Below are 144,179 nucleotides of genomic sequence, written 5' to 3'. Positions count from 1 at the left end.
GCACTTGATCCATAAGCTGATATGATGACATAGGGACCTAACTAGTTAGGTTCAAATTTCCCTTTCTTTTCTCGATCTTGCTGATTTCTAGGATTTTCCTTGAGTACTAGATCACCAATTTTAAAAATTTTGGGAATGACCTTGTGGTTGTAGCTTTTGTACATGCATTGCTGATATGCTTTGAGGTGAGTGTAGGCATGTTGGCGTCTTTCATCGATAAGTTCTAGCTCTTGTAGTCGGTTAACTCGATACTCTTCATCTAGAATGAGGCCTTTCAAAGAGACTCTGAGAGATGGAATTTCTACCTCCAAGGGTAAAATTACTTCTGACCCATATACCAATGAATATGGTGTAGCTCCCGTAAGTGTGCGGATGCTAGTTTTGTATGCCCAAAGTGTTGGATTGAGTTGTATGTGCCAATATTTGCTTGCATCATTCACTATTTTCTTGAGGATTTTCAATATTATTTTGTTGGATGCTTTTGCCTGACCATTCCCCTATGGGTAGTAAGGTGTAGAGAAATGATGTTGGATCTTGAATCTGTCACATAGTTCTCACACATCTTGGTTCTTGAAAGGTCATCCATTATATGTGATGATGGAACCTTGAATGTCATATCTACAGATTAGATAATTAAGGATAAAAGAGGCAATTTGTTTCCTAGTCACTGTGGTCATGGGGACCGCTTCAATCCATTTGGTGAAATATTTTGTTGTAGTAATAATTAACTTCTGTCCATTTGAAGATGAAGGATGAATTTTCCCGCCTAAGTCTAGTCCCCACTAGCAAAAGGGCCAGGATGTTGTGAATGGTTGCAGTTCCTGTGTTGGTGCATGTATAATATTGCCATGGATTTGGAATTTAGGACACTTCTTTGCAAAATGGTAAGAGTCTTTTTCCATCATTGGCCAATAATATCCCATTCTCAAAAAAATTTTAGCAAGAGTAGGACCACTTGAATGTGTGCCATAGATACCTTCATGAAGCTCTTGTAAAGTGGAGTTAGATTCATTATGATCAAGGTAACGAAGAAGAGTACCATCTAGACCTCGACGGTACAAAGTATCAGCAGTGAGAGTATAATGGGCGACTTGCCGGATAAAGTTGCATTTTTGGTTTCAGGATAGGTCAATGGGTAGGATATTGCTTTTAAGATAGTTGTATATCGGTCTGTATAATGGAGAGTCAGAACCGGTCAAGGCATAGATAACATGGGAATCAGAATGGTCATAGGCTGGGGAGAACCATTGCTCTACCAGAAACTCGTAATGACTCTGTTGCTCTGGAATTTGTAGTAGTGAAGTGATAGTAGCCATTGCATTGGCTACTCTATTGTCCAACCTTGGTATTTTCTCAAAGGTGATGTGTACAAAATATTATTTGAAATCATCCACCATTCGTTTGTATGGTAGCAGCTTGTCGTCCTTCGTCTGATAGTCATTGTTGATTTGATTGATGACTAGTTGTGAATCTCCGTAGACTTTTAATTATGTGATTCTCCATTCCACGGCCATTTTGATGCCTATAACCAGTGCCTCATATTGAACAACGTTATTTGTGCATGGAAACATGAGCCTATAAGATCTTGGTATGGTGTTCCCGTTAGGAGTGATGAACAGAATGCCAGCACCTGAGCCATGTTGAGTATAGGATTCATCAAAGTATAGGGTTCATTATTTGGTGGAAATAGTAAGAACATCCCTATCCGGAAATTTGATCTCCATTGGTTGTTTTCCCAGTAGTAGTGCTTCAGCTAGTTGATCTGCAATTACTTGTCCCTTGATAGCTCATTGCTCTGTGTAGTGGATATCAAATTCACTGACAATCATGACCCATTTAGCCATCTGCCTATAAGAGCTGATTTGCTGAGCAAATATTTGAGAGGATCAATTTTTACGACTAGCTTAATTGTGTGAGCTAGCATGTAATGTCAAAACTTTTGAGAAGCAAATACCACTATTAGACAAGCCTTCTCAATGAATGTATAGTTGAGTTCATATTTGTTTAATGTCTTGCTGATGTAATAGATAGCTCGTTCCTTGCCTTATTGATCTTCTTGTGCTAATAATGCCCCCAGTGATATATTTGTTGTTGAAATGTAGAGAATGAGTGGCTTCCCTACTATTGGTGGTACTACAACTGGTGGGTTCATTAGATATTGCTTGACTTGATAGAATGATTCTGCACATTTGGCTTCCCTTCTGAATGGTACATTTTTATGTAGCAAATGGTTGAATGGTAGACTTTTATCTGCTAGTTGAGCGATGAATCGCCTGATTGACTAGAGTCGTCCTTGTAGAGATCTGAGCTAGCTGATGTTCTTTGGTGGTGGCATCTCCATTATGGCTTGTACCTTTGCTGGATCCACTTCAATGTCCTTTGCTGAAACTATGTAGCCTAGTAATTTGCCTGATGTTACCCCGAAGACACACTTCTTAGGGTTGAGCCTGACTTGGAATTTCTCCAATCTGTCAAAAATATTTTCTAAGATGCTTAGATGTTTTGTCCGAGTAAATGATTTAGCTAGTAAATCATCCACATAGTCCTCCATGAAGGTATGCATAATGTCATGAAAGAGTGTTGTCATTGCTCGTTGATAAGTTGCCCCAGCATTCTTTAAGCCAAATGGCATGACATTCCAACAATACGTTCCCCAAGGACAGGTAAACGTTGTTCTATCTTGATCATCTGGGGCTATCTTGCTTTGATTATAGCCCAAAAAACTGTCCATTAGTGATAGCATTGCATGGCCTGCTGTGAGGTCTACAATTATGTTGATACTAGGCAAAGGAAAGTCATCCTTTGGACAAGCTTTGTTGACATCTCTAAAATTGGTGCAAATCCTGATGCTGCCATCTGGTTTAGATACTGGTACGATGTTGGAAATCCATTCAGCATAGTCGATAGGTCGAATAAATCCGATGTCTAATAGTTTCTTTAACTCAACTTTGACCATGAGTGCTACATGTGGATTCATCTTTCTCAATTTTTGCTTGACTGGTTTAGCTCCTAGAGTAATGGATAAGTGATGCATGATTAACTGTGGATCAATCCTGGGCATATCTACATATGACCAAGCAAATTTGATATGCTTTTCTTTGAGAAATTGGATAAACTTTGATTTTTCTTCTTATGTCAAAGATTTTGCAAGGTGTATGTTTTTGGCTGCTTCTATTGTACCAATGTTGATTGATTGAGTGGACTCAATCAATATGGGTGATCTCTCTTGATAATGCTCAGGAAGAGTGTCAAGTCTCCCATCTTTAGGTGCCTTAAAAAGGTTTTCACCTTCAAATGTGTCCTTTGGTTTTTACTTTTTTTGTGATCTAGTGCTGCCATTGACTGGTTTTCAGCAATAGATCCTTTATTTTGTTCATTTTTACGACTGAGAGACTTGGCACTCCCCTGATTGCAAATGTCATTACTTTGTTCACTGGTAGATTCTGTTTTCGGGTTAATGGTACACAAGTAATGGATAATGGATTCATCATTTGGGAAAATTGGTATGTCATGATTTTCAGGTTCGTCCCAGTCTATGAGGTCACGAAAGATAAGTGGTAAAGAGTCATTAGGTGGATCAAGTTCAGTTGTTGTAAGTGTCAGGATGGAGGTATCATCGTGGTTTGCTTGGATATTAAATAAGTTAAGGATTTTGTCGAGGTTTTCGATGGTATCATCTTTTGTGTAGACTTGCTCGTAATGTCGCTGCTCATTTTCTTTGGCATCATAGATATTTTGTGGACCAAATTCAAGTAATCTAGGTTATGTATCGTGTTCTTCTTGAGAGATGGATGTATGACTATCATTTGCAGCAATATCTTTAGTAACATTAGAACAATTGCCCCATTCATAGTCATTTGAATCAGTCTCAGAGGTATTATCCTAGATTCTGGCAGTGTTGTGGATGGGTATGTTGTAGGGTGAAAAAAAGTCTTTGATGATTGATACAAGTCTGATAGTTTTCTCTGATTCTGTGTCAGATCCTGCTTCCACTCTTTGCATTTGTTCATATAATGTCTCTCCTCAGGGAGGAATGATGTTATCAGGAGGTGATTCCTCTTTGTCGGACACTGGTTCTTGAACATGGTGTACTTCTACAGTAGATGTTTCCTTCTTTTGATTGATAGGCTTCTCTTGATGTTGCTTTCTTTCTTGATATTCTCATTCCTTACATATTGTCTCTGCTGATTCAAATAGTGCTTCTTGACACGATTCCTCCTTGTATTTCTTCTTTGCCTTCCATTAAGGTTTTTGGTATTTGCTTGGTGTCTTCCTGGGTGGTAGAGTGTGTTCATAGCCCAATCCTATTTTGCCTTTACTGAATTGTAAAGGAGGATCTAATGGTTCTGTGATGCCTTCCTGATGCTTGCCAATAGGTCCTTTACCATTGTATCCCATTTGTTGCATGATTAAGTATCCTTTTCCATAAAGGTGTGTTGGTATAGCTACCTCCATAGTAGTCACTCTGTCTTCTTCCTCATCCTTGTATAGCCAACTAAGGATGTCTTTTTCCTCTGATTAATGTGCTAGAGTGCCTAGTTGGATAAATTTGCCATCAAACTTGGTGATGGGTTGTGTTGCTTGATGTGTTGATGCTATAGGTAATCCATAAGATTTAGGTGATGCTGGTAAGTTGGCTAAACACAAAGGTTCCAAAGAGTATTCTCCCATGCCTTTCTCTTTGATTTTCATTTTCTACTTGAAATCCATAGATAGCGATTTAGACTTTTCTTGTTGAATAGTTGGTGCTGAGGAACTTTGTTTTTCTCTATTATGTGGAACCAAGCTATCTTGGGCTGCCCCCATAGCATTACAATGTTGAAATGGGTTATGATCTACTGATATAGAAATCGCCTATCCATTGTAGGGGAACTTAACACACTAGTGATAAGTAGAAGGTATTGCTTGCATTTCATGTATCCAAGGTCGACCCAATAAGATATTAGATGTGAGATCTATGTCTAAGACTTGGCACATAGTGTCCTTTTGTATTGGTCCTACTTGAATTGGTAACATTACTGTTCCTTTGGATGATCTTTCTTCATCATCATATGCTTTGATAGTGATCTTTTTGCTTGGATCAATAGATTGCTCAGAGAAGCCTAATGCACGGATAAGTTTCAAGGTACATATATTGAGTCCAGCTCCTCCATCTATTAGTACTCTTTTGACTTGATGCTTGTAGACCAAGACTTCAATGTGGAGTGGAGTATTGTGTGGATGGCTCAATGAGATATTATCATGCTCAGAAAAGGTAAGGTTATGAGGCCCTGTCATATGAGCCACCATAGATTGGAATTTGTCAGCATCCAAATCTTGAGGTACATTTGTTTCCAATAGTTCTTTTTCTAAGATGTCTTTGTGTTTTGGCGAAACTTTTAGCAACTCCAGTATAGATATTTGAGCAGGAGTTTTGCGTAGTTGACTGACTAGATCATATTGAATTTTGGGTATGGTTTTTGTTGTTGACGTATGCCCCTTCAAGACATATTTTTGAGCTCTGGTTGTTACATTGATAGATTCATGTTCATGCTTGCCTTTGATTGTGATGACATTTACTTGATTGTCCTTGGCTGATATATGATTGATGGTGTTATTGTATATGTGATTGATACGAGCTCCATGTGTATCATTTGAGGTTAAAGCTACATCCTTGTTGTAGTTTGAAAGGGGATTCTTAAAGGCTCCATGGTCACCATTTGTCTTGAGACCATCGACTGTTAAATCGCCTCTATCAATCATGTCTTGAACAATGTTTTTCTATCTCATGCAATCATTTGTTTGATGACCTTTGTTGCGATGAAAATCACAAAAGTGTGAGTCATTCCACCAGGGTGGTTTGATTTGTGGTTCAAAGTTGTTGATCGCTGGTAAGCAGATAATTTTGTTTGCCAAGAGTTCTCTGAATGCTGACTCCAATGATTGCCCTAGTGGTGTGTAAATGTGTTTTGGAAAGTTGTTGGTGTTACCTCATGATTTTGTATTAGGTCCTCGATTGGTGTTATTGCTTTGGGTATTGTTGGTGTTGTTTGCGTTGAGATGATCTTGATTGGTATTTGATGCATAAGTGTTAGTGCCTTGGTTAGCACCTTTTGGATTCTTTGTAGCTTGAGGATTACTTGATAACGCTAGCACTGGTTGCTTGAATTTTGCATCATTTGATTCATTTCCTCCTTCATTTCCAGTGTTTTTGTTTCTAGTCCAGAATCTAGATTTGTCTAAGTTGTTGTTGTTTGGGTTGTTGTAGTTGGATGAATTTGTTCCTTCTTTGAAGAATTTCAATGTTCCTTTCTTGACACATGCCTCCTCTACTTGGATGCCATTTTCAATCAATTTGGCAAAAGATGGTATGCATTGAAGTTTGAGGATGTAACTCATCTCACTATTCAAGTTGTCAATGAAAATTTCCATCTTTTCTTTTTCGGGCACATCTCGAGGATATCTTGAAACCATACATTGCCAATGTTGAAGAAATACCATGAATGTTTCATTGTTTTTCTGCTTGGTATTACAGACATCTACAATAGTGATAGCATGTTGAATATTGTAGGAATATTGAGTTATGAATTTATTGACTAACTCATCAAAGTATCTGACGGGAGGTGTGATTTTGGATAGCCATTCCATTGTTTGTCCTCCCAAGCTTCTTGGGAATAACCTCAATAAATAGGTGTCATCATGGGCAAATTCAAGACTCATGGTACAAAATTCCCGAACATGATCATAAGGATCGCTTTTCCCATCATATTTGTCAAATTTGGGAATATCTGAGTTTGGGGGAAAAGGTACCACGTTTAACCGTCTATCAAAAGGATAAGGACAAATTTCTATCAAGGAGTACCGTATTGTTGTCCCTTGTTGCATGTCTTGCATTTGTCTTTGCAACATTTTCATTTGTTGAGTGAGAGAAATCAAAGGTGCATTTGCCTGCCGAGGGAAGAGTTCTTCCCTCACATTGTTTCTAAGCTGGAATGGTGTGTGTAGGGGTATGTTTTGCTTAGGGATGTCTTGCTCAGGAAAATTTTGTTCTGGTAGATTTTGCTCAGGTATGTTTTGTTCAGGGTCACGTGCTTCCTCCTCTCTTTGTCGTTCTTGATAGTCATAATGTCGAGAGCTTGTTCTAAATATGTCAATATCAAAGTCTTCAGGGAGTTTAACTCCTTTGCTTGTGAGCATGAGTAGATGTTTTTATTTGTCATTCTCCATGAGTTTTTCCACAAGTTTTTGAAATGAAGCGCTTTCTTGACACTCTTGGAGGAGTTCCTCAGAAATTTTGGTGTCTTCTAGATTTGGACACTCGAAAGGATTTGATAATATTCGATCCATGCTGGACTCTGGTTGCATTTCGCTTTGTTTGTTTTGTTGAGAGAGAGTAATAGCAAGCATCTAGTAGAAACTTTATGTGACAAAGGGAATGAACTCCTCTTTGATGTGTTGCTCAGGAGTTGGTGGTTCAAATCGAGGTATATCGTAAGTGATGCACACTTCGGGGAATAAGGCTGGATTGATCTTTCCTCCTTGATTTAGGCATTGACTGAATGCTGATTTTTGACAGAATGCCCTACTCCTCAATGGTTCCTTGTCAAATTTGTTGGTTTTATCTTGAAGATACAAGCACATATGATGAAGGAATGTTCAATGAGATTTGAAGAGTTGGCGACTGATGTATAAAAATTTATTTCGTTTGGCAAGTTTTAGAGAATTGGGTTGTTGTTTCCTTAACTCAGTGTTATGATAAACACTCTTTCTTCTCAAAATATGAGGATTAGTCATGCACAAGCGATCAATGGTTTTCTTTTATTTGTTTTGGATTTAGTCATCTTGTTTGGAAACTCAAGTTTTACTTTATCAAATGAAGGTTTAGATGCCCCCTCACGACAAAGCATGTCAAATGATATGGAATAGGAGCTTTCTCGATATGGAAACTCGATTTGACAACTTGGACTTTAAAACAAGTGTGTTTTTTGATAGAAATCTGTTTGATTGAAGGACCTGTTGATACTTGTGATGATGTTTCTTGATTTTGATAGGAGAGATGTGTTTTATCTTGCGACTAGTTTTCAGATTTTGACAACTTTGTTTTATGGAGAACTTGCTTTTGGAGTAGTTTTGATACTTTGATTTGATTTTTTGTTTGATGAAGCTCAAGATGAGGAAGGAAAGCTTCCTAAACTGTTTCTAGATTTTTCAAAAATACCTTCTGTTTTGCCCCCTATTTTCTCAGTTTCTGCTACGCGCTAAGATAGAACCGCAATGTGCTACTGAATTTCCTCAACACGCTAGAGAACATACTACATGCGCTAAGCTGCCCTTTGTGACACGCTAACTAGTTGTTTTCAATTTGTTTTGGTCTAAAAGGTTATGCGCTAATATGGGCTGCCAATGCGCTAACTGCTGGTTTCTATGCACTAATTCTTGATCCCTACGCGCTAAGTTGTTGCTTCTACGCGCCAGAATGTTTTCAGAAAGCGCTAAGTTTAAACTGCTAGTGTTGGATTTTGATGAAGTGCTAAAGTTCAGAATGAATGCACTAAAGGATGGTTTCTACGCGCTAAGAAGTTGCTCTTACGCGCTAAACTGCCCTGATAGTTTGACTTCGTGGTTTTTCTGTAATTTGTGGATTTTGTTTTCAATGATGATGGATGATTTTATGAAGTAATAAATGAAAGCACGGCACAAAAGAAACAACCATTTTGCTTAGTCTAACAATGAGTGTATGTTCTGCGAGGATGTCTTCAAATCCCCAATGTTTTAACATGTTTAGGTACAACAACATACAATTCAATCAGACTCTTTATTCAAGGGTCATAAGTAATATCATAGCCCACTAGTTTCGATACTTTGTCAACTCAAACAGCCTTGTCACCCCCTAGGGGGCGCCCATTTTTTTGCCTTTTGCCAGAAATTAACCCAAAGTGAATTGCTTCACAATTGAGTAGTTATCTTGGGAGATATATGGTGAGTGATCTTGGGGGCGGATTCTTCCCCACCCTTGCACTATGATATTACAAATACTTGGATACTAACTTGGCTCAAATTTTCTATGCTAAAGTTTGTAATCAGGCTTCTCATTCGGCCGTTAGTGATAAAATCCCTCAGGAGGCTTCCCAACCTTTAGAACAAAGGCTTTGCGTATCTCAAGGATACTGGGGGAAGGCTAATCATTGCGTGCAACCGTTGAAAAGGACTTTCGTGACTTTCCACTATTGATTATAGTGGGTTGGAACACTTGGCGGCAAAGTCGTTTCCCACTTAGGTTGTTCCCTTCACACCGGCCAAAGAATGGCTTTAAGAGTTTTTCAACCCCTCGGGAAGGTAGGCCTGCTAAAGGATTTGCTGCAATAAACACTGAAAGCATAAGAGTGGTCTGGCTTTTTGATCACCTAGTTAAGGGGAGAGAATATTCCTTCCACTTTCGCAGCAAAGCAAACAAGTGTTCTTTTTAACTTTTTATTGCAATGATTTGGTAAAATCTATATGGAGATGTTTCTCCACAAAAACATGGTGTTTATTTTATCCCTTCAAAGAAATGATTTTCTGATCTAGTAAAGGAACCTGGCCAGCAAACCAAAATTTTGATTAGGCGTCAACAAAATAAAATCGGCAAAAGGGGAAGATCTTCCCTCTTTAACTTGAAACAAAAATTTAAACAAGTGTGATTCTTTTTCCTTGCAAAAATTGAAATTGATCCTTTTATGCACCAAAGGATGGTGAGGTTCTTTTTAAAGCTCTTTGTTTGCAAAATAGAAAGACTGCCTTGTTCTTTTTAGAGCCCAAAGTGAAAAAATTTCTCCTAAGAAAGAAAGAAAGATGTTTTTGTTGTTCTTTTTATTTGCCCAAAATAAAGATGAGTTCAATTTTATCCAAACAAGAATTAAAAGACTTTAAATTTTAACTAACTTAGCTAAGTTAGTAAAAATTTAAACTATTGTAAATCTTAAAATAAAACTAAGATCCCTCCTGCAAGAAACTGTTAGAAATCCTGCAAAATATCAATCAAAACAGTTAGAAAAACCTTGGCTTTTGAGGACTTCTACAAGTCTAAATTTAATCTCGGTTACAATTTAATTTTTTTGTCTTTCGTCTGTGATGCGCTACAGAAAAGACTGTATGCACTACACAATAACCAGGATGTGCTATCGGACAGACCCGATGCACTGAGATGTTTTCTAAATGCACTTCTCTATTAAGTTCTTGCGCTGAGACCTACAGGAAAAATGTTAAAAACTCTATGCACTAAGGGATGGTTTGTACGTGCTAGGAAATGAGTCCCACGCGTCGAACAGTATACCGGATGCGCTATAATGTTAACCCGATGCGCTAAGGGATGTTCCCCACACGCTAATTCTTGTTTCCCGCGTACCTACAAAAGTGGTTAGATTCAAAAAATGAGTTGATTAATGGGGTTAAGCCCCACGGTGGGCATCAGAAATGTATGCAGGAAAAGCGGGTCGATGAAACTCAAAATGTGAAAAATGATGTTCAAAGGGCTTGTCCACACACCCACAACACTTCTTGGTGCAATTTATGGAGTCATGAGAAATGACTCAACTTCCCAAGGTAGGTTCCATGGTTCTCTATCTCACAAGGTCCCTCAAGCCAATACCTTTTCTCTGAGATCACTGAGAAAAGTGACTTAGGGATGACGAATGCAAGAACGAGCGATGCTTTAGATTGATTTTAACATGAAATGCATCCTATTTATGCATGATTCTACAAATGAGTTAAACTAGATTATAAGATGACAAGGTTAGTAACAATGCTATCCTAACATGATATCCTAATTAACGATTTAAACTAATGATAATAGAAATACTCTAAAATGCTTATTAGATTAATTCCTATTACAAAGAGAGGCTAGATGTATTGATAAAATTGAGCATAAGTGAGATACTAAAAGCTTGGATCCTTGAAATGGAGGAATGAGAGCTCTATTTATAGGGAAAATAGGACAATGGATGGTCAAGATTGGAGGAGTTAATCAAGGGTCGGGATTGAAAGTTATCAATCCATGTTTACAATTTCCACCAATGAAATGGTGACAATTGTCAACATAAGACTGCTTGAGAGGAGATGTAAGAAGCATTAAATGCTTGAGAAGACCTCATGGTTACCTTAGAAGGTAAGGGTTAAGGTTAGGTTAGGGTTATCCAATGGATAAAGCTTTTACCCAAGGGGTAAACTCTTGTGCAAAGGTTAAAGGGATAACCATGGTCAAAGCAATGAATGCTTGATGAGACCCCTGGGTTAGAAGAAGGTTAAGTAAGGAAAAAAGTCTCTAACCATGCCACTAAGGGTTAGTTAACCATTAATGGTTTGAAGACTTTGGGGACAAATTTGTAAGAGTCCTTCCAATTTGGGGGTACTCAACAAGTTAGCTTGTTGAAGGCATAAAGGCTTTAATGCCTTTTGAAGACTTTACTCCAAATTTGAGAAGTGACCTCCTCAAATTTAGGGAAAGTGGATAATGGATGGGTTTAGGTTAATTGATTAGGATTAGATGGATTCTAGATGAATTTAGGAAGATAATTAGGATGCAAGTGGGAGATGTAGTATTTTGCAAGTGGGTGGGGAAAATAGAATTTAATTAAAATAAAATTTATTTATTTCAATTTGGTTGCAAGTTGGGGATTTAAATAAATTAGATTTATTTAATTGGGGTAAACTATTTAATTAAATGTAAATTTAATTAAAAAGTAGAGAGAAGAGATTTAATTAAATAAAATGATTTATTCAATTAAATGATGTAAAGGGCTTAAATGAATTTAAATAAATAAATTAAATAATTTATTTAATTAAATAGAAGAATGTGGGTGATTTAATTAAATTAGATTTAACTAAATAGAGGAATGAGAATAAAATGACCATTAAATATTCATTTAGGAATATGGTCATTTTTATACGTCTACACAAAGACTTTTTGCTTTTCTTTGTTATCTTGTTAAAATATCATGGGTTACATAAATTATTTGTAAAAGGTTGATAGGATTATAGTGATTGCAAGACTTTGAGCTTGAACACTGTTTTCTCATCCCAGAGAAGCAATAGAGGAATTTGTGCCTTTATAGAAACTTTGTTTCTTTTTATGCATATCATTCATTAGCATGCTTTAAGTTATTTGGCAGTGACTTCAAAGTAGAATTAATCATTACTACTCCAATTGTAACTTATTTTCTAAAAAAGGAGAAAACAATAACATTTGTTCTAACAAAGAGAACAAGATGATGTACCGCCCAAGTTTAGATTAGGAGTCATAGTTAATGTTTCGTTCTAAATAAAGAGAGTAGTATAAAAGGGGGGAGACTTCGCTTATAATTAGGAGAGATTCAATCTCACACATTTGTGGTTGAAACCAAAATTTTGTGAACTTCCCCAGTTTACAAAATTTTCAACCAACACTACCAATTCTTTTGCTTGTTTCTCCTCAACCAATTGAATCTATACCCTCTTCATCTCTTTCTTGTTGTATGAGATTTCTATCTATCATCATGTTCTACAATTTTGTTTGGACATTGACTGCATCTGAAAGGCTCGATTGTACATGCATTAGCTCTTGATCTTTTGCTTGGAGCCTTTTGATTGACTCTTCCTTCTCTTGTTGATCTTTCTAGGCTTGGGCCATAGACTTATTTAACTCCTCCTAGAGTTTAGCTCTTTTTGCTTGACCTTGTTGTGAGATAGCAAGAGTCTTTTCATACAATTCTTTAGATAGGTGAGCAATATATGCATCCTTTTCTTTCTCCTTCACCTTTAGATGATCAACCGTGTCTTTTACTTCTTTAAATTGCTTTTCCCTTTTTTCCAAACACCGGCTTAGCTTTAGGAAATCTGTAGTCACCACTTTTTGAGTTTCTTCCATCAACTCTACTTTATCTTGCGGTCAAGCCTAGCTCAAATTAATCCATACAACATGGATTGTATAATCATCTAGTTGCATATATCCTTCAAGATTTATGACATTGGGGATCTTAGATGCAAACATCATGGACTAATGTGTTTCATTAAAAATGGTCGCCATGATCAGCTCAACGGGTCTAGCAACATCTTTTTCCTTTCTTTTTTGTGCTCTCTTTGCTCATGCCATCTTTGTTGCATTAACTCGATTCTAGAATTTAGATGGATACTAAATATACTAACCAACCAAAGGAGCTCTGGTAGGAAGGCCAAAGGGGATCAAAATCATGGAATATAGAGCTTGTGTCTATTTTGGAAAACTAAGCATTGCGGGGGATAAAGGTTGGATACTTTGCATATATCCTTCAAGCGCAAGTCGAAGCAAGGTGCTCAAACTAGATGAGGAGGTTGGCGGGGTGAAAAGAGGCATTGCAACTTGTGATGTAGGGGTTGATAATTCTTCAATGGGTGTTATTGAAATATAAGGCATAGTGGATGAAGCAATGAATGGTGGAAGCACTCACGGGGGTGTACAGGATAAGCTAGACACAAGGGAAATTGAGGGAAGTTGAACATACCTCATTGCGGATGCAAGACCTAAAATTGAGACATCAACACCAAGTGAAGAAACATGAAGCAGAGGTGCAATTGGACTGACCAAGGATTGATAAGAAAGAAGAGGGGGAGAAAAACATATCTGTATTGTAGGAGCAATCGAGGTCGGATCATAAATAGTTACTTTCTTTGCAACTTCTTTCTGAACATTACTTGTACTTTGCCTCTTCTCAGGTGGCGCGCTACTAACATCCGGTGATCCTTGAAATTGTTGCATGGACTGAGGCCTATTCCTCAAGTTTTGGATGCGTGGTTGTTGGATTGAAGCATAAGCTATTATCGCTTGAGGTGTTAATGGTCGTACACTAGGCCTTGTCTCCGGTTTCTTACCTTTCTGCTTTTGTTCTTGAGACTCTTCTTCTTCATTTGGGGTGTCATTGTGTTTTTTATTCCATATATCATCGAATTTTTCATCCAAGGGATGGCCTTGGAAGTCCAAATTTAAATCTTGAATCTCCTACAAAATAATTTAGAAAGTAGTAATTTTCTCTTCAGTCCTACTGAAATATCTAAAAAGAAATAATTTTCTCTTTAGTCCAACCTTATCCAAGTAGCTTTTGTCTTAGGGCCCTACCTATTTTACAAGTTGGCTCAGCTTGCAGTGTGATCATATAAAAGGATAACCAAGGCAACCTTTTTGTCGATGATATGAAAGCTAAATCCACATATATGCTTGGATCCTCTTCTATTGGATTTCATTGAGCTTCCCAATAGGGTCTAGAAGCATGAGTTATAGAAACCTTAAAAGAAGGCATGCAACTATCTAGATCATAATTCCATTTATCACAAATGACAACAAGACCTAGATGGGCTAATTTGGAAGCCAATAAATTATTTGTGGACCTCTTTTTCAATGTGATGGAACCCAGTGCAAGAAAATATTTATAAACACCAGTTTTGTGGCTTCCGAATCGATGCAATTTATCAATAACTGAAAGTTGCCTAAACATTTCTACTACAAGGGTCCTATCTATCATGCAAGTTGGAAGTTAGAATGGTTCTTTAGAAAAACCATACATCTTGACAAATGTGAAATCCTCACTTAAAAACCAATCACATGGAGGCAAACTATTCATCATCCATTTAAGTTGTATTTCTGAAATTTTGGTATGAATGTCTTGACCTTGCCTACTCAAATATTGTAGGATTGGGGTTAGAAATTGGTCAGATAAGGTGTAATAGTCATGAGTTGCAAAGAGGATATGGTTCTTGGTAGAGACCAGCTTCCTATTACCCTTTTCGTCAATTAAAGACAAGGCTATATATTGATTGAAAAACGTTAAATTCTAATGCAAAAACATGTGAGCCAGAAAGGAAGGGTACCCGAACTTGTAATACTTCTTCAGTTGCTTGATTATACCTTTCACAAGAACCTCTGCAAATTCATACCGAAAGAGACCCTTTTTCTTTTTGAGCTTAATTGCTAAACCTATTTGAAATTCATGTACTTCGTCATCCCGGTTGAAATTAAAAACAAAAGCCAACATAGAGAAAACATCCTATAAATCTTGATTAAAACTTTTTAAAGTTGCAAGGAACTTAGGGAGCTACATCTCCTTCTTATTCCTCTTCATATCATAATTGCAGAAGCTCACAACATCATTTATGTTATACCAATTATTCACCAACCTTGTCTTACTAAATATTTCTACCTTCGGTGAAAGAATAGGGATACACAACATGTCTCTTATATTATCAACACTAATGACCACCTTGAGGTGTTCTCCTTGGATTATCCCTAAATCTGGTTCAAAATTCATGGCGTAGGCATCTACAAGTTCTAGGAAAGGGTGAACCATTGGAACCATATACTATGGAAGGCCACAATGCTCGAGATGGAAACCTAAAGATTCTTGATCCTTTTCCACAACCTTCTTTGACATTCTTGCATAGGCCCCTTCCTGAAGGATTTTTGTGTTGGAATATCATTTGGGGTTGTGAATCTTGTCAGTATCATTTATCACTGGAGCTATATTTCTATGCATCCCTTTTGAAATGGCTCTGCTATTCAACCAAGCTAGTTTTGTTGACATTTGAGAAAAGGCATAAGATACATCCCCAAGAATATTGATGAATGGCTTTGAAGTAGATGCGTCTAAAAGGTTACCATGGGTTGAAACTCCTTCTTCTACCAAACTGTAAATCTTTCAGATAGAATAAATTTTTTTTAGTTTCATTTCTCCTTGTTAAACCTTTTGTAGTGCTATGTTTGAATCCTTTTTTGGCACTTAGTCTTTTGTCTACATATTTAATGTTTCTTTTGCCTTTTACTTTACGTTGAGTTAAACCAGGTGGTTTAAGTGCTTTATCCTATGCATGTTGCCAAATAATCCACTAGTGTGGAATTAATTTCATGCTACGGAAAGGACACCACCTCACAATAGTGAGTAATCACTGTATTTCATCAAGTCATCTTTTAGGAATTTGAGCTCCAAATGGGAAGTACGATTCTTTTCACCTACCTTGAATTAAAAGCTACCACAAGGTGATTCTACAAGAAGATTTATTACTTGATTTTCCAAGATTTAACACATTCCCACAACACGACACTTTGAACTTGGCTAAATATTTCACATATTCCAATTCTGCCACCATTAATTGAATACTTTTTGCCACTTAATTTTGCACATTGAACACTTAATTCAGTTATATTTTCAAACCCTCATTCTGACGAGCATTATGTCCCTTTTGCAATTTTGCAAACTTGAATAGGTCTATAAATTGGACAACGATTGAGGCGACACAACTCAATAACAGTAAGCTTTTTATCATAGGATAATGACTATGGATACCCCCATTAGGATAGTAAGCAAGAAACCTCAGTTAGCTTTCTTAGGAGAGATTATTGATAAGACTTATACACATGACAAATATCAAGCATATTTTTCTATCATTGCTATCAAATGGGTTCTAGGTGAATATTTTTCCATTGGGGTGGATAGGTACAAGGTTAACACATATATTGTATCTTGGTGTGTGGCCTCCTTGTTTGACCTTGTTGAGTCTAAGCCTCAAATACTTAAACTCACCTAGGAGTTGTTTCCCAAGTAATACCTAGGCGGTCTTGAAGAGGTTGTAGAGATGACGATACTAGGTTTGGGAATACCAACTGCTTCTGATCTCTGATGATATATTGACCATGGAGAAGTGGTATCCTGGCTTCCTTTCCTTAGTGGTTTTCGAACAACAACAATGAAATGCCATAGAGAGAATTCAGACCATGCTTGTGATTTCTTGATTAGATGCATGAACATTATACCTATTTATGGTGTGGAATGGTATATCAGCTTCCATGACCTTGTACTTTTGCCTGCTCCTACTCTTGTTGTTGCACTTCTAGTCCCTCCAGGCCCCGATGATGAAGATGATGATTGAATGCTCTTGCTAGATTTCTCCTTTTTGCTATTCTTGTTAATAGGCCTAAGAGCCACTTTTGATATATTGTAAATAATCCATGATATAATGAATATATAACCTTTTGGTTTGTGCTATATGGCTCTTACATTTTACACTTTATGGCTCTTTCATATGGTATTTCAAGGTGCGAGCTATACAATATTAAACACTTTCTACAAAATTTACATATTTATAGTAATTACACAACCTAAACTTTGTAAATAGAAAGAATTAGTTAAAATGTTTAAGGCGGACTACATTTATACGAATCCCCAATGCTTCTCCTTCTAAATTTTCTTACTCAAAAGCATTATGCTCCTTACAATTTGAAATGTAGAATGAACCCTCCCAAAGGGCATCAAATTAGCATGTTGGCTAGGTTTTGCAGCATATTCATTATATTTTAAAACTAAACCACCTTGTTTGAAACTTGGGTAGAAGCCTTCTTGTCGAAGCACTTTTGAACTATTTGTTGATGGTTGGACATGGCAAAAATTCCTCCTCTCTTGATTCTTTCACATCAAGTGACTCTGCCATTCTGACTTCATAGCTCCATTTTCTTCGATCTCTAGAGATTTCAGCAACTATAATGCAGGGATTTCCATAGAAATGGGTGATAAAAAATCCTTACCATAGACTAAATCATACGACGAGGACTTTAGTACTTGCTTCAGAGTAATTCTATCTACCCAGAGTGTTGTTTTCAAGTGCTTGTGTCATTCTTTTTTACGTTGTGCCCCTATTCATTTGATGAGTCTAGTCATATTTTTGTTTGTTGACTCTGTAAGACCATTTCCCTATGGAGAATAATTAGAGGAAGTCTTGAGGAAAATCTCATATTCTAGTGCAAATGAACATACTTTGGAACCTAGGAAATCTCACATTGTCAGAGATGATAGTTTTCGGCAGGTCAAACCTCGTTACTAATTCCTCCAGGAAACTAATAATCTTTGTCTGGTATAGGAGCACCTAGGTGATCAATGGAGTCTATAAGGATTTTAATTTGTTTTTGTGTTTTACAATATCTTAAGGATGTAATAAGGTCTTGTAGACCATTCTACATTATTTCATGCATGTTTGTAAGGCTATGGTGCCAATTACTCATTTGTAACCAATCATGACAATCAGGACCTAATTGGTCAACCTTGGTCAAAGGTCACCCAAAGTGTGCAAATGGGTGAATATCAATGTATTTCATTTTTTTGAGACATATGTGACCTATTGAGGATGATTTGATATATTTAGGAAGGTTGGATAGGTTGGAGTCAAAAATTGCAAAAAGTTGCATGACAACTTTTGCAACTTTTGTTGTCAAAATTCAAAATGTGTATGCCAATGGCTAACTGATTTGAAAATAATTTATAGATATTGGGGTGATTTTAAGGGGGCTATATATTCCTCCCAAAACCCGAGGAAAGGTTGGTTGTTGTGACTATTGAAGATTGGTAATAAGAATTGTATGTTTTGTTGTGCAAATTCACGGTTTCCTAAGATAATAGTCATTTTTGTACGGACTTGTATGGACATGGGATGATCTAATGTGGCATGGTTGGATATACATGTGATTTAGCTTTCTTTTGTTCCTGGTTTGGTTTCATTTCATTTAGATTTGACAAAGATATTGCATTTCTTCTGACTGGCGGTCTAAAACCCTCCATTCCTAGGGTTTTGGCATAAATATGCCTATAACTTTGTACTGCGTCAACAGCTGGTAATGAAAGTATGGGGTTAGGGGTCTAGTGTAATATTTTTGGGGTGGCAGAGAAAATAAGTACATTGGCCAATCAAAGGAGTCAATAATCAGTCTGACATCTCTATGTGGCAGACTGTGAAAGTATGTTATTGACTGCTAAATTGAGCATGTGAGTGAATTTTAAGAGGTTTAGGAACTATTTTAAGGTGGAATTTTTGGTTTGGATACATGAAAAACCCTTTGAGTGTGGTGGTCGGGTTGGGTGAATATTTTTTAGGGCACCTGTTTCGGAAAAGTGACCTAATCGGGGTATTAGGTCTAGGTGAGTGTTGTGGGTTGAAACCATTGGTCCAAAGCATCATAGGTTGGTTTTGGGATATGTTTTGGGTAGTAAAAAGAGGTGTCTAAAAGTATGCTTTTTTGTGTGAGAAACCAAGGGGTTGGAATTTGTGATCCAATTTCACCTGAAGTAGGGCTACTAGGCCTAGAAGACTAGTATTGCAATTCATACGAAATAGGGGTTTGTGATCAGGGTTGGGGCCACAAATTGATTCATCAAAGTTGTCTTGTGTAGGAACAAGAGTCTCTGAACCACTACCACTTTATTTTCATTAAATATCAAAGTTCCATTGATGTGTGTAAGCCTTAGGAACAAGGTTGAGTCCCTTGTTGAGTAAAGGGTGTTATGAAGGTTTGCTCCTTGTTTGGGTTGTTTGGCTAAGGTCTTTGGGATATCTGCATCATATTGGTATCATAGATAGTCTAATTGTTGGGAAGAAATATTTTTGTGTATGTTGGAAGGTGAGAGTGAAGGAGAGGTTGGCATAATTCCTCTTAACAGAATGACTGCAGAAGTGGCAAGAAGATTCCAAGATATGGAAGAAATGTGGGAAGAGAAGTTCAAGTCCTTAGAGGCCAAGGAGAAGGGACGAGGTGGTGACGCTGAGGATGAAGAAGGGAAAGAGAGGAGACCCCAAGTTTAGGAAGAAGAACTACCTACAGATCAGAGAAAGTTCATAGATGCCTTGAAATCAGTGAACAAAGATACCTTTGATGTCAATATGCATATTCCTACATATAGTGAGAAAATGGATGTTGAGGAAGTTGTGGAGTGGATAGACAACCTTAATAACTATTTTGAGTACAAGGAAGTGTATGAGGATAGGAAAGTAAAGTTTTCTAAAACCAAGTTAAAAGGGGTTGCCTTAACCTAGTGGAACTACACTCAAGGTAAGAGAGTGAAGATGGGGAGGAGCATGATCAACTCTTGGGATAGAATGGAATCCAAGATCAAAGCACAATTTACACCTGTTGATTATGACTATCAAATATATAGGAGGTTGTAGAACTTAAAAAAAAAAGATTTGGATTTGGCTTCATACACGGAGGAGTTTCACAAACTGAGCCTAAGGACAGGACATTGTGAAGATGAGAAAGAGAAGGTTGCTAAGTACATAAATGGGCTCAAATTCAGTATACAAGATGAGATGAGTATGGTGATACCTAGAAAAATAGATGAACGTTTTCAAATGGCCTTGAGGGCAGAGGATAAGTTGAGAAGAAAGGGGGAACAACAAAGTAGGGGCAAAGGAGGACGAAACTTTAGAGGAAGAGGAAGCTTTGGGGGAAGAAATCAATTTCAAAAACCCCATGGTGAGTCCAACCACCAAGAGAAAAGTGGAGACTCGGGTTCAAGAGGATCCTTTAGAGGAAGGAGATCCAATGGAAGGAGTAGGTTTGGTGGACCAGGTAGGGGTCCAAGTGTCTTCACAGGGAGATTCTTTAACTGTAATCAAGTAGGACACACTACAAGCAAGTGTCCTAAGAAAACCTCACGCTCTCGTGGAGGAGAGAGAATGAACCAATTGGTCCAAGAAGATGATTGTCAAAGTGTCAATGCCCCAATCAGAGAAGCAGACCCAACAATGCATGGAGAAATCCTAATGATGAGAAGGACCTTGTTGAAGGTACCACATGTGCAAGAACCTCCTCAGAGAAAGACCTTGTTCCGGACCACCTGTATAGCCAATGGAAAGGTATGTAAAATCATTGTTGATTCTAGTTCAAATGACAATTTGGTCTTGGTAGAGATGGTAGACAAGTTAAAGTTGAAGAAGTTACCCCATCCTAACCCTTATAAAGTGTCATGGTTGAGTAAGGGACAACAAGTCTTGGTTGATGAGAAATCATGGGTGGAGTTTCAAATAGGAGACTATAAAGATAAGATTTAATGTGATATAATCCCTATGGATGCATTCCACCTCTTATTGGGGTGGCAATATGATGTACAAGCTCAACATGATGGGAAGAAGAAGTTTTATGTTATAACCAAGAATGGAGAAAAGTATAAGATTAGTCCTTTGTCGGATGATGGGGCAGATAAGTAAATAGGATCAAGTGTCATGTTGGTGAGTAAAAAGGAGTTCTTAAGAAACTTAAAGGAGAGTGATAACCAGGGGTATGCTCTGATTTTGAAACCAAAAGATAGTCTTGATCTGCATGACAATGAGGAGAACAATATTCCCAAAGAGGTCCAACAGTTGTTAGAGAAGTATAAGGGGATAGTAGTTGAAGAGATACCTATCACCCTGCCCCCAATCAGGGACATAAGCCATCAAAATGACCTCATTCTAGGGGATACACTTCCATACAAACCTACCTATAAGATGACTCCATCTCAGAATGAGGAAATTGCTAGACAAGTACAAGAACTATTGGATAAGGGGTTAGTAAGGAAAATTCTTAGCTTATGTGATGTTCCAACAATCCTAGCACCCAAAAAGGATGGTAAGTGGAGGCTTTGCACAGACTCAAGGACCATCAACCAGATCACAATAAGGGATAGGTTCCCAATGCCCCTAATTGAAGACCTAATGGATTGCTTGGAAGGGGCATGCTATTACTCCAAGATTAATCTCAAAAGTGGCTACCATCAAATCAGGATTAGGCAGGGAGATGAATGGAAGACTGCCTTTAAAACAAATGAAGGCCTCTATGAGTGGTTGGTTATGCCCTTTGGGCTATCCAATGCACCAAGAACTTTTATATGCCTTATGAATAAGGTGTTGAAGATTTTATTGGTAAATTTGTTGTTGTTTACCTTGATGATATACTTGTGTTTAGCAGATCAAGAGAGGAGCATTTGGAACACTTGGACATGGTCCTAAAGAAGTTGCATGAGGAAAAGTAGATGATCAACATGGAGAAGCGTGTCTTCATGAAAGAAGAACTTGTGTACCTAGGATTTGTCATCTCCAAAGGCAGTTTGAAGATGGATCCTACAAAAGTGGAGGCTATCTTGTCATGGCCAACACCAAGGATAGTAGGGGATGTGAGAAGCTTCCATGGATTGGCTACCTTCTATAGGAAGTTCATCAAGAATTTTAGTCATATATGTGCACCCATTATAGATACCATCAAAGGAGGAGTTAAATGTAAGTTCTTGGACTGATGCAGCAGATAGGGATTTTGAATACTTGAAACAAAGGGTAGCACAACAGCCCATACTTGTTTTACAAAAATTTTATAATTTGTTTACTATGGAGTGTGATGCTAGTAATCAAGCCATTGGGGTTGTCTTGAGTCAAGAGGGTAGGCCAGTGGCCTTCTCTAGTGAAAAACTTAATGAAGCAAAAAGGAAATACTCAACCTATGATTTGGAATTATATGCCATGGTGAAGACATTGAAGAAGTGGAGGCAATACCTCCTACCTAAACAATTTATAGTCTATACTGACAATAACGCTTTGAGTTTCTTGAATGAGAAGGAGAAATTGAACCATAAGCATATGAAGTGGTTAGAGCACCTACAAGCCTACACATTTAGCATCAAACACAATAAGGGACAAGCCAACAAGGTGGCAGATGCATTGAGTAGGAGGGTGTGTGTAATGGAGAAGATTTAGTTGCAGAGTATGGGGATTGATTCCCTCAAACATATGTATGAAGATGATGCAGATTTCAAAGAGATATATGAGGTTTGTCAACAACTCTCAAATTCTTGTCATTCTGAATTCTCTAATTATTTGTTGCAAAATGGTTTGTTTTTCAAAGGGAGTCAATTGTGTATCCCTAAATGCTCCATGAGGGAAAACATCATAAGGGAGAAGCATAGTGGTAGTTTAGGGGGACATTTTGGCCTAGGTTGCAATCAAATGTTAGGAAGTTAGGAATCAGGTGAAAAGATTTTACTATTGGCCTAGGTTGCAATCAAATGTTAGGAAGTTTGTTGAGGGTTGTTTGGCTTAGGTCTTTGGGAGCTCTGTATCACTATCTCAGTTTCATTTTTTAATAGGACAACTTCACTCCATCGGGTAAAATAACCAGTTGCTATGAGTATCCATCTATGTCTGGTACTTGAAGCTGGATTGATCATCCCAATAAAGTCTAGTCCCCACTGTGCGAACGAATCATCTACCACTGTCGTATTTAAAGGCAAGGCAACATTCTTCACTTCCCTACAAACAATTGGAATTCCTTGTAGGACTTGACCAATGCATATGAGTCATTGAACATGGTGGGCCAGAAATAGCTAGCACACATGATTTTTATAGTGGTGGTTTTGGCAGAGAAATGTCCACCTGCAGAGCTACTATGAAACTCATTAAAAACTTTCTTCGCTTGGTATTTGTTAACACAACGCAAAAGAACACCATTTAAAATTCCTTTTAAAAAGGATTTCTTCCATAAGCACATAACTAGAATTATGCGTTCTATATAACCTTTTCTTATGAGGAGGGAGGTTTGTTGGATACTTCCCAATTTGCATAAAATTCATTGTCATTCATCCAACATTCCTCAGATTCAGGTTGATTGATCAAGATTGACTTTGGTTGTTCTTCCTCCATTGAGATTTCACCTTCGTGTGCCAAGTATTCACAGAGCCCCTTCCTACAAATAACTTTGGTCAATCAAACTTCAATATCATATTTCAGGATCTTGGTAATCCAATTGGCTTGCTTCTCAGTGATTTTTCCTTCCATAATATACTCGTGTACATTGGAATGTGCCACATATACTATTGTTTTGTTAAAGGAAATCAGATGCCAAAATTTCTTGAGTCCCTTGACAATAGAAAAAAATTGTATTTCAACAAAGATAAATTTGACTTCATGGTTTTTCAAAGTCCTTGAGTGAAAAGCAATAGGGTGCTCCCCTTTCCCTTCATCATCTTTTTGGGTCAATACCATTGCAATGTTGTATTCATCTCTATAGACATACATGATAAAGTCTTTTGAAATATATGAATTAACCAGTACTGGGGTAGAGGAAATAACTTCTTTATTTTTTTCGAAGGCCTCCCTTGCTTGGTTAGTCCTTTTGAAAAGCTAGTCCTTTCTAAGCATGAGGGTGATCAGTCATATCAATCCTATGAAATCTGATAGGAACCTTCTCACAAAGTTAATTTTCCCTAAGAATGATTGCACTCCCTTCTTGTTAATCAATAGGGTTAGCTGCTTGATGGCCTTCACTCAATCTACGTCAATTGAAATTCCATTCTTAGATACAACATGTCCAAGCAGCTTTCCTTGTGGAACTCCGAATATGCACTTTTTGGATTCAGGGACACACTGAATTCTTGACACTTTTGGAAAATTAATTCTAGATGATTAAAATCATCATCTTTTGGTTTGGAGAACATAGTGAGATTATCAAGGTAAATTACTATGATTTTGTTTATTAACTCTTTGAAGGCAATGTCCATTGCCTGCTAGAAAGTGGCCCCTAAATTTGAGAGACCAAATGGTATCTTGACATATGCAAATGTTCCCGACTTGGTGGTGAATGTTGTTTTATGTTGCTCCTCTTCTTTGACTCGAATCTAATTGTATCAGGAGAAACCATCTAGTAGAGAAAACATTTCAGAACTAGCTACTATGTGTAGGATTTGCTCCATAAAGGGTAGGGGATAATGATTCTTTAGGGATGCCCTGTTTAGATCTCAAAAATCCATGTACAAGTGGATGCCTTCATTCTTCTTACGGACCAGAACTAGGTTAGAGACCCAAGTGATATATTTGATCAGATATACTATCTGGGAATCAATGAATTTTCTTAACTCTCGAGCCATCAGAGATTCAATTTTTGGATTGATTGTCCTTTGCTTCGTCGGATGGGTTTTTCTTCCTTCGCAAGCTTAATGGTGCGTTGAATGATCTTAGGATCATATCCTTTCAAGTCTTCATATGACTAGGAAATTACTACCTTGTACTTGTCACATTAGGATATCAATCTTTTTTTATCTCATTGAGGGACATCTTTGCCAACCTTCAACTTCCTGCCATCTCCGACATGGAGATCAGTATAATCAATTTTGTCCATGGCAAACTTCCTTTTATCCTTTCTTACACCATCACGGTCAAATAAATTCTCTAAGATGATTAATCCTTTTGGAAGATTATTAGATTTGAGCTAGATTATTTGTTCTTCATATGCATCTGCATCTTTAGGTTGGAGCTACTCAGCCAACTCACATGATTGTTGGATGAACATGGCAATTTGGGCATCACTTTAAAATATTTGCCAATTTTGATCATTATCTAGGATAGCGGGTCTAACAATCACTCAAACCGAGTGCTTATTTTCTATCAAGTCAGAAATTAGATCAAATTGAGATCCTATTGTTGCCAAACAATCCAGAGTTGTATTCTAACTCCTAGGTATTCCTTGTATGTTGAAAGCTTCAAAGACCTCAATTAGATCCTAGACTTTGTGTTGATAACAATGCATGCAAACACATTTAGCAGCGGAGATGCCTCAAACTTTCTTGGCTACTAGCTCAGAATCTCCAAGAACCATCAATTGTTTTATACCCATTCATTTTGAAAGACTTAATCTCGCACCAGGCCTTCATACTCGACTTAGTTATTTTAACAAGCAAATTGGAAATGGAAAGACCTAAGATTTTTCTCCCAGATGGAGATGTCAAACATATGCCTACTTCGGACCCTGATTTACACCTTGCTCCATCAAAATGCAAAGTCCACAACTCTGAGGTGTGCTCACTACCACTATCTTGAACATCTTGTTGATCCTTCATCACTTGATATTCATCATAGATTACATAGATTCCTATGTCGGTAGCATGGTAATTACCAAATGAGTCGGTGTCTATGAACTCGTTTAGGAGAACTTATTCCTCGACAATCCGATCTCCATTCACTTCTTCATCTTCAAGTAATTCGGCACAATACATTTCATCCTTGCTGATGGAAGTATGGGCAGCCTCAAATTTCATCATAGCCTTGTCCGCTATGTGTTTCAGGTGTAAGGGCTCAGATAATATCTTCATTTTTTTATCCAAGTTTAATCCTAAGTATTAGATGTGACCAATCTAGAGAGAGATAACCACCTATTTTTGCAGTAGTCATGTGACAAGTAAAGACCAAATATAGGGGGAACATCAATTACTACCACATCCTGTGGGATGGTGATGTTGGGACAAGAATATAGGGTTAAAGGAAGGTCTCTAATCACTCATATGGCTTGGACCTTATTTCCATCCAACTGCATGACTCCCCTAGCTAAGGGTTCATATTTAAGCTTTAGCTATTTGCTTGGGCATGTTCATAGTACTAGCTCCAAAATCAATTATAGAGTTATGAAGCAAATTATCCCCTACAATGAGAATTAAAAAGAAAGGGGTGGGTTTTGGTTTATCTACCTTTTCTTTTGTAGCACTATCTCCATCATTTGTGAGTACTACAACTTGGTGTGGTTGATCTCTGGCAGTGATCCCTTTGTCCTTTATCGATTTGGGTTTTGTAGCAGGCTCCATTGATACTGACTTCTTATGTTCCTCCAAAGCTTCACACAACAGGGATTTCTATTTTGAATTGTCCAAAATATCCCACAAAGATGCATTAGCAGGAGTTCTTTTAAGCTATTCAACCACATTAAAATATGTAGGAGGTGATAACCTCTATTCTTTAGGCTTAAATGGGGTAGTCTCCTTGGGCTTTTGAAAAGGTTGCATGGTTGCAGGTTGACTCAAAACCTTGTCAAAACCGACCTTAGGTTACTGAGTCACTGGTTCTCCCGTAAGTCTCCGCTTTGAGCAAGTGTTATAATCAGACTAAACATGAGGGGTCTTTGATGTAAAGGCTTCATTGGCGAATATCGCTTCTTCTTCTTCCATCCACGAAAAGAGTGTGTGATCAGGAACAATCTCAACTTCTTGCTCTGATCACATACCATGCATTTGAGCAGTGAGTGCAGCGTTGTCTGTTCCTGGAGATGAATAAACATAAACTCTTGAATTTGGTGTGATGAGTAGGCTACACTTCTCAGCTATCTTTTGTTACAAATTGCCACGCTAACAATTCTGAGGCATATGTGCCTCATTACAAGAGAAGCAACAAGCGTTGGTATCATCAACAAGATTATTTTGTCCAGCTACCAACTCCCTATTTTGGTTTGGAGGGATAGTTTGGAATGGAGTAGGAATGGGCACAATCTAGTTATTTGGTTGAGCCTGAGAATTTTTTTTTTGCACCTCCTTGGAATTGATTTTCTAGTAAGGAGGTCTTCCGCCTTGATCATTATGAAAAGGTGGCCTCGCAGGCTTGATATTTATTATTTCATTCAATAAAGTCTGTAGAAAGTTCTTCATATAATTCATCTCAACTGCCAGAGATATTGAAATAGAGGCATTGCTCGGTTGCATGCTAGGATACACATACATGGATTAGGGAGGCCCAAATATACTCGGAGAAGCTTCCTCTTGCGTAGGGGCTGATAATTCAAGGAATACAGGCATGAGAGGCTTGGTTGGAAATTTTCCAACATCGATCAAATTATTTTCATCTCTGAATGCAAGGCTATATGCATCTAGTAATGTGTTCCTACCAAGCGATTGGATCATAATAGATATGTCTGAGTTGAAAGCTTTAAGGTGGAAAATAAATGCCATGTCAGGAGGAGGATGAGCCATAGCGAGATTCTTTGCTAGCGTTGAAATTCGTTACAACTTCCTGAGGGGCCCTTTTAATGGTTATTAGCTATTGCAACAAGGATGATTGGTTTCTTTTCTCTATAAAGCGCTCGAAAAAATGATCTTTGAGTTGGTCCCAATCTCCAATAGAATTAGGCTATAAAGATCTATACTAGTCTTGCGCTTTGCCTTTGAATGAAGCTACCCACAACCTTAATGCCACATTTTGTTGAGTGACATTATGCACTATGCACACATTAGCCACATCCTAAAGGTTCTCTGCAGGTGTCTTGGAATCCACTCCTGTCAATTTTGGTAAAGCTCTCAAAGTGGACATGAGAATAGGATCCTACACTGTTGGAGGACTTCCACTATTCCATGTTACAAAATTTTGTGGATTTGCATTTTGCACTTGGACTTGTGCTTGGGTATGTGCACCTCTTAGTGGGGCTCTTGTGTGTGCTATTGTTACCAATGGAGGTACTAGCAAGCTATGATTTATCGTGATTTGTGATCTGGTAACAGGCCTTTGGCTCATACACCCGATTATGATTCAATTTATTTTGCAGTCCCATCGAGTGTACTGGAAAAAGAACTATTGATTCCTAAATTGCACTTTAGGATAACAACGTTATGGGAAGTTCAGTGAATGGGGAACTGATTGCGCTTCACTGGACAACCTCCAAGATTTAGAAGCTAGCTCTTCATGATAGAGGAAAAGGGGAAGGAAAAAACTTAACAATTAATCTAAACTATGGCGATATGCCAAATTTTCAATGCTTAAGATTCAAAGAGCACAAAATGCTATACTTTAAAAACATAGGCAAAGGCTCATCAATAGTACCTTTATTGCAAAACATATTTTTTCTTTCGGAAATTTACTCAATTAGCATAATGCAATTTAAACACACAATTACCACAAACATTAAAAGAGTACCAGACATGATTCAACCAACAAAAGTTATATTAAAATCACAAAAGACTGAATCAGATTACAAAACCTTAACATCTACTCCAATTTGACACAGAACACAATCCTTCTATCAAATGAAAATAAAACAAACACAAAGGCTAACAATTGGCACAGTTTGAGTGTCTAATTTACATAACATAAAATAATAGTGCTAAGGCCATTCACTTGAGAGTGAACCCCCTACAATTGGTGACCTCTTCGCCTTAAAAAGACTTCCATCACGGATCGGGATACCCGAGGAAATATAAGAAATCATGAAAATCTGTTGCCTGGCCCTCACCATTCAGGAAAGATACAACCCTTTTGGCTTCATGAGAATGCTTCTCCATCACTGAGAGAGATCATTTTTGCCTCAACCATTTCAACAGATTGATTCACTACGTCAGCCCTCATGTCCCCTTAGGAGAACACATGGCATTTGGTTGCACCGTTGGATGTACTCTAGATATGAAAATCCTAGGCACTCCGCCCTACTAATGCGTGGCAACTTGTTTGTTTTACCAGCTGGGACACGTGGATGCAAGTGGAGCTTCTCAACATCTTTTATTTCTTTCCCTCTAGAAATTCCACGGAGGCAACACGTGGCTTCACCGACATATAGGACTCGTGCTATAGAACTGCTCTGGAGGGTTGCCCGAGAAGGAATATGTGGCAGCCTGGTAGAGCTCTGAGGGACCAAGGTGAGAAAACATCTTTCAAAAATGTGCCCAGTTGACACATGGCTTTCGTGGAGAACAAGTTGAATTAAACCTTTGGGAGCGAAGAACAAAACCCGCGGGCATGAAGGGCTCGAAAAAAAAAAGCAATGGATTTTATCCACAGAAGCCACGAGCTTTAAAATGATATTTTGAATTTTGATGCTTGTCAGGCTCCAAAAATCTGATTTTGAAGCTTGTGCTTCTAAAACCTCATTTTGAAGCTTGTGCTTCCAAACCCACATTTTTGGAGCTTAAAATTGGAGTTTGGAGATACCACAAGCTTCAAAATGGGAGTTTGGAAGCCATGAGCTTCAAAACGAGATGTTTAAGCTTGCCATGCTCCCAAAACTATATTTTGAAGCTTGTGCTTGCAAACTTCCATTTTTGGAGCTTCAAAATGGGGTTTTGGAGACAAAAGAAGCTTCAAAATGGGAGTTTGGAAGCCTTATAAAACATTCCTCCACAATTCTAGGGGATTAATAAATTAATTATTGCCTTATAAATAAATTGGTAGCAAATTAGCATTTTTTGTTGAATTGAATTGACATATATTTGTCAAAATTGAATTGATGAAAATAAATTATTAATCAACTGGCAAAGATTTACTTCGAAACAAGTCCTTGCTAAACAAGATCATAAGGAGGTGCAACCTTCAACTCCACAAAACCCCAGAGATGAACCATCTCCATTAGCCTATACAATTTGCACTTCCAAGGTGTAAAGTTTTGAACACCCTCTAGACAATCACGTGCTCCAAGACTGAGACAAGTCATACTTGTGACTTTTAGAACATGCTGAAAACAAAAAGAAATGACCGATACCACCGGAAGGATCCCTAGATCAATTGAGATAACTAAAATTAATAGAATATTTACTAGATAAATACTCTAATAATAGCCCTTAGGAATCCCACACCCCACAACCTATTACAAGTCCAAATCACTTTAATCATTAAATCAATGGCATTATATATGTTGAAATCCTTTGACAACTCCCTCTCAAAGGTATTAAACAAAAATCTAAAATATAGCAAATAATTATTTGTGCTATCAAATTATTTTTAGAAAATGATAAGAAAATTCAACACTACAAAACATAAACCCGTGAAAACCCAACCATTTCAATAGATTCAAGTGTGCTAACCTTAAAACACAATGTTTCAAAAATGAATAACAAATTATATAAATTTAAACTCTCAAAATTGCATCTTTTATTTAAGCTAAAAGGAATTACATTACACTAGTTCATATATATATATATATATATATATATATATATATATATATATATATATATATATATATATATATATATATATATTCCAATGGTGTGCCCTAGGTTTCTTCTATAGAACAACAAAACTCTAGGGTTTATAATGTCTAATAACACTTTTATACAATTTCTAATAGAACTATCAAAGATCCTCACTATCCACATGTTTTTTGGTATCTTCAATCACAATATTTTGTATTGACACTTTTTCTTGCCAATTTTTTAAAGGAAGATCTTCCAATAAAACAATTAAGGAAGATCTTCCAATAAAACAATTAGGGTTAGGAGTTATATGCAAATATGATTTAAACATAAGCAACATAGATAAATCCAATAGGTATGGCACGGTTATACTAGCTTATTCTATATATCACAAGTTATATGTGTCTAATAGGGGCGTGGTCAAATTGCAATTTTAAAGACATGCCTAATAATTACATGTGATTTGTCATCATACAAAGACCATTATTGATCTCACCTACTGGTAGCTATTGTCATTATATGAATACATGACATATAGGAATGAAAGAAGATATTGAAGCAAATATACTAATAGATATATGTTACAAATTAGGTAATGAACATGTTGGAAAGTGAAAGAGATACAATTCACACACAAATATGTATTATTTTACTACCAATCAATATGAGGTATTTGATTGGATTTATTTCATCATTTTGCAAAGAGTAGATGAAGTATTTCATTTAGTCAAATTATCGTATTGGATTGTCATACGAAGATATGTTCAACCTATGGATTATGTTTGGAATTTGTGTTGCTACCATTAACACAAACAAGTACCTCTAAATTATTTAATTTTGCAAGTAACATTAAAACTAATCAAATTCTTAGTTAGAAGAATTCTTATAAACCTCCAATAAAATTTGGAAATAAGAAATGTAATATACATACACTCTAATCACATTTGTTGTTCCTATTACTAGGATGAGCATGAATTTTAACAATAAATCATGAGATGAACAAAATCTCTTCTTAGTCAAAGGAGCTCAAATGTGTTTATGCCAATCTTTTAAGTGTTTATTTTTTAAAATTACTTGATAACTACTTGTGCCCATACAAGAATGAAAAATTTATGATGGAACTTCATAATGTGATATTTTATCCAATTATTAATGCATAAAAAATCAAGTAGATGTATAAATAATCAAACAAGGGTTAGCTTTAGTGAAAGACTAACATTTCCATGACAAGAAAAAAAGGACTTGGAAGTCCAATGGGAAAAATAACTTACTAATAATCCCTTCAAAGTCACATTTACAATTACACAAAATTTGAGCTTTACGTAGATTGTCCAAAAAAATTGTCAAAAGATTTGAAATTGGGTAAGGAGATCCTTACTATTGCTTCTAAATCATGGCTAGCATCAAGCATTATTTGGCTAGCATCAAGCATTATTTCTAGATGAATATAAATTATAAATCTTTATATAGTAACACGTTGGCAAAATTCTTTTAATAGTAACACGTTGGCAAAATTAAGTTGAATCATGAAAATTAACTTTATTAACTAAGCTCTAACAAATTATACCTAGTAGAACTAAAGCTAGATCATGGAAGGCAGTACCCGATTTCACAAATATCTTTACTGTAAGATCCCAAAATAACCTTTTCATCAAAATAGCTAATTCTTGCATCCTACTTTCTCGTTGCCTGAAAAGCGTGTGGGAAAATGTAAATTTTAAAAATCCAGTCATATAACAAGTACAAAAATATTAAAACACCAACCAACCAGAACTTTGAATGAGAATGCTTCATATATTACATGTTTAAACTACCTATTTTCTGTTATAAGAATGCTTCATAATATATCACCAACGAAATAGGCCAATTTCATGTCAATTTCTTATATTCCTGATTTTAGCTTCTAGTCAGAGTCTATGTATGCAAGCCCAATGATTGCAGAGTGCAGAAAACAATTGAGATTTTAATGTCTTTACAAAGTACATACACATCAAGGGAAACATGTCCACTTTGGAACATGATCAAATAATTAGGAGGAAGAGTTTCCCATGTGACATATCCAGGTCCCTCCTTACAGCAATTGCCTCAATGGAAGTCAATGTCCATTACCTGTACATATTTTAACAAAGAAAGATGGTTTTATAATATCCCCAATATAGCCTTTTTATCAAAATGTCCAATTGTTGCATGCTAATTGCCTGTCACTCCAGCAAAACACTTGATACTATGGTATAAGAATCACGTTTTCAACAAAACCGGTTGTCCATTGGAAGCCATTGCCTTGTGACAGATGTAAAACTATATTACATTTCTGTATCACAGTAAGATAGATTCAATAGAAGAACGCTTCAAATGTTGTTTAAACCACCAAATATTTGGAGTCATTCAAAGTGCTTCGTAATACATAATGCTAATGAATTCAAATAACTCTATATGTTACTAAGTCCTAGTTTTTACCTTCTAGTTAGAGTTGTATCTAAAATCTATACGAGAAAAAAACAGCTGAAGAATATTGAAAATTAATTAAGATCTCAAAAACCGGCCCATGCCAAAGAAATTATGACCAAGTTGGATAATTAGGACTTTCAAACCATTGTGCCTGCGGAAGGTAGCATCCCATGTCCTATACGTTCTTTAACACAGTATATAACAGAGTTAACATCCCAACCAGAGCCTCTTTATCAAAATATCTAATTTTTGTATGCTAAATGCGTGTTGCTTCAGCAAGGATTCAGGACACTGGTAAATTATGTGATAATTCTTGAATGAATATGCAGTGCATTTTCAACAAAAGAGTGGTTTCCAATCGATAACCATTGGTTTGTAAGTGCTAAAAAAATATGTACTATTTTCAATATATGTTATCCCTCGACTAGAACTTAATATAGGAATGCTTCATATATGACATGTCTAAACCACCAAAAATTGTACGCAACTTTTCTGCCAAAAATCAATGCTATTTAATTCTCCTAATTGTCATCATAAATTCATGTTTACCTGTTACCCTTCCTTCTCTTCATGCTCATCCATTCTAACAAATTTTGATGTTTTAAGCAAGATTAACATACTTGGTTCATGTCAAGACATGAATGAACTGTTAGTTCTTCACAAGAATCATCTAATATAATTCGCCTAAAACTAGTTGTTGAAAATGTATATCAATAAAGAAAAGGAATAAGAGCGTAGACACATGAAGTCTAAAGCCTCCACGTTGTGATTACAAAAGTTTAGCTTAAGAGAAGCATGCAATAATCAACCTTTGCTTGAGAACTGACTAATATTTTACCACAAAACCTGATGGCTTACCCCAAAGATGTTTCTGCACACCTATGGTAGCTCACAATATATGGATATTTACATATCTAAAAAGTTCCAGCCGTTACAAATGATATACAGTAGAAAGAATACATAAGGAGTGCCAAAACTTGACAGCAGTACCAAATTCTGCTGTCATTAGAAGTCTTCAAAGAGTTTTACGTATTGAACACATCATGAGATGAACATAAGTCTTAATTCCTTAAAACAGAGTATTGAGCAGTTCCACATTCTCCAATTGACTGCTCTTTGTGTCATTGATTATCATCTTCCTTGCAATAGTCATGATTGAATCTCCAGAAATGCATCTTGCCTGCTAACGCCCTGTTTTTGCACGTTTCATTCCAGTGTTACTGAAAGGAGAAACACTTCCACTCATACGGGGACTTTCTTCTCTTAATGTACCATTTAACAAGGCCAGTTCCCTCAGCTGTTCCTTCTTCAAATAGTCACGAGACTCGTCCTGTAAAATTGAATCAATAAAAAATGGGAATATGAAATCAAGAGCAAAGAGAAAGGGATGATAAATAATATGTTCAACAGAAACTGTACCACAGGCTTTAGCAGATCTTCTATAATGTCACGAGCTTGTTTCATCTTGGCATCAATAATGTTGGCAGGTAAGTTGGCCTCAATCAAGATGTGCAAAGGTTCATTTAAGTGCTCATAACCTGGTTTACCCCTCAGCTTTTCCTCCTGCAATTGCAAATATTTTCTGCACTCAATTTTCTATAACAATGTCAAGTGCAAAATATCAACAAATTAGGAATGTTAACAAAGGATCAGAACATAGTTATCTTACAAAGGGAATATGCAAGCATGGCTTCACCCATTATTTGAAATAACCTGGTGGAAAATCACAGTGGTAATGGAAATCTATTTGAAAAGAAACAATTATTTCCACTCAAGACAGAGAACTGTTTGATGACCAAAAGCACTGAGACTACTGTTATCAAAGAGCTTAAAAATGTTAAAGAAGTTTTCGTTGGGATCAGGTCATGTTACAAAAAAAAATTAATTGTAAGTGCACAATACGCATATTAAACAATGAGAAATTTTATTTTCAAAATGAGAAAATAAATAAATATGCATGTGAACACATTTTTCATGATATTGTCGTTTCTGTAGCATACTTATTCTTTTTCCTCTTCATTTATGATTCATTGAGAATAAGAAGCAAAAAAAATCTCGAGGCAACCTAATTGAAGGTTGGAAAGGCAAATTTTTTATCTTAACTTGTGTTTAATTGCCCTTTGAATCCTACCAGTCATTGTATAATTGGAAGGCCATGGGCAAACAATTACATTATCTATTGGAGAATCTCTAGAGAAATCTCCTCACTAGTTACAAGCTGGGGGTGGTAAAATTGGATGACAATTGACATCCCTCTCAATTTGTTAACCATCTCATCCTTGCTGATTTGAATTTTCCATCTACTTTGTCTAGGATGACACACAGGCAATCCTTGCCATAACATCTGGTGACTGCATATTACACAAAACTGATTACTGGGGCAGTGTCATGCACCCTTTTCACAAGTATGGTAGAGGATTGATGCAGAGGCTCCAGTGAATCCCACTGCATATCACCGCATAACACCAGTTTGTCTTTCAACAGAGGACAAGATTTTTGCACCAACTCATGCAAATCATATTCAGATTTGAAAAGATTTGGACCATCTGACAAAGAGTTATCATTATCAGAAAATCATCATGTAGAACAGTCCATGCTTTATCAGGCCAGAAGCATCCCAAGGAATCTCACCGCATCACCACAATTTGGCCAGTGGAAAAGAACTTGACATTGGCAACAACTCACGCACCATATTCAAGGGAATTGGATCAGGATGCAGAAAGTTATCACTGTCAGAGGATCGTTGTGCAGAGCAGTTAACATCTAGTTCACCTGTCAAGTTTTGCAGTACCCTTCCATACCATGCAGCATCAAACTTGACATATCATGAGGTAGTATGGGACCAAGGGAAACTCCAGTAGGATCCACAGAGCAACTCATTAACTCTCAGAGCTCCACCATCGGCTTTAGGCCGACTTGACGTAGCATGTCAGATACAAATTTTGGGCGCACCAATTTGGTTCTAGGCCAGCTAGTTCCTTTTATTGAGGATTTTGCAGCATATAAAATTAGGAAAACAACGCATTTTGAGGGCATCCATATTTTATGCCAAATTTGTTTTCAAGAGCACTTTGTGTTCAAGTTCTTATGTGGATGAAAATCCCATGGGAGATTGTGATCAGTGGACGAAAACCCATAGGTTGCTGGGATCAGAGGACGAAACCCATTTTTTTCATGAGGGCATTCTCATTCAGGGAATTGCATTGGAGCTTCAAGGATTTGCAGGGACGTTAGTTGTCCAATATGTGTGTATGGTTCAGTGAAGTGGTTCCATATATGCGTTGTCTATTGCAGTTTGAGTTGTGCTTGTTGTGGATTTGAAACTGTTGATTGTAGTTGTTGTACCAATTGTTCTAACAGTCCATACTCTGTAAATCTGAGCTATATTAATATATCATTGGTTTTCATTGGCACAGATTGTCTCTGTTATATATGTGGTACTGCTCGGGTGGAATTTATATGATCTATGTGCAAATCCATCACTATAATTGAAAAAATCTGACCTAGAACAATAAAGGAAAATTTGCATTTGTGTGGCCTTGGATGCAACATGTAATGCACAACACTTCTTAGTTTCATCCTTCAAATCTTTAAACAAGTGTCATAGCTTTCCTTCAAGCAGGATATTGATGCAGTTTTGTTACTTATTCACAAACACCATTACATAGCATTCACCTGCGTGCTAACCTTGTCTTCACTCTCACAGGTTCATGGTCCAATCATATATTCATGAGCATTGTTGTAGCTTGTAGCTTGTATGATTTTCAATGTCAGTCTGTTACTTAGGGCTTAAACCCTCAATTGACCACCACTTCTTCTAGACTCATCTATCAGATGACCCTTCAAGTTGGAGATCAACTCCTTCAATCTTCAATTGTAAGCTCTAATGAAATCACTCCTCCCTTATTTGGTGTTTAAAATCTTGAAGACACTCTCAGTAAAGTGCCAGAAAAGTTTTAACTCTTTTTCAAAGGCACTTCTTAACTTCATCCAAGTACTCAGGTCTATGTTATCAAACTCCATATATCAGCACTTTGGAATTAATCTCAATGCTAACAAATACGACCTATACCAAGACTCTTTGTCAATCCGGTTATCAGCAATTTGAATGATGAAAGACATCTTATAATTGTAGACAAGGTCCTGGTTACTATCTCCTCTAGATTTTGGTATTTTATGTTTGGTGTTTCTTGGTCTTAAACTTGTGATGGTAGTTTGTTTGGTTTTCAAGGAGACCCTGACAACCTTGATGGTATTACCCTTTTCTAGTTCGACTAGCTTTGCCTTTCTTTCTTTCATATTCTAACATGCCAAAACCTTCTCTACTAAAGTTGGGAGATCTATACCCATGCTTCTCCATTAGCACTAGTTCCAATCTCCAGTCCACGGTCTACTAGGCAATAACAAGCAATCTCTAACTCTACATTGTCACTCGATGCCATGTCTTCCATAGGTTTGATTCTATCTTTCAACCATCCATTTCCACTAGCCTTCTCTTATCACATTTGACAAATCCCTCACTACTAGGCCTAACTGCTTCATCCTCAATATTCCTCAAACTATTGGACCAGCCACCATTATTATTGACTGTTGTCTCCTTGTGAGGAATTTTCTATATTTGTCCCTTGACATCAATTGGTCTCTCTTCTATCAATACATCTATCGACCTTTCTCTCAATTGTCCTCGATTGAGAGACCACAATATATCATTCTTTCCCATCTTGTTGGGAAACCAAGAGGCTGAATGGTTCCTTTGACACCTTTGTACTTGAAAATTGTGTAATTCTTGTCTATCAAGAAAGCCTTAACTTGGGACTCTTTGTTGATTTTCCCAGGTTTTATTGGATGTATTTTAATGTATATATCTGATTCAATCTGATACTTGCATTCTTCGAATTCTATGTGTTCTCAAATTGAATAACATTATACTATATATATTCCTTTGGAGAGGCATGTCCTTGAACGGACATGTCTCTCCTTTAATTATAATAATTTAATCAATATTATAATGTTTCATCAATCAATTATTAATTTAGAATAATATAATAGATTAATATTGAATATTAAATTTTATATGATTAATAATAATATAACATAATAATATATTATTATTAATCAACATATATTATATGTATTCTAAATGATCATTCGACTGAAGCTACAAATATTAACACTCCCTCTTAGCTAGGGAGGATGATCAGACAGAATGTGTAGTGATCTCCCATATCAACACTTATGGCCCTCACCATAGCTACACAAAACATAATTAACACTCCCTCTTAGCTAGGGAAGATAAATCAATACAAATGCATTAAGTCTAGATTAATTATGGAATAGAGAAAATATTATCTCACTATGATATCAGGAAGTATGGTATAAACAAGAATATCAAGGCACATGATATTCACCATAACTCAAAAATATCATCTCATGATATTGGGAGTATTTGCATCAACCATATGATGCTCATCACAGGGGACCATAGTCTCAAGGTGTGAATTTGCCTCCATCGGCGATTCTATTCACAAGCTCTTGCGTGGATTGCCTCTGTCGGCGATTCTATCCATAAGACCTTGTGTGGATTGCCTCAGTCGGTGATTCTATCCATGAGCTCTCACGTGGTTTGCCTCAGTCGGCGATTCTATCCACAAGCTCTTACGTGGATTGCCTTAGTCAGCGATTCTATCCATGAGCTCTCACGTGGATTGCCTCAGTCGGCGATTCTATCCACAAGCTCTTATGTGGATTGCCTCAGTCGGCAATTCTATCCACAAGCTCTCATGTGGATTGCCTCTATCGGCGATTCTATCCACAAGCTCAAGTTATTGTAAGATCGTCACCTTCCAATAACCTCAAAAATACAAGTGGAAATCATTTGGAAGTCGTCACTTCCTTATGATTTACACGGGCCCATAAGGCATTAAATGATTTTATTAGTATAATAATCAATTGAATCAAGTTTTACCTCATAAGTGTTTCACCTTCAATAGTGAAAATCCCTCTCAATCACTATGATCGAAATTGTCACAAGTTGACTGAACCATCTGCTCCCCCTGAAGCTCAAGTTCTTGTATCAACCTCTTGTCCTCTTTTGAAATGTCAGACTCCCTCTACATCTGGTCTCAATCATCAATTCGTTTATAAGCATCAATTTATTTCTTCCTTTAATTCAATTTTATTGTGCTTTCGTCCTTAAGTTTAAAACATTTCCTTTCATAAGGTGAGCCCATATAAGAAATATCACGCATGAATCATCTCTCATCATAATTCCTTTTGAATGATGTAGAACATTTTCATAATTTTGATCAACACTTTCATTATGATCTGCCACACACAGTCGTTAATAACTTTTGCAATTTACCAAATTTATCCAATCTCTTCGGTGAGATGTTAGAAAATCTAATTACAAACATTTCCTCCAAGTTATAGCCAGATCCAACGGTTAAAGCAAAAGCTATGACATTTTTCCCAAAACTGCTAACCCTAGGTAGGGTTTCAAGTGACCTGCACCAAAGTCGTCATATCTTGCACAAAACTCAATCAAATTTGATGAGATAAACATATTTGAAAACTAGAAACATAGATCTTTCCATCCATATATTATAGTCCTCATTTTGAGGCCAACCAAGGGCCGTACAATGGCATATTTCAGACTGAAAATTCTAAAAAAAAACTGAATTTTCCAACCCTTTCCAACCTCCAAATTAAACTTCACAGGCCTGAGCTCTGATACCATGTTGATTTTCTTAGGTTTTATTGGATGTATTTTAATGTATATATCTGATTCAATCTGATACTTGCATTCTTGGAATTCTATGTGTTCTCAAATTGAATAACATTATACTATATATATTCCTTTGGAGAGGCATGTCTTTGAATGGACATGTCTCTCCTTTAATTATAATAATTTAATCAATATTATAATGTTTCATAAATCAATTATTAATTTAATCAACATATATTATATGTATTCTAAATGATCATTCGACTGAAGCTACAAACATTAACACTCTTCCTCGCCTTTGATCAAAAGCTCAACCTTGGCAGACCCAAATTAAAAACTTAGCAACTAGACAAACTTAAATTCCTTTTAAAAACATATTGTTATGCAAAATAGAATTAGAAAACACTAGGGAAGAGTTTTCCATCAGATTTGAATACAAAAAAGAATACAATATAACATCATTGTGCAAATAAAACAGTGGCCAGCTAATCAATATGATATGTATTATTGATTTACCAAGTTACCGATTCGGATATGGGTACAGATACGGATTCGCAGGTATGGATATTAGTGTATAACTATAAGAAGAGTCATACTCATAAATCCATAATTGCCTATAAATATCAATAAAGAGAATATTTTGATACCTCATTCATAATTTGCAAAAATGAAAATACTCAAGTCTCAAACTATCATTACACAATGAAAATTCAAATTATGATCAATTTTAATATTCATGTTCTTCATCAGAAGCATCCAGATCAATATCAACATTTCCAATTTGATTTGACCCACAAACAATTGGATTGCCACTACCACTAGCTGTGTAAAGGGCAGAAGTTGTGGTTCAATTTTATTTTTCAAACATTTGACAAAAATGCCAAATCATTAACAACACAAGGCAAGTGATTTCACGAAACATAAGCAAACAGCTGCTACATATGCATAATGTACATCAACTGAAATCAATCTCAGCAATGCTGATATAAAGTTTACTAACCCTATGTTCATATGTATAGCTCACAAATGCAACTGAAATGATATTTAATTGCTTGCTTGCTGGCATATTCTGATAAAGAATGATGTTGCAAAGTTGTGAGAGTGAAACTGAGGTCTAATTTATGAAACTATGCTTGGGTACGGCCCTTGGTACTTCCTGGGTGCCTAGGTTCTATGTGGGTCCTATTGACGGGTGTTCTATGACCACACCAACACAGAATAAAGTTTCCAATGGTCACTCTATCCTCTCTTGAGCAAAATCCCGCGTATGCTAAGATTGCGAAAGATCATACAGTGATTCCAAGGTTCCAACTGCGGACTTGCGGCTTTGTGATGGATATAGGCTCGTTTGGCTTTGATGTTTGCTGGTAATCCAAGGGGACTTACATGCAGTAAAGAAGACTTAAACAAATTTGAAACTTCAAGGAGGTTTTGCGAATGATTTAGCAATGGATGGCTCTTTTTTTGGAAATGTTTCTCAATAAAGATGCGGAAAGTAAATAGGAAAGGGTTTAGGGAGATTCTAGTCTAAACTAGGGAACTCAAAAGATAACACAAGCTCAAGTGAAATCAACCACACTTTGTTTCGCCAATATTAGACAACTATGCAAAGAGAGGTGCAATCTTCAAAGGTTGTGCATGAGATTTTCATATCGCCAATGAATACCAGAACAATATTCATTTGAGGATTGAAGTTAAACATACACATTCAAATGGGAACAATCCAACCTTGCACTGCTGCAAGTAGAAATCATCTACTTACAAAAGGTATGAGTGTATGATTTCACTTTAAAGCAATGTTATCAATCTCATTCATCTGAGTACTTGAAAGCAAATCTAATCTAAGTGAGGAAGACTAAACCATGCAAGCTTCAAATAACACAAGCGGACACCAAAAACCAATGTATCACTCTTATTATCTCAATAAGTTATAGCAACAATTCTCCCTCTTTTACAAATGAAGGGGTGAATCCATTTTATAGGCCCCAAAAAGAAAATGGACGGCCTAGATTACATTCAGATCAATGGTTAAGATTCACCAAGAAAGACTAAAAATAGCACCAAGTAGTGGGCATGGTCATGAATGAAGAATCTCACCCACTTAGCATTAAATGCCCACTAACTCCCAATTATGGCGTCACTTTGCAATAAATGACCCATCATGCCATCATGCAATTAATAGATTCTCATCCAAACTAGGACGACCATTATCTCTTTCATTGATGGCGAATGCGACGAATCTGGTCAGGACAATTTCCAGCTCTCCTATGGAGACACTTGGCACAGTCTCTAATTTGAATTCCAACATTGAAGTATCTTTTTCACACTTGGAGAAAAACTTCTCCCATCTTGGCACAACTTCCTGAGTCTTGTGCATGGTGTTGGAGAACAAGGAAACATTTTCCAAATGTTCCTTCGAGAAGGATTCCACGAAGAAGAATTCATGCAGCCTATCCTTCAGGTTGTCCACTGTCAGCTCTTCATTAGTTAATCTTCTTGCAAACAATGCCTCTGCTGCATTGAGGATTTCCTCCTAAACCTTTTTGACTAATGCTCTCAATAATGTCGACTCCCAATTGGACCTCTCAAAGAATTCCTTTCCAGTGCTTACCGCATAAAACCATCAAGGGAAGTCATATGACTCGTTTTCCCTGATGACCTTCCCATCAATCAATGTTTTCCTGGAAGTTTCCATTAGTGCCTCAAGGCGTGGAATTGTCAAGTCTTGATAAATGTGCACATGCTCCCATGAATTGTCCACGCTCTCCAACCGGCTTAGGATGGCCAGGATCCTCCAATAGAAATGAGCCAAGTCCTTGATAAATTTACATGCTAAAGTGAAGACGTCCTCTACCCATTCCTCAGAGCATTGAGCCATTTTCCTTATTTCTTCAATCCCATCCACGGATTCATTTGGAAGAGAAGAGGGAGGAACAAAAGTCTGATCTTCCTCTCTAATTGGAAGCATCAAGCACTGCACGTATTCACACAAGGCTTTGTTCTCACTCTTCAACATCCTATATTTCTCTTCTACTCTCTTCATCTGCTCCTTCAATGCCAAGGAAGACTCATCAAAATCTTCTACCACTTGTGCCTTGGAGGCACACCCTAGGTCGATTACTGTGACATCTTATTCATCAGGAGTAATCTCATTCCTATCCTTGTCGACTCTAGGCACAAGTATGTGTAATGTCCTTTATCCTGATTCATCTCTTGTAACTTTGGAGAATTTCTTTGCCACTTTCTTCTCTGCTGGCTTGTTTATCGTTATTAGAAGTTCTTCAAGTTCCAGCATAGAATCCACCTCTTCCTCTAGCTATTTCCTCACTCTCTCTTGCAGCCAATCTAGAGTGGTTTCTTATTGATCCTGCATTCCCGGTTGTACCTATTCCTGTGAAACTTCTTCAAAAGTTCCTAAGTCTCCCATGTTTGTTTCCCTAAAATAATCCTGAACTTGTTGCTCTAGATTCGAAGGAAGTTCCCGTCTTTGACTCCTCTATTGAACAGGTCTCTGAGAGGCATTGACACTGAGAATATCCTACACTTGTGAAATGTCTTGATCATCCTCCAGCAGCTGATTTCCTGTGACTTCCTCTGTGATCATTTCAACTTCGTGCACACTTGAAGAGCTAACAAGTGACCATGCTTCTTCCATCATTGGCCTCTTTTGCTGTGGTTCTTCCTGCAGAACTTCTTTTCTTTTCCTTGCCTATGAATTCCCTGGAATGCATTTCTCCTTCCCACGTTCTACTCTTTCCTGTGAAATTTCCTCCTCTCTAGCCTGGGCTCCTGATGACCCTTCAGTTGCCTCATCATGGGATTCCAAGTCTCACATTAGATTGTAAGTCGGGCGGGTATTTTTTCCTTTCAATTTTGCGATGTGTCATTCAACCCAATGCCTACTGAACTTCAAAACTGGCCTACTTAGGACATCTAAATCAGCAACTTCTAGTTCTGACCAGTTTGGCACCTGAATAGGCTTATCCTTCTCCTTTTCATATTCCGGTTGAACAGTATTCACATCTTCTATTTGATCTGGCACCTGTATGAATTCACAGATTTGTATTAGCTTGAGAGGCAACTTGGAAAACATTCTCCTTTGGATTTCATAGTCATCCTTCGCGTTAGCCCAATAATCATCTAGCTGAATCTTGTGTTTGTGCCTTGCGCCAGCTGCCATCCTTATTTTATCATATGGATCAAAGAATGTCCTTGTGGTATGAGGTGCTAAGTGGTAGAATATTAATTCATCCGTTGACTTTTTTGTTGCCGCCAATGATGGACACATTTCCTCATAATCTCCCACGACAATTGGAAATTCGTGCCCCAATTTCTTCTTCTTCTAAACTTTGTCATAGGCAATCAACTGTCTGGTAACCTCTAACAGCACCATCTTGTCCGTTGGATATCTTGGAAGTTTATATGGCTGGGCAGAAAATCCTTGGACGTGTATGTAAGTAACTTTTGGAAATTGAATATACCAGGCCCCATACTTCTTTACCAACTTCCTTGCCTCCTACGACAACCTTGTGTGAAGTCCTTGCAAAGATCTAGCAATGTGCATTGTAAAGGTGTCGCTTGCTTTCTTAAAAGAAGTAGGATCATATAAGTGTAGTTGTGGATAGCACTCATGGACCTTCAACTATCCTGGACCACATCCCATGGGTCCTTTGCTTGGTAACCCGCTGAATTTGCCCATTCTAGCTAATAGGTAGACAACATACGAGCTCATGTAAAAAGATTGAGACTACTTTAAATTCCTTAGCTACTCATCCAAGTTGTTGCTAATTATTCTTGCCCAGTTTACCACCTTTGTGCCTTCATTACTTCGCCAATGAAGTAAAACATCCAAGATTCAAATATGCAAGCTTGTGGACATCCCATGACCCAACTCATTATTAGCACAAGATCAACATATTCTTGCTTAAAATCCATGTTGGTGATCTGCTTGGGCAACTTTGAAATGTGAGGCTTCGGCTTTTGCATCCATATCTTATTGATGATTCCAGCGCATCTCTCAAATCCAGAATCATAAATCAAAGTTGCTCTTTCCTTGGTCTTATACGTCATGAACTGGAATGCAAGAATTCCAAAAGTCTCCCTAATTGATTCAATTGTAAGATTTGACAAGAGTTTTCCATCAGGTGCCAGAATCGCTCTCTCTCAGTGTTGTAATGCTTAGCACATTCCATAATCAGCTCCAAGCACTGGATGGCAGGAGGGAAGCCGACAGCTGCTACAATTCCACTTCTAACTATTTTATTGGCAATGGTTGAAGGAGGACGTCCGTCTATTCCAAATACTCTCTTTCTGAACTCTCCCAACTTGAAAGTTCCCAAGTTGGTATTGCTGACTTCTCTCCATTTTGAAATGTTTTTTGTCTCTGCGAGAAATCCTCTTTGTTCGTTCTTGATCTATGCCTGCTGGGAAGTATTTGGTGCCTTGTTGGATTCCATCAGTCCTGCAAAATAAAATAATTAGCATTAAATTCTTGATAAAAGAATTCTAGAAATCCATCAAGAGAAGAATCCCATGTTATCAATCCCAGTCTTGGAATAAATAAAAACCTCCAAAATAAGATCCTCTGGATAATAAAAAAAAAAAAACCTCGCCCTGGCTTTCTTCACTTTGCTCTTGCTTCCAATTTCTTCAAAACTCGTTGTGAAGAATGAATTCCAAATCCTTGCTTAAGTAGAAGTCCTCCACTAAGTTGCTATGTTGGCGAGGAGATAAATTTAGCAGTTGTGCTAATTCACTTCAATCATGCATCATGTTTCTTTAATGAGACAACTCGCCATTCTAGTGGACCGTGCCATCACTCTTGAGATCAAAAATAGGAACTTCTATAATTTTCCAAGTTATGCTTCATTAATACGAAAAATTCCTTTTTCATGTTGCCAACTCATCTTTTACAAAATTATTTCCATCATGGGCGTACAAGGGATATTTTGGAAGATTTTCTTGCCTTGGAGGAATTTTAACAATCTTCTGCATTTCTAAAGAATTCTTGAACGCCTATTGATCTTGGATAAGGAAAATTCTTCCCCTGGTGAAATTTTGTCTTGGAGGAATTTTTGGATGCTCATGTATACTCTGTCCTAAAGGGAGAATTTTCTGACATTCAATCACTTTTTCCACATCCAGGGAATTTTGTCCTATCTGGAGTCCGGAGGAGACAAATTTTCAACACTTAGTCAATTTTTTCCATGCAAGAGGAAAATTCCTCCTTGACTGAGTTTTAGCGCCTTGAGAGCATTTTTCATGTGATGGAAGAATTTCATGCAAGAGGAAAATTCCTCCTTAACTGAGTTTTAGCGCTCTCCTCCTGTCCTTGGGCGCAAATTTGATGAAGTGGAGGAAATTTGCCAAGGAAAGAAAATCCTCCCTAGCATGTGTTTTGTGCTCTCCTCTAGGCTTGGAGTACATTTGGGAGGTAGTGGAGGAATTTCTTCCTCAAGGAAGAATTCTCCATGACATGAAATTTGTGCCCACCATCTTGCCTTGAGCGCCATTTTGGGGTAGAGGAGGAATTTGAGGTGAAGGATAAATTCTTCTATGCCTTTGAATAGACTTTTCGTGCCTTGCCATCTTGGGAAAGAATTCCAAACCTAGCCAAACTTTTGATCGTCTGCCTGCTTTTCAACTTTTTCGGATTTAAAACTTGGATATTTAGGAATGCTCTGCCATTAATGTCCTGCCAGCTGCCAAAGATAGACATGTCAAAAATAGTAAGTTCTTCCAAACATCAAATTAGGGCAAACTGAGGCATAGGGACACTTACTTAAAATAGACTTACTAAAAATAGACAGCTAAAAATAGTAAGTTTGTCTAAAGACAAAATTAGGTCAATACGGGATGCGGTGAAACTTAATAAAAATGGTAAGTCCTCAGAATTTGCTCAAATTTCACTGGTAGCTTCCTTGAAGGGTTCTCACTTCATTGCTTCATTCAAATTTCTCAAAACCCTAAGTTACTGACCTTATTTCTAAGTCAGAAGGGTAAAACCCTAAAATAGGCAATACAAGCTTCAGACTTAACAAAATTTACTCAAAACACTTGTAGACTTAGCCAAAAATTGCCAAAACACTTGGGGACTTGAGGAGATTGAAGAAACAGTTGCCATACAACCCAAAAGACCACAACCAAAAGACCAAGTGGACCAAAATGTAAGGGGTCCCCATTTGGAATGGGGTGATGTGTGATTAGGTCACAACAGGTCCTTCACGAATAACTCGGCACCGCAGGAAGAACCCAAGCCATACCCATACCCAAACAGTACCCGTACTAGGACCCGAGCTAAAACAAAAGAACCCGATATCTTAGTTAATTTATAATGATTGTCATTCAATTCATCATAATAAATTACATATCCATGCAATGTTTAATAATTCACGATTTCCTCTTCCCCATTCTAGTGAAAAATTGTGCAAGAGCCAACTCCTTGCAACTAGCTACAACTCCACTCCCATACTTGAAGGCAATGGCACCATTTTGGAACTAGATACAATGACTCTACCTCAAGTTCAACATTATCTACATTGATGTCATCCAATCCAATGTCTCCTCTTACTACAACTGCACCCTCCATAGCTTGCCTCTCAAAATCAGCAAGAATCTTTTGTGAACATGGGAGTGTCCTCATCTTGTCTAGTCCAATCTTTGTACAAATCAATCTCATCCAAGTCTAAAGGCTCTAGAGCAATTATGTCCACCTTTCTTGTCTAAACGCAAAAATTGTATTGCACAAAAACAATTTCATTGAAATGTCGTTGTGACAAATTGCGCTTCAAGTAAATGACCTCAAAAAAACTCAAAAAACAATCACATCCATAAGCACTACAAAGTTGGGACAAGATATGAATGGTCAGCTTTTGAATAAGGTATTTCTACCTTAATAGTCCAACCACAAAGCTACAAATAAGACATTCAAAAGTACATAAGCAAGCAATAATTGTAAGCGGAGAAGACTCCAATTTTTTGTTACCTCATGTTTGGGTATATCTCCCTAAAATGGCTAGTGACAAAGAAAAAACCCTACCTCTAACCTACTTGTAATTTTGCAACTCTTATATAATCAAGTGTCTCAACTGAACCTTAGGTGTCGTCCCTCTCAACGCACATTAAGTCTCAAACTACCCATTAATATTGTATGAAGTTATCTAAGAAGAAAAAATTGGGGTTGAAATTAGCTCTCTTCACAAAGACATCAAAAATTTTCTTTGCAACCCTCTCTCTACTAGCCTTCTTTGAATATGATGAATCTAACCATTTTTGTCTCACAAATTTCTACTTCAAAGGTGTTAACAACATGCAAATACTTTTCAATGTGAAGAAGGTAGTTACAAACTATGTCACACTTGCTCACACAAGCTCTTTCACCTTGGTTTGATCTCTCGTCAAGTTGAGAAACCAAGGCTACTTATAGATGTATTTTGTGATATTTCTTACTTCTTCCACAAATGGTCTCACCCAACAATGTTGCCTAGGTTCTTCAAAAGCTAGTCAAGGCAATTGGCAACACAAAGAGTCAAAAAAAAATGTTGGATGCCTTTCTTGACTCAATTTCCTTTCACTGCATATGTCATTGCATTCTTGATTACAACTTGAACCATATTTTCAATGCCCACCTCTAACATAAACTTCTTCAAAATTAGACTCAAATTCTCTACATCCTTTACTTCATTAAAGACATCTGATTCCAATCGATTCCCGAGGCAAGGCAGCCTAGCAGAGTCCAAGACCCTTGAGCCTGGCAGAGTCCAGGAGCCTTGAGACTCGGGACTCGCCGAGTCTAGCCAAGGCTAGCAAATCTCGGCAAACTCACCAGGTCTACTAGAATCGGTAATTCCAGCAGATTCCCAAGCCCCAAAATTTGTCGTCCTAGCAAGATGAAAAGATCAGAAAAAAATATTAAAAAAAAACACTTAGTTAAAAGTTAAACACTTGTATTTGTTTCCCCAACCCCTAAACCGCATTGTTATTGTTTTCAAGCACGAGGAGAGAAAAACAAGGCTTTGAGCAAAAATAGTTGCCATTGAAGAAAAAAACAGCAAGCTAATTAAAGACAAAATATTGATTGAAGATCGCTTGGGCAGGTTAGTAGCTTGCATTGACATATTTAGAGGATCTCAAGAATGATTTAAAGGAGGCCACAACTAATTTGGAGCTGCATTTCTTCATTTTTGGAGCAAATTTGAAGAGGTGAGTTAATATTTTTTGTTGTTTTTTGTTTTTGTTTTTAATTTCAAAGTTTCAAACTTCCAGTTTTTGGTACATTTGTTTTATTTTATTTCATTTTAGGTTAATGGGAAAAAAGAAACCCTAGCTATTTTTTTCCCTTAATTCTTTAGCTGCAAACCCTAAGTGTAAATGCTATTTTTTTATCATTTATAACTTATTGCAGCTTACCATTCATTTATACATTGATCCAAAATTTGAAGTATAATGTCTAGTTCTACCCCAGTTAGAAAGGATCCTACTTGGAAACATGGCATCCCTAATACAAGAAAAGGTGAAATAACATGTATACATGTTGTGACCTTTTCACACATCGCCCCGTTGCAAACAGGGACCCCCTCTTTCCTGCTTTCCGCACCGGTTAGTTTAGGGTTTTGGCAACATAGTGGGCAATTTTGATTTCCCGTGCCCAAGTCTTGGATTTTTTGATCATGCTTAATTGTCATTTAGGATATTTTGAAGTTATAGAATCAAGCACGTAAAGTTGAGATTTTAAACTAGTTTTGTCCAAGTGTACACCTTTTGAGAGTTAACGTGTTTTTTGAACGTCCACATCGGTGATTTTTTTTAAGTGCTTAGGTGTTTCAGGACCTTTAGGAGTTGTTTTCTCGCTCCTAGCAGGTCATTCAAGTTGATTTTGCACTTTATTCCGATAATTTTTTTGGTGAATTTGCCCAAGTCCAAATGAGTTTTATTGAGTTTTGAAGTTTCTTAATGGTTGAGTGGTAAAATCATCATATTCCGGATGAAAATCCACATTCTAAGGGTTAAAATATCAAAATTCCAGACTAGAGGTGCTTTTCCCCTCATATTCCTGACTACCCATGATTTTCCCCACTCAAAATCCAGACTGGACATGGATTTCCCTTGGAATCCAGACATGCCCCTTATTTTTCCCCCATTCAAAATCCAGAATAGGGGTGATTTTCCACTAGGATGATTAAATTTTGTCTAAGTGTTGAGAATTTTTCTGACTACCTTCAAATTTCCCCTAGGGAGTGTGGATGAAGTTGTGGATGACTTAAGTGAGGATTCCTGATGACTCGATTTTCCACCAGAGCTTTTCATGGCGACTTTTTGTGGATTTTAGTGCGGATAGTGATTCCAGACTTGGTACGGATTTACAAAGTGTGTTTTTGGCCAAAGTGATGATTTTTGTCCGGATTTTGACTGCAGACATGGGTTGATTTTCCCTTGAAGGCAATTTTGTGCAATTTATGATGAAATTTTGTCCGGATTTTTATATAGACATGGGCCGAAATTCCCCAATGTGCATTTTTGAAAAATTTTAATTATTTTTATTTGGATTTTTTTAATCCAAATAGGGATCGATTTTCCCCATGGGTCCAATTTTGAATAAAAATTTAAAACCTTTTAAATAATGTGACCCAAATTTAATTGTTTTTAATGATGTTGATGATTATTTAAAAAATAAAAACAATTAATAAATGATTTGCAATGAGCATTTAATGAATTTCACCTTCTAGAAGGAAATCGATTTTCTCCAGGTAGGTATAAGTACAAGAGTTTTATCCCACATTGCTTGTGTGGTGAAAGTTCAGGGCAATAGCAAGTTTAAAGGGAGGTGGCCAGCAACATAATATTATTATATTTGTCAAGTGTATTTCAGACTAGGCGATTTTTTCCTCCAACTGGCGAATTTTGGTAAAAGTCAAGTTGACACATTGAGCTAAAGATTGTTTCCATTGATCATTTTTTCTCATTTCCAGCCTAGGGCGATTTTGTTTGGCAGTCATTGGAGTGATTTACTTGCAGATTTTTTTAGACTTGGCAATTTTTCTAAGGGTGGCGCCAATTTTGGAGAAGGGCGATTTTTGTATTGGGAGGTTATTCCTCCAAATTTTGATGATCTTCTTCCATGTTGGTGGCGCCATAGCTGGGAGATTGCTGTCATACATTTTCAGACCTGATATTTGCCTCCATTGCTGAGATTTATTACCTCCATTGCTGGCTGGAACTTCATTTTCAGACTTGTATTTCCATTTCCAGCCACTTGTCAACGTAGGCGATTTCACTTTGGAAGCATTTTTGCTTCATTCTGGGGCCATTTTTTGAGTTTATCATCATTCTTAAGGGTGCTGGTAAGACTTGTCTTCAGACTCAACTTTCATTTCCAGCCCTACATACATGCTCAAATTTACCCATGTTTGCCTTGAGAAATTGATTTTCATTATAGATTTTGCATAACACATGATTGCAACATGATTTTAAGGACTAATTTATACAGTTGCAGGTTGTCTTCAGACTTTTGGAAGCCATTGTTGATTTTGGAAGGGTGTCCTCGGACATCTTTTGTGTGAAAACACTACCTTTCACGCCTTTCCATGGTCATTTCTTGATCCGGTATACTCATTTGCGCTCTATTTTTGGTAAATTTCCTAAGTGTAAGGAGGTATCTTCAGACTTTCTTAAGTCTGAAAATGATTGATTTTATGAGCTTTCATGAGGGTCTTGTACCCTAATTTTTTGTATTTACGTTCTATTTTCAAAATTCGTTTTAAAAATGGACAAAATTCTTGATTTCCATTTCCATATCTGTTTACATTTTAAGAAATCAAGACTTTCCTAATTCTGAAAATAGCTTATTAGGATTGATTTTCCGAAGTTCTAACTTCTAGCTTCGTACAGGTACGATGTCGAAGTCCGGAATCAAGGATAGGAGAGAATAACAGAGGATAGTTGAGACGAGGATTTATCCAGAATCCAAGATGTCATCCAAATGGAAGGAGATTACAGACACGAACATGCATTTCTTGAACATGGCTCAGATGCGGCATCGAATGTTCGGAATTGGAAGCCAAATTCCTTCCCCAACTTATGTGAACATTATGAAGAGTGGTATTTATCAGGCCGTTGGATTCCCGCAGTCCATACAGTGCAATGAGCTTATCCTAGAGTGTGCACAATGTTATGATCCTCGTTCTTGAATGATCGAGACTCTTAAGGGTGCCATCATTGCCTACCTTGTTGAGGATGCTATTGTTGAGGTGTTTGGAATTCCACGTGGAGTAGACATGAAAGATATAACCAAGGATGAATATGAAGACAAATATAAGAAGAAGATGGATGCGTGCAAGAGCGTAGTGAACAAGGAGTGGATGATCGAGCCTAGGACTCATCATTGCAAGGCTCCCAAGACACTCATGTGCACAGACTTCAAAGATGAATATAGTAATTTAGTATTCCTGCTTAACCGAGTGATGGGAATGTTGCAGGGTGCAATATATGATGGATGGATGTTCTATTTCATCCAGGATTGTCTAAAAGGAACGATGATTAATTGGTCAAAATCATAAGTGACAATCTAGATTTTCAGCTGAGGAATGTGGAGAGGTCCAGGTCATTTGCCATGACTTCCTATTTGGTGTACCTACTTGCACGATTTGTTACCTACAAGGGATTGATATGCAGAGGTGAAGTCGGGAATGGACAAGGACAATTCAGGAGTTATGAGTGCTATCCACAACTGAACATGTATCGAATTGAAGATTCTAAGAGAGTGAATGATGCATTCACTATGTACATAAACGCGAATGTTGCAAGGCGGAATCCACAAGAGGTTGTCCAAGGAGGCAATGGAGCTGATAGAGAAATATGGATCATGGTACATACAGTTTCCCACTTTCACATACCTAAGGGTTCATGGATTTCAATCTAAACCTTACAGGCTTCCTAGGTATCCTTCTGACAGAATGATCTTGTTGGAAGTTATGAGATAGCTTCTGGAGTTCGATTCCATCCAGAAGGACAAGCATAGAACGAGCATGTCAGTTCCTATTTCTGTAGGGAAGACATTGGAGGTTTGCCAATCCGCTGCAACAGCTAGCATAGCAGTTGAAGAACTTGCATTCTATTGATTTGCAACATACAATAAAAGAGAAAGGTTTGATCCAAATAAGAAAGTTGGAAGGATTAGGAGAGATAAATTCATCCACAAGGTAGACATAGAAGATTATTGGGCCAACCTAATGGAAGAGCAAGCAGTGAAAAGAAGAATGTGGTCCAGAATGTCAGTGGATTTCATGAGGAAGTGTGGACTTTTCCTCATTCCTGATCAAATATTAGATGATAAGGATCATATGCATCCGCAATATGAGAATGAAATGAAGGTGATTCTATTACCTAATTGGTCAGAACAAGAAGTGACATATTTGAATGTGTTGATGAGAGAAGTCTTGAATTTCTCCCGAGGATGGATGGACCATCAGATGAACAAGTTAGTCGACATTGGTGTTACCTTCACTTGTGAAAGGATGAAACTAGAGGAGTGCTCTTCCAAAGATGATCAAAGGACTATCAGTGATATCAAGATTCATGCAGATGAGGAGAGTCCAACTCCCAAACGAAGGAAGAACACACCAGGAGAAGTCAAGGCTAGAGGGAAGAAGATTGAGGAGGTCAAGAAGAAGTAAAAGTTATATCTCAAGTGAATAATAATACACAATGAATATGTTTATGAGATAAGTTATATGTTCAAGAAGTAAAAGTTTGTTAATATACTGATTCACCCACCCCCCACCCCTCTCAGTATATTCTTGTGCTCTTCAGGTTCACCTAGATTTTGTCTAAGGAAAAGTAATGATGTTCAAGAATAACTTAGATAAAGAATCAAAAAAAATTCTTACTTCATGGAATGTATCTTCCCAATTACTGTGTGAACAAACTGGAATTACATGAGGCAAATTCTAGTGGGTGGGTGCTATCAAATTAGTTTAGCTAAATTTGAAAAGTCACCTAGGCTTTCACACTCTCCTCTCCATTTGGTATCAGTCACAACAAGCCCACGGGTAGACTTTAAACTTTCCTTTATTGTAAACAAAAATTCTGTTTAAAAGTTGAAGGTGTGGGGAACACCATGACATTCTAGGGACACCAAGGTGCCCACAATTTTAGCAAGAACTAAAGGAATGTCCCTATTTTGTATAGAAGGGTGGATGGGGTGTGTGAGCAGGGCAGGAAGATGAGGATGAACAGGAGGATCATCCCATTAATTCCTATTTCTGATTGCTGGTATGATTTCTTGATTCTAGAAATGCATTTTCTGAGTACCTGGGAACCAAAGGATTGTTCATAACTTTCTATGACAGTTAGAAGTTGTTCTTGGTATTTTTGTTGAGTATTCCTCTTGGCTCGGCGTCCAAAAAGGAGCATTCATATGGCAGATTTGATGAAGTACTGATTTAATAATGCAAATTGCCCTATTCTAGAGGACCATACCAGTTCGGTGGTAGTGGCGTCTTGGATGGACAGCTTTTGTTTTAAGCAGTCTTTCCAGGCATCTAGGACAGGTGTCCAGGCCCTGAGGAGAACAATTAAAACATTTAACAAAGTTCATAAAGTGCAAAATAACATCGCAACAAAATATAACCTAATAGAAATTCTGAAGTACCGATGTACAATAGCACTAACTAATAGGTACTACAATGCCACACTGCAAGGTGACATGCAAATGCTAAGGACACACATACAAGATTGAGAGCACATCAAAAGCTGCTGACTATGTTGAAAGAATCCACAATGTGCAAATGCATATGCTGGATACCTTTACTGTATCAAGTTAATTAAGTGTCTACAGAACAAGTTTGAGCCTCTGACTCGGCAAGCTGATTTTTAACTCAGATGCAGACATGGCAAATAAAATTAGCCAAAAATCAAAAAATTATTAAATATACTATATAAAAATTGCTTTTAGTGGTTTTAACTTTTTTCTTATTTATTGTTTTTCTGTTTTTTCTAACTTTTTAGCAGACTTGGGTAGTCTCAGTAAACACTTCCCAAGAGCCTCTGCTCATGACTTCATAAGTACTCAGGTAAATAGTTGATGATAGAAGCTCACCAATGACAACCAACAAACTGAGGCCAATACTTGTACCTGAAGCCAAAAATCCTAGTAGCCCTGTTTCTTTCCAGTGTTCAAGTTATTTGAGGGAAATGGCATGCTTATCGTGTTGATTAATGTCTATGCATCTTCTTTCATTACTAGGGTAATACACATTAGGAGTTATCAACTACCTATGAAAAGAAGTACCTCATAAACCACATCAATACCTGAAAGCAATATTCATGTTATACATATTGATATAATTGAGATCCATCTATGCCCTAGAGAATGTGCTATATAATTAAATACACAACAGTGGCAATTATAAATTAAAAACAAAAAGCACAAAAGCAGGAAAGCAAAGTCATATATTCATTTTTAATCACCAACTGAAAGTCAGGCATCTTATCAGCAATTTTTTCAGGTACCAGATCCTATATCGCTAAGAAGCTTTAGCAAAAGAAACAAGGAAGAAATATTTGATAATAACAGAAACATTCTTATAAGTTATGCTGACCTAAAGAAAAACATATTTTAAGTAGCAGCTTACAGTGCAATTCGTATAATTTGAAGCTTCTACTTTCGCAGAATCCTTAACTGAACCACGACCTCTAATGTACACCCTACAATCAGTTGTTGCTTCTACCCGCTTGAGTGAATTGCCTCTAGGTCCCAGGAGTCGTCCCACAAAATTAAACTGAATTCATCCAAACAAAGATGTCAAAATACAATTAGAATAGAATGAACGAAGAATGTTACAATGATATTTTTAAAAAGCAATTATTTTGACCCAAAAAATCATACATTGGGATAACTATCAACTGGGATGTCTAAACGCATGACTTTCTTGATAACAGATGTAAAAGACATGCCAGGTGCTCCATGCCAACCCATTGAAGATGCCTGTGACATGCCTAGTCTCTGCAAAAATGACAGGCACATGACAATAAATATCAGAAAATGTTGCAATAATTTACAGAAGCATTTCAAGGTGAAATTTTATAGGACCTAGGATTTTTAATTTTATTTTTTTTCCTTACTTCTCAATACAATTTATATCAGCATCAAGTTTACCACAAAGCCAATCACCCACATCACCACAAAACCAGGCACCTACTTTGTATCAATCAAAACATTTCTACAAGCTAAAGAATGCTCTCTTTTAAGATTTGAAAGAAAAATTCTTCTTAACACTTATAGAAAAAGCACAAAATGATTCCTTCTGATGATGGATCACTGCGTGTGATCCAAAACGTCGATTCAAAATTCTTGAACACAATTTAATCCAGAAACAGCATTCTCTCTATATTATGGATTGTGGAAATCTCTTATCAAAGATCAAATAAAGTACTTTGCATTTTAATTGCAACTATCAGTGTGAAACACAACACAGCAAATTTCAAGAACACTGCAGGCCTTTTTTTTAAGTGACCATTTCCTTTTTGTATTGGTTTGTCTCCAGAAAAAATTCATGCTTCTTAACGGTATTTTTCCTCTCAGAATAATTTGCAGCCCCTCTGTTTGTTGCAGAGGGAAATTAATCTTTTTTGCTTTTGTGCACCAGCCTCTGGATGATACAAGACCATTGATACCTTTGCTATTTACTCCAACATAAAGACTGAATTATGACAGCCATGAAGAGAAAATTCCAGCATCTTACATGAATCATATTTTATGTTTTGCTTAGTGCAGAGGGAAATTAATCTTTTTTGCTTTTGTGCACCAGCCTCTGGATGATACAAGACCATTGATACCTTTGCTATTTACTCCAACATAAAGACTGAATTATGACAGCCATGAAGAGAAAATTCCAGCATCTTACATGAATCATATTTTATGTTTTGCTTAGTCCACCAGAAATCTCCTTTATATCTTGTCCACCATGGTTCAAAAGTTTCTTATGCCTATACTTATATCAGTTACTTACGTAGTCACCAGGAGATGGAGGTACTCAGAAATGCCAGAGACTAGTACCAGTACTGATATGGCTAATTTTCAAAAATAGGGACAGATTTTCAAAAATAGGGACAGGGGTACTTGGGGACACCCTTTTTTTAATATAATTTAATAAATTCCAGAAAATATCATGGCATAGAACTTGGAAAACAAGAACAGTAAATCAGTCATAAAAGAATAGTAAATAGTAAAGGCAATTCCTCTTTAGACCATTACAATGACAGGAAATCAGTCATACAACTGTTTATATCCCTCTCAAAAAAGTCTAAACTGTCAGTAGATCTTATCACTATAACTTTGCATCATTATCATCCAAAATATTAGCATGAAACATTATGCAGGCTTATTTTATTTATTTGCCTTTCATTTTTGTCTTTTATTGTGATTTACCCTAATTTTTCTGGTGGGAGACATCAATTTCTGGTCTAAGACTTTGGAGACGACGAGAGACGGCAGCAAAAAGAACCCTATGCATCAGGACTTTTCTGGGGATGTGTCCAGTACTGGAGACGAATTTTTGTCTCTGAGACAAGTCTCAGGGGGTGGGAGACACATCTCCCAGTTATGATTACTCATTAAACAAGGCTGTTGGAACTCCTTCAGAAGCCTACATGGTATACTTATAGGTAAGAAAATATCGTTTGAAAGATAACTGAGTCATGGGATTTCATTTGAATTATTTTGTAATTTTCCTATTTTATTATTAGAAATTTTCACCTTTTTTATGTGAGAAGTTGCATGGTTGAACAGTGCCTCAATGTAGTATCCCCTGTTGTTGTATGACTGAAAGTGTAGGGAATATTAACAAACAATTGTCTGATAACCTGCTGTTCTAGTTTACAGACTAAATAACTTGCGTGTTATGCAGTTTTAGACAGCTAGTATAACTCTGCGTGTTATGCAGCTTTCCTTGGTTTTGCTAAATCTGATCTCTAATTGCTGACTTTAACCTCAAGGATTTTTGTCAAACAGTTGTCATGAAACCTCTATCTTGCTATCTTTTGTTTTCAGAATTGTTTTTGCTTACTTGGAATCGTTTCAAATGAAGTTTAAATGCTTGCAATTGATTACTAAAACTTCTAGGCCAAGAGCTAAAATGCAAATGCAATCCTTTTTGTCTTTTGAATGCACACATATGACTTCTACATGTAAAATGTGCACCTACAGCCAATGGACATTTTAACAAACACTTCTCATACATCCTAAGATAACCAATATGAATCAATTAAGCATTTTGACAAGCAAATGGCATGCAACCTTGTACTGCCTTCTTTTTATGCTAAACCAAATACAAGTTGGAACACACAATGCATATGATGATTTTAACTATCCAATATTCAATGTCAAGACTCTTGGCTCACAATCAAAATGCCCTCACAAGTCTGATAAAATGTGCATCTACTGCAACAACTCACAGATCGATATGACAATGCAAATAAACAATAAGGAACCTGATGTGCAAATCGATATGCTTTGTAACAATGCTGCAACCCTTGATGCTGATGAAACTTCACAATATTTGATGGAATTGTGCCCTCTATGTATACTGCCCTTGTTGTAGTATGTCAGTCCTCAGAATTAATTCATTGGCCTTGAAACATCTCCAATTTGTTCCAAAAAAGACCTCCAATATTCACAAATTTGACTGCTGGTTATAGCCAACTCAAAAGCAACCCTCACAAGATCTTTCACCACCCCAGGTAGCTGTCACAATGAAGATGCTATGTTCTCCAATGCCCTGATTTGCAGAAATGCAGAAACCCTTGGGTTTGCCTTCTCCAAATGCCAAGAAATCATAAATGTCAAGTTATCAAATGCTCATAGAATGAATGGCTCAATTCCCAAGGCTGAATATATATAACTTCATGAAGAAGTCGATTTCCCTCCAAAAGCACATTCAATAATAATTAAATGTTATTACATTTGCATCTTTTAATATTTAATATTAATACCTTGGTCTTGGCGCCTCATAAATTAAATCAATAAATGGCCCCCTTTAATGATGACTTGACCCTCAAATTATAAAGTTAAGATACAACTTTATAATATCACTTTTAATTATTTCATTATCATTCGAGCCATTAAAACATTAATATCTCCTATAATAATCATTATTTTTTCATTTTGTCTGCACTAGGGAGTTGACCATTTTATCCTCTGTCCAACCCACTGACTTACTAAAAATAGAAAAGGTCCCTCTCGATCGTCTCCTGACTTACTATAAATAGTAAGTATATGAAACTGAGCCCAAACGAAGTCCAATCTAAACCAAACGAAGACCAAACTAGAACATACTGAATTTTGGAGAAGACAAGAACCCCCATTAACCAAGCCCTTGCCTCAGAAGACCCTCTATCCACAATTATTAGCCTACGAGGGTCAGAATGATAGGCTAATCACTCAGGAACAGGAACAAACTAAAAAGGAGACATTAAACTCAATAAATTGGAAACGGTGCTTGCCCTCTACATAGTTGTAGCAAGATGTATTTGCTTTCAGAATGATGTCAAGGTCAACGTTGCATGATTTTACTTTCTTTATGTCAAAAACCTCACCTGTTTTCGAGGTAACTGTTATCACAAAAGCTTGCACCCTTGCTGAGCTATCAACTCAGCAACCTTGTGAAACATGGAAACAACCCCGAAGTGTGGGACCTTGCGCAAGGGGTTGAATCTCCGGAGAAGGCCGACTTCCTTCTCTATCTAGGTGCAGGTGTTGAACCAACTCAACACTTCAAAGCTAATTCCTAAGCCTACCCTAACAACTTGCAAAGGAAAAGAGAAGAGAGAAATTGCTTGAAAACAAAGGGAGGTGATGCACCAAGAAGAGATAGTTCCTCTCCCTACTGAAATGACACAAGTAATTAACTGAAACACCTTGAAGATGCACAACTTTCAGTTATATGAGTAACCCCAATGCATAGATGAAGGTTAGAATCCACTGGGAGAAGGATTCCCACAAGTCACACTCAGAAAACCAGTTAACACAGCATATATGAAGAGAAAGAGCCACAACATGCACCTATGATGAAGGTAAGAAAGCATACACAACATAAATAGGTTGAAAGAAGGCAAGAATAGTGTTCTTCAATTAATCATAAGGCCAAATGTCAGTCTTACAGTTGCAGAAATGCAAAAATTACAAGTCTTCAAGAGAAGAGAAGAGCATAAGAAAGCTCAAGGCAGCAGGGAGAGAACCCCTTACAATGAGGCTTAACAGCCTTATATAGAAAAAATGGGTTACAATGGTGATCATGACCCCTGCATGTCAATTTGGAGGTGCAGGGAAGTGCATGCACTTGACTTGTACATGCAAGCAACCTAGCCATACCCACAAAGAGCAATCCTGAAAAGGTGGATTGACTGACCTTCCAAAGTCAGGCATGACATAAGTCACCAAGTGTGGCCCCGTACCTCCCTTGATGGAAATCCAGCCAAAACATCAAATGCACCCCTGTGGCTCCACAAAAAAAGTGCATAAGTCACCAAACTGTCGGAGCATTTAAAGCCTTGAGTATCGATCACGCCATCCGGAAGTGTTGCAAGTCGAAAGTAGTTTGGAAAACTTTGGAGGCCGAGGTCTCCGTAGTTGGGGAACTTCGAAGACCGGGGTCTCCGTAGTTGGGCAAGGAACTTCGGAACCTAGGGGTTCCGGAGTTCCGGGGGTGAAGACTTAGGAACTTAGGGAACTTTGGAGACCGAGGTCTCTGTAGTTGGGCAAGGAACCTCGGAACCTGGGGGTTCCGGAGTTCCGGGGTTGAAGAATAAGGAACTTCGGAACCTGGGGGTTCCGGTTCCGGAGTTCCGGGGTTGAAGACTTAGGAACTTGGGGAACTTCGGAGACCGGGGTCTCCGTAGTTGGGGAACTTCGAGGACCGGGGTCTCCGTAGTTGGACAAGGAACTTCGGAACCTGGGGGTTCCGGAGTTCCGGGGTTGAAGACAAAGGAACTTCGAAACCTGGGGGTCCAGGAGTAGAAGACTTAGGAACTTGGGGAACTTCGGAGACCGGGGTCTCCGTAGTTGGGCAAGGAACCTCGGAAACTGGGGGTTCCGGAGTTCCGAGGTTGAAGACTAAAGAACTTCGAAACCTGGGGGTTCCGGAGTTCCGAGGTTGAAGACTAAGGAACTTCGAAACCTGGGGGTTCCGGAGTTTCAGGGTTGAAGACTGAAGAAAAGCTAAGGGAAGGAAGGGAACTTCAGAGACTTGGAGTTCCGAAGTTCCGGAGCAGGAAAGAAACAAGCTAAGGCAAAGAAACTCATAACCTCGGGGTTCCGAAGTTTTGAGCTAGAGAAAGAGAGGGCCAAGGAACTTCCGACAAGACAACACTTCAAACCATGATTTCACTGCTTTCCTCCTTGATCAACTGGGCAGCGCTGGTCCATGGAACATATCTCCGATCGGTTCTCACTGATGGACCAAGGGTGTCATAAAATGACAACATTTTTGGCGATTTCTACGGGATGCTTGCCTGCTAAGCATGAAGTCCAGAAGCCTTAAGCATCCATTGGGCACTGAGTCATGGAAGACCCAAACATGTGCGCCATCACTTGGAGGAAAACTGAAAACTAGAGCATACACCCTCTTAAGGAGAATGCAGCGCGTGCATAAGCACTTATGAAAATAAAACAACCTCTAGTCTAATATTTACATAGTCATCAACACCCTCTTTAGAAGCAAGGCTTGAGATGAATCCCATTCACTGGGATTGGAAGAACTTCGCCATCAAGCTTGGAGAGATGAAATGCATTGGCCTCCTTGCAACTAGTGATGACATATGGACCACTCCAGATAGCATCAAATTTGGAGTGTCGCCCAGCTTTGGCTCTATTTGCATCCCACTTGAGAACTAGGTCTCCCTCTTTGAAGACCCTATTAGTAGCCTTTTTATCAAAAACCTTCTTAACCTGCTCTTGATGAGTCTTAAGTGTATGCATAGCCTGACTTCTAACCTCCTCCAGCTCCATCAGCTCAACTAGTCTTACTGTCATGGCATCATTCTCTATTAATTCCAGCTGATGTGCTAGCTCAAGAGAGGGTAACTCTAGGGAAGTTGGGAGTCTTGCTTCTTTCCCATATACTAGCATGAAAGGGGAGTTGCCAATCGCCCTCTTGGGTGTGATCCTGTCAGCCCATAAGGCCGTCCTCAACTTAGTGTGCCATGCCCTCTGATTGTCTTCAATTGTCCTTTTAATTATCCTGAGGAGGTTCTTGTTGGAAGATTCAACCAAGCCGTTACCCTGAGGGTAATAGTTGGATGATGTCTTCAAGTATACACCATGCTTAACTGCCCAAGAACTAATTTGGGTTCCAACAAATACCTTGGCATTGTCCGATATGATGGTGGAGGGGATACCAAATCTTGTCACAATTCCCTCAAGGAATTCTAATACTGAGGCCTCAGTAGCATCCCTCAATGCAACTGCCTCTTTCCACCTAGTGAAGTAATCTGTTGCGGCCAAGATCCACTTATGGCCAACACTAGAAGGTGGGTTTATCATGCCAATGAATTATAAACCCCATTGGGCGAATGGTTGATCTGCTTGGATGGGATGAAGGGGTAGGGCAGCTAGTCTTTGCTTCCCAGAGAAGAGAGCACATTTCTTGCAATTCTTCACCCATCTATGTGAGTCACTGAATAAGAATGGCCAGTAATAGCCAGCCGTCATTATTTTGATGGTCGTAGTCCTTGCAGAGAAGTGGCCCCCTGAAGAGCCATCATGAAATTCCTCTAACAATCTGCTAACTTGGTTTTGCTCGATGCATCTTAGTAAGACTCCATTGGAGTCTTTTCGAAAAAGAGTGCCATTCACTAAGACATAGGGAATGGACTGCAACCTTAAATGTCTTCTTTTGGTCCGATCCAAACCATGGGGGTATCTACCTTCCATTAAGAAGGTGGTCATGTCACTCACCCAACTGAATTGAGTGTTGTTGTCAGTTGATTGATCCTCTTGTAACACAAGGGCGACCTCTGAAGTAGTCTCAGAAGATGAGACAAGTTGTTCACATAGGCCCCTGCCTCTTACAAGCTTGGTGATCTTGATGTTGATGTCATACTCCATGACCTTGGTTATCCACCCAGCCCTCTTCTCACTGATATCCTTGTTTAGAAGGAAATCCTTGACACTTGCATGCGGAACTAAGAGCTTGATCCTGTTGTTGGACAACATCTGCCTGAACTTTTTTAATGCCCTTACAGTAGTGAGGACTTGCTTCTCTACATAGCTATATCTAAGTTCGTAGTCCTTTAGCCCCTCACTAAAGAAAGCAATAGGTTGCTCCAACTTGTCATCGTTCAGCTGTGTTAGGACAGCTGAAATGCTGGATTCTCCTCCAAAGGTATAGAGGATAAAATCCCTTTCATAATTAGGATTGACGAGGGTAGGGGCTTGAGCAATCGCTTGTTTGATCTCTTCGAAACCGGCCCTTCCTTCCTTGGTCCAACTGAAAACCAAGTTTTTCTTCAACATGGAGGTGAGGGGTTTTACCATGGTGGCAAGGTTGGGAATGAACCTCCTCACAAAGTTGATCCTACCAAGGAAACTTTGCAATCCTTTCTTGTGACTGGGGAGTGGAAGAGAAAGAATAGCCTCCACTCGCTCTGGATCAATGGTCAAACCCTCCTTGGATACGATGTGTCCTAGCAATCTTCCTTGATCAATAGCAAATACACACTTGCTAGGGTTCAAGGACACACCATACTCCCTGCATTTCATGAACACTTGCTCAAGATGACCAAGATGATCAGTTGCATGCTTCGAATAAACAGTTATGTCATCAAGGTATACAAGCACAAACCTTGCTAATACACCCTTGAAGGCCATGTCCATTGCTCTTTGGAACGTGGCACTGTTGACGTGTATTTTATACACAATCATACACAGAATAAAATACCAATAGGTATCTTATCCTCTCTTGAGAAAATAGTCTCTAACTGCTGAAGATCTGCAAAAAGGATCAGTTAGATGGACTCCAAGGTTCTTTTAGTGGGGTCTCCACGTGTGGACAAGCTTTTTAGTGGTACGATGTGATTTGCTGTTTCCTCCAAGGCGTCTTACGGATTCCAAAGGCTCGAAGATTTTACTAATCTAAAAGGAATTTTCAAAAAAAAAAAAGCAAAAGATAGGGTTTGAGAGGTCTAATCTAGCCTAACCCTATGAACAACTTAGTATGAATGAGATTTGGCAAGACTCAACCAACTTCAATTTTGCCATAAGATAACAACTCAATTGAAATTAGTGCGATCTTCTAAGGTAATAATGATGTTCAATGCATCAAAGACCAAGGACACTACTACGAAAGTACATATCCTTGATACGAAAATGCTTGAAGGTTAAGGACTCAAAATGTTTTCCAGTCGACCACGCAAGGCGTTCCTACAATCAGCAAGAAGCTAGTGGTTTGGATTGCGAATCCTACCAAATATCAAATCCCACACTTAGTCTTTCAAATTAACAAACTACTTTGATTGAGCGTGATTCAAGTACATCCAACAACCATGAAGATAACTCAAGAAATTTGCAACAAAACACCATAACTTCAATATTTTATTGATTTTCAAGTCATCATATACAACAATTGCTTGAATTTCTCTCTTCAAGACTCAATCTTGCTACAAAATAAAAATTGCTTCTAACTCTAATCTCTCTTACATCAACTATTGACTATTACTCTATTTCTCTATTATACTATTCACTATTACCAAATGAAATGAAAAATGGGGGTATAAATAGCATCCCCAGTTACAATGAAAGGTCCAGATTGAAAGTAAATCAACGGACAAGATCATGACACCTAAACCCTAATTAGGGTTTGTTACAAATGACCTCCTTTTTACTGAACAATATTAAATACATAGCCAAATATTAAATTTGGCACAAAAATCTAGGAGGTATCAACCAATGAGAAATAAGATGTCATGTCATCTGTAACAACCTTTCATCTAGAATCTTATTCCCTTTCCAATTCTCTTTCTTAGCATATGCAATGAATTTTGTCACGATTCCTTCGATTTCTGTGATTGGAATCTCGGGAAGATTCTTGATACTCTCTTCTAAGTGGATGACCTGATCGAATGCATCTAGAAGAGCTGCGTCCCAAGTAGGTTCAAGTTCCTTTGTTCTATCAATCAGGAGCATGGTGGCATACATCTGATCATACTGCTCATCTGTAACATCTGCGTCCTTGCGAAAGATGATCTTGATTCTATCCTCAAATTCTTGTATATCCACATCTGTCTCGACCTCGATCCTTCTGCCAAGAATGGTATGAAGTACCTCAAATACTCTATCCTGGATCGGATTGATCACCTCCTCAATTTGACCACATCTAACACTGATGTCCTCGAAGAGAACACTCTTTATATGGAGTAAGGTTGACCACTGAAACAAACTGTGAGAATCACCTTCTAAGATCCTCTCCTGCATTAAAATTCTTCTGGATGTGTGTCTTATTACTTTCAAGACAGGGATGACAACGTCCTTGGTATGGGCAAATGCAGCTACTGTTGCCATCAATCTGTGAATAATCTCAAGAACTTGGATAGCCTGATGAATGATCTTCGACATCCTTGTAACAAACTCTATGGCCATTGTATGAGATCTATCCATCCAACTACATGTACGCTGGACCAGGTTCCTGAATCTTTCTGCTTCATTGATCGATTGAAGGGGCAATGCCTGCACTGGTGATCTAACTGGATCCTGACGTCCCAAAGGTTCATTGATGTAACTGAAATAAGTCCTCCATGCACCGACCTCTCTCTCAAGCTTTCTATTCTTTTCTACTTCTTCTCTAAGCTTGTCCTTCAATGCCTCAAATGTGTCGGTGGCATCATCTAAAGTCTGCTCTGCTGTGGATGGTCCTAACTCAATAGTCTGTATATGATAGTCTTCTGCTAGGATCTCACCCTCATATTTATCTGCTGCCGGTGTAGCTATCTGCAGTTTTCTAGATCCAGTCTCATCTCGAATCATCTTGGACATCTTTGTAGCCTTCTTCTTCTCTGTTGTCATATGTGAACGTCCAACAAGGCTCTCTAAATCAATTGCACTGTCCTCGTCCTCAATTACGATCACCTTAGTCAATCTTTCCTTCAACCAATCTGGGATATTCGATCTTGTCTCTTGAACTTGAATTTCTTTATGTACTATTTCTTCTTGTCTGGGAGGAGATGTCACTTCATTATCTTCTTCTAAATCATAGTCTTGGAGAGACCCATCTGACGAAACATGCTGTGCCTGTCCTTCCTCCTGCCTGTCATTTTGTACCATCGACTCCATGGACTTTTCTACTCGAACTGTTCTATCTTCTGGTCTGGAAGAAGTACCTGGTGTTTGATCTTTGTTAGCACCTTGCTTTTTCTTGGAAGACTCTTTCTTTTCCGATCTTTCTTTTCTCTTCGAACCTCTCGAATGGAGATTGCCCTCACTGGCACATCGAAGGTTACCTTCACCTGAATTCCTAGGATTAGGATTGCCTTCACTAACACTGGCTCCACCTTTGGCTGGTTTCTCTTCCAAAGTAAAAGACATAGCTATGCCTTGTTCTCTCAATTTCTGATGCTGAACGTCTACCCATCTGCGAGTACAAGACAAGACTGGTGCCATCAAATCATCTAAATCCACGGCCTCGGGCTCATTCCAATTCAAACTTATTGTTTTGCTTTCTCTATCGTATGAAGATTGGATGTGCCTGCCGTTGTCCTGAGCTTGGTCGGCCACTCTGTAAATCTTACATTTCCTGATGAAATCCAAAGGCAATCTAGAATGTATCTTTCGTTTCACTTCGAGATCATCTAGGAGATTCATCATAAAATCTTCAATTTGGTGCTCATGTCTAAATCTTCTACCGACCGTCTCCTCTAAATGTCCAAGTGGATCAAAACTATTCCTCCAAGCAAAAGATGAAAAAGAATACAAAGCTAACTCCTTCTTTGCGTCATCCATGGCTAAGACATTAGGACATACCTCAACTGAATTACCCAAAATAATAGGTACCTGAACTCCATTCTGATGTCTGTGTCTGAATGCCTTCACATATGCTGCCAACTGCCTTGTTACTTCAAGTAACACAATTCTGTCTGTCGGGTACCTCGGCAACATGTATGGAGGTAAAGGACATCCATGCACTCTAATGTAAGTGAACTTGGGAAACTGAATGAACCAAGCACCGTACCTCTTGATGAATTCCTGGGCATCCTGAGATAATCTGTTGTAAATCCCTCCTTGCAACGTCCTTGTGATGTTCATCGTGAAAGTATCATTGACTAACTTGTAGTTCTTCCCTGGCGGATGATGCAAGTAGGTATAGGATTCACAAGCTCTGACCTCGCCGGGTCCTCTTCCAATCACTCCTCTGTGAGGTAGTCCTGCGTACTCAACGCTCCTGATTAAGGCATAGATGACGTATGAACTCATGTGGAAGGACTTAGTAGCCCTGAGTCTTCTCAACTGTACGTCTAAGCAATGGCTAATTATTCTAGCCCCATGTATCGTACCCTTTCCTTGAACAATCACCTGGATGAAGTAAAACATCCACTTCTCAAAATAGAAGGCATGAGGTGCTCCTGTAACTCTGTTGAGCATGGTAATCAAATCTCTGTACTCCTCCTGGAAATCAATCCTGTGCGGTGTGTTCGGTACTTTGCTTAGACGGGGACAACTCTTAAGTAGTCAGTTCTTGTTCATTATGCTTAGGCAAGCATCTGGATCATCATCGTACATTGATCTGGCTCCTTCAATGCTCTTGTATATCATGTCCCTGTGCTCTGGAAGATGGAAGGCTTCACTTATGGCTTCCTCTGAAAGGTACGCCAAAGTGCTTCCCTCATTGGACACAATTGTCCTGGACTGTGGATTGTAGTGACGGGCACACTCGATCATCAACTCGTGGCACTGAATAGCTGGAGGAAAACCGGCCGCCTTGATGATGCCACTCTCTATTATTCTCCGGGCGACAGGTGATGGCTTGCCGATGTAAGGGACCTCTCGGAACTTCTTCGTGCTAAAGTTCCCCAAGTTTGTATCTCCAATGTTGCTCCACTTAGACACGATCTTGGTCTCCACTTCTTCGGTCTTCTGATCTTCTTTCATGAGAGTCGAGCGACTGGTGGATGCTCCCGCCTTTGGGGTCGCCATACCTACACAACATTTCATTATAAGAAATAGATTTTGCAATAAATAACGTAAATAAGAGAGATAAAATTTTAGGAAACCTCATGATAAGTCTCTAGAGTTATCATTTCCTAAAAAACAACGATTGAGCCAAGAGATTCAAAATTTCAAAATTTCAAAATTTGAAATATGACGATGAATGAATAAAGCAATAACAATTAAATCGCCATACCTCGATAGAGAGCTAACTCTAGAATGCAAAAACAAAATTCGCCTAGGCAAAATTTGAGGTGTAAAATAGTCTTCAATATGATCTCCTCAAAATCGACTTCGCCACCTCTGGGAAGAACGTGATCTTCAATTATCGCCTTTGGCGTGGTCTTAAATGATCTTCAAATTAATCCTTGACAAATCGCTCAAACAAATCCTCCAAGTCCTTAGCAAATTCGCCTTAATGTATCCTCAAGCTCGCACTTGGTGTGGTCTTCAAATTCGCACCACCTTTTGATAACTAAGTGCCACCCTTGGTTGGAATTCGCACCACCTTTGGTCTTCAACGCAATTCGCACTCCACACTTAATGATATACCTCGCATCACCTTCGCTTCTCCTCAAGATCGCATGTGAAGGATAAAAATAATGATGTGAAAATGAACATTTCACTCCCCTTATAAATAGCGCGCTCATCCTTTCACCCCTTAGGCCGACTTGACAAATAAAACCATTTTTTAAATGATTTGCAATAAAATAACAAGGCCGACTTGCTTAATTGGGCGCTTCAAATCGATTTTATATTAATTAAATAATTAATTATTAATGCCTTGCGTTTTTTAAATGAGAATTTCGATTTTTAATAAAGGCAAAAAATAATTAATAAAAGATAACGCCATATTAAATGCTAAATAAAAATGGATTTTCAATTTTTAAATCGATTTAGCATTTAAGGAAAATTCGAATTGTTTAATTTGGCGCCAAAACTGGAAAACAAAGGGACGTACCTCATCGCTCTGGTCCCTTGGAGAGGGACAGGAGCGATTCATGATTTTGGTCTTGATTTTGCATTTCTTACGTCCAACTCCTTCATCTTCGTGTTGAAAATCGATCATCATGATGAGTCCTTTGAATTTGATCATCTTGCATGCGTACTTAAAGGCCTCTTGAATGTTCATCGCCCTTGTCCCTTGGAGAGGGACAGGAGCGATCTTCTAATTTCCACGTTCAATATGCATCTTCGTTCCTCGATCTTTCATTATTGGCGAATAACACCTATGCTTGTTCCTTTTGCGCTTATTCCATTTGTCTTCATTATGTGTTTGGACGCTTTGAGGGATCATCGCCCTTGTCCCTTGGAGAGGGACAGGAGCGATCCACGTTTTCTCCTTGACCTTGGCAACTTTACACTTTGATCTCCTTTGCGATGTCCTTCAAACGTCGTCCTTCACTCTTCCTAACCTCGCTTAGCTTTGATCTTGAAGGAACGTGAGTGTTTTTAATAGTATCGCCTTGGTCCTTGTCCAAAGGACAGGAGCGATGTGAGGTTTTACCTTGATTGGCAATGTTTGGACGTTCAACACTCTTGCGAATTATCTTCAAACGATGCCTTGGACCATATGCTATCTTATGACGCCTTGACTTAGCTTGAACTTGAAGCAAAACGAGGTATCCAAAGCAAATCGCCCTGGTCCCTTGGAGAGGGACAGGAGCGATATAGTCTCCATGCTCAAAATGATGATCATTTCACGTTCAAAACTCTTGTATATCATCCTTTTATCATACCATGGACCCTCTAAAACATTGCAACATCTTGTCCTTACGTAAATTTTGCATGAAATGGCCAATGCATCTAACATCGCCCTGGTCCCTTCTTGAGGGACAGGAGCGATCTATATTATAGGGTGTCAATCTCTTCATTTTAACGTCCTTTGAGTGTTTGCGCATGATGAAGACGCCTTGAAATGTCCCTCGCCACCTTATCTTGACTTGTGTCGACCTTGAACTTTGGAGGAACGACCTTGAACTTGCGTAGGAAGTATCATCACCATTGTATCGCCCTAGTCCCTTGGAGAGGGACAGGAGCGATCCTTCTTTTGTAGCCTTTACCTCACTTTGCCAGGTTCCAAGTTTATATTCAACGGACTCGTCCCTCTTCACTCTATTCGTCCATGCCTTGACATCATCTGTAACTTTGCAAGAAAAGCAATTATATCAAAAATCGCTCTGGTCCCTTCCTGAGGGACAGGAGCGAACTAGGCATTTAACACTGTTATGGACGTCCCAAAAATCTTCAATTTATATTCAACGCATTTATCTCATGTCTTTCCTTGTTTTTGAACGTAAACTTGCCTTGACCTTTGTCTGGATTTTGCATAATGAAGGAAATCGCTCTGGTCCCTGGGAGAGGGACGAGAGCTACAAGGTACCTCGCCCTGGTCCCTTGGAGAGGGACAGGAGCGATTTAGTCAATATAGGTCATTTTCCTTCGTTTTTGCATCTCAAATTATATTCATTTGGCAAAGCATCTTCCTTCGGACCCTTTCAAATTGTTAAGTTTTCAAAATCTTGCAAGGACAAGGCGAAATTTGAATTGTAGCTCCGGTCCTTCACTGAGGGACAGGAGTGATTTTCCTCCTGGAGGCATTTCTGTGTTCATGAAAATCTTCAATTTATATTCAATGGAAAGATATCGCCGTTCTCCATCACTTCCAACTTGAAATTTGTCTGGACTCTGCAGAGATGATGAGATATTTGAAAATGAGCTCCCGTCCTTCACTGAGGGACAGGAGCGATTTTGCTCCTACAGGCCAAAATAACATGATTTTTCACATTCTAACACTTCACGAGGCGAAAACAAATCAATTCCAATGCCCAAGATCAAAGTCAAAAAAAGGTCAAAATTTGGTCAAAATATTCAATCGGACAAAAATTCACATTTCACTGTCAACACTTAGACAAATTTAAGCTCTGCATCAACATTCCAATTAAAAATTAGACCATTTTGGCAAATTCATTGCATTCAAAATTTACATTCTGGAAAAGGAAGCTCAAAAGCCCTCAAAAACGACTGGATTTTGGCTTGAAAAGACAGAATTTAAAACCCTAAGGCTTGGCCCTAAATCCAGACGACCAACTAACTAACAAAACCCTAGAAACGAAAGCAAAAAAACGAGCGAAAAAAACAAGCAAAAAGAGGGGGTCCCCATTTGCGATGGGGCGATGTGTGAAATGGTCACAACAGGCACCTGCATTGGTTAGCCCAAAGGGCATTTTACAATAATGCATAGGTGCCCCACTTAGTAGTAAATGCAGTCTTGTATTGGTCTGATTCCTGGACCAAGATCTGATTGTAGCCTGAATACCCATCCAAGAATGAAAATCTTTTTGAGCCACTGACCTTTTGGAGAATCTACTCCATAGAGGGAAGGGGATAGTGATCTTTAAGGGAGGCTCTATTGAGATCCCTAAAGTCTACACATAGTCTGATCTCCCCATTCTTCTTCCTTACAGGGACAAGGTTGGCCACCCAGGAGGAGTGTTTGATAGGGAAGATGATATTGGCTTCTATGAGCTTGGTCAACTCCTTCCTCATTAGTGGCTCAATTTTGGGATTTATTGGCCTTTGCTTTTGTCTTACTGGCTTTGCATCCGAGTTTAGTTCTATGGTATACTGGGCTAAGCTAGGATCAAAACCCTTCAAGTCTTCATAGGTCCAAGCAACTATGTCATCATATTGTTGGAAAAGCTCAACGAAGGCCTCTTGCTCGGTTGAGGAACACACCTTGCCCAAGTTCAAGGACCTACCTTCAGCAACAACGACTGGCTTGTAATCACCCCTCTTTGCAGCCAGGTTCATCTTCTTTTTCAACTGATCATCCGAGTTGAAAATGCCCTCCAAGGTAACTAGACCTTTTGGCAACTTGTTGGAGTTGAGCTGCATGATTTGATCTCCACACTGGTCTTGCAACTTGGACTGATTTTTAGCAGAAAACTCTGCTTCATTTTGCAAGAAGTTGATGATCTGCTGATCGCTTTCAAACACTTGCCAATTCACTTGATTGTTTGGGACAGCAGGCCACACAACAAGTCTGATGTGTTGCTCCTTCTTCCTTGCAACATGGGTTGGTATGTCGAACTGAGCACCAACCGCTGCAAGCCTATCAGCATGCTTGTTCTAACCCCTAGGAATGTTTTGGATATTGAAGGCCTCAAATCCTTCAATCAAATCCCAAACCCTGTGTTTGTATGATTTGAGTAGGTTGTTTTTTGCTACACTTTGGGCTCAGATGTGTTTAACAACCAACTCACTATCTCCAAATACTTGCAAAGATCTGATCTTTCTGCTTTGTGCGAGTTGGAGGCCTTGGATCAAGGCTTCGTACTCAGCGACATTGTTGGTGCAACCAAATTGAAGCCTAAAAGAGAAGAAATATTTCTCCTACTCAAGAGAAACAAGCATTACCTCGGCGCCTACACCATTCTTGTTTCTTGAACCATCAAAAAACATGTTCCATAACCCCTCAGAATCTCCTTGCGTCTTGATGAGGTTAGGGATAGGAGTATCGTCTTCATGAATACAATAGGTGCCAAGCCCAGTCTCTTCAGTCTCAGCTAATGGATCAAACTGAAAAGCATTGGCCCATTCGTCCAACAAGCAATCAGGAACCTCTTGCAAGAGAGTAGCAGGCTCACGGACGGCACACTCCTCCCCCTCTTCATGCAACGTGCAATTCATGTTTATAGGGCTAGGGGTGTAGGGTTCAATGTGGTTTTGGGCAATGGGCTCTGCCCTTATGGTGACCTTGGTACCATACCTTGTTCGAAATAGCATATGGGACCAGTCGGAAGACAGGTACCCACCTATCTTCGCAGTGAAGTCTCTAGACAGGCAAATGGCAAAGAAGGCAGGGAGGTCGATGATTGATATGTCTTGCAAGACAGTGCAACCAGGGCATGCATGCAAGGTTAACTTCATTTTTTTTACCACCCCTACTATCTTTATAGAAGTGCCATCTAATTGGACCACCCCTTTGGTCACAGGTTCGTATTCTATGCCAAGAAGATCAGCTACCCTCTTAGGCATGACTGAGCTACTAGCTCCTGAATCTATCATGCAGTTGTGAACCAAATTGTCTCCTATGATTAAGGAGAGATAAAAAGGGGGAGGTTTACTGATCTTGCTTAAATCTTCTTCCTCCTTGGGTTGCACCAAACTAGTGAAGACTGTCTTTCCGTTGACTGCTGCCTCCTCACCTAACTGATTGATTTCCTTCAGTGCCTCCTTAAGCAAATCCCTTTGAGATGGGATTGAAAGGGCCTCCCACATAGTGACGTTGAGGTTGGCCTTCTTCATTTGATCAACTATGGTGAAAGGGACACCGGCTGGTTTTAGAGGCCCCTTTGAGGCTACAAGGTCTGCCTTTGCTCTTTGGACGACCTGGGTCTCCTCCTGCCTCTTGCTCCCTTGCATGGTACTTTGGCTTGTATCATGGATGGCTACATTGGGTGTTGGAGCTTGGACTGATGTTGAAGGTGAGGAAGCCTTCATGGCTCTCTTCTTTGACCTCGCATACTGCAGCATGGACTCACCATTTATGTGGTTCAAACCACAAAATTCCGCCTCCTGCCAATTGACAAAGGTAGAATCCCCTTGTAAGTGAGCTTGGGGACCAACACTGGGCTGATTAGGGTCATATTGCTGGCTAGGAGTGGTCGGCTCATCTTGCACCACTAAGGTTTGGGCAAAGCCTCCATTTTGGCATACACCTTGGTTGTGTGGCTGATTACATGGTTGACACCAATCTTGCTCTTGGGCAAGGTTATTTTGCATTGGAACTATCGCCTTTGAGTTGCTTGCGTTTGTGGGGTTCACACTATTCAAAGGCTTGGCATTGCTCCATTGGTTTTGCCCTTGAAAGGGTGGCCTATTTTGCTGATAATTTTGATTTTGTGCTTGGTAAGGTCTGTTATACTGAGTTTGTTGTCTTTTTAGTGCCACCAATTCATTGCCAAAGTTTTGTAATAGAGCCTTGACCTCATGGAGCTCATTCGAGGATGTAGATGGCGTGGATGGTTGACTTGCAGGTGCCATGGGAATAGGAGCCAAGGTTGGTTGTTGAGTAGGAGCTTCTAGGAAGAGAGGCATTGGAGGCCTTGGAGCTATCTTCCCAGCCTGGATCAAACAATTTTCTGCTCTTATGGCTATGTCATATGCACCTGGTAGAGAGGCTCCACCCATCAATTGTACCATGACAACTATATTGTTGTTGAGAGCTCTAAGATAATACAAGAAGGCATGATTTGGGGATGGCTTCACCAGAGCAGGAATCCTATTTCATGTCTTATGGAATCTGAAGTTGAAGTCTCCCATGAATTCGTGGGGTGCCCTCTTGATTGTAGTCAATTGCTCTACAAGTGATAGGTGATCACTTTTGTCTTCAAAATGGTTGCACAATTTCTCCCCCAATTCATCCCAATTGTGAATGAAGCTAGATGGCAACCCACTATACCACTGCAAGGCTTTGCCTTTCAAAGATGTGGCCAAGAGTCTGACAGCAACATCGTCCTGAGTGATGTTATGGACGGAGCAGATGTTTGCAATGTCTTGGATGTGCTCAATGGGTGAAGTAGTTGTTTCACCAGTGAAGTATGGTATACTCTTCAACGCAGCCACTGGTATGTCATTCCATTGAGTCAAAACAAGGGGACTCCCCCCATTGAAGGTAACAAAGACTTGATTTCTCGCCATGTGAAACAATGGTCTATTGATATGAGTGGTGGGAGCCCTTGATAGAAAAGGTCTTGTAAATGGAGGAGTAGAACGAGACCTGGGAGATGGAGTGTTTACAACCTCGTCACCCCTGACTGGTGATAATGAAGGTCTACTTCTCCTCCTTCTAGAGCCTGCAGATGGAAGCTCTATGAATTGGAAACTACCCCCAGAAGATGCCCTTTTATGAATTCTAGGCATGAAATCTACAACCGCCCTCGAGAACTCGAAGGTCTGGAGTTGCGGAGTGTGACCACTTCGGCACCTCGAGAGCTCAGATGTCCGGGGTGAGGAAGTTCGGGAGTTCGGAACCTGGGGGTTCCAGGATTCCGGACTTAAGCACTTCAGAACCAAGGGGTTCCGGGGTTCCAGAGTAAGATGGCTTCACTGACTTCGGAACCTGGGGGTTCCGGGGTTCCGGAGTAAGCAGAGTTACGATGACTTGGGAACCTGGGGGTTCCGAGATCTCAGAGTTATGAACTTTGTGTGAGCATGAACTGGTCCTTGAGCAGAGTCGCCAAGTGCTTGAGAGATGACTGCCTCTAAAGGCCAAAACACTAAGAATAGCACTAAATCCTTAGCATGTGAATTGAATAAGTCCCACCGGGCGTGCCAAAAACTGTTATCACAAAAGCTTGCACCCTTGCTGAGCTATCAACTCAACAACCTTGTGAAACATGGAAACAGCCCCGAAGTGTGGGACCTTGCGCAAGGGGTTGAATCTCCGGAGAAGGCCGACTTCCTTCTCTATCTAGGTGCAGGTGTTGAACCAACTCAACACTTCAAAGCTAAGTCCTAAGCCTACCCTAACAACTTGCAAAGGAAAAGAGAAGAGAGAAATTGCTTGAAAACAAAGGGAGGTGATGCACCAAGAAGAGATAGTTCCTCTCCCTCCTGAAATGACACAAGTAATTAACTGAAACACCCTGAAGATGCACAACTTTCAGTTATATGAGTAACCCCAATGCATAGATGAAGGTTAGAATCCACTGAATGCCAAGAGGGGAGAAGGATTCCCACAAGTCACACTCAGAAAACCAATTAACACAGCATATATGAAGAGAAAGAGCCACAACATGCACCTATGATGAAGGTAAGAAAGCATACACAACATAAATAGGTTGAAAGAAGACAAGAATAGTGTTCTTCAATTAATCATAAGGCCAAACGCCAGTCTTACAGTTGCATTTCTGCAAAAATTACAAGTCTTCAAGAGAAGAGAAGAGCATAAGAAAGCTCAAGGCAGCAGGGAGAGAACCCCTTACGATGAGGCTTAACAGTCTTATATAGAAAAAATGGGTTACAATGGTGATCATGACCCCTGCATGTCACTCTGGAGGTGCAGGGAAGTGCATGCACTTGACTTGTACATGCAAGCAACCTAGCCATACCTACAAAGAGCAATCCTGAGAAGGTGGATTGACTGACCTTCCCAAGTCAGGCATGACATAAGTCACCAAGCATGGCCTCGTACCTCCCTTGATGGAAATCCTGCCAAAACATTAAATGCACCCCTGTGGCTCCACAAAAAAAGTGCATAAGTCACCAAACTATCGGAGCATTTAAAGCCTTGAGTATCGATCACGCCATCCGGAAGTGTTGCAAGTCGGAAGTAGTTGGGAAAACTTCGGAGGCCGGGGTCTCCATAGTTGGGGAACTTCGGAGACCGGGGTCTCCGTAGTTGGGCAAGGAACTTCGGAACCTGGGGGTTCCAGAGTTCCGAGGGTGAAGACTTAGGAACTTGGGGAACTTCGGAGACCGAAGTCTCCGTAGTTGGGGAACTTCGGAGACCAAGGTCTCCGTAGTTGGGCAAGGAACCTCCGAACCTGGGGGTTCCGGAGTTCCGGGGTTGAAGACTAAGGAACTTCGGAACCTGGGGGTTCCGAAGTTCCGGGGTAGAAGACTAAGGAACTTCGGAACCTGGAGTTTCGGGGTAGAAGACTTAGGAACTTGGGGAACTTCGGAGACCAGGGTCTCCGTATTTGGGGAGCTTCGAGGACCGGGGTCTCCGTAGTTGGACAAGGAACTTCGGAACCTGGGGGTTCCAGAGTTCCAGGGTTGAAGACTAAGGAACTTCGGAACCTGGGGGTTCCGGAGTAGAAGACTTAGGAACTTGGGGAACTTCAGAGACCGGGGTCTCCGTAGTTGGGCAAGGAACCTCGGAAACTGGGGGTTCTGGAGTTCCGGGGTTGAAGACTAAGGAACTTCGGAACCTGGGGGTTCCGAAGTTCCAGGGTTGAAGACTGAAGAAAAGCTAAGGGAAGGAAGGGAACTTCGGAGACTTGGAGTTCCGGAGTTCCAGAGCAGGAAAGAAAAAAGCTAAGGCAAAGAAACTCGGAACCTCGGGGTTCCGAAGTTTTGAGCTAGAGAAAGAGAGGGCCAAGGAACTTCCAACAAGACAACACTTCAAACCATGATTTCACTGCTTTTCTCCTTGATCAACTGGGCAGCGCTGGTCCATGGAACATATCTCCGATCAGTTCTCACTGATGGACCAAGGGTGTCATAAAATGACAACAGTAACAATTGCTAAGTTTGTAAATACTATCTGTTTGTTTAAAGACCCAGGTGGAACCAATGCAGAATGGCATCAAAATTAAAGATCTGCCCAAAATTCAGATGATCAACTTGATGCTTCAAACATGACCTTTAGATCCTATCCTTGATGACTTTGCAATTAGATATTAATATCTTGTAAAAGTCTACAAGATTAGGATTCATCTTGGTCATTTATAAGTACATCAAACTTCGAGAACTATCAGAGAAGGCCAAAGTCTCAGCATATCACATAGCACTCTCTTCTTGTACCTTGGAAGATTGCCATATGAAATAATGATCTTTCATAGACAATCGATACTGTAACAAAGTAGCCAAAAATATTTTGGTCAGAAAGTAGTCATATTTTCTTTCTCACAAGGTGTTGATTTTCCTTTCACTAATTTGGTTTCTCAAAGGTTGTCTCAGAAAAATAGTCCTCAATTATGTCAATGTAGTAGATAGAAGTTACTGTTTTGTCAAAAGTTCGTACAGAAGATAGCCAATATTTATATTAAAAATTCCTTCAACAGTTCTTATTGCAATGTTTTCATCTGTTTCAAATTTTATACACGTCTTGTTTATTTATTCAATCATTCTCTACAATTTACAGCAGAAGCTATTTGTGTTGGAACATGTTTTGATGGTTTATTCAATCATTCTCTACAATGTACAGAAGAAGTTATATGTGTTCCTGTCATTACCAATGAAAGCACTTATGGTGTCCATCACAAGCTTTAACACGTTGGTGTTCCAAATTAATTTACATATTCATTACTACATAGCTGCTGTGAAATCAATCTTACATCATTATCTTTTACAATGCCTTTATTTTCTGATTACATATCATGTAGATGACATATTAGGTCTTCCTTTCCAAACTCAATGTCAGGAATAGACATCTAGAGTGCATATACAGTTTACACATTTAAAATTAGCTGGGATCATAAGTTTACTACAATCCTTAAAAAGAAATGCGATGTCATTGAATCGAAACAAATAGGATGACAAAAAAGATGAATAAACACATGACATTCACTTCTGCCATGATAAATTAACTTAAAACATTGACTCAGAAATATACAATTTTCTTACTACTATTTACACAAAGTTGACTAGTTTCCAGAGAATCTACTTCTGAATTGTGTATCCTTCTCATGTGGCAGGAATTGGTTTTCACTCTTGCTGACAGAGGTTTGATTGCTTCATTCGTTTCAAGGTATTTCTTGTTTTATCACAAATCCTTTGTCATAGTACACTGTTGGATAGCTTGACTTTTAGGTATGTTTGATGTTTTGATGACTTCAAAGTTGGTAACATAATCTCCCAAACTGAATTTTTTATCACTTAACAAGATTTCAGTATCAATGCATGAAACGTAGCACCTTTTGATCACCGAGATCCCAAATGGACAGGAGTGAGAGCGTACACTGACTAGGATATGAACATTATTAAACCAGTTATACTTGCTGGTGGCAGGCCACTCAGCTTATGTTGCATACAGTGATAATATCTGAATTTCAACTAAACTATGTTAAATCTGGTAGCTATGCCTTCAAAATTCACTGTCCAATACAATAACAATGTCTATATCAAATCTGGTGGTGAAACACTCAGATATTATAAAGAAACAATAAGTCACTGAAATTTAGCTTACCATATCTTTCAATTTTTTTCCTTTCTTGAGTCTCATAATTCAATTTGGATCATAGTAGTGATATTAAAGAACTTTCTTTGCCTTGAGAGAACCCTTGGTCATGCCAAATTTCATTCAAATTAGATAGAGCATAGTTACCAAGAAACTTGGACATACTAATAAGACCACATTCATATCTCATTACCCACATTTTTTGGTGACTACATTTATATATAATATAGTCATAATCTAAATCATTTACTCGCATCCTAATTTTAATGGCATTTCTGTCCCCATACCCCCACATCTCCAAGTATTGATGAGTTGGAGTCCCTTAGTGTAATGATCCTTAGCTTCATACTGGTGAAGACCACATTCATAATAGATATAGGCTTCTAATGCCTACTTTTCTAGATGGAAAACTTGTAGGTAATGAAGAACAGCCAAACCATGAAGAGGGTAATGTACATGAATTACATGAGTATCAATCATTAGGTGATGAATTTCATGTGGTCATGTCTCTTTCATATTGTCATGTCTCTACCAAACTTTTGTCAACTCAAATTGAGAAATAGAGACAGAAAGGACAAGGGTATTCAAAACCAAGATTTACGAAGGAGGCTGGGTAAGTCATATATTCCCACACTTAGTGGTTCCAACAAATGCACAGTCAGGTCTTGGATTCAGAAATCATGTACTCATCTGTCATTAAATCTCATGTTTGAAAACAAAGCCATCAAATATGCCACTGTGCACTTGGAGGGTGATGCACAGGAATAGTGGTACCATGAATTGTTGACACAAGGTCATAACCCCATTAACTCCTATGTGGAATTTAGAAAAAGACTTGTAGACAAATTTGACAAGGATCTAGGGTTAAACTTTTGAGAGTTAGGTACAGTTGATGCTTATGTGTCAGAGTTTCAAAGGTTTTCAGTTATGGTATCTAATGTTTCAAAACAGAGGTTGATAGGCCTTTATGTTGAAGGTTGACAAAATCATTGTAGCTGAGTAAAAGTATTTGACCCACCTACTCTTCATGATACAATAAGAAAAGCACAAAACATGGAGTTTTCTACCCTTAAAAGTGAGTTTAATTCAGAGGATTCACATACAAGATAGCAAAAGAAGCTCTTTCAAAAAGAAGAGTCTCACATTCAGCCTCAAAGGAGCCTACCATCTAAGACAGGCAAGGAAGAAATTAGAAGGAAGAAACTGTGTTTCCAATGTAAGGAACCTTGGACTCCAAGTCACAGATGCCTCAGAAAGGGGAAGATACAATATGTTGAGTTGATTTCTGATGGGAAAAAAGAAACTATAGATCCAACAGGTTTGAGAAAGGATCAAGACCAACATTTGGATTTCAAGGATAATGATACCAAGGGAGGTACACTTGCTTCTCTCTCTGGCACACCAAGGTATAATGCCTTCAGTTTCCAAGGAAATTTATGTCGATGTAGAATCATAGTACCTCTCGATGGTGGAGCTACTCACAATTACATTGATGAGGGCTTAGTGGTAAAAAGGGACCTGCATGCTGAAGAGCGGTAGCTGATGGATTTATCATCCCTTGCAAGAAGAAGATAAGTAAACTCATCCTCAATGGTGAGCATACAATTTATGATGATTTTTATATTATCCTCTTAGGTGGGACTAACATAGCTCTTGGAGCCAATGGTTATATTCTCTAGGTGAAATATCTCAGAATTATCAAACAATAGAATTAAGATTCCCGCATAAGGGACAGAAGTGACATTGAAGTGTTTTCCACACACGCTATCTCATCAAATTTCAACTAAAAGAATGGAAGCTCTTAGTTCAAAAATAGCCTTGGGTAAGCCAACAACTTCTCATTGCATAGCATGGGAGATGAATTGTTGAGGGTTTAGTGGTTTATCTTTGGGACAAATACAGGACAGCAAATTTCCGCATGGTTATGGCCATCAATCAAGGACTCTAGAAGTAAAAACAGATAATATTTTCATGGGCTTTCTAGTTTATATCAGAGTGGTGCAGTGAAAACAAGGTAGAGAAAAGCCAATGTCTAGAGAATTTTCTGCATACTTGCAAACGATTGCAGGAGTTTTAGTTAAGACATTTGAAGGAGGTTCCATGTGGAAGTGTGATGTAGCATAGCAACGTCAAACAAGAAGATTCACAAACCTCCTAGGGTTAATTTGGGATCATAGAATCTCAAAAGAAATTATCCAAAATTAGTTAGTCCCTTTTCTATGGCCTTTCTGATATCTTCAGGGACTAACTCTTTTGGAGAGCGCTAGTCTTTTCAGGATGGAATTCCAACCATGACAATAAGTTCTGGGAATCAAAGGGAGTTTCATGGTATTTTCCAAATGCAGATCAAACATTCTAGGAGCATTCCACACTTCTTGGACAAGTTTGCTAATTTTGGAAAGCACCAATTTTCATAAGATTCAATTTCTTGAGAGCTTAAGAATATTTTGGTATGGTCCAAATTCATATTTTATCCACTTTTATATTTTTTATAACTTCGGTTGGTTGTGCAAAAAATAATTTAATAATTAAATACTTAAATGTTAATTTGTCAAAAATGTAAAAATTATAAAACAACTTATGTTGATTATTTAAATGGAGTCTAAACTCACTTTTTGGAAGAAAAATTAAGAGGACACAAATAATAATATTTTATTATTCCAAAAAGTGCTTATAAAATGGTATTTAGAGATAAGAAAGCTCATCCTTGGCATTTGGTATTTTATTGAAAGCCCAGCTATGAAGTTGAGCAGATTTCTACCACCTTATGTAATGTCTCCTTTCTAGCACATGTTGTATGAGGTTGTCTGTGATGTCCCCATATTGTCAAATAATAATAATTTATATCTGAATAGGCTTATGCACCAATTATTTAATTATGAGTTATTTATTCATACAAATTAAACATTTGAATGAACCTCTTAATAATAAATCGATTATTTTATTATCAATTTTATTAAATAACATCTTTATATTTAACTCAAAGATTATAATAATAAACTGATTATTATTAAATAACACCTTTATAAATAAACTGATTATTATTAAATAACACCTTTATATTTAAATTAAAGATTATATAGTAATTAAATTATGAAGCAAATAGAATTGAGAGCAATGATAACAAATATATGTTAAAACGTATATATTAGGACTGACTTAAAAAATTACCACCAATCAATAATAATTGTAAAGGCATCGGTTAAGGTTAGAATTAATTAATTCCAAAAAACACAACACCTCCCTCTAATGCTCACGTCTTCTTTGGGAAAAGTCATAGCCATCCAAATACTTTAATATAGCATCGGTCTTTCTCTAAAGGAACAAGGAGGAGAGACCACGAAGAGAAACGAGGAAAACAAGGGGATAAGAAAAGAGGAAAATAAAGAGAGGTCAGCAGTCCCATGAACTAGGTAATACAGCTGGTAAGAATATGAACATCTGAGATTGTTAATAAATCGTATGACATTATTAATACAACATGATGCCGGTAATATAATAAAAATAATATTAATACAGTATGATGTTGTTAATATAATATTATGACTGTTAACACATTATGATGCTGTTAACATAATATCATACTATTAATATAAAATAATACTATTAATACAGCAGCTATACGGACTGGTAAAGTATGAATATATGGGACTGTTAATTCAGCTTGGCATTAACAATAAAATTAACACTAATAATAAATCTGACCTTGTCAATATTAACACTGCTAACATAACCCAATATTGTTAATACAGTAAATACTATTAATGCAATGAATATTTGATACAATTTAATAATATTAGCATAACTCAACTCTGATGATACATAATGATCCTATTAACTTAATGGTATCAACATAATATAGTGATTTAAAGCCAACACTGTTAATACCAGCATAAGTAGATGATTGATAGGCATGCATAATATTAGCTATGGTTGAATAATATGGAAGTTTGGTAGCTTAATTTAAAAATGGCAGTGCTCAAGAGAGCCATCAAAGAGCCAAGTAAAAGGTGGTATTTGTCCACTCAGTTGCAAGGCTATGAACGCATGAATAGAGAAAACAGTTTTCAGTTATAAGGTTTGAACTCAGGGAAAGCAATCAGGCTGTGAGCAGAAATTTGTTAACATATATTAGAACTCTCATTCAGAAATATCAAGATCATATTCAAGACCTGCAACAATCAATAAAAATACACAACTCCAGTTCGGTGAAAAAGGATCAGTTTTATCATACAATTTACGCTCAAAGAATCCTCTAGGGAATCAGCAAGGAAAGGCATCAGATGCACAAGAAGAGCAATCCATTAAGAAGAAACAATTAACTTCAGTTTTAATAAGAATAGTTGGCAGGTTTATATATTTATAAAATAAAAGTAAATCTCAGAAGGGGACATTACATTGTCATTAGCATATTTCTCCATGGTCCCATAGGCTAACCAGGACATTTAAGGGATCTTGAGGATATTTGGCCTAGGCAGTTTCAGTTGCAAGCAAATCTGAGGTGTTTTGATGTGTTTCTGGGATACCTACTATTTATAGTAAGTCAGTCGGGCCAGGTCAAGATCATCAGTGGTTCATGAATAATATCTTGTCAATGGTTATTGATGATATTGATTTGAGATTTTAATAATCATTTGCGATTATTAATTAATTTATCAATAAAGTTAAGTTATATAGTTAAATTAAAATATTTAACTTTATTGATGTGGGAGCTTAATTTAAAAGGGAAAGTAATTTAAATTTTAAAAGTTCCCTTTATTATAGTATGTGGAGACATGAATGTTAAAGGGAAAAAATATATCTTTTATCCCACATTGGCTGGAAAGTGTGTGAGCTCTCCCGAGAAAGTTATAAAAAGCTCTTAAGAGCTCATTTATGGATATGCTTGGTTTATTATTTTCTCTTGGAGAATTTGGGAGCTTCTAGCTTTCACTTTCGTGCCCTAGGACGGAAACCCTTGGGTTCTTTGGATTGGACGAAAACCCAATTCCATCGAATGGTGGATTCATTTCAGAATTCACATTGTGCTTTAATGATCAGTTTGAGGAGTTATTTGGGCTTCAAGAGTTTAATTTTGAGGTTGGCATTTGAGGAGAGAACTTATTTATGCTGAAGAGTTTCATTTACAAATTCATGAAGATTTGCAGGCAAATGTAAATCTGTGAGCTTCTTGGAGATTTATTTGAAGATTTAATGATTTTTGGATGCATGCTATAGTGATCCGTACTTGCTACAATAATCCGTACAGCTACAATGTCATGCTACAGTAGTTCACATTGCTACAGGAGCAGATACAGCTACAGTGTCATGCTACAGTAGTAGGTTAATTTAGTTTGGTTCATTCTCAGCATATATTAGCAAGTTTAAGAGGAATGATTTGAAGTGCTGAGGGAGTTTAGTGGCTGAGAATACATTTTATACTGGGCCCTGCTGATTTGTATCTGCTGGCAGTTTAATGCTGAGCCGTACCACCTAGGAAAGAGTTGTGCAGCCTTGGGCTTCATTATGAAACATAGTTCAAGTCTGAGAACCCTTTGAGTTGGGTTGTACCAGTCTGATCTATCACTGCAGCAGCCGTACAGGTCTGGGAAATCACCTTCAGCCAGCCGTACAAGTTTGAAACACCAAATGCTGGGCTTTAAAGTCTGAAAGTGCTGAGGGAGGGAGCTGTACCAATCTAAACTTCCTCCAAACGTGCCATACAGGTTTGAAATCTTCAGCAAGGAAGCCATACAGTGCTGTTTGTTAAGACAAGTCTCATTATTTGCTGTTAATGTACTCAGTGAACGATCTAATAACTGGAGCAGCAAACTTGGTATGCAAATAAAAATGTAATGTATTCATTTGTTGAGAGAATCAGAATAGTTAATTGCTGTTGATGTTTCTTAAAGTGGATAATGTTAGAATAGAGGAGGTATTTGGTTCCATATTGTTGTCAAAGATATAGCTAGCTGCAACTTCTATATTTGTGTTCATTTGTTTCTATCAAATCAACTATATCTTTTTCCAACAACTGTAAACTCGAAACAAACCCAAATCAGAAAACATAGTAATCAGCTTGCAAGCAAACTGTTTGACAAAATTACAGTGAGTGGGAAAGACAAAAAAAAGTGGCTAGCAAGGGGGCATCTTACACCTTAGGACAAAAACCCTCAAGCGAAGATTGGTTTCGGGAGTGAAAAATATTCCCTAGCCAATACGAGTGGATTCACATAGAGGATTCGCATCGGAGTTGAATGTTTGAGTTTGAAAATTTGTGCTGGAAAGAGAATCATTCTTCCAATTTGGTATAAATTTTTATAAGTGCTGTAAGTTACAAATTTATTGAATATTGTGTTTCAAATAATAAAACTGTGGAATACAATCTTGCTTTTTCCTGGTTGTACCAACTTGAAGGAGATTCCAAGTATTTCTAGCCAGCCGCCCATTTTCTTCACCTTTCATGGTTACAGTTGCATTAAGAAGAGGCATTAAATTGTAGAGGGGCATAGTGTAGAATGAAGGAGAATTCGGCGCATTTTAAGTTAATTGTCTTATACCTTGCTAGCCGTCCCATGTTAGCATGATTGTGGGAACCTTGGAAGAGAGTCGACCCACCTTTGAAATGATTTTGATACCTTTAATGCTAGCTGCCACATCACAGGGCAATTGCTAATTTCTATTGAGTGTGTTACTATCTTTGAGAAAGACAAAGAGCTAAAAATGGTTGCAGACCAGTCTGAGTGTAAATCAGTTTCAGCTGTCAATGTACTAAGTTTGGTCAATGTTACACCATTACTGCTCCATTTTCTTGTGCCTACTGATCACTGTACTCAAAAATATTACTTCCGCATTTCCTATATCAACTAAGAGTTCAGAATTTATTAATTTCAGTCTTGAATGTTTGAATGTTTGTTTCAACCACTTGTATGGCAACTGTGTGTTAAAATGTCTATAAATTATTCTATGATTACAAACTAGTTATGAGAACATATACCATCACCAATCAAAGTGGCAGTTGTTCTACATTGTAAAACTCAGAAAAAATTGTTAGTTTGCTTTCCTACCAAGTGTTTGACAAAATGTTTGTGAGCTAGAATTGGAAGATTCGCAAATTATATAATATTCCATTCAAGGTATTACACTAGATATTTAAGATAAGTAACTAGCACAGCTCATTCTATCCTAGCTGCCACCTCTATTAGAATAATATCTTTATTCAGTTATTTAATGGTCAATATTATAATATATTGTAAATATTAGTAGTTTCTAATTTTGCATTCGTTATCAGTTGTTTCCTATTAGAAACATTGATCTCTTGTAATCTATATAATGATCTTTCAATCATTCATTAATACATTCAATTTTTACCGATTACTCTCGTAATATGGTATCAAAACCACAGGCTAAATTTTTTTCGAAAAATTTTATAATCCTAAAATTTGTTTTTAGTGAAAAAATTTCATAAAAGATTTCTTTCCAGAAACCCATCTAGGGTTTTCCGTCACTTTTTCCTATCCCTGTGTGATCATGGGTGGGTCTCGTTATCTGTGCGACCTCCGCCAAAACCTGTGATTCAATATTTTTTGCTTGCAACCTGCAGAATTTTCTGTTTTCGTCACCTGTGTTCGAAGATTTTTAACATGATTTTTCGCGGTTTTTGTTCAACCCGCACGACGTTTTTCATTCACAACGCAATTTTTCGTCACGTTTGTCTGCGATTTCCTTACCCGTATGACCTGTTGTTTCCGGGGGTGGAGATTTGGCGGATGCGATTTGTTTTTCGGCTCTACAAAACCCGACCTTAGGCGACGCCATTTTTTTTGGTGGTTCTCTGCTCTAAAAATCACGCTCTGCAATTCTCTTTTGTTTGTCAAACCCGTGCACAAGTGTTCCGAAGAAGTTTTGGGCTGAAGCAATCAACACTACAGTCTATCTTCTGAATCGATCTCCTACTATGGCTCTGAAGAAGAAGACTCCGAAAGAGGCCTGGTCAAGTTGCAAGCCCATTATCAGTCACCTGAAAGTTTTTGGCTCCACTGCCTTTGTTTGGATCCCTGATACGAAACACACCAAGTTGGATGCCAAGAGCCAGAAACTCATGCTCACCGACTACAGTGATACTCACAAAGCCTACCGACTAGTTAACATCAAGACAGATTGTCTCATCTTCAGTTGTGATGTGGTTTTTGATGAGGAATGAGGGCCATTTCAACTCTCTCCTCCAATTGTGGATTCAGAGGATCAGCCATTGAAGGCTTTAGACTTGGATGTTCGTCTTCCATTAGGTCCACCTGATGGGAGGGCTCCAGCTGTTCCAACTCCTGCACCTACACCGATTCCTTCTCTTGCAGGATCACCTAGATACGCAGCTGCTCCACTTGACTTTCCTCAAGATTCATCTAATCTTCTGTTTGATGAACCTGATCCTATTGCACCTCATGCATCTAATGCTGGCACTTCTACTCTCTAGCCTAAGTGGTGGGCTAAGACAATTGCTGATCTTCATGATGATGAGCTCATCGAGGGTAGAACTGCTTGGAAGAAGAGCAAGCAACCTGATTATGTCAATTTTGCTCTCATGGCCAACATTCACAGTGTGTATGAACCTCAGACATACACAGAGGCGAAAGAGATACTTGAGTGGGAACATGCTATGGCAACTGAGCACCAAAGCTTGCTGAAAAATAACACTTGGGTTTTGTCAGATCTTCCTCTAGGGAAGAAACCCAATGGATGCAAATGGGTCTATAAGGTCAAATACAAGGCTGATGGTACTTTAGATAAGTACAAGGCTCGTCTCGTTGCCAAAAGCTTCTCTCAGTGTGAAGGAATTGATTACGAGGAGACCTTTGCTCCGAAAACAAAGATGAGCACCATCAAATTAGTCCTAGCCATGGCAACTCAATGTGGCTGGAAGGTCCATCAGATGGACGTCAAGAGTGCCTTTCTAGATGGTGAGTTATAGAAAGAGGTCTACATGACGCAACCTCCTAGATTCAAGGTTGTCGGAAAAGAACACCAAGTACTCAAACTGGTGAAAGCATCATATGGCTTGAAACAGGCTCCTCGAGCATGGTACATGAAAATTGATAAGTACCTTACAGATCAAGGTTTCCAGAGGAGTCCTTCTGACTCAAATTTGTATGTCAAGACCATTGGCAGTGATATCATCATTCTGGTTATTTATGTTGATGATCTGATCATCACTGGCAATTCGGCATCTTTGGTTCAGGGAATCAAGCAAAATTTATGCCATTCTTTTGACATGACCGACCTTGGGCTTATGCACTACTACCTAGGTGTTGAGGTTTGGCAGTAGTCTCATGGCATCTTCATCTCTCAGTCCAAATAGGAGAAAGTCCACATCCGGATATGTCTTCAATTTGGGCACAAGTGTTGTCACTTGGACTAGTAAGAAGCAACAGGTCGTAGCTCTTTCCTCGACCGAAGCTAAATATCGAGGAACCGTCAAAGCAACTTGTGGGGCAATTTGGCTTCGAAGGATGCTTTCAAACATCTAGTTGTCTCAACCAGGCCCTACACCCCTCTTCTGTGACAATCAAGGGGTGTTGAAACTCGCCAAAAATCTAGTCTTCCATGAGCGGACTAAGTATGTTGAGCTTCATTGTCAATTCATCCGCTAGTTGAAGATGGATCTGTGATTTGCAGCATGTTCCTACTGAGGACCAGACTATAAATATCCTCACCAAGTCCCTACATTCGAATAAGTTTGTTAAGTTTAGGGGGCAACTTGGTGTAGTAGACAAATTGACCATTATGGGAAGGTATTAGAATAATATCTTTATTCAGTTATTTAATAGTCAATATTGTAATATATTGTAAATATTAGTAGTTTCTAATTTTGCATTCGTTATCAGTTGTTTCTTATTAGAAACATTGATCTCTTGTAATCTATATAATGATCTTTTGATCATTCATTAATACATTCAATTTTTACCAATTATTCTCGTAATAACCTCTGGATTCTTCCAAATGATTATATGATTGGGCACTTGTTGTGACCTTTTCACACATCGTCCCATTGCAAATAGGGACCCCCTCTTCTCTTGCTTTCCACGCTGGTTAGTTTAGGGTTTTGGCAGCATAGTGGGCAATCTTGGGTTTCCCGTGCCCGAGTCTCAGAATTTTGATCATGCCTATTGTCGTTTAGGGTTTTTTTCAAGTTATAGGATCAAGCACGTAAAGTTGAGATTTTAAATGATCCTAATTTTGTCTAAGTGTAACCTTTTGAGCGTTATCATGTTTTTGAACATCCTCGTCGGTGATTTTAAAGTGCCAAGGTGTTTTAGGGCCTTTTGGAGTTGTTTTCTCGCTCTTGGGAAGTTATTCAAGTTGATTTTGCACTTTATCCCGATAGGTTTCCTTTTGTTTCGCTCAAAATTTTGGTAAATTTGCCCAAGTTCACATGAGTTTTATTGAGTTTTGAAGTTTCCTAGTGATTTTGAGTGGAAAAATCATCATTTTCCGGATGAAAATCCATATTCTAAGGGTTAAAAGGTCAAAATTCCACACTAGAGGTGTTTTTCCCCTCATATTCCAGACTACCCATAATTTTCCCCCACTCAAAATCTAGACTGGACATGGATTTCCCCTGGAATCTAGACATGCCTTTTTTTTCCCCATCCAGATTCCATACTAGGATCAATTTTCCCCCAGAATGCTTTCGTTTTTCCACTGGGAATATGGATAAGGTTACGGATGACTTTTGTGATGATTCCTGACATGGATCGATTTTCCACCAGGACCTTTTGTGACAAGATTTTGTGAATTTTTATGCGGATATCCATTCCAGACTTTAGGCGATTTTCCACTGAGAGTGATTTTGATGATTTTGTGTCCGGATGAATGTCCAAACAGGGGTCGATTTTCCCCCAGGAGGATTTTTGTGCAAAGTGATGAAATTTTAATTGGAATTTTGATTCCATACTCAAATCGATTTTCCCCTATACCCATTTTGTGCAAGTTGGTGAAATTTTGATAGGGATTTTTTATCCCTACCTACATCAATTTTCCCCAAAAGGGATATTTTAATGTTTTTTAATGATTTTTGTTGGGATTTTTATCAGAAGTTAAATCGATTTTCCCCATTGGTCATTTTTTATTTAAATTTAAAATATTTTTAATGAAATGACCCACATTTAATTGTTTTTAATAAGGTGCAACGATTATTTAAAAAATAAAAAACAATTAATAAATGATTTGCAATGAACATTAAATGAATTTTACCTTCTAGAAGCAAATAGATTTTTTTTGCTAGGCAAGTATAAGAACAAGTTTTTATCCCACATTGCTTGTGTGATGAAAGTTGATGGTGAAAGCAAGTTTAAAAGGAAAGATCCCAGCATTATTATATTATTATATTTGCCAAGTGTCTGATTGCAAAGGGCGATTTTTCCTTCAGCTAGCGATTTTTGATGGTGTGTCAAGTTGACACCTTGGGTTGAAGATTGTTTTGTTGCTCAGTTTTCCTCATTTCCAGCCCAAGGCGATTTTTATTTGCTGCCATTGGAGTGTGTTTATCACAGATTTTTCAGACTCGAGCGATTTTTTTTGTGAAGGTGACGATTTTCTTGAGGAAGGCGATTTTGTGTTTGGGAGGTTATACCTCTAATTTTGGGTGACATTCCTCCTTGGTGTGTGCCGCCATTGTTGCAAGCTTGCTGATATTTGTTCTCAGGCTTGATATATCCACCATTGCTGAATATTTTTACCCCTATTGCTGGTTGGAAGTTCGATTTTCAGAAATATACTTTGTTCCCAGCCCATTTGTGCCTAAGGTGATTTTGTCTGAAGGCTGATTGGAGGCATTTTCAGTCAATTTTCAAAGCTCTTTTCAGTTGTTACAGGTCTGAAACTTCATTGGTAGGTGGTTGTCCTTAGAAAATCTTCATTTCCAGTCACCTACCCACTTTGGCGATTTTGCTTGGAGCTCATTCCTTTGTCATGTTTTGATCATTTTCAGGGATTTTTACTACTTTGCAAAGTGCTGGTAAGTTTGAAACAATCCATTGTCACACTTGTCCTCAGGAAACTTTATTTTTACCAGCCATACTTATATTCCCAGATATGATTGTTTCCATCATTGAGGTTGATTTTCATCAAGTTTGTACACATTTGGGTGATGGCAACATGTTTTTAGAGATTAATTTGTGAAGTTGCAGGTTGTCTTCAGATTTGCTGGCAGCCATTGTTGACTTCGGAAGGTGGCTTCAAACATAGTTTTGTGTGAAAACACAACCTTTCACACCTTTCCTTAGTCATTGTTTGATCCGGTATTCTCCTTTGCACTCTAATTTAAATAAATTTCCTAAGTATAGGGAGGTGTTTTCAGACTTTGGTCTACAAATTGTTAATTTCAATGAACTTAATGAGGGTTTTATACCCTAACCTTGTCACATTTTTGCATTCAATTGTTGAAATTTATTGAGAATGTGGATTATTTTTCTGATTTCCATACCCAAATTAGTCTAAATCATTAGGAAATCAGAAATTTTGTCAGGAATATTTTCCTAAGTTTTAACTTCTAGCTTCGTACAGGTACGATGTTGAAGTCCGGACTCAACGAAAGGAGACAGCAACAGAAGATAGTTGAGACTGGATTCTATTCAGAATCCAAGATGTCATCCAAATGGAAGGAGGTTACAGACACGAACATGCAACAGCGTATGTTTGGAATTGGGAGTCAGATTCCTTCCCCAACCTATGTGAACATTATGAAGAGTGGCATTTATCAGGCTGTCGGATTTCCGCAATCCATATAGTGTAGTGAGCTTATCCTGGAGTGTGCACGATGTTATGATCCTCGCTCTCGAATGATCAAGACTCCTAAGGGTGCCATCATTGCCTACCTTGTTGAGGATGTGATTGCTGAGGTGTTTGGAATTCCACGAGGGGCAGACATGAAAGATATAACTAAGGATGAATATGAAGACCGATATAAGAAGAAGATGGATGCATGCAAGATCGTAGTAAACAGGGAGTGGATGATTGAGCCTAGAACTCATCATTCCAAGGCTCCCAAGACACTCATGTGCACAGACTTCAAAAAGGAATATAGTGATTTAGTATTCCTGCTTAACTGAGTGATGGGGATGTCGGAGGGTGCAAGATACGATGGATGGATGTTCTATTTCATCCATGATTGTCTAAAAGGAACATTGATAAATTGGTCTAGAATCATAAGTGACAATCTGGACTTTAAGCTGAGGAATGTGGAGCAGTCCAAGTCATTTGCCATGACTTCCTATTTGGTGTACCTACTTGCACGATTTGTTACATACAAGGGATTGATATGTGGAGGTGAAGTCGGGAATGGACAAGGACAATTCAGGAGTTATGAGTGTTATCCACAGCTGAACATGTATCGAATTGAAGATTATAAGAGAGTGAATGATGTATTCACAATGTACATAACACGAATGTTGCAAAGTGGAGTCCATAGGAGGTTGTCCAAGGAGGCAACAGAGTTGATAGAAAAATATGGATCGTGGTGTATACAGTTTCCCACTTTCACATACCTTAGGATTCATGGGTTTCAATCTAAACCCTACAAGCTTCCTAGGTATCTTTCTGACAAAGCGATCTTGTTGGAAGTGGTGAGACAGCTTCTGGAGTTTGATTCTATCCAGAAGGAAAAGCACAGAACGGGCATGTCATTTCCTATTTCAGTTTGGAAGACATTGGAGGTTTGTTAGTCCGCCTTAGCAGCTAGCACAGCAAGTGAGGAACTTGCATTCTATCGATTTGCAACATACAAGAAAAGAGAAAAATTTGATCCAGATAAGAAAGTTGGAAGGATCAGGGGAGAAAAGTTCATCCACAAGGTAGACATAGAAGATTATTGGGCCAACCTAATGGAAGAGCGGGCTGTAAAGAGAAGAATATGGTCCAGAATGTCAATGGATTTCATGAGGAAGTGTGGACTTTTTTTCATTCCGGACCAAGTGTTAGATGACAGGGATCATACGCATCCACAATATGAAAATGAAATGAAGAAGGCAATTCTATTGCCTAATTGGTCAGAATCAAAAGAAATAGATTTGAATGTATTGATGAGAGAGGTCTTGAGTTTCTCCCGAGCATGGATGGATATTCAGATGAACAAGTTAGTTGATATGGGTGTCACCTTCACTTATGAAAAGATGAAACCAGAGGAATCCTCTTCCGAAGACATTGGAGGTTTGCCAATCCGCCGCAACAGCTAGCATAGCAATTGAAGAACTTGCATTCTATTGATTTGCAACATACAAGAAACGAGAAAGGTTTGATCCAAATAAAAAAGTTGGAAGGATTAGGGGAGATAAATTCATCCACAAGGTAGACATAGAAGATTATTGGGCCAACCTGATGGAAGAGCAGGCAGTGAAAAGAAGAATGTGGTCCAGAATGTCAGTGGATTTCATGAGGAAGTGTGGATTTTTCCTCATTCCTGATCAAGTATTAGATGATAAGGATCATATGCATCCACAATATGAGAATGAAATGAAGGCGATTCTATTGCCTAATTGGTCAAAACAAGAAGTGACATATTTGAATGTGTTGATGAGACAAGTCTTGAATTTCTCCCGAGGATGGATGGACCATTAGATGAACAAGTTAGTCGACATGGGTGTTACCTTCACTTGTGAAAGGATGAAACTAGAGGAGTCCTCTTCCGAAGATGATCAAAGGACTATCAGTGATATCAAGATTCATGCGGATGAGGAGAGTCAAGCTCCCAAGAGAAGGAAGAACACACAAGGAGAAGTCAAGGCTGGAGGGAAGAAGATTGAGGAGGTCAAGAAGAAGAAGCAAAAGACTATCATTCCTTCACCACCCCTCACTGTCACATCAATCAAAGAAGTTGAAATGCCAGGAACAAAACAAGGGGACTGAGCAATGTTCCAACACAATGATACTACCAAAGAATATTCATGATTTACATGCCACAGTGACATCTGCTCCACCTAATGAGGATGATGATCAGCCAAGATCCCCTACTGTCCTTTTGGAGGTTAGTTTGGGAAAGAATGTATGTGATTTGACCAGGGATAATCCTGATGATGATGATGTTGTTGTCTCGACATTGAGAGAGCTTGATCGAGAGATGTGTCTCAATGATGGTATGGAGATGGCCGCTATTCTTGATTGGTTGATGAAGAGTATGGAGAAAAGTAAGAAAATGATAGAGGCACAGCCTATTGATGACATTGATGACTACTTAGCTAGGAGCAATAAGGAGAAAGAGCCTAAGAGAGCTGAGATTTTGTCACACATAGCTAGAGATGAGACAGGAATGCGGATTGCGCAGGTGGTTGTTCCTATTGCAGGTGTGACGGCAGACATTGCTACTCCCATGGATTTCCAGATTACTTTAGTTGCCCTTGGCTGTAGTACAAGGGAGCAGGAATTTCAGGAGGTTGGTGATAACCTTAAGGCAATCAGTGCGAGATTGGATAGAGAAATTGAAGAAAAGGAGAAGTACAAAGAAGAGAATATCAGACTTAGAGAGTACATTGCAAGGATAAGGCATGAGAATCCCACCCTTATTTCCCCTATTGCAATTGATCGTGGACTGCATTCACATTATGAGACAGCGAGAGATACTATCTCGAAGGTGGAGAAATGGATTGAAAATACAAGGAGACAGATGATTTCCCTACTCAGTTTGTCCAGGCATTTGACAGGACAACGGGGCTCATATTCAAAATACAGTATTTGGAGGGAGTTTGGGAAGAATTCCGACCTATTCAGGAGAAGACTATTCCACGCCTCAGAGCTTTGAAGAAGATTCCTAAGTCCACATTGGTTAGGGAGAATGTTGTGCACAATGGAGATAGATACGATTTCCATGGCTAGTATTGTTCATTAGCCATGAAGAAATCAACTTATGAGAGCGCACAACTGAGTTGTACGGAGATGGAAGGATCAATTCATGATATTCAGTTGAAGATCCTTGCCTCAATTGAGGAGTTATTGGGGGTTGATGTCAATGAGGCCAGTGGTTTACACTTAGCAGAATTAAGAGTTAATGAAATTCATGTATTTCAATCAATTGGACTCTTTGAAGAAGAATCAGATAGATGATTTGGTCTCTTTGTTGATGTATGTTCATACTTCACAAAAGCTTATGCCAAATTGGGAGAACACTTTGGATGCTTGCTTGGATGCATTGGAGGTGATTGATTTACAGCAGGATACCTTACCCAACATTTCCATGGAGTTAGATTCTCTATTGGCTAGATTCTTGGAATATGCTAGGAGAGAGAGAGAGATGTAGGGAGAAATCTTCTAGAAGATTCCCTATTCGATGACTAGGTATATTTCTATTGGGCAATATGTTGGTGGCTCCATTTTTTATGTAAACACTAATTAGGGCAACTCTAGGGTTTTGTTGGCATGATCTTGGCCCTTGATTTAGTTTTAATCTTGGCCATCCATTTTGTATGAGACTCTATATATACCTCATTGCCTCTCATTTGTAAGAGAGAGTTTTTGTAGAATTGTTGATATATGCTGCAGCTTTTTGAATATAAATCAATGTTCGACTTGATGGTGATTTTGTTTGTCAAGTGTTGTTTTACATTCAAGGTTCTCAATTCCTCCAAGTTAGATTATAATTTTAGATTTAGAATTTGCTTTCAATGTTTGTTAGATTGAATGAAAAAATTGTTGAGTATATTTGTGTGGAATCTATGAATCCATACCTCTAGCATCTTGCTGATTGTAAGTGCGCCTTGCATGGTCAACTAGAAATTTATGCAAACTTAACTTTGATTATTACATATCCATTGTTATGCATCAACTTGGATGGTCTCAATGCTTGATGGTAATAGTTTGAAAATCTATGAAATATACCCTAGATGATTGCACTACGATCGTGTCAAAATCTGTTCAATTTGATAGTGAGACCTTGCCTAGTTTGATTCCACTAAATTTGTTCATCATTTCCTACATTCCTAGGCTTAGAATAGATTTCTTGAACCTTATTCCCTTTTGCCATTTTTTTAGTAAGAATTGAATCCAGAACTACATTGCCATATCCTAAGTTATCTTACCCTTAGCATCTGAGGTGATTTTGTTCAAGAGAGGGTAAATTACATTGGTATTTTATTCTGAATGTTATGTGCATAAAACACACATCAACAGCACCATAGTTGGAATTATTGTATTGCTGAAGTATGGGTTTAAATGCAGCTTAACCTATGTATGGGGTATATCTGCCGCCAATACAGTGTTGAAGATTCAAGTCCATAATATGAATGATTTCTGGTGTTAAAGGGGAAGTCATGGTTGCCATTTGGTCTGACATTGAGAGGGAAGAAACAAATATTTGAATTACTACTGTCTACAAGAGGTTGTGGGATGTGAGAGGAGACCCCAGCAACCATTATTGGCCCCTTAAATATTACTGCCACCTATTACAAGGAAGTCCAATTATCTAGGAATCGATTCCATGAAGTTGTATGCTGCCTGAAGGTGGATGCAGGTCTGCAGAAAGTCTTAACAACAAAGTCATCCTCTTTCAGATTATTTAAGTCTAAACTCACCTGCTATTCCTATATTTAATTCAAAATCTGTATTTGAGTGCTTAAGGAGTATTAGTAGTTGGATGTATTAGATGTAATGGTTAAAGTTTAAACCATATTGTGAGCTTCCAACTCAGTTGACTGTTCACTGTTCATTAAACTTTTATGTTTTATATTGAATAGACACTTTAGTTGTAAGAATAGTTGTTATTTGAAAGAAAAATTACTACAGTGTTTATGCTTAAATCCAAACTCTGTTGAATCATTCAGTTACTGTCAACTGTTTGGCAAAATGCCTACAAACAGAGCCGAAAAACTTGCAAGTGTTTTAAAAATTATAAAGCTTATTACAAAATGGCATCAAAACAGTCAACTGTATGGCCACAAAATGGTCAATCATGTAGAAACAAAGTTACCCCGAGTTTCCGGGACGGGGATGGCAAGGGACGGCGGGACGCGTTTCCGGGACGGCAAAAATTTTTGCCAAATTTGGGGACGGCGGGGGATGGCAAAGGGGACGGCTATATAAAATATAGGAAAAATTTAAAATATATAGGAAAATTTCAAAATTCTAAATGTTCATATGAAAACATGGATAAAGCATGCATACATACATCATATTCATATGAAAACAATAAAACATGGATATAGCATGTGTATGATACTATGAAAAGTTGAAAACATTTTAGAATGTAAATTTTGAACCTACAACATTGTTAATACTCAATAGACAATATGCAATTATGCATTCATAAATCAGAATTTCAATTCATTCACATTGTCAATATGCATATCAATAGACTCGGAGGTTAAATTTTCCCTACTTCTATCGACGCAATTTCCCCCCATATTTTTCAACGGGGGTTTGGGGGCAACGCCCCCAAGGTGGGGTCAAGGGGCATCACCCCTTGCAGGGTCGAGGGGCAGCGCCCCGCGAGGCCAAAAAAACTTATTCTTTAATAAAGGCGTTGGGTGTTATTTTTCTATTGACTCGCCGAGTTTGGCGATTTTCTAATCTCTGTGTCAAAATGCCCAAAGGCTACACTACTGCCATATAGTTTCATTGTCAAAATTATGAATTAAATTAATAAATTTAAAATTTAATTAATGCTATCTTTTAATTTTTTTTATTTTTAATAACAATTTGAATTAATAAGGGGACTATATTAGAAAATTTAAATAAAAAATTGAAAATACAACTTTTTAAATTTTTTAAATATTTTTTAAGGGCATTAGATATGGGGGACGTTTGGCCGTCCTCAGGATGGATTGGGGACGTCCAAGCCGTCCCCAGTCGTCCCCGGGACGTACGGACGTCCCCCAGAGCTAAGCAGGCGTCCCCCCATTTCAGGGACGTCCCCTCAAAATACAAGGCAATTTGGGGACGGGGGGAAACATCCCCTGGCCATCCCCAAGTCCCCGAAACATCCCCGGGACGGGGACGGGGGTTTTTAGGTCGGGGACACATCCCCGGGTAACTCTGTGTAGAAAGTGTCCAATTTTACCCTGCAACCTGCTAAAAAATGATGATGTGGTAGTTTATGTGGCAAGAAAATCTGACTAATTAGATCAATTAAACAACAAAGAAAAATATATTGTTGAGAATTTGACTTGTACAACCCATCTCACCTTTCAATTTGACTTACTCCCATAGAGTGAGGAAACGATAGCATGAAAGTGTGTCTCTTGCAGCTTGGACTGCATACATGAATACAATTGGAATCGATTCTACATTAGAGTACGTTCGGGTCCCCCACAGTCACAAATACAAATGGTGCCATGCGTCACATTACAAAATAGTATCCCCCATTACATTATGCATTATCAAGGGCACTCAATTAAATGTGGACTCCACATATATGGACATGGCAAGGAAACAAATCCATAAAATCCTAAAATTGCCCCCAATTAAATTAATGTGGACAAACATTAAATTGACCAGGTGCCTATTAAATATTAATTTGCCACATGAATAAAGTGTCCCCCACTTGAATTTAACAAAAAAGTATTTGCCAAAATATGGATTCCCTACAAAGTATGGCCACCGTGGATTCACACAAAGACATGCACATTGATCACTCGTCCAATGAGGCGAAGATATAAAGCAGTTAATTAGTCTATTTAATTCTAGTAGGCTAAGGTATAGGAAAGGGGAATTATTAAATTTATTATTTAATATTATCCATCAACACTTATTTTATGGGCAATATTATTTAATTAATTTAATAACGTTAAAAAAAAATGACATAAGTGGGTTATTAAAGGAGAAACAATAAAGTAACTTTAATTTTCAGGATTAATTAAAATGTTAAAATGAGGGGGAATTTTGGAAAGTTAATTGAGAAGCTTCCAGTGGATGTTATAAAAAGACATTTGAGGCTCATTTTTTATATGCTTGGATCGTGTCTCTCATTTGATTTCTTATTTGATTTTGAGGAGCTTCTTTGGAGCTGGAAACCCTAAGGATAACTGAATTCGGTAGTGAGACTAATCTGTCATAGCCACTTTGCTGGATGAAGTGCCCTGATTTCTCACAGTCGATTCAACAATTGGGTTTATCAAAATTTGTGAAGTCTTTGAGAGACAATGTAATGTCCTCTTTTTGGATGACTAGGAATTATGAGACATTTACTTGAATTTCTTAGAATTAAAATAAGTGATTTTGCTATGAACTTAAGTAATTCAGAATATAAAGACAAACATAAATTAAATGACAAGAATTAATGCCACTTGCTATCTCTGATTTATATATTTAAGTGTATACTTCAGTGAATTGGTGTATTTGCACTTAGTGCAACGATCACTTGCTATATCAAATATGGCAATGTAAATATGCAACGAGATATAACACGATATTGCTTTTAGCAATATGAATTGCAGTCTCTGCTATAATCACTTAACCCATGCAATGTCTGATCCGTATTGTTGCTTATAGCGATATAGTTTCTATGTCTGATCTTGATTAATTTGCAACAATAATGTTGATGATGTGTCTGATATGTGCTATTCTCCCTTGCAATCAATGGTGCCGTCTCAGATATATAGTTATGCACTTGCAACTGATCTAGCCAAGTAGCCAATTGCTCAAATGAGCAGATCCAGTTAAGGATAAGAGATAAATTAGTTTTCCAAATCGATGATCTCTTTGAATGAGATTGAACTAGCACTTATACCTCCCAAATTGAAAGGGTTGCAGCCTTTGCAGTAATGAGTCACATCTCTTCTAGATCGAACTCCTTCATAACTAGCTATTTGTTATCGATTAGTCCTCATTGCTAATCGCTGCCTTCATAATCCTTCTTATTACCAAATCGTCTTATACATAATTGATATCTGATGCTTAACTCACAATCAGTTGTTATCTCATGACTATCGATCAATCCCCTTAAGTCATAACTTGTAACCGCTGCTTATGATGTGTGCCTTCTCATATTCGACAATGCTCAATATGCGTTAACAAAATCGCTGTTTTCTTTAGATTATCATAATTGCTGCCCATCATGTTGTTACTAGTCATTGGTTGGCCAAATCGATATGATTGACAAGTCATCACTGATAGCCAATTACTTGATTAGTTGTCTTCTCCTTCCCTTATACATCGTAATCCATATTCAAATTGCATCTCTAATGCAATCGTTCTTCACTCCAATCGTTATCTTATGATAGTCTCGGCTCTATCAATCTGGAACATATTCGATAAACACCTTCCTTATCGGTCCTTCATATGCCGCAATACTTAGTCATAAACAATCAGACATTTATTTGCCGATGGGTAGACAGTTTTGAGGATATGGATGCCACATCAGAGCTACCTCCCGATAAGTATTTGTTTTATCAGACTCCTCTTAGTTGTCACTGTTTACAATTATTCAAGTCACTACAATTAACACCTCATGTCATCGTTCATGGTTAGTCACCCGATAGTCTTCGCTGCTTATCATTTGTTTGTCAGATGTGTCTCTGATATGCCTTGATTGATCTGAAGTAGTTGATGCTCAATGCTTGACTTCATGTCTATAGCTGATCAGTTCCAACTCTTTTGCAATCATCAATCTATCTTTCACGGATGATCCTTGATCAGGATGCATAGTTGGTCCTCATGTTGCCCATCATCACTTTTGGAAAGGTGATCAACATTTGTCTTATCCCTTATAACTCTAAGGAAAATCATCTTATTCAGAAGACTTCACAATTTTCCAAATATCTTATCACTCTAACTATCTATGTACATCATTCTGCTATCTTCTTACTAGCTATCAGTGCTCAAGGTTTGCTACTCCCTTGACCACAAAAGTGTTTATTGTTTATTAACTCTCTTGGGTAAAGATGGGGACATTACACACAAATTTTAGAGTTGAATAAATTGAAAAGCATTATTGGGTAAAAATGTGGATCCCATTTAATTCTATTTGCTAATTATTATTGTGGGTCGATTGAGGCAAATGTTCCTGTTCATGTTTTGCATGACATTAGCAAGGGAGTTGAGTTGCAATATTAATAATGCTATTTTCAAGGTTTGGGAATCGAATCACATTTATAAGTTATAACCAAGGGCATTGTGAAGGCCGTGGATATCATGTCCTGCTCGTTGGAGGTTATTGGATGGTGCCTGAGTTTTCTCGGAGATCATTTTGATATGAAGAGGATTTAATTTTTTGTGAGGAGGTGTTAAGTGTGGCATATTCTTTTTCCTTGCTGGTGTGAGCTTTTTGGTAAAAATAATGGCCAAAAGAAGGGTCATTTTTGCAATGTGAAGCCCTTATTTTGGGATGCAAGTGTAGGAGAGCATATTGGAGTGTCTTAAGTTGTGCGTGAGATCTAAGTTTGAGCAGATAACCTTCCAGTTATATCTCCTTCAAAGGCAACAACCTGCATTTCCTTGTTGTATTTACATACATCTATTTATTTTACCTACTGAAAGGTGACTTCTCAGTCTTGTGTGGAATAATTTGGTGATTTGCATCTGCTCATTTTTTTGGTTGTGCATGGTAACATCTTAGGTCCTTGGACGTGGACAATGCTGAACCGATAACATTGTACTTTCAAGATTATTTGTCTCAGATTGGAGATCAGGAGAAAACTTATTTCCAAGTATCTTTGAAAATAATAATATGCGAATCGTTCTATGTTTTGAATATTTCTATGTTCATTGAATACTTGCATTGAATGTAATCAAATAAATTTGCAGTTACACTACACTATCATTTCCCACAACTAAAATGGTTCAAATAAATGAACAAACCATAAAATGAAAGCAAAATTTGGGGCAAATTTGGAGTGGGGATCTTACAGTGGTATCAAAATTATGTATCCTACCAGGCTGGAGGAATCTGTATAAATGCAACCAATTACATACCCACCCTATACACATCATTACAACCTCAAAAGAAATAGGTCAAATCCAAAAATTGAAGCACCCAATATGTTGTGACCATTTCACACATCACCCCATGACAAATAGGGACCCCTCTTTTTCTTTCAGTTTTAGGAGTTTGTTAGGTTAGATTGTTAGACCGATCCTTTTGACAATGAGTAAGTTTGAGCTGATCTCACAATCGGCATTTTGAGAGTCAAAGAGTCCACATCATTTGTTGATTTTGACTGAAATTAGGCATGACTTTGGCTAAGGTAAGTTGCTTTTGAAGGGTAAGTATTCTAAGTTTGTATTTTGGAGCCCAGTCATTGACCCCCCAAAAGTGCGACATAAGCTTCCAGGCTCAGTCATTGATACCTTGAAAGTGCAAACTTAAGCACTTTAGGCATTTACTTACCTCGGTCTTGCATAGCATTGCCTTCGATTGAGATTATCATTGTTTTGACAAAAGCGTTATTAGGATCAGGGAATATCGAGTGAGGAAGGAGATCGGCCACTTGATCAATTCCATGAACTTAAGGTTTTGGGCGATTCCTTTGCCTTCCCCAATCAGCGACTTAAAGATTTTCATTTCCTTCGCTGATCAAGGTCAGCAAGTTGGCCAATTGCATTTCCAATCAGTGAATAGGCATTTCCTTTGAGGGTCCAAATGTGCGACATAAGGATCATGGCATTTCCTTTGACCCCTTGGAAGTGTCACATAAGGATTGCATGATTTCCTTTGCTATGTCAAAAGTGCGACTTAAGGAATAAGCTGATTTCCTTTGCTAACTCAAATGTGCGACATAAGGTTTTATCACTTCCATTGACATATGAAAAGTGCAACTTAAGCATGAGATGACTTCCTTTGCCCCCCCAAGATGTACGACTTAAGGATGAGCGGCTGTCATTAACCTCTAAGATCAGCGACTTAAGGAAATGATGATTGAATGGGCCCCATGATTTGAAAGAACGTTTTTATTTTAAATTTGAATTTGATGATTCAAGTTGGCCTTAGAAGTTGTTATTGCAAATCATTTAATCATGTCGGCCTTTGTGATGGAGTATCGCACCCCTTCAAACAACTATAAAATTAAGTTTGATCATTTCATTTGATCAAACTAAAATCAATTTTGCACAAGCTCTATTGAAGGCAGCGATTCCTCATAAACCACAGCAAATTCACTCTTTGATCAAAGGTGATTTTGATTAAGACTGAAGTGAAGTCATTGGAGGCATCAAATCTGATCATTATCTACAGCAAACTGACTTCTTGAATCAGCAGTTTTGTCATTAAAGATAGCAACATTGTTTCCTTCAAACATCAGCAAGTTGATCAACAGCGAATTTTGGAAGCAAGATTATCGAATTTACATCAGCAACTTGACAAAATCTAGCAATTGATCAAGGGCGCACTCATTTAGAAAGACAATTTCATAATAGGAGCAATCAAATTGATATAACAAGCCAGTTTTGAAGCAATTCAAAGGTCTGAAATAGGCTTATTTGATTATTTTTACACAAAATCAGACTTTGTTTGAATACTGATCCAGCTTCTTGCTTATTGCTTCCATGAGGTTTTGGTATAGGAGGCTTTAATTCAATGCATTTTAATCATCTAAGCACAATTCGAGATATAATTCAATAATTTAGATGGTTATGTTCAAGTTTTGCAACCTAGGGTTCTATTGGTGTCTGTTGAGTAATCAGTAAGAGATGATGGAGGTGAAGCTCCTTGAATTGGGAATTCTAGCAGGTCTAGTTGTGTAGCTTGTGTTTTGGGAGGAGGTGTTTGGAACAAACCGGAAATGTGGAACAAGCTGGAAATATCTTCTTCTTGTGGAACGTACCCACTTGACAGGCTTTCTTCTCCACCTGTTTCAACTATCTTTCTCCTTTGCTTGGATCTAGTAGAGGATTCTAACTCCACAAATTCCTTGGATGAACTTTGAGCTGATCTTAGGATTCTTCGAAATTTGTCTGGGGAGAAAGAACTTATGCGATCCAGCGTGTCTTTAATTTTGTCGAGGTTGTGCAGGAACAGGTGCAGGTGCTGGATCAACTTCTTATGGTGGCAATAGACGTTGCTCTCTTTGTATCTCTGCGTCAATGCGATCAGCAATTTCTTCTTCTTCTTCAAGAATGAAGCACATTCGACGCCTGACTAGAAAATTTCTTCTTACACTCCAAGCTAAGATGTATTATTCTGTGATAACGTTTTCCTGCTCGTCGCGAAGGCTCAAGTTTAACTGCACTACTGGCTCAGGATCTCTGCCTGGTTCAGGAGGAATGATTGGTAGGCCCATTCTTCATCATGTTAACAGGTGAAGTTTTATTGGTGGATCGAAAGGAAAATTGTCGAATTTCTCTAAGGACTTGATGTCGAAGAGCCAAAATTCTCAGCCTTTCTAGCTCTTTCTTGATTGCTGCTTCTATTTGCCAACCCTTTTCTTCCTCCTCAACGATAGTGTGACTGACTTGCCTGAATTGAGAATAATCTAATTTTGATTTCCAAGCAAGTGAACATAGCTGATCTGCAATATTTGTTTGACTTAGTCCCCGTTCAGGTTGCTCAAGCGGCAGATCAAATGGAAATTCATGCGGTAACACCATGTTGCATCATATCTACTATCCAAAATTGTGAATAATCACTCGTTTCTACTATCAAGCCCTCCTTCTAGAGCCAATTTATGTTGCGCGGGAGGAGGGTAAAAGCTCTGGATAACTCCTCGCAAGTATAAATTGATATGATCTAAAGTTCCACTATTCAAACATTCATTACGATCAGCCCTCCTTCTAGCGCCAATTTATGTTGGTGTCTGTTTTATCATCTACCAAACATTTAGAATAAAGTAACCAAAGATAATTTATCCTCTCTTGAAAAATCACCACGTATGCTAAGATTGCTAGAAAATCATATGGCGATTCCAATGTTTCTTTAGTCAGGTCTTGACGTGTGGATAAGCTCCATGGGCGTTGTGATTTGCTAGTAATACACAAAGGGACTTACGCTTGAATGAATTGTCAACAACTTTGGGACTTAGATGGATTTGTCAATTAAAGCTCTCTCTCTTTCTTTTTTTGGGGGGGGGTTTCAAGGTTTAAGACTTTCAAAAAAAAAGGACAAAAGGGATAAGGGTTAAGAAATCTACTCTAATCCTATGAATTCCAGAGACGGTATTGATTTGGTGAACTCAATAAACCACACTATGTTCCGCCTCACTTAAGATAGCTTACACAAAGTGGATGTGCTTATGATCGGAAGTTTAAGCATACACAAAATAGAAAGCTCAAACTAACTTTGCACAGTGAATGAAAATCATCCATTCACCAAAAGTATGAGCAGAGATACACCATAAACCAATACTTATCAGATCTTTCATTCATCTAACAACATAAAACAAATTCTAACTAATATGCTGAAGAAATTGAAAACCTTGCTTAATCACTCAAACAATAGGGATTACAAAGCCTTAAGAGAAAGCACACATGTAATATATTATCTGAAAAATGACCATGCAACAATATTTCAAAAACATCACACTCTCCAAATGAGAGGAGACAACCTTATATAGTAATCTAGAAATTATGAACGGCCAAGATCGAACAATGATCAAGGGCTTAGATTAAAAGCTCAAAACCCTAATTAGGGTTTCCCCAAACTCTAACAGTTAAAATGAATAGGAAGGAGACAAGTGGCGCAACTCCTATTCTCACTGAGGTGAGCGTCCAGTTTCCTTTTCTGTAGATTCAATGTATCTGGACACAAGAAGTCACACCTCCTCCATGGTGACACTTGGCAAATTGCTAATTTGGAAGTCGACCACGTCCACATCATCAGTGCAAGTGGCGAGTATGCATTCCCAGTCAACTGCCTATGCAAGGAAATTCTCATCAATGAGGAGAAAACTCGAAATTCTAGGGAAATCTCCTTTGAGAATCGTTCCTGAAACCTTAAAAAAGTTTGATTGGATTCTAGCTCTCAAATATTCGGCACGCAGATGTTTTTCTCGCACCACCTCTCGTTGCCAGATTTTTGTTGCCACATGAAATACCTTATCTTGAATATCCTTAACAATTTTCTTGACTTCCAAACACTATTTCTTCAAGGTTTCAACCCTGGTTATCAAAGTAAAATACCAAGTGCTAAAGTCATATCTATTTCCTACTTGAATGACTCCTCCATCTACTGACTCTTGCTGAGAAAGCCCCTGAATGATCTTCAACTGTGGGAGAACCATATTTTGAATTTCTTCGACTTCTTCCCAATTCTCAAACAAATCCTGAATTCTGACCACCAAAGAAGAGGTAGACTCATATGTTGATACCAGATTTTCAACAAGTGTATCTGCACGTTCTAAGGCCTCGGAAGTCCATTCCTTGGCTTCTCTAAAGGTAGCCTTCATATCATCATAGCCCCTCATGGATTCCTGTAGAAGAAGCGAAGGAGGAGCAACTGGTATTTCCTGATTGAGTGGGCTTCGTCAAGTGTATCACATACTTCTTCCACTGCTCGTTCTCTTCTTCCAATCTTTTCCTTTTCTCTACTTCTTTGTTCAGCCTTTCCTTCAATGTATTGCAACTATCATCAAACTCCTAAACTTCTTGGAGTTTGGTACTCTTTCCAAGGCTCAAAGTGGTGATCTCATAATCTTCTGAAGCAATATTATCCTGAGATTTACCTTCTTTGGGTACAACTATTTGTGCTGATCTGAATCCTGTAATATCGCTTTGAATTAAAGAGAACTTCTTAGCTGGTTTGGGCGGTCTTATCTCAATTGGTTTATTCACCATAGCCAAGAATGTTGTTGTGTTCTCTTTTGAATGAGCTTCCTCAGGGACCTTAGCCTTTATTCTTTCTCTCAACCAGTCTGGAATGGTTGATTGCTCCATGCCACTCTCATCAAATTTATCTTCAGTTTCCTTAGGTGCAGTGACAATGCCATCAAGGAATTCTCTCGAAGGCTCAAGTTCTTCAACTTCTACAGTCCTGGCAGAATTTGGCTCTTGAGTTGGTTCTTCCATTATCTCTTCAACTGAAGGAGAAGGAACTCTTACCTCTTTATCTCCCATATCAGTATTCATTACCTGTTCATTAGTTGTAGTCCTGACTAGAGCAGCAGATGCAGCACTTCAGGTCGAATGACCTTCATCTAATTTATACCTTCTACTTGCATCTCCAACTATTTTCTTTCCTTTACCCCTCATAGAATTTTCAGTGGGTTCTTTCCTTTTCCTGGACCCAACACTTGACGAAACACCATGGTTTGAAGACGTTGATTCATTGGTTCCCACGAGATCATATGTGAGATCGACACCTTTTGATCTAAGACCCTTTGTCTTCTCCATTGCCCACCATTTTGAATATTCAATCACTGGTCTCATGAGGTCGCTCAAATCAGCCCTCTCAAAATCTGACCAATCGACCAAGGCAAGGGGCTCATTTCTCAGTTTATCAAAGTGAGGCTGCTCAAACTCGGGATCATCCTCAAGCTGATCTACTACTCGAAATACTTCTGATACTCTAATCAAATTCAAGGGAAGTCTTGACCACAATCTCCTTTTGATTTCAAAGCTATCAGTTGCATTAGCCCAGTAGTCTTCAAGATCAGGTCTATGCTCGAACATCTCTCCATCAACCTTTTTCATCCAGTATAAAGGGTCAAAATGCCTTCTAGCCTTATAATGAAAGAATGGGTACCAAGAAAGCTCCTTTTCAACACTAGTGGCAGCTTGTGCTAATGAACACGTCTCCAATCCATTTCCAACATGAAGGTGAAAAGACGCTCCTGTCTTTTGCTTCCCTCTCTGAACAATCATAAAACTTTCAAGTTGCCTGATAACTTCAAGCAACACTACTCTGTTGGTGGGATACATGGGTAACTTGTAAGGAGGTCCGAAGAATCCTTGAATTCTCAGATAAGTAAATCTAGGGTATTGGATGTACCAATGCCCAAATCTGCTGACCAAATCTTTAGACTCGTGAGAGAGCCTCTTATGAAGACCACCTTGGAGCGTTTTGGTAATGTGCATCAAGAATGCATCGTTGACTCTCTTAAAGTGAAGTTTTTCCTCCAAGTGCAGTTGTGGGTAGCAATCATAAACAACAAGTTGATTCTCCTTATTCCCCACTTCTCCTCTACAGGTGAGTCCTCTATATCTGTAAGTTTGAGCAAGAGAGTACACCAAATAAGAACTCATATAAAATGTCTTGTTCTCTTCCAAGTTCTTTAGTTGGTCATCAAGATTATTACTTATAATCTTTGCCCAATCAATCATCTTCACTCCAGTAGTTATTTCATTGATGAAGTAATACATCCAAGGCTCAAATGGCGCGCCTTGTGGACTACCCATGACTCTGTTCAACAAAACTATCAGGTCTCCAATATCCTCCTTGAGGTAGGCTCTCACAAGATCCTTGGGTAGCTTAGAAGCAACCTTCCTTGGCTTATCCAACCACGAATGGTTGATATTGGCCTCATATTCTTCAACATTATCTTGGTCAGGTAAACAGGGTTATGATATTCAAGGATGCGGAAAGCTTCCCTGATAGAAACCTCACTAATGTTTGCCAAGACTCTCCCGTCAGGTGCTATGATCTCTCGGTTTATAGGATTGTAGTGTTTAAAGCATTCCACCACCAACTCAGTACACTGCATCACGGGAAGGAAACCAACCGCTTGTACGATTCCATTTCTCATCATCTTTCTGGTAGCTACAGTAGGCATCAGGTTGTCCAGGCCATACATTCACTTCTTGAATTCCCTCAAGTTGATATGTCTCAAGTTAGTGTTTCCGACCAGTTTCCACTTGGACTTCATCTTAGATTCCGGAGGGGAATCTTTATCCACCTAAAACTTCATCCTGGTTGCGAGATATTCCAAAATAGGCAAAACAAACAAACCAACTTAAGTTAAAATCTATACTTTTAAGAGTAGTTTGTGAGTTTGGTGGCTAAGTAATCTGTGGTTTTCACTTTCTTTTCAACACTTAGCCACAAAAATGGGATTTTCCACACTTGATTATTCTGAAAATCTTAAGAAAATCTTTGAAAATCATGGTATTTAGGAAATTTGAGGTCTGATTTTCACTTCAAAACCAGATTTTGAAAACATTAAGCCCAAGAAACTCCATTCAACATTACTTCAACTTGCTTTGAAGGGCAGAAAATAAGAAAGAGAAAATTAATCTGTGAAATTTACTCTTTCTTTTCAGAACAAAACCATGTTAAAACCTTGATATTCTGCCCACAAAATGAACTTTCACCTTCGAAGAATGAAGAAGAATAAGAAAAGAAGCTGTCAAGAACACAACTTTCAGATGCTACACTCAGAAACTCAATGGGTTTTGTCTTCCAATCAGTCAGAAATTTTCAAAATCTGAGTATAACCTGGTGAACAAGATGTTGAAAACTCAGGCTTATACTTAAAACTTCCTCAAAAACACCTTCAATCTGCAAAAAGCACTTCAAAATAACCTTCAACCTGCAAAAGAACTCTCAAACTTGCCCTCAATATGCTCAGAACTTCGAACTTCATATGTGAGAATGAAGTATTTGTAATGAAGTTCAAATCTGTAATTAGAAACATAATATCTTCTCCAAAAATTTGTTTCTAATCTCATTTCAGTCTTTGAATCTGCAGGGAATGTTTCTAATTTGGTCTTCAGTGGACTTGTCATCTCTATCAAGTTCAAAATCCTCATCTTGTTTCACAAATGCAAGTTTCTAATTCGATTTTCATTTCATAATTCGAACATCATGAAGGATCTTGCTGACATCATCCAAGAATATTCTCTTGTCAACACTTAGCAAGTATTTGATTTGTCAACTAAAGGCAAGGCAGACTTCATAAACTTCAGGCACCACATCAAGTTAGGCGAACTTCATCATGTTTGGGCACCATGTATCATGCTAAGGCAGAGTTCAACATTTTCAGGAACCATAGTCTTTTGACCAAGGGCGGACTTTGTTGATGTTGTGCACCAAGTGTATGCTAATGTAGGGCGGACTTCTCCACACTTAGGAACTTCTTTATTATCCAGGGCGGCCTTGGTGAAGAATGTGCACCACTTGTTGTCTTTCTAAGGCGGACTTGGTGTGCACCTTGATTATTCTCTTTGGCGGACTCCACCAAGGTTGTGCACCAAAACTCATGGCGGACTTTGTTCTTCATGTGACCAAGGAGGGCGGACTTGCTCAAACCTTTGCACTTCTCCCACATGCTACTTCCTTCACCCTTGGGCGGACTTTCTTAACTTCATACACCTTATTCTCAATCAAGGGCGGACTTCATCTCTTTTAGGAACTTAAACCCCTTTTCATAGGGCAGACTTCCTCAACATCATGACACGGCCTTAACCAAGGGCGGACTTGATAAACTCTATGCACTCAACCTCAGGGCGGACTTTGTTGAGTTTAAGAACTTTTCCCATGCACCAAGGATGCGGACTTTATGAGATTTAGGAACCAAGACAAGGGCGGACTTCGTGGATTTCAGGAACCATGGAATCAAAACCCAAAATCTTCATAACTTGTGCGCATTTTCTCAAATTTGCTTGAAATTTGAAATTTGTACCTTTCATCCATTGAATTCCTCAAGATCCCTAAAATCTAGGAAATTGGCTTTTTTGATGAAAACTTGAATTTTGGAGGAATTTGATGATTGTTCTCAGTGCATCTTAGTGCCAATAGTGCAAACCCTAGATCCCCTTTCCGAAAATAGAAAAACAAGCATCCCTAAAAAATAGAAAAAACTTTCTAAAAATAGCCATTTCGGGGATCGTGCTTAAAGTGCCAAAAACGAAACTTCCTAAAAAATAGAAAAAGCAAAAAAGCAAACTTTCTAAAAATAGAAAGTTGTCCAAATCCACTCAAATCAATTGCAATCTTCATCCTTTGGCCTTTCTAGGCACTTTGACGATGTCTAGACTTTGTTCTAACCATGGCTTGCACAAACTGACTCATGACTTTAAAAATTTAGACCATTCAAAACTGACAAACTTGGCAATACTGATGCAGGAAGGTCACAAGGCTCTAACAAAAACCCTAGAAAGCAAGAAAAAGGGAGGGTCCCCATTCTCAATGGGGTGATGTGTGAAAAGGTCACAACAGGTTCTAACATAGATACATAGGGTTTCAAGCATCATTAGGATTTTGATGAATCATTAACTCTAGGGCTGAAATTTTTAGCTTAGGTTATTGATTTCCACTTGCAAGCATTCATATCATATCAATAAGGCTAACTTGGACAACTCTCACAGGTAGGACATGGCTGGAGCACGACAAACTCTCATCAAGAAGGACTTAAAGGGAGATGCAATGGATTCCAAGAATGTATCATTTTGGAGCAATGTAGGGGATATCAACTTCGGACAAATCAACATGAAGAAATTCCAAGGACCACTATACACCACCAAGCCTTCCGGATACTCAAAGATGATGATTGAGAGCGGAATAGTGAAAGCAGCAGGCTTCCCTCCAACAATGCAGTGCAATGAATTGATCATTGAGTATGCTACACACTATGAGACGAGCAAGAGGATGATAGTGGCACCTGATGGCAAAGAACTTGTCTACCTCTCCGAAGAAGAAATTAGTGAAGCCTTCGATATACCTAAATTCAACAACATGATCTACAAAAGCAAGGATTCAACACAGGCATTCTATGATGATGATCCCGACAAATGCCTAGGCATAATCAAAAAGTATTGGCTATTGAAGAGCAAGCCCAGCCTATCCATGATACCTGCCAAGCTCCACAAAATTGACTTCACGAAAGGATTCAGTGATCTAATCACATTACTCAACCAAATCAAGCTCCTCATGCCTCTCAGATTGAGAATTGGATGTTCTACTTCATGGAGATCATATCAACTGGAAAGGAGAGAAACAATTGGGTAGAGATTATTAGCAACAACATTGATATACAACTCAAAAGGCTTGAGCGAACCGAGACATTCTACATGAGCTCATACATCATATATTCACTTGCCAGAGTTCATGAATATGCAGGATTAACCTAGAGAGGCCCAATCAATACAAGTGCCGGAAAATTGAGAGCATGTGAGCATGTGAGTCGTACACACAGTTACACTATCCTGATAAGACACATTATAGAAGAGTCAATGATGCCTTCCCTACGCACATCACAAGAACATTGCAAGGTGGCATTCATCAAAGATTATCCCCACAAGCAAAAGAGCTAATAGAGAAGTTTGGTGCTTGGTTTTCCAGTTTCCCAAGTTCACCTACATAAGAGTACAAGGATGCTCGTGCCCACCCTAAATTGCTACCAAGGTATCCTACCGACGAGTTGATATTGCTTGAGTTGGTGAGGTAGTTGATAGCGTACAACAAAATTCAGAAAAACAAACACAAGACAAGGATTCCATTTCCCATCTTAGTAGGACAGGCATTGGAGTTGTGCCCATATTTTCAAGTGGAAAAGAAGGTGGATGAAGAATTGAAGTCTCTCCATGTAATTCCATACTTTTCCAGAGACAGCTTCGATCCCTATGGCAGCATCAAGAGATCGAGTGGAAGAAGACATAAGCATAAGTTACAATTGGAAGATCATTTCATGAATGCTAGGGATGATCTAGATATAAGGAAAAGAATGTGTTTGAGGAACTATTGACATTGTTAGAGCAAGCAAGGTCTTTGACATTCTCGATCAAGCACAGGACGGTGGAAGGCGCCTCCTACCCGTATATGAGAAAGACAAAGATAAAGAAGTAAAGATCAATTGGATTGAGGTGGAGGTCACCAACCTGAAAGAACTAATGAAGCTAGTCCTTTCATACACAAGGCGATGGGTAGATGCTCAAACCCATGTATTGAAGAGTCAAGGCACTCAACTGACATTTGAATTGATGGGAGAAGTAGAGTCTTCTGATGATGAGACAAAAAGTGAAAGCCAAAGTGGAAGTGCCACTCAATCAACTAATTCCAAAGGATCTAAGAGGAAAAAATCAACAAAGAAGAGCCTCCAAAGAAGAAGCATAAGTCAAGGACACAGCCCTTCTACGAGTACTTCTTCCGTGCACAAAATGGAAATGAATAAGGCAACCGCCAAGGAAGATCACCCACCAAGAGAGAGTATTGATCACGCAGTAAAAGAGTTCATGGAATCTACAATCCAAAACAACAAATGTGAAAGGGCGGACAAGGGAAAACAACCAATGGATCAAGACAAGGCAGTCCCACCTAAGCCATTAAATGATAAGGCAAACAATGATGCATATGTGAGCATTGAAGATGAAGATCAAAAAGTTACATCTCCACCCCGAGAAGATCAACAATTGAATGAGGTACAAGTAGATGACATTAGATCAGCTATTCATGCATGGCTTAGGGAGAGGTTGGCAAAGGAAGTGATAGTAGAAGAGGAAGATCCTTATGATTTGAGCAGCTATCTAGATAGAACTCACAAAACCGAGAAGAAGAAAGCAACCAAGATGTCAAAGATGACAAGAGATCGTGAAGGATCCTGAATAATACAAATTGCCACTCCAAGAGTAGACAAACCCGAGGATGAGATCACAGCAGAGGAGTATGACTTGGAGACCACTGACCTAGGTCCTCCTACCACTAATCAGGCATTGGAAGACATGAATGACTCGGTGAAGACAGTTCATGACATGCTAAAGCTGGAAGTAGAGAAGAATAAGAAATTGGAGAAGGAAAACAATGTATTGAGAAGTCATCTCCAGCAATCAAGATACCGCTAAGGCAACATGATCCTTTGGCTATGCCACTGCCATTGCCTCCTCTAGACACAGTTGATGACTTTGAAAAGATGAAGGCTTCGGCACAACTGATGGATACTTGGATTAATAAGACCTTCAAAAGGGCGAAATGCATTCATAAGAGAGTTGGTAAGAATATTTGAGAGAGTTGTGGCAATCCTTGAAAGGACTCAAGCGCTCATGATAGCATATGACACTTTTGTCTACACCAAAGATTTAACCATACCCATATTGCAAGTAATGAAGAACACGCCAAGGAAGACTTTGGTGAGCGAAGGAATATTAAGAGATGGGCAATCACCTGATTTTCAGCAATGGTGTAATTTGCTTCACATGAGGAAAGTCATATTTGAAGATATCAGTGGTGGATGCACCCAAGTTGATCAAGCAATAAATTTCATACATGACAAGATCTTGGAAGTAGCCGAGATCATTCTCAAGAAAGAGAAGAATGAAGGAATTGATATTGATGCCGAGCAGTTAGCTGAGGGAATGAAGACTATCTTCTTTGGAATGGATGAATCACCTTCTGAGAGGCAGCTAGATGATATCCACTCATTCACCGTACCTGCCAATAAGACAAGAGATTTCGAGCCAGGATGGGAAGCGACCTTTGCCTCAAGCTTGGATGAAGTCAGTTACTTGGAAGAACAATTGAAGAACCTACCTACAGCTCCAATAACTGAGATTGAAGCACTGACATCCAGATTCGTTGAATTTGCAAAAAGAGGAAAGGATAATGGCAACAAGATTCTAGAAGATAGTTTGTTATGATCCTATGTGGCGTCAAATTTTCCTACTGGAAGACTTTTCCTCATATTTAGTGCCAAATGGATGTCACGTTCCCATTGGGTGATGCTTAATATTTTGCAATAATTAGGTATTTCGGTTGTAACAAACTAGTTAGGGATTAGGTGGCAAAATTTGGGCCCTCAATTCTGATTTAATCTTGGCCATTCACTGTAACTGAGAGCTCTATATAAGCTCACCTTATTTTCATTTGTATGGATCAATTAGAAGAGTTTTGAAGAATTGTTGCTCGATGTTGTAGAAATTAATACAATCATTGAAGTGTTGGTGACTTATTGAGTTTTGGAGCATTCACTTGTTCCTTCATCCTTTTATGAGAGAAGTTAATATTGAAAAGACAAAAAAATTAGAGTAGAATTTGCTTTGAGTATTTTAGATGAGTGAAAGATGTATATGCATGATTGAAAGTGAAACTCTTTGTCCATGCTACTAGTACTCCATCGATGGTGAACTATCTTGCATAGTCGACTGAACCCATCTTAGCTAAAGCTTAACTTCAATTGTTATTTCCATCATTGATATGCTTCATCTTGAAGGTGTCTTTGTTTGTGGTAGTTATTTGAAAATCACCAAGCTATCCCTAGAAGATTGCATTAGCGTTGTGGAGATGTTTAAAGCATGTCAAAGCAAAGCTTAGTTGAGCTCACTTGAAATTGCCCATTGTCTTGCATTCCTAGTATTAGCATAGCATTTCCTAAACCTTGCTCCCTTTTTTCATTTTCTTTTATCAAAGATCAATAGTAGTAGTAGTAGAAGAGAGTGATATTGCAATTTCATTCGAAGAATGTCATTCCATTGAGCTTGAATTGAATCTAGCAAAGAACAACTACGTAAGTCCCCTCACAGTTACAGCAAATACATCATACCATTGAAGCTATCCAACACATCAAGACCTGACATCAAGAACCTTGGAGTCATCTCAAGTGATCCTTTTTGTTAATCTTCAACATTTGAGAAATCTTTGTTCAAGAGAGGATAGAGTATTCAATACTTTATTTTGTGTTCGATTGTGCATAAAAACACCATCAACACAATATTTGATCCATTTGTAGAGTGTGAATGGGTTGAAATCAATATGGGTGATAGAGAGCATAGGGATAGAGGACGTAGAGAGGAACTTAGGACAAGGGACATTCTCAATGATTTGGCTAAGGGACAACTTGATTTACAACAAAACATTGCTCAAATGGTTAACATGATGGCTCAACATATTTTGGGCAACAACGATAACAATAACAATAATAACAACAATGGTGGTTGAAACAACGACAGAAATATGGTCATGAGACAATTCAATTAATAACAGAACTGCAAATCAAAATGCTGGAACAGCCAACTCTAGGCCTCTTATGGCTAATTTCCCTCCTAGGAACCGTCCACAGGATGAAAATGAACCTACTCTACAAGAGTTGCAAAATCAGATTTTGCAAGATTCGAGAGACTAGGGTGTGGATTTTCAGGCTGAGATGTATTTTCATGATTACATGGACCTGAGAATAAAACCTAGACCCAAGAATGAAATATAGACCTCTTAGGGGTGGTAGAGCGAAAAACAGTGATTTGCAAAGAGAGGTTGGCAAACTAACCATTCCCTACTATGATGGGTCAAAAAAGACTACAGCTGGAGTGTGAGTGCAAAAGTTAAACACCTACTTTCAGCTTAACCTCATGCCAGAGGACGAGGCAATCAAATATGCTGCTATTCAATTGGATGGTAGTGCTCATGAGATGTCGCATTACAGGATGGTTACTCTGGTTCATGATCAGATTGATTCCTATGCAGAGTTCACTAAGAGACTTCTTTTGACAGATTTGATAAAAAGGATCCTGAGCTTCATTTTAAGGAGTTGGCACAGCTTAAACAATGGGGCTCAATGGAAACATACATTGCTGATTTCCAAAGGCTATCAGTTCTAGTCACTAACATTTCGGAGAGGAGATTGATTGTACTTTTTATGGACGGGTTATCAGATCCACTAAGAGGATGGATCAAGGCTTTGAGCCCACCCACATTACAAGAAACCATTAAAAAGGCTAGGGCCAAGGAATCCTCAACTACAAAAAGTTAAGTTTCAGTCAAAGCGATTCTCATGCAAGAAAGACCAAGGATAAGAAGCCTTTTCAAAAGGATTTGCCCAAGAGAGACAAATTGGATGATGAGGCTCGTAATGAATCACACAGAAAGTTCCTATGTTTCAGCTGTAAGGAGCCTTGGCAAATGGATCACAGGTGCTTAGGGAAAGGCAAGGTGCATTGCATTGAGGTCCTATTTAGGGAAAAGGAAGCTGTAAGGAGCCTTGGGAAATGGGTCACAGGTGTTTAAGGAAAGGCAAGGTGCATTACATTGAGACAAAAAAAAAATGCAGGGTAGTGAGCACAATGAGTTCAATAAGGAGTAGATGAGAGAGGAGCATTCACCTAAGGGAATGAAGGGTGGAGCAATCACTACCTCAACATGTTTTACTTTAATGGAGATATCAACTGGTTTTGAAAAGACCGACTATCCTCCTGAAACCACTTAAAAGTTAATGAGTGTCCTATCCAAGCATCTATCCACCCATCAAATAAAATGCTGCAGCTATTGGTTTTCCAAATCATTTTTTGTTTCTTTGCTAACATATATATGTTTTAGACCTTATCATCCAAACGGGCCACTCATTTCATAACTACTTGAGGCCTTGACCCCTTATTGCCATGGCCAATGCAATAACTAGCTTCTTCCAATAAGGACTTGAAGCAATATTAAAGGGAATACTATTGTAGTACCAAAATTTGGCACATGACAAGTTTGCCTCATTATACAATTGCCTATTCCATGCAATACCTTTCAATGAAGGTTGTTCACAAAGAGTGTTACAAGGAAGAAAAGAACTAGATTTGTGGTTGTCGATGCCCACACTACCTAATCCTCATATTCATGACTCAACGAAAGAAGAGCCCCCCATATCTTCCCCAATGTTTGGCCATGTAGAATTGTGAAATGTGGGTGAGGCTCCAATTGCCTTTGTTGTCCTCTTTTTTAGTTTTGTTTGCTCAAATGTTGAAAGGAGAACTCTCGCTTCATTTTGAAGCTCTAGAGTTGCTTCTATACATGGTGTAACATCTCAATAGGGAACCTACACAAGGAGATATTTTAGACAATCTATACCTCCTTTCATATGTTTAGAATAATGGTTGCAAATAAACATTCCCTAGACCTTTTGTCCCATGTTTCCAACAAGGGTCCTTAGGCTTGTCGCCTTTCTTAGTTGTAGTCGTGGATGCCCTGTTCTTTTTAAAAAATGGAAATCAAGCCTGCCAAAAAGGAACCAAAAATAATTAATAATGTATGCATAGCTCAAAATAAAACAAGGTATCCTTGTTTAATTTTAATTTTAATTAATGGATGTCAAATAGCCAATAGCCCAGGATAACAATTTTTAAAATTTTGAAATTACTCTTAATTTTAAATTATCCTTGCGCAAAAGGTACATAGCTACATTTTAGATTTCTAGGAGTTTCTATGTTTCCATGGAAATCTAAGCTTCTCACTACTATAGATTGCCTTAAACTTCCTTATGATTGTTCAATACTGTAATGTCCCCTAATTAGTTATACTTTAAATTAACCTATATTTGCCCAAATCTAAAATAGGTAATTAAGTTTATGGGAGTACCTTTGTATATTGTTTTCCTGCAACACAAAATTAGAGAACACATATGAAGTAATACTTATAAATTGAAACATGTACTAATGAATTAGATTGAATGATACAATTCTTTAATGTAATAATTACCATTAGTATTATATTTGTTAGATAAAATCAGATTGTAGGTTAGTTGCCATTCTTTATTATCCAATCCTTAGTGCACTAGGGTAGGCTAGCTGGATAGGTGTCCAAGAGATCCTCCACCCTAGGCCCAAGAGCAGATGCTACATCCATCTTGGCTCCATGTGGCAGGTGTTAAGCGTCCATCATGGAGTGGCATACCCAGTGAGGTGTCCTGACACCGTTCCCCCTCATCACAACCACCTCCTCTCTTAAGCCCAAGAGCAGATGCTACACCCCTCTTGGCTCCATATGGCAGGTTTTAAGCATCCACTATCGAGTGGCATACCTAAGAGAAGGTCCCTTATATACAATGAACAATCTTGTTTATGACATTCCAATGAAATTATATTTAATGTCCAATTCAGTCCATCAAGATACACAGTTACTATAACTGTTTAGACTTAACATTGTTATCACAAGTTCCATTATATTATGTTAGTACATTATATCAGGTTATCATCAATGCTATATGTTAATAATATCTTGTTATCATCATTAGTCCTTTATTTGCCATCATTTCATTATAATTGTTACATTGTCCCTTATATTATCAGCATTACATTGAAATACAGTATTATTCCAGGTTATAAACAGATTTTTGGTGGTATTATCCAACCTTAGATTACATCAACAGATAGACATACATACATACATATATATATATATAGACTGGGATAATGTTTGCTTCCCACCCTTATATCGTATTAATGAAATCTATTTTAATTAGGATCATATGTGATAATTTAGTTTCAACAAAATGAATGACTTGTTATGCTGCAATGCTGAATAGGAATCTTCACATACCTGTTGCTGACCCTATTTACTGTTAATCCTTGCTGGCAAGCTTACTATCTTACCCGATTCCCTCTTTTTTCTCCTTTCCATTCCATATTTCCCTCTTTACTTCCTATCCATGTGTTGCTGGCAAGGGAGGTCATATTTAAAACCCCCCGATTGGCTATGGTCTACCAAGGGAACACGATCCCTTGGGCTATGCCTTTGAGATTCAATGTATGACCCTTAAATACAAACAGTTGTCTTTGGTATATATATATAAACAAATTTTGATATATGTAAGGCACGTAACAAAGATATTAATAATAAATTGTGGATGATTATATTAATTAGTAAGTAATATAATATTAATAATAAACTTTGTAAATGAATAATATATATTTAATTAATAATAAATTGTGGATAATTCTTTACTATTAATTTGGCATAGTTGCATGGGTACTCGTACCCACCCCCTAGGTACTCGTACCAGAGACTTGGACGCGTATCCCGCACCGGAAACTTGGTTGGAAACATCTCCATAGAGAGGAAACTTCCTGCTAACATATCTGCCTGTTTCTCACCGTCTCCAAGCCAAACAAAAAAAAGGAAACCCTAAAATGTTAAAAAAAAAACACAAGCAACAAAATAATCAAAATGCAGTACAAACGGAAAAAAAACAACGCTCAAAACAAATGCAGGTAACAAGGATTTCTTAAAACGTTGCAACGACAATTACTAAATTATTATATTATATTTAATATCATTATATTTAATGTTCAATGTCATTATATTTTCAGAATTTTTATAAATTATTAAATTATATTTAAAAGAAATTGGCATCTCCGAGTACCCACGTCTCCTATTTTGAAAAATTAGCCATACCGGTACCAACACCAATCTCCAAAGTCTCCAAGTACCCACGTACCCGTGCAACCTTGTAATTTGGGAATAATAATAATAATAATGTATTGAAATGATTAAAGTAATCCATAAAATGAACAAATATATATTTATACAAAATATATAAATGAACATGATATAAGGGACATTACAAATACCCTGTGTTAAGGTTGGAATATTATAGATTATTTAGAGAAAAAAATCAAGATTTTAGTGACAAACAATAAAACATTTGTAAGAATTTACAAATAATGTATGCATTTTAACTTTTAACATTGAAAACAAATAGATTTGATTTTGACGCCATGTACCTTGTTCACATTTAAGCCTTACAAAGTAAAGAAGTTACGGAAAAAAAGGACACATGTATTAATACAAACTGGTCATGTCTTTGTTGAGCAAAGTTGTGGCATTGCTTCAATAATTTACATAGATGTGATCAAGAGGCTAGATTTTCCCTCCTTAGTTTCTATTTGTAAGGACATACAGATTTACTAATAGGGCTAAGATCATATTTTAGTATAAACCCTGACATGAGAATTTGTGGAATGAAGGACAAGATTTAAAAGGAAAATCGCAAAGAGCATGTATCGGGACAGATTATTTCCATATTAACCCGAGTTTCCGGGACGAGGGGACGGAGGGAAAGAGAAACGAGTTTTCGGGATGGAATTTTTTTTTTGCCGATTTTGGGACGGAGGGGACGGCAAAGGGGATGGCTATATGAAAAATAGGGAAATTTCAAATATATGGGCAAATTTCAAATATATTCAAAAGATAACATTGATAAATCTAAAATCAATGTGCATAGATCACCAACTGTATTTGAATTGTTCATAACCAGAAATATTGTTGCTGATATAAATAACACTTCGACAGTGGAAGTTAGCCAATACGAAAGCTTATAGCCTTATACAATGTTCAGATTTATGTACCTTGAATATTAATAACAATATTGGACAGAAAACTGGAATAACACCTTAGATGATAAGCATCCCTACACAATCTGCACTAACATAAGTCTGCAATCCCTATTACACAATCTGCACTAATATAAGTCTGCAGTCCTTATTACACAATCTCAATCTGCACTTGCAAAATATGCACTAGAATGCTGCTAGGACAGCAATCAATGATCAAGCTCTTTACGCTGTTATGACATTCATTATACAGTATACACCTAAAATGAACCCAGGATAGACTGAATTGTGGTTAAACATGCAGCATTGCCTCCCATGTCAGGGCCGTTGAAGTATAACCCCTCCAGCAATCCCAAATGCTTCCCAAACTGTTGTATTGGCTATGGATGGTGACTGCAGGAGGCCACTCAATGCTCAAACCCTAAAATGATGTTCTAAATGGTGTGAACTGTATGTGGAAGCTTGCAAACTGCTGTTTGGAATCCTTTATTCTATTGCAAGGTGTGGGGGCCACTAAGCAATACAATAAGTCCTTTTTTTTCAAAGTTGGATGAATTTCCTCTGTCGTCCCCCCCAACAGGAAACATTTCTGCAAATTTTTTTGGTTTTGGAAATGGCAAGTAAATGTCCCCTTTCGTTCCCCATTCCTGGACCCATTTCCGTTTCTACAACGGCTAGAATTATGCCGGAAACATGTCCCCGGGTTTCACTGATTATTTAAGCTTTGTGATGCATATTTAATTTTTTAAGATTCATTCACTCACACTCACAACTCAAACAGGGACTCACACATATTCATTTAAATGCCTCTCGCAGCATCTGAAGACTGAACTTCTGAAAGATAACCCTCATGGCATTGAAATAGCTCAGAGACAGCATTTGAACACATCAAACTCTCAATAGTCAATGTGTAAAAAATGTGGAAATAAAATGACAAAATTGCATCACATGTTATTAGTTTATATGGGCAAGTCAACAAGTATCCACAATTTTTGCCGAGTATATCAAATTTTTGCCTAGAATCGCAACGAGTTTTAAAAATGTCTCAGTAGTGAGATTTCCTGTGAGTCACTTGTCTCAAATTTCGACTAGCAATTACTCATCAGTCCTTCAAGTAATCACTAAGTTTTAAATCAATGAGCCCAATATGCAATCCATTGAGATGTATCACCAAGCTTATCAGGAGTTGATAGAGGTGTGTACACACTGTACTTCCAATTGACTAGATTTAAAATTCCATGCATCATGCAAGTCTTGACGTACATGGTGGCATTATGACAAAGTTTGAGTACAAGTACTTCCATAAAATCTCTCTTGAGCCTCCCAAATCATTATTTGACAATTTCTTGTAAGAACATAGATTTGTCCCACGTGGTAGAGAAGCTCATCCTTCAAATGGTAGTTTAGAACATATCGTCTAACTGACAATTTTTGGTATAAGTCAGAGAATTAGGAATAACTAACACACAACTAAGGCCTCTCTACTGTCTCATGTCCTCAAAAACCATGGACTGTTAACAATAATACTATGAAGTCAACTCAAACTGTCAACAACATACTTGGTACTTCCCTTATGTCAAACATAGTAGCAAAAAATTCTTGAGACTAACCAAGCATACCAAAAGATACAAATTTTTCAATTTATTGGGATTTAATTGCACAAATTCAGATTAGGATTAGGGGAAAAATGAGAAAAAGAATTTCAAAAATTGATAAAAGAACAGAATTCCTGTTTTTTTTACTAAAAAATGAAAATTGTGAAAAAATCCCAGTCCACTATTTTTGTGGTGAAAGATCACTGACCTGATTTTCTCTTAAAATGGAGAAACGGCAAACCCCACAAGTGGCGATTTATCATAATTGAATTGGATTTCTGATTCTATGTCCAATGTTGAGGTGGAATTGTAGCAAATATGTGGACCACTTCAATGACAGTGATTCTAAATACTCCAACTAATACTGAAAGAATCTAAGTTCGCAAAAGTTTCTCAAGAACTAAAGGGAATTAAAGAGTCATCCTTCATGGAGCAGAGATTAACAATCCAAAAAGGAAAAAAAAAGTTTGGAAAGTGAAATAAACTGTTGGAGTGGGGATAGCTTGGCAGTGTCACTCTTTTAGGTCATCACTGCTTGACTGTATTTTGGAATTCAAAACTTTTGATATGCATTGCACAGCTTAAATTGTGTACTACTATTGATTATTCTAAGGAAACCCAAATATCTATTCAATGAACTTCCAAGGGGTACCAAAAACTAAAAATAAAATACATGGAAAATATTGAAACTTTCTACTTTTGGAAATTTTCAGAAATCTATCTAGAATTGCCAATTAAATGTCCTAAACTTCTCCCCAGATCACTGCAGGGTAGCCACTAATGACAATGCAGCCACCCATGCCAATGGCGTACTTGCTGGTTTAGATAACAAGACTGTCATGGGCAATCCTATGACACCTACCACATTACTGAGTACTGACAGTTATTCATTTCAATTTTCAAACTGCTAAATTCTTGATTATTTGCAAAGTCTGTTTATTTCTTAAACTCTTATATAGATCAGTTTGTTCCACATGACAAATATGCTTCGGATGTGTCGTAGAAATTTTGCATGGAAAGTTGCATATGAATCACAACTCCAATTGAGCTAATCCAGCCTTACACTGACAGTTGATTGGTGGTTGGATAGTCCTGACAATTATTATACATCATATTATGAAATAGGAAACAACTTTGACTTCCACACACAAGCCTTGATATTGCAGAACTCATTTCATAATCTAGTTAATCATAAAAAGGCATCTAACAAAGTATACTAAGATACTGAAAAAGACAAGGGAACAAAAAAATTACCTCAGACTGTAGACCTCCCCAACCCCCCAAATCCATTCCTGTTCCATTTGAAATAAGACTTCCTGATGCCAAAGGACTGCCATGTTCTAGCCTATCGTTGCCCCCAAAACCCTGGTTAGAAACCACACCAGAGGCCTGTAGAATTTCTGTCACAACGCAAATGTGCTATAATATAAGCAAGCAAGATTCCTTTGCTAAAGAGCACACATTAGATGGTACAGTAAGACACTTTTACAAAACCTTGTCATTCTGTCCATAGGAAATGTTTAAACTGGATTCATGATAAAACTATGGTCAAATACTGCACTATGAATGACAAAGATACTTTCCAGATCAAACAAGTTATGCATAAAAAATACTTTTGAAAAAAGACAAGAATGTCCATTAACTCCTTTTGTGTGGTTTATATAGGTTATAAGAATATCAAAAAACTCAAGAAAAACTTAATCTCCAAAATAAATCAAATATAGATTTAAAACATACAAACATGAACGTGCACTCACAAATCATTTAAACAGGATACCTGTCATATGATATAGTAAAATATATGTGAATATGAACTTTTGTATTAGGTAATTATGTAGTATCAAAATTAATCTCTCAGTCAAGACTAAGTTCCTACTAACTTTGGAGATCCAAAATGGATCATTTTAGTTCAAAGAGCATGGATAAAGATTTATTTATACTCCAAACCATTAGTTATTGTTTTAAAATACTTCATCTATGACTTCTTAGAATTTGTATTTCAGTGACTGGGTAGTGAACATATTTTTATGTTACACTTAATGTTTGAGCAATGTAGAGCATTCTACATTGAGTTGAATTTTAAGAAATGTAATTTTTTCATTCCAATCAATGTTTTGTTAGGGCATGTCGTGCTATTAGGAGATTTCGGTTGATCAAGCTAAGTTGCTGCTATTTTAGATTCACCAATGACCACTAAAGCATTTTGAAGTAAATTCCTATTTAGAACATATAGGGTATTACTGTTTAAAAAAATTTCACTCAAAATTATTGTTGAAATAGTCGTGCCAACAGGGGAAATGTAAAACAGGATCACCAATTCATCTGTAATAAGTGTTTTGGAAGGCTACTAAATTTTGTTAAGGACCAGATTGCCTATATTGTTTACCTGGATTTGAAGAAGTTGTTTCAAGTGCATGTCGATAGATCTGATATTACTATTTGAGTAAATATTATCTCAAAATGATGAAAAAAATACCAACCATCCAATTTGTTTTGCCAGACATAAATTGTTTGATGCTGAAAATAATTATTCTACCACTGGAAATAAAGCATTAGCCATGGTGTATGCACATCAAAATTAATGAAGCTATTTGTTAGCAACTCTCTTCAAGTTCTACATTCAATTCAGGCAAAAAACAAACCATAATTGGGAAGTAGGATGATGGGTTATGTTATTCCATGAATTTTGATTCCCAAAACAAAGGAATCTGAGAGAACATGTGGTACCAGAACATTTCAAAAGCATTCACTCAGGAGAACCTAGAGAGGTCCAAAACAGATTTTGAGGTGTGTATAATGTCCCCTTCCTAACCAATTGAGTTGGTGGACCTTTAGCCTATCCAATTGGTTCCCGTAAGCTAATGAGTTAGGCTTAGGGAACCTTGGAGACAGATTATCCAGCAGTTTGACAATATTTGATGGTTAGTTGAGCTCCCACCATTATTATGAGCATAATTCACTTTTTTGAAGTGATTTTAGGTTAGTCTTCCAATACTTACTATTTTTAGTTTGTTTGTTTCAAGCACCAACTAGACCAACTGGCAGGGTTGCTATTTTTACTATTGTCAATGGGTTCGGTTTTGATAACTATCTCAGTATTATATACAGTCTGGTAGTTTTAAATAGAGTAATGATAAGTTATTAATTAATAACTTTATCATTATTTTAATTTATTTAATAAAGAAATATAAAGGGCTACTTATAAAGTGAAAAGGTGATTTATTTTAAATATATGGGACCCTTTATTTAATGCTACATTGGAGAATTAAAAAAGGATGGTTTTTATTAAATAAAGTGTGCAACAAGAAAGGGGTCAAACCTTTTGGGGGAGACTATAAAAACATCTTTGGGAGTTCATTTCATACATGTTGAGTTTGATAATTGTTATTGTTAATTCTTCTAGAGGAGGATTGCTCTTTGTTGGTTTGTGAGGGCGGAAACCCTTATAGGCAACATTCTCCATGTTATGGAGTTCTTGGTGATTTCACTTCAAAGATCACAGCTAGGCTTATCATGGAGTTTGTATTTCAATTTTAGCAGAGCTCATTGTAAATCTGATTGACAGAGACCAACTTGAGGAGATTGAGGAGAGTTTTCATTGCTCATTTGTTTGTCTTTGTTGGCTGTACTCTCTTCTAGGCTGGCCGTACCATTCTATGCAAGTCATACTCTCATTGGGTTGGGTGTAAGGCAGCTAGGGCATCCCACTCAGGGTTTCAGAGAGTTATTTCTGCATATTATGGAGTCTTTGATTGTTGTTCGAGCTTATTGCACCTAGCAGTCCATTTTGGGAGCATTTTGGCATCTCTGGAATGCATATTTTGTGAGCAACTCCAGTTGTTTCATGGTTGCATTAGTGGGTACGTTGGATTTAGATATGTAATGTCTTTTTATGAGTTGGGTTGCTCTTACATTTGAGAAAAGTTGCAAAAACAGATGAAAAATAAATTCTGGAATTTCAGCCTCTTATATTCCTTAGTTTCATTAGTTTTCTAAGTTATTTATTTGCTACAAAGTACTTTACTATTTGACTTTATTTGGCATCTCAAAACCATTGCAAACACACTCAAAACAAAAACAAAAAAAACAAAGGCAAACAGGGCTGCATATTACAGTGGTATCAGAGCAGTGTATCTTGCCATCTTGGAGGGTGCGACATGACAGAGCAGTGATATGTCTAGCTTGCAAACACATTTTGCACTACATTATCGCAGGAACAAGTCTGCTCCAAATTTAGTTGCAGAAGAACAGAGGGCTTCAAAAAGACAAAACACAAAAAATATGGGTGACAGAAATGCAAGAGATTCAGGGGAAGAGAGGTTTTTGGATTTGTTGGATGCCTTGGTTAGAGGGCAACAAGTTGCAGAAGAAAAGGCACAACAACAAAATCAACATTTCAAACAATTAACAAAAATTATGGCTCAACAAATGAGGATAAATATTGGTGCAAACAATAATGGAGGTAACAATGAAGGCAACAACAAAGGCAACAATGGCTAAGGAAAGAACTCAGCTCATGGTGGAGTTCCAAATCAGCAAACTAGAACCATCAATTTGAGCCCTCTTATGCCAACTTTTCCACCTAGGACAATAGCACCAATTGAAAATAAGCCTCAAATAACAGATTTGTAGGATCAATTCAAACATGATTGGGAGAGTAGAGGTCCTGAGTTCCAAGCTGCTATATCATCGAGGGACTGCATTGATGTTAGAATGAAGCATAGACCCCACACTGGTGATCGAATACAAAACCATGATCTATGGAAGAAGGTGGGAAAATTGACTCTTCCTTATTACAATGGTTCAAGGAAGACTTCAGCTAGAGCATGGATTCAGAAAGTATACACCTATTTCCAGCATGCCAATGGAAGAGGCCATTAAATATTCAGCTATACATCTTAATGGCATTGCACATGAGTGGTGTGTCATGCCCCTGCCATAAGGAAGGCATCAACGCTCAAGAAAACAGTCTTATTAATAAGAATTCACCATTTTCTGCTTTCCTAAATTGTATCAAGGCAGGAATACCCAGCGATCCATATGCAAATCAACCACGGCAACTAAATTGAGAATGATTAAGCATTGCTACATTAGCAAATGTCATGAACAATGACTAATGAGGTGCGATTACACCGAACAGCCAAAACTTGGGCATTAGCAACAAAGGCTGACTACTATAAGAAATAGAAATAATAATGGCTATTAGAAGAGGTCCAACTAAGCCCAAGAATAAATAAATAATTATTGGCAAAAGAGTGAATATCATACAATGGCCGACTAGGCTAAGGATTAAGCAATATTTAAATAATAATTTCTTTAAGGCCAACTGAGTATTTAGGCAGCGGTCAGTTTGAAGAGGCGCCTCCTTTCAAGAATAAGAAGACCCTTGGTAAATTCACACCCCTACGTGTCCCTTAAGGGATATAAGACGAGAGTCTTCCCATTGGAGAAGGGGCATCGAAGAAGATCAGGAGTTCTCATTAAACCCCAATGGTTTCTTGAAGCTGAGGATGAAAACCCTTTGTCTTCCATTGAGCGGTTCCATTCAAAAATCGAGAGTGCGCTATGAAGAATTTGTAAATGGTGAGGGAAACCCTAGTTTCATCGGTGTGATTCATTCAAGATCATGGATTGTGCTGAATTTCGGAAAGATATTCCCTTGCTTTTTGCAAGTTAAGAGATTTGGATGCCATACTTGGTTGGAAAACTTAGTTGCATGATAGTTATCGTGAGTTTCTCAAAACTTTGAAGTTTGCCTAGACAAATTGGGACACCTTGGTTATTTCTTCTTTGTTGGGTATTAGCTTTTGAAAGGATTGGGCAAATATTCTTTTGGTTGCAGATTTGGTGAATGAGCTTCTTCTTTGCTGGGCATTAACTTTTGTAAGGATTGGGCAAAAATTCTTTCGGTTGCAGATTTAGTGAATGAGCTTCTTCTTGTGGGCGATTTGCACTCTTTCCTAGACGTCTTGCATTCGGAGTTTGGGCGACAGAGCAAATCAATGAAAGATCATTTTCAGAAGTTTTAAACCTTTGCTGGGCGTGAAGGTTTAGTTTTAGCTGAGTGTGGTTGTGGAAAACTCCTGATGGGCAATTAGGAATTCATTTGATTGAAAATTCAGACTTGTTTTTGTGGCATGTGACTTCTATCAGCCAGCCATGACCCTTGGAAAGAAATCTCAGTATTTTTGTGCCATTTGGGATCATTGGTGTTGACCACTCAGCTGCAGCAAGTGGTCTTTCTGTTGTTAAAAGGCTATTTTTGTTGGCATTTGGATGTTGAGAATGGCACGAGTACACCAGAGGACAGCAGGTGACATATAGCTGCATATTGCCCCTGATGTGAAGAATTCAGGGCAGAAAATACTAAGTTTCAGATGCTCTTCAACTGTGGTTACAATGTGGGGTTTGGATGAGGATCAAGCTTCCTCAAAGTAGTCGAAATCGGCTGCTGTATGAGGTCAGAAACTACTGTAGTTATTTGACATTTCAAATCTGCCGATGTACTGTCATCTATTCAATGAAATGTAATGGGTAAATTTCTGTTATAATGCCTCTTACCCTTGTCACTTGCAAGTCTGCAAAATTGATGTCAGAAATCAGCTTTTATTATCCATGTTGTGGTTATTTCAGTCTTTGTTGTTGAATGGTCTTTATGTTCAATGAATATATTGTGCCAAGCTGAATGGAATGTTACCTGAGATCAATGAAAACCCAGCAACATTTAAACTTGTAATCAGAAACCTTTCAAATTACATGTACACAACTAATTGACAAAATAAACTTTGGGAAGAAGTGGAAAAAATTTAGTTAAAAAATCAGGGTGGGATCTTACACATGGCCACATATTTGTAATGACTTGCAACAATCTTACCATCTAGCTTCTTCCCATGTTTTGGAGATGATACATTCAAGGGAGGATGGCATGTTATGAACTGCAAGATATAATATTATAGTGTATATAGGTTGATGGAGATGCCAACATATGGAACACATGCCTTAAGTTAGGTCATTTGGATAACTTGTGTAATCAATTATATTAGGTAATGAGTAAGCCTACATGGGTTAAGTCAATTGCCCCATCCATTGTGTTACTAGGAAGAGTCTATATTAAGAAGGTGAATATCATTGTAAGGAGAAGTGGAGAGTATGTTATGCGTTTGGGATCTCTTGGAGATATAGTGGTGTAATGTCCCCTTCCTAGTCTGCCCTAGATTTTGCCCTAAAATCACAATTGCAACAAATTAGGGTTAGGGTTATATCTTACCAAATAAATATCTTTTAATAGTATGACCCTTGATCTTTTAAATCCTGCAACACAACATGAAAAACATATGCACATATACATATAGATATCTTAAATATTAAGTTTAGGTAATATTGCAAACAACATTCGTGAATGAATCTATAGTTCAGCCAGGAAATTATATATACATTATTACATAGCAAATCTGATTTGTATACGGATCTTAGTCATGGAAGATATGGAGTAAGGTGGCAAGGAAGGGTGCCCTAAATCAGCTGTTCTCTCCCTTCATGCAATCCTCCTCCACACACTCATGGCTCAAGATCCTTATGTTTAAAAACACTCCTTCACGTAGGGATTGGAAGGGGAATTGGCAATAGGGTGCCCTTAGCCGTTCTCTCCCTAATGGTCACTGCAAGAGGGTGCCCTAAGCTCTTTTCCCTGATTGCTGATTTCTGCCTTCCTTATCCTACGTGAATGGATTAACGTAATCATATTAAATGCAGAGATATTTAGATCAGATAACTAGATTTGCATACACTTGATACAATCATACATTATATATTTATGTTCATATCTAGAAATATGGATAAATATTGTATTCAGTTCTGCCTACCACAGTAATAATATCATAACATTTGGACTGCTGTGACTTGGAGGAGTTTGCTAATAATTTTGAGGATCTGATCTGCTTCCTGCAATTTTATAATTTCCAATGATTGAGGATTGATGATGTTCCTGATGTTCTATACTTGTTATTAATTCTTCATGCCTTCCTTCTACTCCCAATCTCTTATTATACCTTTCTTCTATCGCTGAAAAGTGGTGACATTTGATCAAACCCTTTCCTTGAAAGATGGCATATCCTCTTAGTTCTCAATCACTGCACGTAACTGATTTGTTATCTTAACAAATCATTTGGGAAACAAAATCAGAAACGCACTTGTTCGTTCTTCCTTAATACGGTTTTGTTATATGCTGAACCAAATGCATTCAATGTTAATTCCATTCAGGTTATTGCCAAGATGTATTCACTGCAGGGGGCATGACAAGTGTGGAGTAGCCTCTTCCTTAAGGAGTATTGTACAATGTTGCCCTACCTTAAAGGTTTATTCTATTTCTACATATATTGGATCTTAGGATATCCTAGCCCACAAAATCTCATGTTGTGTTTGATCTCTCTTCAACATAACCTTATTGTCAATTATTATGTGTGGCAATTTTATCAAAATTCTGCCTAATGACATTACCCAATGATTGCCACTACCAACTCCTTATAGATGAAGCTGCTCACAAAAATAAAGTCACTTCTTGTGCCCTCCTCAATGGAGGGGTTGGACTCCTTCCCCACAAAGGAAAGCTTCTTGGCCAGTATTGGGTGGTATCAAGGCTTCTATTGTGCCTCTATCATCATGTTGGGGGGCGTTAATGCTACTTGCTATTTAGGACTCTAGGGGCAGTTGGGTGGTTCTTGATCCTCCTCTCGAAGAACCATCCCCCAAGGTGGTTCCTAGACGAGACAATCTGCCTCCCCCTCCTCATATAATGGCCTGTGCTTAGTGGCAACATGTGTTTTGTGATTCGGCTTGTTGACTCAATTTTGAGTACTTCTTGCATGTATTTTGATGGGCCATGCATGCCTACCAGCCACTTTTTATTGAAAACCTTCTATTGTGTATTGAATTGTTTAAAGTTCAATATATATAGCTCATAGAAGTGTTTCCAATTAAAACAAAATCATCATTTATAGATTTGACGACTTCTTCCAACTTTAATACTACAAAATATAAGAAATTACAACATAAATTTAACATTTTAGTTTTTTCTTTGCCCAAAATATGACAAAAATCTAGGTGAACTGGATTCAAATGACCATTTCCAGAGATCCAGATATGTATAAAATAGCTTCCATCATAACTGCACAAGGAAATAAAAGATCGCTTATACAGATCCAGAAACAGAAACACCATAAAGAGAAGCACTGACAGACTTGTTCTACAATCAAGCCCTTGCAGATTAATCGGCATGCCTCTCAAAATATAATTAGCTTGAAAAACATTGTTAGGAAATTAAAACAACAGATCTTCCTATGCTTTAAGAAAGGAAAGAGATGTAAGCTTGCTGTAGACACTTCAAGAGAAGAAAGGAGACCGCTGTTTTCCCTTTTTGTCAAGACAAATTTGCTCATGGGTGCAAAATATCAGGGTTGGAGACTGTAATTGCAAAAAGAAGAGAGAGAAATCTTGCCTGAAGAAAATATCAGCTATGGATATACTTATCAGAACTAACACACTGTACTTGAAAATTTGGAATTTAGGAGACCTGATGCTACGGATTTGAACCAACCCCAGGACCCACTATCATTCTCCTTGGGATCTAAATTCCAGTCCTCCTTGGGAATGCCTTTCACTGAACAAAAGGAAGACTGGTTCTAAAAATGATGCTACTTTGTTCTCAATTGGGGGAACCATTCCAACCCTAAGATTGAGATTAGATCTGAAGTAAAGCTATAGGTTATTTGGAAGGGAAAAGACACCAACGCTTGTACAAGGATCAATGAGCTCATGGATGCGGTCAATAGGGGGTAAAAGGTTTTCAACAAAGCTTTGTTTGAATATTACTGTAAATTTAAATGATAGGGTTTCTAATCTCTATACAATCATTGAAGAACAGATCCATGTGATTGTTAATACTCATGAATATGTGCACATGGCTATGAAATTTATGAAAGTTACTGCCAAATGTAACGAGAGCCTCCTATGTTCTCTTTGCAAGAAGTTCTACATCAAGTACTATGGGCTAGTATGAGAAACGATAGTCTGCTCATGATGAAGAGTTCACTGCAAAAACCATGGAGAACAATTAGGCTGATATCTTTTCTTGATGTTTTTGTTTTAGTTATATGTTAAATTTGTAATAAGGTGGCCAGAGACCTGGTCCCTCTGTCAGTTTGTTTTGTGCCCCTCCCAATGGTGATTGGCTACTCCAGGCCTCTTGTGTAATTGTGGCATTTTAACCCTCTCTTTTAATTCAATAATATTTAACTTTATCAAACAAAAACCAAATTATCAATAAATGACCTAAAAGAAATTAAATGATCTTGAATATTTACCATTGGCAATCAACACATGGCACTACATTAGCTCATGAAGACATGTAGCCTACTTTTGCAGGCTCCTGGCACAAGAGTTAAATTCTTAGCCTGCACACTGAAATTCTGCCGCTATGAGAGGTCTAGGCATAAGACGTCAATTGTATGGCTAGTATAAGCATTCAGGCAAAAATGAATCAATTGCTTAGCTTGGACACAATGAAATAATAAAATAAAGGGTTCTAGCAGAAGATGTCAATCATAAACGCACAATTTTAGAGGATATGCAAAATGCAAGGGATGAGAAACATCAACTAGATTTAATTGATGTCAAAGGTTTCTGTGACATCAATTAAATCTCTTCAACACAGGGAAATGCCTGGATGTCAAAGGTTTCTGTGTCAAGATTACCAATTTCATATGCACCAGTATTAAAACATTTTAATAGAGTGCAGGGTTTCAAAGAACAATCTCATTTCTAGCAGGTCTTATACTGAATTTCATAAAACGAATATTTCTTGCAGAGAAATGACAAATTCCTTGGTTTAAACAAAAAAAAAGTGCTGGCACTTCAAGATACTGATAGATATATAAATCCCTTTACAAATGTACAATTCTGATAAGAAGAAACAAAAATATTTGCTTGTGGACGATAAATTCCCTGGCATAACAGGGTTCTGATAGAAGGTGCCAATAATGAATTCTCTCTTAGCATAGGATTGGGATTGAATCCATTCTTTCAGCGATACTGGAATTTGTGAGTTTGATAAAAAGTGTCAATCCAATGACACGTCAGATGTGCTTGTGAAAAATGAATTCTACAGCAGTGTGACATTTAAAAATTTATATGATCTGTGAATTTATCTCGTTGGTGATTCCTATTGGAAAGCAGCATTCTGATTTGTGCCAATAGAGGCATCTATAATAAATAGAGAGAAGGCGAATTCAATCAACTGTTCAACTGAATCCTGTTTTTTGGTAGAGATCTGCAGGAATAAGCTGTGGTTGTTTATTGTTAACTTTTATATATATATATATATATATCAACCACAACGAGAGAACCAACCCCATCTAAGCCGAAATTGAAGTGAGACCCACTGCAACAAACATAGACATGTCCAACACATACGATAACATGGGTGCAAAAATATTGAGATAGTATCTATTGGTGCCTAGCAGACCTGACTTTGTCTGGATCTGTATCCAGGAATGTAATAGGACACGTGGTGCACAGTTCTAATAAATGTTGACATAGTACTCAAGAACCCTTACATTTAGAATCAAGGTTCCAGTCTATTTACTTGCTGGCAATAAATTCCCTGACAACACACTCTATTCTTACAAGCTGCAGATCCCTTTGTCAGTAGCAATATAGGTTATCTTTAAGATGGGCATCGACGCAATCTATCAACTTGTAGGCAATGACTTTTCTAGGGCCGTGTAATTGAATATAAAGTGTACCTCTATTCATTTGCCCGCAATGACTTCCCACACAATATACTCTAGACCTCCCCAAGGTCCAGATGCATTTATTAGCAGGCAGTACCCCTTGGCATTCCAGGGTTGAAACAAACGATCCCTATCTATTGCTCGTATGAAATCAATTCCCATTCTACTAGCTTAATGGAGCCAAGGTTCAAGAATCATTTTGGCACAGTTTCTATATCGCAAAACAAAATTCCATTCCAGCTGCAGTCAGCTGAGCTTTAGATTGGCAATTAAATTAAAATGAAAAGATGAAGCTGTATGAAACTATTAGGCAAATTTAGCAGGACAGATACCTCTCGGACCTGGAATCTAAGTCAACAGAGAATGCAATGTCCATCATTAAGCATCCTAGCGAGAACCAAAAAGTATATGCAAAATGTTGTATGGTCTAGTCTGGGTCTGGGTTATGAACAATAACTCAATCTAAATAGAACTTCTTCAGGGCCATGGAGGCTTCCCTTACTGACTGTATAATCAAAATAACTCGACCCAAAATTAAATCTTTCCTAATTTAGCTTTCCAATGGACAAAATAAAGCAGAAGGATACTAGATAAACAATAGTCCACAACCCAACCTTGATTCAGCAGACGGCTGCAGTTAGGCAGAACCTGCACAAAAGGGTTCAGTTTTTGACGCTCTGCCAAGAGTTCTGCCAAGTACCTGCTGCGACAAAATTTACAAAAGATCGGATTAAGGACGAATACAACAAAGTTGCACATTTTGAAACACAGTCTACAACTATGACCCAATAATCTGTATAGACAGAAACAGATCCAGGGAAAACAAAAAATAAAACAAATAAACAAAAATCGGTCAAAAGAAAAATGCTCTTTTTTTAACCTGTCATGGTCTGAAGGAGTGCTAGCTGTGCGCATTCCTCCCATCTGGGGGGAGTGAGCTCTGGCAGGGGAGTAATGAAGATACCTTCCGGACATTCTTTTTCTAAATGTTCTTTCTTAATCTATTTCGATTGAGTTGGTTTGCAGGTAGAACCAACACTACGGAAAACTAAAGGTTTTTCTTAATGATTTCATGTAACTGAAAGAATGGAGGAAGTTTCAATGGTGTAATATGGTTGTCAGTAATTTGGAGTGTGAATGTTTCCGTTGAAATTAGGGAATGCACCTTTCTAAGATAAAAGCGAATTTGTTTACGTTGTTTGTTTTAGCCCCACGAAAGCTTGGACTTTTCCAGAAGAAAGATGCGTGTGAAGAATTTCATGGATGGTGGCGCTTAAATACATATTCATCCCAGACGACTGGCCATGGATACTTCACACGAGTTAGATCAAAGTTTCTTGGTTAACCGACCCAGCACTAAGGTTCTAAATTAGGGACCTATAAAACGTAGGACTCCATTCCCGTTTCGCAGGTTACGGTAATTTAACATTGCACCGCACTCATACTTGGTACCTGTGTTAGTAGTAGGACACGTGTAAATGGCACTTTGCTAGAGTGGGGCCGCCATTGGAGGACAATGCGAGGGGACATGCCATCTGCAGGAAAATACATTGCAATAAGAGTGGGTCAGATCAATCCAGTAGACTCCTAGTGGCACAGATCACATCCATGGAATTGAAGTTATAAATAGAAATGAAAAAGATAATGGGAAGAAATAGTTGATATAAATCTTGAGGTTTTATTTGGAAAAAGATATTTGGCTAGTATAAAAATGTTTTTTTTAGTCTAATTATAGTTCAATAATATGATAGTGAGTTCTAATGGATTTGAAATTGGTCTACGAAATAATTTTCAATAATAATAATTTCTGTCTACAACATATTTATATTTCATGTATTTATCTTTGATTAATGAGATTATAAATTTTGTATGCAATGTTCAGTCATCCAAATCTAATGAACTAGTATACAACCAACTTACAAATGTATATGAAGACAACTCTTCAATTGTCAAAAACCTCTTCAAATGGTTACAAGGTTATTTTTATTTTTATGTAGGTTTGTTTTCCCAACTTTCAACTTCTTATAAACTTCCAAAATTTGTATAGATAAGTTTTGACATGCATTAGAAATTGCAACAAATAACATGTACGAGTTAATAGAATGCTCTATACCATACAAGATTTGGCTATGGAGATAGCCACACGAAATTTAGGAGTTCTAATGAAAACACAAAAAAATCAAATATAAGAAAATAACTATATTTCATCAAAGGATGCAAATACACAATGGATGTACGTGAATACAGTTTAATATATTTGCAGTAAGAATCTCTTGATATTATAGGCCAAGGAAAAACATAAGACAATATAAGGTTGTGGCATGTATCTTGATCCTGTGACTCGAGACATAAAATGATAATACCCTAAGAATGCCCTAGGTAAACAAGTATGATTAGGACCTAAGAGGTTGTGGCATGTATCTTGATCCTATGACTTGAGACATAAAGTGATAATACCCTAAGAATGCCCTAGGTAAACAAGTATGAATAGGACCTAAGAGGTAAATCATCTAGGTAATCCACCTCATTCACATCAACAACACCCTGAGTGCAACTCAAGGAGAATTAAAAAAGATGCTCAAATATAATGATGCAATGATACAAAAATAGGCCCCACCTTTGAGGTCATGTTGGGTATCCATGTAGAAAACAATTTCTCATATTTAAAGAAAAGGAGAAAAATTATTGGAGAAAACCCCTCTACAAAAAAGAGAAAATACAAAATACTCTCTAAAAGAATGAAAAGAATAAAATCCCATGACAAGAAAAATTCCCACCATAGGAAAAAAGAAGAGAGACCACATAGATCCCTCTTAATGTCGAATATTTTATAATGATGTTAGATGCCTAACAATGAGTCCAAGGAATGATCAAAAATCATTGAACAACATTCCTCCTCTTAGGAAGAAACAAAAGCAAGAATATATGTAAATTTTCTTCTCATTCTTGAAAGGCATATGAGTGAAGAAAGATCAAGATATGTTATATCTTTGAACTCTACTCAAGTGTTACCATGTTGGTGCTAAAAGATGTAAGAAACTTGAATTAATTATTTTTAGCTACAATGTTGAAGATGACAACCTAGAACCTTGTATAAATGAATGTAAAACATAATCCAAAGACAAAGATGGCTCCTCCAAATATTGCTCAAGGGTCTCAACACTGATGTCAAACTATAAAAAATGAAGATGTAGAGAAGGAACAAGAAGGTTTGGTAATGCCCTAACAATATTCAAAGAAGATGATGCAACTCCATAGAAGCTAACATCAAAAAGGAGATGAATATCCTCAATAATGTTCTCCAAATTTGCAAGATGAGATTCACAAAACAAACCAACAATATTTGCTAAGTACTCATCCTATGTATTTTTATATAGAATACAATGTATGTCCTACTACATTAAATTAATAGAAGTTATGGATGTAGCAATACTAGTTTCATTATAAGCAATGTTAGATGGAGGAAATGAAATGATAGCACTTGTCTCTAATCTCAGTTGATAAAAACTTCAAGATTCAAGTGACATGTTGTATCTCGTCAAAATTTTCACACAACATTATTGAGTGTGTACATCAATTGAAGGAACAGTAGGAGCAAAATGTGAGAAGAAGTATAATCAAAATTGATGATCTACCTTCTAATCAAGTGTAACAATACCTCTACTATATAAATCCTAAATAATTATAGAATCTGGTGTCAACTCAAGACTGCTCCCTAATCCACTATGTATGATTTGATATATATAAAAGATAGTGGTTGATAATGAAGGCACAAAAAGGACATCATTGAATGATCCTTCATCTATGTTAACAAATTCTTTCTCACAAATACACATACATGTGATGTTAGCCATCAAGATGTGTGGTGATGAACAAGTCTTCAATAAAGAGAAAATACTCTATATATGATAAAATCATATGGTTTGAAAGGAATTTAAGAGAGAGAGAGAGAGAGAGAGGAGGGGGGGGGTGGAATGGATCGTAGGCATATTCTATAAGGGTTTTAGGCCACTAAGGCTACATGGTGGATGGAGCTAGAGGAATGAAATTGAAGAGAAAGGAAAAGAGGCGAGAAACTAGCATAGAAATCATCAAGAATAAGGATGGGAGGATGTATGGAAGATATAGTGCTCACAAAGGACTTACGGAAAAATACCAAAGGGACAAACCTAGCCCCTCTTTGAAAATCAAGGTTTCGAGAAATGACCTATAGATCGTCAAGAAACAAGATGATAGGAGACATGGATCCACCCTTAGGATAACAACTATTGGACTTTGAAGAAAAGAAAATCAACTATAGGTGTAACTATAGTACTTGCTAACCATAAGTCCTTAAGTCATTGTATTTCATTTTGATTTAGAAGGGATGAGTTTGGTTAGTAGTTAGAGTAAAAGAGATAGCCTTCTTAATGAAATGTGGAGGGGAGAATGGCTAGTTTTGGCCAAAGTTGGGGATTGATGTGACAAAAACTGGGGTAAAGATACAAAGCTAAAGACATTACCAAATGGTTTTTTGGGTGGAATATGCATCGAAATTTTTCAAAAGGAAAATAATAAATAGTGGACCATATATTATGATGAGGATGCAATTTTTACATCAAATATTAGGTACCAAACTTTAACCCCTTAAAATTAGAAATCATAGAAATACCAGTATGGTTGATACTATATAACCTTCTTGTAGAGAATGCTCGATATGGAGACTATTTAGAATATTGGGAAACATCTTGGGACCTTATAATGGTAGATGAACACAAAAAGGATAGATGTTTAAGTGTGTATGCTAAATTGTGTGTAAATGTAAAACCCTTTCCTTCACTCCCATAAGAAATCAAGTTTGAAGCAAATTAGGGTATCTAGTGGCAAAAATTCAAAGTGGAGGCAACAATGGAGTTTTGTAGTAAATTCATAAGTAGGGGCATGTAACATATAGTTATTAAAGATTGGAGATCAAGGTGGGGCTCAATTTAGAGGAAGATAAAGAGAATGAGAAAAGGAAAACCTCTCAAAATATGAGGGGAGGGTGATGAGATGGAGGAGTACCAAATTCCTCTATTTTAAATAGGTTCACCAATGATATAATCAAACAAGGAGAGAGAATAGGAACTTCAAGTGAAGGGAAATGAGATTGAGGTGAGGTTTTATGAGTCCGTGAGGAAGGAATAATCACAAGGAAAGGAATGACAACAAGAACCCCACAGTGGATTGATAGACTATAGAAAGTTACCAAATTAAGGAAAAAATGCCACCAATGTTGTAGAAAAGAGAGGAGAAACATAAATCAATAGATGAAGATGATTGTACCTTTGAGGAGGACAAAGAAGATATATATGAAATTAGAATGTTGAGCTAGAATTTGTTAAAGATCAAGAAGCCAAAATTAGGAGAAAGGGGATAGAGAGTGTAAGAAATCTAATAGAGAAAAGCTCAAACTAGTAGAAAGTGTTAAGTGTTAGGTGAAGTTGAGACCAAGGAAGGGCATTACCCTTCTTGAGTCACATGAGAGCCTTATCATGGAAATTTAGGGGCCTTAATACACCCAAAAAATGGTTCTTGATTAAATGATTAATTGATAAAGAGAAACTAGATCTACTCTTACTATAGGAAACAAAGCTTGACAGAGAGGATTCTAAGAAGTTAATGCTAAAATAACATCAATGGAAAGGTATTTTTTTGTGGATGTGGTTGAGGATTTAGGGATGATAGGTGTAACATGGAACCTCAATCGATTATCTATGGAAAGAGTAATGGGGAATCATAACTGGAAAAAGGTTAAAGTAAATTCCATGTCCCAGAAAGAACCAAATTTTGTAATCAATGTATATGAACCCACAGGATCAATAATGAAAAGAGAGGTTTGGTGTTAGATTTAAATTTTCTGTAAAATCTTGTTAATTGTTGAGTAGTGTTAGATGGGTATTTCAATGCCACTCTAGATAATTTAGAAAAAACGGTAGGATTTCAATCATTTTCCAAGTTCAACAAGGCTTCCAAAAATTTATCTTTGATAACCATCTACATGAGGTGAGCCTCAATAATGGTAGTTTCACTTGGAAAAATAGTTCAATAGTGGATTCACAAGTATAGCTGAAAAGATGGCACATTTATGTTGCCAATATATTGCAAGTAGCTTCCAGTCATTTATGAAGGATCAATCCTCCCACTAATTGGTTTAGATCACTTCACCTTGGTTCAATTCTATTCAGATTGTACACCAACTAGATACCCTTTTAAAATTAAAAATATGTGGCTCAAAGACAAAGAGTTGGTTGATCAAGTTTTAGAATAATGGAGATTAGTAACCTACCTTGGTGGATTCAAACTATATAACTATTGCCACAAAAGTTTGCACCCTGTGATGATCAGACCTTGATCATCAACCTTGTGAAACATGGAAACAACCTCTCAAGTTTGGGACCTTGCACTATTGTGAGGTTGAATCTCCGGAGAAGGCCAACTTCCTTTCAATCTGATGCAAAGTGTTGGACCAACCCAGCACATGAAAGTCTAATCTACTGATTTGACAAGGAAAAGGGAGAAAGAGGAAAGGGATACCGAAAGAGGGGAAAAGGGGTTTGCACCCAAATTGAAACTGTGATCTTCCTACCTATGATTGCACGGAACATCAATAGAAACTACCTCAAACATGCACAGTTTTCTATCCTAATTATCTCCCTTAAGCACAAGTGAAGGTTAGAATTTGTAAGACAACGGGAGGAACTAATCCAGCTCACAAATGGCATCTACAAGGGATCAACACAATCACTTATATTCAAGAAAACAAAAGAGAATGCATTCAAATAACAAGGTAAAAGCATTACATAGATTATGAGAACTGGAAGGAAGCAAAATGAGCTAGTTCTATTAATGTAGAGACAAGGCAAAATTTAGAAGTGCAAAGAAACATAGTTTTCTACAAAAGAAAGAAAGGAGATTCTCAAACGGGGTTAATAAATTGCCTTTATTGTTCAAGCATAACTCAGAGTTTAGAAAACCCTAACCAACTAGGGTTAGGTCAGTTTAGAGATGACTAATTTGATGGAGGCATGCATCAAGAAAATCTCTACAGAATTGGGGAAGAGCAACAATCCCTGAAAATCAAGAAAATCCCTACAAGAAGGCGTACTAGGCCCAAAAGTATTCATTTTGCAATAAATGGTCATGGGCAGCCACAAGGATGCATCTGCAGAGGCATGGCGAAGTAATAACGATCATCCCTCAAATGCCTGGAAGTGGTTGAGGTAGATCAAATCTGATTTGGGCCATCGACAGAGTCCAAAACTAGTTTTGCCCTCATAAAGTCGACAACCACCCCCGCACAAGGTTTGAATCTTAATGTTACCTTGGGATTTGAATCTCGACCATTAGATCATGGAAATCGCGGGTAGATGGGCGCACGAGACGACGCCACATAGCCCTCTACGAGGCTCAACAAGAGTTTAAAACATTGCCATCTAATCACTCATTAAGTGAAAATCAACGACCGCAGATGAGCCACGTTGCGGGTCGAACCCACTATGACTATCACCTCTGCTATGTTCCTACCTTGCATTTTGGTGTAACTGAGGCTTCGACAAGACAAAAAGGCCTCCCTCCAACCACCGAACTCTTGCAAAAAAGGCCCCTCAATACCCCCTGCAATCCAAGTCCCACCATCACGTATCGCGCAAAAATGGAACATCGAAATAAGGGAAGCTTGTTTCGGTCAATGCGAAAAAAGAGCGGTAGGAAACTATTGCGTGATAAAGGTCAAATCTCCCCACAACATCTCGATAGTCAATTAGCCCACAAAAAATAAGTCAGTCCCACATGAGTACACTCCTCTTCATGTGGACATTTGTTTGCTGATGTGACAGTAAACGTGTCACATCAGAGTCTTTAGTCATCCACCATGGGCCCCATTTCAGTGTAACCTAGAGAACCTGCATAGCCGAAACAAGTCTCATTGAAGTGGTGAGTTATACTGAAAAGATCATATGCTATTCATATGGTGGGCCTCGCCAAAATTCTTCCCTTTGTTGTATCGCATCTCGCACGATCAAAAGAAAATGGAACCATCAAAATAGCCAAAAAAACACAAACAAAAGTGTTCCAATTTGCTGCGACCAAGCGATAACAAGGATTGTTAGTCGGTAGCGAGTAAAAAGGGGGAGAGCTCGCCAACAATTGAAGACCCTCCAACTAGTAGAAACTTAAGTGATTTGACCACCACGACCGATCAACTTGTAATTAGATTTTTAGAGCTCAAAAGGTTTAAAAGGCCAAAAGCCTTGGGGTTTAAGGTTTTAGGGCTTTGGGGAGGTTTTTCATAGGGGTTAGCCATGGCATATATCTCAGATCGGTCATCAACAGATCTAAGGTTTACACAAAATGGTTAACAATAACCTGCACCAAAAACTACAATACATGAAAACTCAATTGAAAGAGTTAAACAAAACCCACTTTAAATGTATCTAAAGAGAATGGAAGGATAGAGATTCAATTGATAGAGCCAAATGAAAAGGTGACTAAGGAGGAAAATATTGGAAACTTGAGTTATTGTGTTGTTGTTGATGTCAACCTATCTTGCGTTATTACCGTGTGTTGCAGATGATTTGTTGTGTTGTCAACCTATCTTGTGTTTTCATTGATTTCATCATGCATTGAAGATGAGATTTTATGGTGTCAACCTATCTTGTGTTGTCACAGATGTTACCATGTATTGCAAATGAGTTGTTGTGGTGTCAACCTCTCTTGTGTTGATATTAATGTCACTATGTGTTGCAAATGGACTTGAGAAGTATAGTTTGATGTTGTTGAGTGGTCTAGTAATGACATCGAGTAAGTATGAGGTGTTTTATGAAAGTTGGTGTAATAAAAGGTTCAATATGCAAGAAACAATATTTATGCAGGAAAGAGTATTTAATGTCCCGGTGGAAGAATATTTTGCATTCCTTCAGTATGTGAACATTATTGATTGTGGTTCTTGATATAATGTTTATGATCTATGTATATTGCATTATCAAGTTTACACGTCCTATGTTGCTTAGATGGTTGAGTTAATTGTTATTTTTTACAATGGAATGTCTATCGGAACTGGTTTGAAGAATGCTTGGTGGCTCTTTGATATGTGGCTTTCTATGCTATGGCTCAGAGGACATGTTTATTTCATTTTTGTAGTGTTCTAGTTCAATTTACTAGTGATGGTTCAATTCGGAAGTGAAGTTATGATGTTTAGAGTTTAGTTTCGTCAATTCATATGGGTTCTAGCTAACTAAGGTGATGTGTTCTATCTGGATCATGCCTTTTTTGTCTAGACATATTTTTTTGGATGAGTTTAGATATTGATATGGGTCTCACTGTGGCATGTGGAGATCCATATTGAGGTGTGTACTTTGGAGAATAGTTTTGAGTCAATTGGTTGGCATGCTACATTGTTTATCTATTCATTTTAGTTGGTTCCAAATTTGGAGGATGTGTTAGCATGTGCATCTTGTTGGAATCAGTTGGAAAGGTTGTATTATGATGTGTTTCGATCCTCTCTATCTCCTGGAGTGGACCTCATTTGAATTTATAGGTTCAAGTGGCCCAATTTATGTAATATTGTATATTTTGTCTATGGTTGACCTAATTTAGAAATTCAATGAATTATCTTGTATATATAGGAGTGCGGATGTATGAGTTAAGCATGGGATGAATGTGAATTGATGTGAAATGTACATTATTGATGTGGAAGCAGATTTTATATTATAAAAGTACAAAAGATAGTTTTTGGTTAAGGATCAAATGAGTTTTCAAGGGACTCGAAACCCTATTTACAAAGTGCTGCCATTAGAAAAAAGATAGAAAAAAGCCAGCCAAGCAACAACATAAAACCAAAAGAGACCAAACAATAACAAGAGAACTAATTAAGATTTTTTAAGGCCTCGACAACTTCAACTTCAAGATGGGATATATTCAAAGCCATTTTGTTGATATCTCGAATGTCTTGGACTAATTAATCAACAACCTTCTTTAGATTGTCACAAGTGCATTTGCAAGGACCCTTCTCCTCATTAGGCAGCTATTTTCCTTTGTTAGCAACATCCACGTTCACCACCTGTATCTTTCTCTGGTGCATTTTCTCAAGTCTATCAGTCATAGTATTTATGTTGTCAACACTACTCTTGACAATCTTATGGCTAAAAAAATCTAGAGTAGTGAGATTATCATCAATGTGCTTTATTTTAGACTCTAGACCCTCAATTCTTCCCTCATAATCCAGTTTC

General features: G+C 37.9%; 1 protein-coding gene across 4 annotated transcripts; it reads right to left on the bottom strand.

Annotated features, from left to right (window-relative positions):
- Window positions 1-33,597: 33,597 nt before the first annotated feature.
- Window positions 33,598-135,477, bottom strand: LOC131062331 (KH domain-containing protein At3g08620). 4 transcript variants are annotated; one of them, XM_057995972.2, is made up of 7 exons: window positions 134,813-135,477; window positions 134,547-134,632; window positions 123,401-123,546; window positions 55,511-55,627; window positions 55,257-55,403; window positions 34,323-34,499; window positions 33,598-34,233 (listed from the first exon to the last, which is right to left on the bottom strand). In XM_057995972.2, exons 1-7 carry the CDS (start codon window positions 134,905-134,907, stop codon window positions 34,087-34,089), a joined length of 915 nt encoding a protein of 304 aa, XP_057851955.1. In that variant the 5' UTR covers window positions 134,908-135,477; the 3' UTR covers window positions 33,598-34,086. The 4 variants fall into 4 exon arrangements, with proteins under 4 accessions (XP_057851955.1, XP_057851953.1, XP_057851956.1 ...); XM_057995970.2 differs by having other exon boundaries at window positions 134,547-134,635; window positions 134,813-135,476; XM_057995973.2 differs by having other exon boundaries at window positions 34,323-34,466; window positions 134,813-135,416.
- Window positions 135,478-144,179: the final 8,702 nt, after the last annotated feature.

This window comes from Cryptomeria japonica, chromosome 5 (genome assembly GCF_030272615.1).
Source record: "Cryptomeria japonica chromosome 5, Sugi_1.0, whole genome shotgun sequence".
Classification (NCBI taxonomy): Eukaryota; Viridiplantae; Streptophyta; class Pinopsida; order Cupressales; family Cupressaceae; genus Cryptomeria; species Cryptomeria japonica.
Note: the sequence above shows the minus strand (reverse complement) of the source record. Positions and strands in the feature narration are given on the sequence as shown.

Bases quoted from the DNA above. Each gene is read 5' to 3' on its own strand.
- LOC131062331 (XM_057995970.2), bottom strand. From the start codon at position 134,907: ATGTCCGGAAGGTATCTTCATTACTCCCCTGCCAGAGCTCACTCCCCC. The intron at 123,547-134,546 runs GTTGGGTTGTGG...GCGTTGTGACAG, and splicing joins CAGCCGTCTGCTGAATCAAG to AAATTCTACAGGCCTCTGGT. The intron at 34,500-55,256 runs GTAAGCTGCTAC...ACATTGTTATAG, and splicing joins CAAATTATACGAATTGCACT to AAAATTGAGTGCAGAAAATA.